The sequence below is a fragment of the Mauremys mutica genome, chromosome 2 (genome assembly GCF_020497125.1).
Source record: "Mauremys mutica isolate MM-2020 ecotype Southern chromosome 2, ASM2049712v1, whole genome shotgun sequence".
NCBI lineage: Eukaryota > Metazoa > Chordata > Testudines > Geoemydidae > Mauremys > Mauremys mutica.
Genome location: NC_059073.1, coordinates 70,419,931 through 70,564,109, shown reverse-complemented (window position 1 = coordinate 70,564,109; position 144,179 = coordinate 70,419,931). Strand labels below are relative to the sequence as shown.

General features: G+C 43.9%; 2 protein-coding genes across 2 annotated transcripts; both read right to left on the bottom strand.

The window, feature by feature from the left end:
* Nucleotides 1-32,019: 32,019 nt before the first annotated feature.
* On the bottom strand, nucleotides 32,020-143,206 carry LOC123364667 (transmembrane protein 68-like). Its single transcript, XM_045006968.1, has 7 exons — nucleotides 143,112-143,206; nucleotides 70,720-71,109; nucleotides 60,689-60,853; nucleotides 44,290-44,483; nucleotides 41,309-41,369; nucleotides 40,719-40,858; nucleotides 32,020-32,241 (listed from the first exon to the last, which is right to left on the bottom strand). The coding sequence occupies exons 2-7, from the start codon at nucleotides 71,033-71,035 to the stop codon at nucleotides 32,137-32,139; spliced, it is 981 nt and encodes a 326-aa protein (XP_044862903.1). The 5' UTR covers nucleotides 71,036-71,109; nucleotides 143,112-143,206; the 3' UTR covers nucleotides 32,020-32,136.
* On the bottom strand, nucleotides 96,526-143,245 carry LOC123364666 (transmembrane protein 68-like). The gene is made up of 7 exons (XM_045006967.1): nucleotides 143,112-143,245; nucleotides 139,969-140,355; nucleotides 115,030-115,194; nucleotides 108,079-108,272; nucleotides 103,206-103,266; nucleotides 102,609-102,748; nucleotides 96,526-97,073 (listed from the first exon to the last, which is right to left on the bottom strand). The coding sequence occupies exons 2-7, from the start codon at nucleotides 140,282-140,284 to the stop codon at nucleotides 96,969-96,971; spliced, it is 981 nt and encodes a 326-aa protein (XP_044862902.1). The 5' UTR covers nucleotides 140,285-140,355; nucleotides 143,112-143,245; the 3' UTR covers nucleotides 96,526-96,968.
* Between the last annotated feature and the right edge of the window lie 934 nt (nucleotides 143,246-144,179).

Sequence of the window (144,179 nt, the reverse complement as noted above, 5' to 3'; positions counted from 1 at the left end):
GAGCACCAACTCAGGGCGAGGACAGTTGAGAAGGAACTGAGGGGAGTCTGGTCATGCATGGTAGATAGGCGTTGACAATGATGTGTGATGGGGACAGTGCATGCGTGACCCAGACGAGCACTACTGCTGAAATTCTCTGATCAAAGGCACAGGGACATACATTCACCAGAAGTGGAGCACCCACAGGGACACTCTTTGTAGAAGTCTTCATTCTGCAGTTCCGTATTGTGCTAAATTTTCACTCTACCCTGGCATTTTTGTGGTCTGAGCTAGTGTGTTCCTTTGCTTTCTCACCCCATCTGTAATGTTTCCTGTGAGTGGGTGATCCATTAGTGATTGATCAAACTAGACAATTACCTTCCTTGGTACTCTGTTTAATGAGTTACAATTCCAGGTTGCTTTTAATGACCTATTAGAGAGGTTATTACAGCCTAGGATTCTCCCACTCAGCCAGCATTCATGTTACTTGTACAATTGGTTTTCTGGTTAAGGCCCAGAAGTGCTGCTATCAGGATAATGGAGTCCCACCTGATAAAAACATCTTGTCCACTGCCAGGCCTGACTTACCCAACATACTGCTACTTAACTTTCCATTACCTTTATTCACTTCTCCCATTAACTATATCCCCAGTACCTCTCTGTATCAGCAGTCTATTGCAAATGGATGCAACTGCAGGTTCCACAGGCCTCCAAACCAATGGGGTCTGGGCAGAATTCTCTGTCTGAAGTGTTCATTGTGGCATAGGACTGCAGCCCAGAAGGCCTGCTCCCTGAAAACTAGTCCCTCAAACCTTCTGAGCCACCTTGCTTACAAATGCTCCCTAAGAGTCCCACCTGAGGTGGGATCACACTGGGCTTATAGTTTAACCCTTTGTGGAAAACAGTGCAGGAAAGCAAGGAACACGGGCTTAGCTAGGGAATTTATTAACAACAGTCAGTTTACTTTTTAAAAGTGCTAATTATCTGAAAAATAACAAGTCCTGAGAAGCAGCCTCCCATAGTTGGACCTCACCCCTCCTGTGAGTCCGTGGCTTCTCAGCATTTCAGACTAGGCGGAGTCCTTCCTGTCTAATATCTCTCCAGCCAGTCCTGCTTACATCTACCCCTCTGCTCAGAGAAGCATCCTCCCGCTCGACAATGCAGTCTCTCTTCTTTTGCCTAGTGCCTAAACTGAAAATTTTCCATTCAACTAGCCACGCTGGCTCCCCTGTATAGAAATGCCATTGTTCCATGGAGTTGGGCCTGCAGTTGAGAAACCTAGTTGATGGCTGCTCAGTTATGGGGTCTTTCATCAGGACAGCAAGCATCTTTCCTGGGTAGGGCACCTGTCTGGAATACATTACAATAATTGTCTTGAGCAAGGTTAGACGTGCTCAGCACATACATGGAGTGTACAATACAACACAAGCTGATATATCCCATTCTGACACAGAATGAACTTATTTTTATTTATGAATTTCACCACAGTACTGATATTTATTTCTCAGTATTTTATTCCAGTTTTTATCAGCTTTTTGTACTAGGAAATTGAAGAGGGGAAAGACACCTTTTTTGTTCAAATTGAATCACGTACAAGTAAAGGTTAATATTCAGAAATAAAACAAGGTGATATTATATATGTCACTTCTGACTATAGAGTACTGCATGCTGTTTTCATCTATAAGGCCTACAAAAGGTAACCCATGTCAGTTTAATGCCATTGCCAACTAGATATTCATTTTAAAAAATCTAAAATCTGATCTGATTCTGCAACTGGATCCATGTGGGCAAACCCTTACACCTGCAGGGAGCCCACTGAAGTCAAAGGGGATCTGCCCACACCAATCTGATTGCTGGATTGAGTTTTAGGATTATAAATTCTCACTGCCATTTTATATTGAATTATTTGTTATAGTCATTAAAGCCCGGATTCATTGAGATATTCAGGTACCTAAATACCGAAGTATCTTTGTGAATCTGGGCCAAACACTTTTTAGGCTATTTTCTTTTTTTAAAAGCCCCTTTTTGACTTCGACTAACAGCAAAATAAAGTTTGTTTTCAGCCACTTTGAGCTGCAATAAGAGAGGGACAATTAACTAAACGCAGTCCTTTCAACTCTACTCTTCAAGCACCTATGTCTGTTCTGTGTTGTCTGGCAGTTACCGGCTGAATTACGCCAGCTGACTATACGTGGGTAGTAATCTCTAAAAGACTACCCAGGCACTTGGATTGCAGTTGTTTTTTGGAGTCTGTTAAAGGGTTCATAATTAATGATCTTTAACTACTAATTCCCTATCCTTCATGTGAACAACACACTGGCATCTCACCATTTCTTGGGAAACATAACACAAAGTGTAAAAATATAATTAGGAAGGCCAAAAAAGAAATTGAAGAACAACTAGCCAAAGACTCAAAAAGTAATAGCAAAAATTTTTTTAAGTTCATCAGAAGCAGGAAGCCTGCTAAACAACTAGTGGGGACCCTGGATGATCAAGATTCTAAAGGAGCACTCAAGGACGATAAGACCATTGTGGAGAAACAAATGATGAATTCTTTGCATTGGTCTTCAGGGTTGAGGATGTGAGGGAGATTCTTTTTAGGTGATAAATCTGAGGAACTGTCCCAAATTGAGGTGTCATTAGAGGAGGTTTTGGAACAAATTGATAAACTAAACAGTAATAAGTCACCAGGATCAGATGGTATTCACCCTAGAGTTCTGAAGGAACTCAAATGTGAAATTGCAGGACTACTAACTGGAGTCTGTAACCTATCATTTAAATCCACTTCTGTACCAGATGACTGGTGGATAGCTAAGGGTGATGCCCATTTTTAAAACGGGTTCCAGAGGTGACCCCGGCAATTACAGGCCAGTAAGACTGACTTCAGTACTGGGCAAACTGATTGAAATTATAGTAAAGAACAAAATTGTCAGACACATAGATGACCATAAATTGTTGGGGAAGAGACAACATGGTTTTGGAAAAGGAAATCATGTCTCACCATTCTTTGAGGGAGTCAACAAGCATGTGGAAAAGGGGGATCTAGTGGATATAGTAGTGTATTAGATTTTCAGAAAGCCTTTGACAAGGTCCCTCACTAAAGGCTCTTTAGCAAAGCAAGCAGTCATAGGATAAGAGGGAAGGTTCTCTCATGGATTGATAACTGGTTAAAAGATAGGAAACAAAGGGTAGGAATAAATGGTAAGTTTTCAGAATGAAGAAAGGTAAAAAGTGGTGTCCCCCAAGGGTCCATACTGGGCCCGGTCCTATTCAACATATTCATAAATGATCTGGAAAAAGGGGTAAACAGCGAGGTGGCAAAATTTGCAGAGGATACAAAACTACTCAAGATAGTTAAGTCCCAGGCAGACTGTGAAGAGCTACAAAAGGATCTCTCAAAACTGGGTGACTGGGCAACAAAATGGCAGATGAAATTTAATGTTGATAAATGCAAAGTAATGAACACTGGGAAACAATCCCAACTAATCATATAAAATGATGAGGTCTAAATAAGCTGTTACCACTCAAGAAAGAGATCTTGGAGTCACTGTGGATAGTTCTCTGAAAACATCCACTCAATGTGCAGTGGCAGTCAAAAACGCAAACAGAATGATGAGAATCATTAAGAAATGGATAGATAATAAAACAGAAAATATCATATTGGCTCTATATAAATCCATGGTACACCCACATCTTGAATATTGCATGCAGATGTGGTCACCCCATCTCAAAAAAGATATATTGGAATTGGAAAAGGTTCAGGAAAAGGGCAACAAAAGTGATTAGGGGTTTGAAATGGCTGCCATATGAGGAGAGATTAATAAGACTGGGACTTTTCAGCTTGGAAAAGAGATGACTAAGGGGGAGATATGATTTAAGTCTATAAAATCATGACTGGTGTGGAGAAAATAAATAAGGAAGTGTTATTTACTCCTTCTCATAACACAAGGACTAGGGGTCACTAAATGAAATTAATAGGCAGGTTTAAAACAAAAGGAAGTATTTTTTCACACAAATGCAGAGTCAACCTGTGGAACTCCTTGCCAGAGGATGTAAAGGCCAAGACTATAGCAGGGTTAAAAAAAGAACTAGAAAAATTCCTGAGGAAAGGTCCATCAATGGCTATTAGCCAGGATGGGCAGGGATGGTGTTCCGAGCCTCTTTGCCAGAAACCGGGAATGGGCAACAAGGAATGGATCACTTGATGATAACCTGTTCTGTTCATTCCCTCTGGAGCACCTGGCATTGGCCACTGTCAGAAGACAGGATACTGGGCTAAATGGACCTTTGGTCTGACCCAGTATGGCCATTCTTATGTTCTTAAAGCTCCAGTCACGGACTCGCACTAGACTGGAAAATAGATTAGCACTCTCTGTGCTTTAACACTGGCCAAAACAAGTAATCCAAACATGCAAGAATCTCTTCTGGCCAAAGAAGAGATTTTGGTGGAGCACTTTTTCTCCACCAAAATCTGTCCCGGTTCCTTGAAAGAACTGGACTGTGATAACAAGAGTCTAGCTGTTCACTGCTGCAGGCTGCGCAGCATGCAGAAGAGAAGATAATGTTCCTGGTGCAGGACCTATTAAGCAGATGCACAGAGAATCACAGCAGGACAAAGTGCACTAAGCAGAAAATTCCCACTACTGGGGTGATGGATGGCAGCTGGCCTGACAACTGGCACACTTCACAACAGCAGCAGGAAGTGACTCCAGAGACAAACACTTCTAAAAGTATCAGCAGACACCACCTCATTTTTTTAAAGTCTTACATTAAAGACTCTCAAATGCTAAATGGTCTAGAAGATGAAGGGCTGAGTCACCAAGTAGGGACATATGTAAGCATAAAAGACCAACAAGCAAAAGAACTAGGGATCGGAACAGAATGTAGTTGGTATTCCAGGTGGCTGGAGGAAGAGACAGCAGAAGCTGGCGAGGTGGGCAAGTGGCAGGCAAACAAGAAAGATATGATGTGAGCCAGTCACGGTAGCTAACGCACAGAAGGAGGCAAGGAGAAGCAGTGATAGTTTTGTGAATGCAGGATCTTTAGCTGCACATATTAAATGAGGGGAGGATTTGACCATGGAAGTTACTTCTGTGTAGGCTTCAGTGAGGTCCAGCAGTAAAGCCCTGGTCAGATATTTGCATTTCCATCTCCTTTTGTCTCTTGCTCCTCTTAACATTTCTTTCTAATCTTCTCTACTGTGTTATAGCTCTTCTCCCATTCTCTCTTTCCACAATGACTTCCTCAAGCATCTTATTTTTTTTCTCTCCTCTTCCACTCTGTCCACTTTCCACTATAACTCTTCCCACACAGTTTATCCTGTCAATCACCGTCTTTTCCCTTTACCTAACCTTTATCGCATCCCTTCTCTCAGAGTTGTTTTTGCCAGAAATGTCACTCTTCTTGGAGCTAAGAGAAGGTATGTCAACACTCTGGAGCCTATGGTGGCCTGTAGCTATGAAAGCATAGCCCTGCAAATGCAGCATACACCAACAGAAGCTTTCCTGTTGGTGTCAGAACACCACACCCCCCAAAACTCATTAGCTATGTCTACAGAAGCAATCTTCCATCAACATAGCTGTGTCTACACAAGGGGTTTTGTTGGCATGACATGATATCAAGGGTGCGTGGAGTTTTCAGTAATAATTTACTTGTAGATGGAGCCAGAGTTTCCACCTCATTTTCCCAGAGGAGTGCTCTATTTTCCACCTAAAAGGCTTACATTACCATCTTTCTCTTCCTTTGTGGACTTCTACCCTTTGTTTTTGTCTCTTGTGGATTTTTCACACCAATCTCTATTTTACGCTTCTCTTGGAAGTAGGGGATTCCTGATCAGTAAAGGATTCCAGCATAGTTCTGGGCAGCAGCGGAAGAGCAGAGAGACAGCAGTGGCCCAGAAAGGACTGTGTTGCTGGTTACCAGTTTACCAACCTCAGGACTAGTTCCCCTTGACTACAATCATGAGAAACTGATTAGCAGAGACCCCGCAGAGCTTAATCAACTTTGCCATTTCTTACATCTGCCTCTGGCCATTCATTATGTATGGTTAGATTTTTTTAAAGATAAAATATCTGGCTGAACTATCATGTGAAGTGTTTTTGGAGCAGATAATCATCATACATACTTAAAACCAATGATCATTACAAGATGAATAATGGCTGTTTTATTATAATCCCTTTTTTTCTTGATGAAACATTGGGTGTGGCCACTTTATGCAGGACGCAAGGGGTGCTATTTGAGATGATCTTGCTTGTTCCATTTTTCTGACTGCGTAAGTTTTTAACTCTTGCAGAAACATTTATTTGTGGTGCAGTTCTTAAAAGCTGAACACGACAATCATCTCTGTTCTGCCTTAGGCCTGGTCTACGCTACAGAGGCCTTGGCTACACTTGAGGCCTGGTCTACACTGGGGGGGGGGTCGATCTAAGGTACGCAACTTCAGCTACGTGAATAGCGTAGCTGAAGTCGAAGTACCTTAGCTCGAATTATTTACCTGTCCTCACGGCGCGGGATCGATGTCCGTGGCTCCCCCGTTGACTCCACTACCGCCACTCGCTCCGGTGGAGTTCCGGAGTCGACGGGAGCGCGTTCGGGGTTCGATATATCATGTCTAGATGAGACGCGATATATCGAACTCCGAGAAATCGATTGCTACCCGCCGATTAGGCGGTTAGTGAAGATGTACCCTTAGAGTTACAGTGCAATAAAGCCACCAACAGTGCTGTAACTCACTCTCCGTCCACACTGGCAAGGCACATACAGCACTGTATCTCCATGGCTACAGCGCTGCTTGTACTCCACCTCCCCGAGAGGAATAAAGAGTTTAGCGCTGCTGCGCTGGGGCACCAGTGTAAACAGGGAATAATCTTAGTACGCTGTGACTGACCTCCAGAAGCTTCCCATAATCCTTTTAAGTGAAGGTTCCGCTCTTTGTTTTGTTGTGATGCCTCTCTTTGTTTTGATATGAACTCTGGGCTCCCGGAGCTGCTTATCAGAAAAACAAACACAGCTCCTGTTTGCTGTGAATGAGCAGAGGCAGGGGGGCTCCCTTTGGAACACCCACAGCTAGTGTTTGCTTGAAGAGAGGGGGAGGGAGGGAGCTTAAGGAGAGAAGCAGCGCAGCGGGCGGGAGGGAGCGGGGGGTCTATTTTGGCAGCGGCTGCTTATCTGGTCTGTGAGGAAAAAAACAGCTGCTGTTTGCATTCAGTGAGTGAGAGGGGCTGGAGGAGGGAGGGGGGTCAAAACTTGCAAGGCGGGGTGCTGACACAGTGTCGGCTCCAAAAATCCACTCTCTCTCTCCCCCACGCTCCCTGTCACACCCTACCCCTTTTGAAAAGCATGTTGCAGCCACTTGAACGCTGGGATAGCTGTCCATAATGCACTGCTCCCAATGCTGCTGCAGATGCTGCAAATGTGGCCACGACAGTGCGCTGGTAGCTGTCAGTGTGGACAGACTGCAGCGCTTTCCCTACTCAGCTGTACGAAGACAGGTTTAACTCCCAGCATTGTACAGCTGCAAGTGTAGCCATACCCAGAGTTAGAGTAATGTAAAGCAGCTTTCATCAACCTAACTCTGTATGCATCTACACTAAAATGTAGCTCCCACTGACGTAAATCGCCCACTACACTGACTTAATAACTCCACCTCTGCAAGAGGCATAGTACTTATGTCGATGCAAAGTTAGGTTGACACAATGTCAGGGTAGCCACCACATTGCTTACATCAGCTGTTGCCGCCTTTCAGAAACTGTCCACACTAGTAGTTAAATTGGTGCAAGCGCTCCTGATGAGGATACACATGGATGCCATAAAGAGCATAATGTGGACATGTAAAACCGATTCAATTACAGCGGTGACTGTATGTCGACATAACTTAGGTCAACTTAATTTTGTAGTGTAGATTTTCCCTTAGTCTCGCTGATTTAAATTTATAGTTGTAGAGCTATTATCTATAGCTTATAGCTACAAAAGCAAGCAAATCATCATATGGTGTCAGAAGCAGCCTAAGAATCAAACTGGTTTGGACTATGGGATGTGTTGAATTCAGTTACCCAGCATAAACTGGAAAAATATTCTTGAGGCGGGGAAGACACTCATATAGCGCGCAGTGCCCATTTCCAAGGGTCCCCTGCACTCCACAGAGGAAGAGGAAAAATATGGTATCTGCTAGTAGCAGTAAAGACTTATTCCTTACTCATTTCTTTTCGGGGGTGGGGAGGAATATGTTACCTGCAAGATTTTCAATGAGAGGAACCTGGTGCTAAGCTCCCAAATCCATATTTTTTAAATATTATGGATTTTGGAGCCTAATTTTGTGGTAATTAAAAAAAATCCTATTAGAGCAGTAGAAATGCAAGTAAGCAGGTACTAAAACATTCATCACTGTTATAAAGAAAAACCCACTCTCTATTTTTGTTTGGTTTGCCATATATCCTGTTGCCCCTGGTCATTGTCCTGATCTTTGGCACCCTTTGCTGCCTTATATTCTGTTTTCAAAGCTGTCGTGGCACAATGAGTCCAGATTCCAGAAGAGCTTTCTCTTCCTCTTGTCATTTGACAGCCCAAGGTGTTCCCTTTGCCCAAGCTTTCCAGAGCAACAGAGATTGATGTACCACAAGCAGCAGCAAGAGGGTACAAATTGTTTAGTTGGCAATACTGCAAATTCACTTTATCTCAAGATCAAGCAAGGTAATTTCTGCTTTGTTTATTCTCAACAACCACAGATTCAGGAATCAAAAGAGAGCAGACAACTGTGTGGTTCTTCACAAGTCACTTTAGAAGAACGCATGCTCTGGAGTGTGCTGATAGCAACAAAAACTTGGTTTTGTCAACTAATGCAGCATGAGACTCAGAAAGCAGATTAGATATGTAATTATTATAGAGTCACTTTTCTGATCATATGCCAGCTTTTAAAAAAGTACCACAAAAATGCCCATTAAGCAAATGACAGTGTTGGTGGTGTGTCACTTTGCTTATTAGGCTCAGAGACACTGCAGAACAATTAATTACAATAGATTATCTAGGGTGCTCATTGGGCAGAGAGAAGCGATGGGGATGGGGTTTCCCCAAGCCCCTGGATAGGTTATAGCTGCAAGACAAGATAAGCACAATAAGCCAATGGTCTAAAAGATTACATAATGGCTCCACCCATGGCCCAAAATAACATGTTGCTGACACACAGGTAATTACCCCCAAACTATGTCTATTAAAGTATATTAGGTTAAATCCTAATTTTGGGGAATGAGGTAGCAGTTCTCCCTGGTACATTCCTGGAGATTTAAAACAAAAACGCAGTAATTAGTATTTAACAACAACAATTGTTTATAAGTTTACCCTTGCATTTCTGTGGGCTGGGACTGGCATACTTCTGTGAGGGGAGGGTGTCATAACTCATGTCAATGATATTAGGTGTCTCCCTGAACTCTGTCTGGGATCTGAGGGGTATTGTGCCACTGTCTTCTCCCTGCATTAGGGAGTAACCATGAGGCCTTTCTCAGTGCTTCATGTGTCTATAGCTCATGATAAGGATGCCCAATTACATTTGGAGTTATGCTGACTCCACTTACTGACTTGAAACACACAAGGTTATCTGTTTACCCCAGCTTTCTATCAGCCATGTATTGTTCTCTGTTAGCCAGCCCCCATTGCCCAGGCCAAGCTGTGGACTCTGGGCCTATATGAAAAGTTCTTAGCAGAAACTGTAGGTAAGATCTTACATCCACAGCAAATGGATTTTGGCCCTTCAATTAGTCCTCAAATATTTTTTCAAACTAATAAATTGGGACCTGATCAAATGCCTGTTGAAGCCAATGGGAGTCTACAGATTTCATGGGAAGGACTGAGTCCCTACAATACAGAATGTTATACTTGACACTGTCGTATTATTATTGTAATTTTGGACATATTGCAAGAGTTAATTTAAAATGGAATGAGAATTTGTTTGCCTTTTTGAAGCATAAGTTACTAAAAGAGGACTATACTTTTTTTCTCATAGTTCTCCCCCCAATCACAACTGAGGAGTGTTACCTACCCTTACTTAAGTCACTGGCAGTTGCGGCTGTCATTGTAGAAACTAATATTTATAATCTGAAGAATTCAAGCACTAGTTAGTGCTTCAGATCAGATAAAGATTCAGTCATTTGAACGAGGTTCCAGGACTTTTGCCTGATTAAAGACTGCAGGACTGGAATCTAATCATTTAATTCAGCTGTGTAAAATGTACCTACAATTCAAACAACGAAGTTTAATGTTAGACAAACATGGAAAAAAATCACAAGTTCTTTAGGAATGATTTTATTGTTACAAGTGGTGAAACCCTGAAAATGTATCATAAGGAGTGTATCCTATTTTGTGGTAAGTTTAAATATCCTGAAAGATGTAGTAGTAGTATTTTACAATGTCCTTTCCAAATGGTTAGGCATTTGGTTCACTATATGCAAATATGGATTTGGTATGTTATTTCCCAGTTAGAAAGTCTGGTCTTTCAGTCCTTACTCCGACAAAATGCCTATTGAACTGGGAATTTTGCTACAGGACTGAAACCTAAATCTGACAGCTGAAAACCTAGGACAAGCTGTTGGTCATGTTCCTCTTGTTCAATTACACAGAAACACTCGAATAAAAAAATATAACATCAAATAGCAATGGTTTGAGCAACCATTTCTGTGGAACATTGCTTTTCACTCTGGATTTATAAATCCCAAGTTACTGAAATATATATAACTTAAAATGAATATATTTTACAAAGTTTGTAAAACACATTCTAATCTTTTTTCTGATGTTTATCAAATCATTCCATTGAAGCCCTTAGTACACTGTCTGGTATTTTTTGGTGGTGTTGTATTAGAGTCTGGACTACAGTCTTTGTTAAGAGAAGAGGGAAGAGAATAATTAACCTTTACATCTCTTTGTATTGCATGAGCATGCATCTAGCAGAATCATTGATTTCCTTTTCCAAAGGCAACAAAAGATACTGAGGAAAAAAAATCATCTGGGTAAAGTGTGTGTGGGGGATCCACTTTAAGAAGAATAGTAGATTACTTACAGTGGCTAGTTGTCACCCTAATAGTATCCTTTGAAAACAGTTAAGATCTCTCCTAGATTGACACTACTTAAGTGTCATTAAGTCAATGGGTCTTAAGTTCATACTTAATGTTAGCATGTGTTTAAGTTCCTTCCAGAATTAAAGAGTGTATCTGACAGTGCAGTTCTGAAATGAACATGTTAATTACAGAAGACTCAGTGGTGTGCCCATTGAAATAGACAGCAAAGTTCACATTGAGTTCAGTGGAAGCAAGGTAGTCTTAGTACAAATCACACAACGTTCTTTGTAATATTTGACTTCATAAACTTTATTTATAGACTATTTCAATGGGAATTTAACAAAACTGATGTATTAATAAAATGGAAAAACATACAGTACAATCCTGTAATTTCTCAGGTGACACTCAAAACCTTCGAGAGAGGAGTATAATCAGGAGAGCCAGCTCAGCAAGTTTTGGAGAATGCACGATTAGGCAGTAAGCACATACTAAGCACTAAGCAAATCCTGCTGGGATAGCTCCCCAGACTTGAGAGAGCCAGTCTGACTGGCTCTACAGGTGTTCCTGTGGCACTCCCAAACATCACAGGAACAATGTTTTCAGGCCTCCAAAGAACAATCTGAGAAGTTTGACTATATTAATATAAGCAGCCTGCATGACAGTTGTACAAACGTGACTATCTTAAGCAGTCCATTTCCTTGACACTACTGTGCTAATAAGCGATGGTCACATAAACACCACCCTATATTGGAAACCTACTGACTGCTGTACTTACCTGCATGCCTCCAGCTTCCATCCAGGACACACCACATGATCCATTGTCTATAGCAGGGATCGGCAACCTTTCAGAGGTGGTGTGCCGAATCTTCATTCATTCACTCTAATTTAAGGTTTTGCGTGCCAGTAATACATTTCAACATTTTTAGAAAGTCTCTTTCTATAAGTCTATAATATATAATTAAACTATTGTTGCATGTAAAGTAAATAAGGATTTTAAAATGTTTAAGAAGCTTCATTTAAAATTAAATTAAAATGCAGAGCCCCCCGGCCCGGTGGTCAGGACCCAGGCAGTGTGAGTGCCACTGAAAATCAGCTCGCATGCCGCCTTCGGCACCCATGCCATAGGTTGCCTACCCCTGGTCTACAGCCAAGCTCTAAGATACAACCGCATTTGCTCCAATCCCTCAGACAGAGACAAACACCTACAAGATCTCTATCAAGCATTCTTAAAACTACAATACCCACCTGCTGAAGTGAAAAAAAACAGATTGACAGAGCCAGAAGAGTACCCAGAAGTCACCTACTACAAGACAGGCCCAACAAAGAAAATACAGAATGCCACTAGCCGTTACCTTCAGCCCCCAACTAAAACCTCTCCAGCGCATCAAAGATCTACAACCTATCCTGAAAGATGTTCCCTCACTCTCACAGATCTTGGGAGACAGACCTGTCCTCCCTTACAGACCGCCCCCCAACCTGAAGCAAATACTCACCAGTAACCACACACCACAGAACAAAAACACTAACCCAGGAACCTATCCTTGTAGCAAAGCCCGATGCCAACTCTGTCCACATATCTATTCAAGTGACACCATCATAGGACCTAATCACATCAGCCACACCATCAGGGGCTCATTCACTTGCACATCTACCAATGTGATATATGCCAACATGTGCCAGCAGTGCCCCTCTGCCATGTACATTGGCCAAACCGGACAGTCTCTACGCAAAAGAATAAATGGACACAAATCTGACATCAGGAATCATAACAGAAAAAAAAACAGTAGGAGAACACTTCAACCTCTCTGGCCATTCAGTAACAGATTTAAAGGTGGCAATTTTGCAACAGAAAAGCTTCAAAAACAAACAGACTCCAATGAGAAACTGCTGAACTTGAATTAATATGCAAACTACATACTATCAATTTAGGCTTAAATAGAGACTGGGAATGGCTGAGCCATTACACACATTGAATCTATTTCCCCCATGTTAAGTATCCTCACAGCTTCTTGTCAAACTGTCTTAAATGGGCTATCTTGATTATCACTACAAAAGTTTTTTTTCTCCTGCTGACAACAGTTCATCTTAATTAATTAGCCTCTTAGAGTTGGTTGGGCAACTCCCACCTTTTCATGTTCTCTGTATATATATATATATATCTCCTCATTATATGTTCCATTCTATCCGTCTGATGAAGTGGGCTGTAGCCCACGACAGCTTATGCTCAAATAAATTTGTTAGGCTATGGCTACACTTGCACTTCAAAGCGCTGCCGCGGCAGTGCTTTGAAGCGCTAAGGGCTTGGCTACACTTACAAGTTGCAGCGCTGGTGGAGGCTTTCCAGCGCTGCAATTACACCCCGTCCACACTTGCAGGGCACAACCAGCGCTGCAACTCCCTGGCTGCAGCGCTGGCTGAAAACCTATCCCGGCAGGGGTATAAGGAGTGCAGCGCTGGTGATCCAGCGCTGCTCAGCAGGTGTGGACACTCACCAGCGCTTTAAGTGTCCTCCAGGGAATAAGGAGTTATCCCAGAATTCCTGTTCAGCCACTCTGCTCATCAGTTTGCACTCTACTGCTCTTGCCTCAGGTGACCCACCCTTTAAATGCCCCGGGAATTTTAAAAATCTCCTTCCTGTTTGCTGCAGCCAGGTGTGTGTGGAGTGCAATCAGTTAATCTTTCCAGGTGACCATGCCTCCACGCGGCAAACGAGCCCCAGCATGGAGCAATGGCGAGCTGATGGACCTCATCAGTGTTTGGGGGGAGGAATCTGTGCAGGCACAGCTGCGCTCCAGCCGTAGGAATTACGATATCTTTGAGCAGGTATCAAGGTCCTTGCTGGATAGGGGCCATGATCGGGACGCGCTGCAATGCAGGGTGAAAGTTAAAGAGCTGCGGAGTGCCTATTACAAAGCCCGCGAGGGCAATCGCCGATCCGGAGCTGCCCCCACGACCTGCCGTTTTTACAGGGAGATGGATGCGATACTTGGGGGTGACCCCACTGCCAATCCCAGGACAACGATGGACACTTCTGAGCAGGCTGGGGGACAGGAGGAGGAGGAGGCGGAGGCGGCGGGGGGGGGAGGAAACTGCGAGTGAAGCTCCTGGGATGGGGGAAGACACCCCAGAGTGGGCATGCAGCCAGGAGCTCTTCTCAAGCCAGGAGGAAAGTACCCAATCGCAGCAGCCAGCAGTTGCAGAAGGACAAGCAGAGGAGCGGGTTACCGGTAAGCGGCTTTTATTTTCTGGGTGGAAATGTTTCTGGAGAGGAAGGGGGGTTATGGCTGCATGCATGCCAGACTAGAATAGCCCGTTGATGTGGTCTATCACGTCGCGGTAATCTGCTTCAGTTATCTCAGCAAAAGTTTCAGCCAGAGCGTGGGCAATATGCCTGCGCAGGTTTATAGGCAGAGCCACTGTGTTCCTTGTCCCAGTCACGCTGACGCGTCCTCGCCACTGTGCTGCGAGTGGGGGGGGGGGACCATTTCTGAACACAGGCAAGCCGCATAGGGTCCCGGGCGGAATCCACATTGCTGTAAAAGAGCCTCCCGCTGTTCCCTAGTGACTCGCAGCAGGGAGACATCTTCCAGGATTAACTCCTGTGAAAAATGTTGGGAGACTCTTTAGTGAAGAGATAGGGAGATAGTGAAGATCACCCCTGCAGCTGCATCTTCACTCAACCCCTCTATCACTCCAGATTACCCGAAGCAACCAGCTCCCCTCTATCAATCAAGCCCCACTTCTCCCTCTATAAGCACCCCTCACTCACCATTTCGTGGCTTCTGTTGTGTTATGTGTGTGGGAAAAGAATGCTAAAGTGAGAACTCCCTCAGTGTAACAATTCATGTCTGGAGATAGTGGATACAATGCTGCCCCTGTTAAATGTTGTCATTTCTGGGTTTCTACAGTGACCTTGACTACTGGACTGAGCAGATGTTCCACATCACAGAGGCTTCAAAATTTGAGAAAAAATCCCCGAAAGAGCAAAGAGGACATGCTGAAAACTGTTCTTCATCACTCTGCTAGAGAGAGTAAAGAATTGAAGGAGTGGAGAGAGAAGGAAAGCAGGATCCGCAAGAGAAATGCAGTGGCCAAGAGGAAAAGCACAGAGCGGCTGCTAAGCATCCTGTCGCGCCAAGCGGACTCTATCGAGTCACTCGTTGCCATGCAAGCAGAGCACTACCGTGCTACTCCCCCACCCGCCCCGTCCCAAAGCTTTTTGCCTTGTGCCCCAATGTCAGCTCAAACCACCTTTCCCCAGCATTCAGGTTCTTACCACCACCAGCTGCCTCCAACACCTGTACGTTCCCCAACCAGCCCTGATACCTACCACCACCCTTACCCTCTGCACTCAACCCCCATCACCATGCAGTATATGCACCCTGAAGTGCAGGATTCATTAAACAGCACTCCAGACAGGACATATGCAAACTTGTGACTGTACAGTTCACCAACCCACACCCCTGCCCTCTTGTGTTCATGAAATGTTGTGTGTCTGTCTGTCTGTCAAGGAAGTTTTTTTCTTTTCAATAAAACAATTCTTGGCTTTGAAAACAGTCTTTATTATAGCAGATAGTGAAAGATACCTTAGCCCAGTAAAGAAAGAGGCACTGCAAATCATTTTAGGGGTAATAGAATAACAGTGTAAACAGTGCAATTCACTCCCATGCAAGGCAGCAAACATTACTGTTGGCTTTCAGCCTCAAATTCTTCCCTCAAGGCATCCCTAATCCTTGTAGCCCTGTGCTGGGCCTCTCTATTAGCCCTGCTCTCTGGCTGTGCATATTCAGCCTCCAGGACGTGAACCTCGGTGGTCCATGCCTGACTGAATGTTTCACCCTTCCCTTCACAAATATTATGGAGGGTACAGCAAGCGGATATAACCGCGGGGATGCTGCTTTCCCCCAAGTCTAGCTTCCCATACAGAGATCTCCAGCGAGCTTTTAAACGGCCAAAAGCACACTCCACAGTCATTCGGCACCGGCTCAGCCTGTAGTTGAACCGGTCCTTGCTCCTGTCAAGCTTCCCTGTATAGGGTTTCATGAGCCAAGGCAGTAACGGGTAAGCGGGGTCTCCAAGGATCACAATGGGCATTTCGACGTCCCCTACTGTGATCTTCCTGTCTGGGAAAAAAGTCCCTGCCTGCATCTTCCTGAACAGGCCACTGTTCCGAAAGATGCGTGCATCATGCACCTTTCCAGGCCAGCCTGTGTAAATGTCAATGAAATGCCCGCGGTGATCCACAAGCGCCTGGAGAACCATAGAGAAATACCCCTTACGATTAACGTACTCTGATGCCAGGTGGGGGGGGGGGCAGAATAGGAATATGCGTCCCATCTATCGCCCCTCCACAGTTAGGGAAACCCATTTGTGCAAAGCCATCCACAATGTCCTGCACGCTCCCCAGAGTCACGGTCTTTCTTAGCAGGATGCGATTAATTGCCTTGCAAACTTGCATCAAAACGATTCCAACGGTCGACTTTCCCACTCCAAACTGGTTCCCGACCGACCGGTAGCTGTCTGGAATTGCCAGCTTCCAGATTGCAATAGCCACCCGCTTTTCCACCGTCAGGGCAGCTCTCAATCTTGTGTCCTTGTGCCGTAGAGTGGGGGCGAGCTCAGCACACAGTCCCATGAAAGTGGCTTTTCTCATACGAAAGTTCTGCAGCCACTGCTCGTCATCCCAGACTTCCATGACGATGTGATCCCACCAGTCAGTGCTTGTTTCCCGAGCCCAAAAGCGGCATTCAACGGTGCTGAGCATTTCCGTGAATGCCACAAGCACTTTAGTGTCACACGCGGCAGGAGAATCGATATCGATATCATCGTCAGACTCCTCACTATCACTTTGGAGCTGAAGGAATAGCTCGACTGCCAAACGTGTTGTGCTGGCGACACTCATCAGCACAGTCCTCAGCAGCTTGGGCTCCATTTGCCACAGAAATCGCGATTCACACACAGAGAGTAAAACAGAAAGACACTCACAATGGCGCCAAACGTTGCTGGAAAGAGTGAATGCTGGGATGTGAAGCGATGCACCACGGGGCGTTGGCACAGGAAGCGGAATGACCCGCACACTTCCTTCCCCTTCCCACAATACTCAGCGCCAAAATGGGACGAGGTGCTCTGTGGGATAGCTGCCCACAATGCACCTCTCAATACAGCGCTGGAAAGTGCTGCAAGTGTGGCCACACTGCAGCGCTGGTAGCTGTCAGTGTGGCCACACTCCAGCGCTGGCCCTACACAGCTGCATGACCAGCGCTGTAACTCCCAGCGCTGCAACTTGTAAGTGTAGCCAAGCCCTAAGTGTAGTCAAAGCGCCAGCGCTGGGAGAGAGCTCTCCCAGCGCTGTCCGTACTCCACCTCCCTGTGGGGAATAACGTACAGCGCTGGGAGCCGCGCTCCCAGCGCTGGGGCTTTGACCACACTGGCGCTTTGCAGCACCGCAATTTGCAGCGCTGGAGAGGGTGTGTTTTCACACCCTGCTGCAGCGCTGCAAATTTGCAAGTGTAGCCATGGCCTGAGTCTCTAAGGTGCCACAAGTACTCCTGTTCTCTTTGCGGATACAGACTAACACGGCTGCTACTCTGAAACCCATCTTAAACCATACACATTTAATTTATTTTCATTCATGATGTCTATATCAAATAACCGTGTATGAATAGGATGAAAATACTTTCAAAGGCTTCAAGCAAGGTCACACCACATGAGGTTACACTTGCAATGATTTACCCCCAGAGCCACTAAATGCAATGGTATTATACATTTTCCCTCTAAGGTACAATTTATTTTAATTTGTATTGATATCTATTTTACAGGCTACTGGTAGATTGGTATCTATTTTATGTTACCTACCACTACTTGGCACTTAAACTGCTTTCCCTCCAAGCAACTCAAGGTGGAGGGATAGCTCAGTGGTTTGAGCATTGGCCTACTAAACCCAGGGTTGTGAGTTCAATCCTTGAGGAGGCCACTTAGGGATCTGGGGAAAAAATTGGTCCTGCTAGTGAAGGCAGGGGCTGGACTAGATGACCTTTCAAGGTCCCTTCCAGTTCTAGGAGATTGGTATATCTCCAATTATTACCTTTATAAGGATTCTAAGAAAGGTCAAAAACTTACCATTTCATTCACTTCTGAAATTAAATGTTAAAATACTAGCCTTCAGGGAGCTGTTGGATTGCAAAGTCTATTAAAAAAAACCCAGCAAGTTCTCAGGCATAAGAGTACTAACAACTATGATTCTGGCTGCTCTTTGTGCTTGTTTCTAACCACAATTATAATTTAAACTCCTGGTTAAGAGATAGAAACATTGTGTGTTTGTGTGTGTACACACACACACACACACACACACAAACACACACCCCACAGTACTATACAGTTATCCAAGTAAATCAGCTGGAAAAGAAATTTAGATTAATTCCCTGGCTGCTAAAGTCAATACACTCAAGAATGCTTTAAACTAGCATGGTATTGATGAAGAAATGGAGACCTGTGGATTGCATATACTTCCTGAAAACTTTAACCAAGGAGGTGAAGTGAAAGGATTTTTACATATAACCCAAAAAGTTTTAATCAATTTCAACAAGACAAATCTTGTGATGATTCATACTAAAAGAATGCAAAAAACTTTTTTGTGGTGGTTATAACAAAAAAATATGGCTACTGCTCTATCATCTGTCAATGATTACAGCTGGAGAGTTTCTCCTTTCTAGCTCTGGAGAATTAATTGTGGTACAATTATAGGCAAGGAGGTTAAAGGGATCAAGAAATAAGAGTTATAGGTGGTGGACAGGAGAGCTTTAGTCACTTGACTTCCTAGTAAGCCCACAATTTGTGGCATCAGAGCCATTAAAAAAAAAAAAAGCCTCTCATGGCATATCTTTTGTGAGCCTCCACAGCAAGGCGATACTTCAGACAAATATGTTAGCCATGCTTGGTATCCATGATCTTACATGGCCCAGATGATGACAGATTTGTCTGGGTAGAGCCTCCATATTAGCTTTCATACCAAAAAAAATAAAGATGCAACTCTTGTTTATAGTGTACATACTGTATGCAATACATGACACACAGACAAAATTCACACTAAAAAAAATCTAATGAAGATGTACTGTTATTCTTCCATTTACTCTTAAACACAGAAATATTTCAAATACATTTAAAATAATGCAAATATAGAGTGGGTTTTGATATTGCCAACAGAAGCATCAAATTTACCCTTTCAGCTAGTTCTGCAGCAGTTATCTTTGGATTGTATGGAATAAGATTTCCAATATATGTGCAATATTTGACTGGAAACCCACCATACAGAGGAATAACTGGCACTCAAAAAACTTCATAAAGCCACCTAAATAACCCTGTATGTTAATTTAAAAAAATAGTCTTATAGCTGGGGAGGGAGTAAATACATGTCAAGCTTAGGAAAAAAACAGAGCCCTCAAATTCATTGAATCTAAATGGTGCCTGTTTGTCTCACTGTCAACAAAAAATTCAGGTGTGAAAATGTGTCTGTTCCAAGACAAGGCATGGCAGATTTAGTAAACTGGAGTCTAATTTCAGTTTCAGGTGCACAGTTTTTAATCTACTGATGGTTCTATATATACACACAAACACAGCAAGCAGGTTTTGCAGAGATGTTTTATTATGAAGCATTCATATCATCTGCCCAAGTTTATCCATAGTATCAAAAGAAAGCAAAATTTAAAGAGATTTAAAAGAATATTTCTTCTGAGATGCAAGTGAAGAAAACCATTTCAGACACTTGGAGGAAAAATATATTTGAAGTACAATATATCTTGTTTCTCTAAGAGACCTATATGCTTCCCGGACATTTTCAGTATACATTGGAATGATGGGCAAAGAAAGAGGAAAAACAAAAAAAGGGAGAATTTAATAATCAACATATGAAAGAAAAATCCACATTTGTTATATTTAAGTGCTTATTAATGCAAATGAGAAAACTGATTGAAGCTGGAATAAGAAATTTGTCAGTTTATTAAGCAGTAGGCATGGAGTTCTGCTACAGTTTGGTATATGATCTGGACTGGAGACTGCCTTCTAGAGGAGAAATATATTTCAATCAGTTTACTTACATTACTCCTGAACCCCAGAGGTTTCTTAATGAATCTGCAGACTGTACAGGGCCGGCTCCATGCACCAGCTAAGGAAGCAGGTGCCAGGGGAGGCCAGTACAAAGGGGCAGCACTCCATCCACTATTGGGGTGGCCCGTCCGGGTCTTCTGTGGGAATTTGGCGGCGGGTCCCTCAGTCCCTCTCTTTCTCTTTGAGCTGCTGCCGAAGAGGAAGAGAGGGAGTGAAGGATCTGCCGCCAAACTGCTGCCAAAGAATAGAGCGGCGCGATTGAGCTGCTGCCAAAGTGCCACCAATTGGCTTTTTTTTTTCTCACTTAGGGAGGTAGAAAACCTGGAGCCGACCCTGAGAATGTAGTGGAAGGTGTAACGTTTAGGGAGCCCTCTGAAGCTCTCTCACAGGTTTCAAAGCCTCAAAATGTCTTTTTATTCACAACATTAGAACAATCTTGCATCTTGAAAAGTTATCTCCTGTGACAGTAAGGGTGCAGTTATGGATTCTTCAAGATACACTAACATATTTGAGATTAGAGTAGAATACTCAGATTAAAGGAAGATTAGCTGATTTTGTATCCTCTTATTTAAGAGTAATGTTAAGTGAGTCAGTTTTTATAACATACTAAACTTGAAAATAGAAGAAGTCAGAGTAGTCTACTTTTGTTCCCTTCACCCCTCACAAATGTTGCTATGTTTTTGACTGCCATTTTTCTTGGACACTAATGCAGCCACTTTTATCTAGGGGTAAGTCTATATCAGTGGTTCTCAAACTTTTGTAGTGGTGACACCTTTCACACAGCAAGTCTGAGTGCAACCCCCCTTATAAATTAAAAACACTTTAAAAATATTTAACACTATTATAAATGCTGGAAGTGAAGCGGGGTTTGGGGTGAAGACTGACAGCTCACGACTCCCCAGGTCATAACCTTACGACCCCCTGAGGGGTCACGACCCCCCGTTTGAGAACCTCTGGTCTATATCCTGTCTGTCACTTCTAGAGGGATATCTGTTTTATTATAATTTTTAATTGTAACTTTAAGAAACAATTACAAAACAAACTATCATAGGCATAATTTCTTTAGTAGGATAGAGTACTGTTCAACCCACCATCACAACAAATAGTAGCTATAAAGAGAGATTCCATGATTTCTACACATGAAACTAGAACAGTGTGTGGTGTTGAAGATAGAATAAAGGAAGCAATTAACTGATGACATCTCAGGTTACCTGAAAGCAATAAGGGAATTCAGTTCTGACTCTTAAAATACCTTAAGCAAAATGCAGAATACCGCTTCTTTTGAGAGATAAATGTTCTCCCTACATGGAAGAAAAAACACTTGTAGTGGTTGAAGGATATTTGGAAAAAAGGAAAACCTTGTATGTTAAAAATGGACAAATACTGACTGTAACTTAGTCCAAAAAGCAGATTAAATTTTCTCAACACTACCCATAAGAAACAATACTGTTCTATATGCCTGGGTCTCTAAAGTTCAGAGCTTTACACACCTGTAGAACATGGGAAAAAACAGCTCTCAGGAAAGCAATTAAAATTAGATGTTTTGGTATATTTTTTGTGAACTAATATATATATATATATATATATTAGTTCACAGCTTAAGACAAAGAATTGACAATCGGTAGACAAACTAACCATATCTGATGCATACATACATTTTATTCACCATCACTTTTTATTCCCTTTTCTTTATTCCTTTTCTATTTTATCCACTTGCCCTTATTTATGCCACTTAAATTGATGTATCGTTTATTGATGCTGTTTGCGTAAAACACTTATTATCACACTGACTTTTTAAAGCAGAAATCTTGATGATTTCTCTCTGTAGAAGATAAAAACACAACACAAAATATAAAGAAAGAAAGGAAAAGTCAAAGCAAAGAGGACTGAGACTCTGATGAGACGTACTTTAGAGATACAGGAAAAGAACTGAACAATAAAAAACAAAAACAATTCACTCATGTAAAATTATATCAGAGAACCTCCACAGAGCTAGTAGAACAATTAGAAGCAAATACTTAGGATCAATAATACCTTCTAATAGCACTCATATGAGAAAAATTTTAAAATATCAGCAGTTATGCCATATTGAATTTTGGTCACTTGATTTGAATGCTTCATGATTATTTAATGTTTAAAAATATAAGTCAGGACTAATTTATTATATTTCCTGTTTACCAGTATAATAAGTCTAATTTTGCACCTGTTCCCCAAAATCTCCAGTGGAAGTCCATTCACCTTCAATTAATGCTTGATGGCATGTGAGGTTTTGTGGGCATTTTTTTAAGTAACCAAAATCTGAGGTTATACATACAAATCTTTTAAGAGGTACAATAATTTTAGGAGGTAAACAAGAGGGGAGGACACAAAAAAAATCAAAGATGTTAACATGACCATGAAACTCCAATATTACACAGTTTTAAACAAGATTCAGGGTTAGGATACAGAGACTTCAGCCTGCTTAGCTCCATGGCAAACACACTAAGGGTACGTCTTCACTACCCGCCATATCGGCGGGTAGCAATCGATTTCTCGGAGTTCGATATATCGCGTCTCATCTAGACGCGATATATCGAACTCCGAACGCGCTCCAGTCGACTCCGGAACTCCACCACCGCGAACGGCGGTGGCGGAGTCGACGGGGGAGCCGCGGACGTCGATCCCGCGCCGTGAGGACGGGTAAGTAGTTCAAACTAAGGTAGTTCGATTTCAGCTACGCTATTCGCGTAGCTGAAGTTGCGTACCTTAGTTCAACGCCCCGCCCCAGTGTAGACCAGGCCTAAGAAATCCATGCTAAAGTCTATCAATGTATTGGTTAGGATACAAAAGAGAAAATGAGCTAAAACACTTCAAAATGGTAATTAAGTGATTATATAAAATCAAACAACTAAACCCTATCAAAGCGCCTTTTAAAAGAGCAGATATCAGCCAGGTTGTCCCACAAAATAATGAGACTCTTTCTTGGTGGAAAGGAAAGGGTTAGTTTTGTTGCTCAGCTCCAAGAGGTGAAGGATGGCCACTTTTCCTGCTTTTGACAAAGAGCTGGACGGATGGGCGTGAGCCCGGCAGACAGGCCAGTAATCGCGAGATTAAAAAAAAATAGTGGTGATTAATCACAGTTTTAATCTCACTCTTAATAATTGAATACCAATTTAAATTTATTATAACTATTTTTGGAATATTTTTCTACATTTTCAAATATATTGATTTCAATTACAACACAGAATACAGAGTGGGTCATAGGTACAAACTCCATGCAAACATAGCCTGAAAGGCACAAGATACAGAAGCCGCAGCCCGAGGATATGGTGGACCATGTTGGCTTTAAACCACGGTTGTGCCCTCCTGATCCTGGGCTATTCCAGGGGCTGGAGGAGAGGCTCCTGTCTAGGTTACAGGTGCTTCCCTATGGCATATAGTACTGCTTGGAATCTCCTAATGCTGTGTACTGCGGCCCTGGCCCTGCTATGCTCCTCCCAGCCTCAGACACCTCCTACACTGAGTTTATGGGGATCCACCAGAAGGCATCCCTATGCCTGTCTTCCACATTGCCTGTGCAAAGGGAGGCCTCACCCAGCCAGATGCAAAGCCAACGTCAATCCAGCCATTTTAGATAATGTACAGGGGCTAGAGCAGGGGTGACACTCTCACCTCATTATTTAATGAACTTTAAATCTGCATAATCCAGGAAAGGCCACATTCTCTTAGCTAACCACGGAAGAAAAACCTGTGAGCCTCCTGTGATTCAGTGGGTGGAAGATGCAACCTTCTTTGCATGAGGAAAATATGACAGAGTGAATTTGGGGAAAGTATTTATACTTGTCTTCAGATTGCATGTAAACATTACTCGCTGGAGACTGTTGTTAACAAACAAACAAACTCCCACCTATGAATGTGAAGCTATTCACTTCTAGGCTGATTCAGAGGCCACTGAAGTCAATGGCAGTTTTTTTCAAACTAGACTTCAGTGACTTTGGATCAGGCTCATTAAGAGTGTGCAGTTACAGTTCTTACTCGGGTAATACTTACACTGGCATAAATGGATGGCTTCAGATTTACACCAGTGTAACAGATATCTGACCCAGTATCACTAAACCATTTGAAATATGTACTGTATACGCACCCTCCTCTCTGTCTAGCATTACTTAATATCAGCAGACCCCTACCCCCTCCTTTAGCTCCCATTCATTTGCAGTTTGGGTTTGCAATCTTAAATCTGCCAAATCTACGTCCCTTTACAACTCACAACCCAATTCACACAAAGCGTCTAGATAGGGGCATCAGAAAGGGGAGGGGCCTGGTGCCATTGGGCTGTGGATCTCCCATTTGGTGCTCCTTTTCCCCACAAGAAAATGCACTATATGAGCCCCTTCCACTTATGGGAATGGAGGGAATGATCCAACAACAGTTGCCCAAAGTATGGGATTTATCACACAGCACTGCAGGATTATCATTTATTTTGTTACAGCACTTCTGTGAAGCATACAGAGAGCAAAGTATTAAAGAAGTGTGTTTTAAAATGGAATTTGAAAGAGGAGTGGATGAAAAACTTCGGTTTTTTTTTAAATGATTAGTGATCACATTTATATGTCCAGTTGCCGTGCCACAGTTTTACATTTTTGATTTTTGGCACGTGAAAGAACATTTAATTTAGGGTTATTAAGGAGCAAGCAGTAGGATATAATAGTTTGTGACAAAGCTCTGTCCTTGTCTCCATGGGTCCTGCATTTCCTGACAGATTTTGCTAGCCACAGAGGCTCATTGTGACCCTCCACGTAGTCCTTCTCTCTCTAGAGGCAAGAGTCACAGCTTACTGAGCCATTTTCATCATAAGCCAGTGAGGGAAGTGAGGAGAAGCTATCCTTGCACAGTCTCTGTTGTCTCCCAGTCTCAGTGATTAATCAGGGGAGCAAAAGGGGTGGGGTGGGGGGAGCCCGGGCCCACCCTCTACTCTACGCAGTACTGCCTCAACTTTCTCCAAGTGGGTTTCCCAGTCTGATGTATGGATGATGACATCATCTAGGTATGCAGCTGCATAACTAGTATGGGGGTGCAGCAGCTTAACCATGAGGCGCTGGAATGTGGCTGGGGCCCCATGTAACCCAAAAGGGAGGACAGTGTACTGGAATAGCTCATCCAGGGTGGAGAATGCTGTCTTTTCTTTAGCTTCTTTGGTCCGGGGATCGTGCGGTTTTGGTGATAGGTCTCAGTTGTCCGCCCCAGTTTTGTAGAGAACACATCTCGGTTGCGATTAATCATGTTGGCTGCCTCGATCTTTTGGATCGGCATCAAGTCGGGTGATATCTTCACTTGCTTCTGTAAATTATCCTCCTGGGAAAGGGTCTCCTCGGTGACTAAGCATGCCTCTTGATCATGCCAAGGTTTTAGAAGATTGATGTGGTAAATTTGCTCTGGTTTCCGACCTGGCTGCCACACCTTATAGTTCACCTCTCCCACAGCTTCAATTACTTCGTAGGGTCCCTGCCACTGGGCCAACAGTTTATTTTCTGCTGTGGGCACCAGTACCCTATCCCCTGGTTGGAACCGTCAAAGCTTCGCTTGGTGGTTATAATGGGTTTGCTGGGTCTCCTGTGCTCTCTCCAAGTGTTCCTGTACAATGGGCGTAACTCAGGCTATCCGATCTCTCATCTGTAGTACATGCTCGACTATGTTCCTTCCGGGATTTGGCTCCTCTTCCCAGGCTTCTCTGGCTATATCCAATATGCCCCGGGGGTGGCGCCCATATAGTAGTTCAAATGGAGAGAAACCAGTGGAGGCTTGCGGAACCTCCCAGATGGCGAACATGAGGTAAGGCAATAGGGTATCCCAATCTTTCCCATCCCGGCTCACCACTTTCCTGATCATGGCCTTGAGGGTCCTATTGAACCTTTTCACAAGGCCATCTGTTTGTGGGTGGTACGCAGAGGTCTCATACGTGGAGCAACAAACAGAGATCTTTCATCAACTTGGACACGAAAGGTGTCCCTTCATCAGTCAATATCTCCTTGGGTAGCCCAACCTGGGCAAAGATCTGTACTAACTCCTTAGCTATTGTCTTGGAAGCTGTGTTGCATAGGGGAACAGCTTCCGGGTACCGGGTTGCATAATTCAGTTCAACAAGCACATGTTGGTGACCCCGAGCTGTCTTCTCTAGGGGCCCTACCAGATCCAGGGCTATCCGTTCAAAAGGAACCTCTATTATTGGAAGAGGTATCAAAGGGGCCCGCAAGTGTGGGCGAGGGCTATGTAACTGACACTCTGGACAAGAGGTGCAATATCACCTACATCTTCGTGTACTCCTGGCCAGAAGAACCTCCGCAGAATCCATGCCTGGATTTTCTCTACTCCTAGATGTCCTCCAAACAGGTGACTGTGGGCGATGTTTGATGTTTTCAAACATCAATATGGCTTTTTGATGTTTTCGTGGTACCAGAACTTGTTGTATCTCTTGCTCCTGCATTTGCACCACACGGTATGGGTGATCTTTCTTCACTATAAAGTAAGGTCCGGGACCCCGGACCTTCCCATCCATGGGTATCCCATTGATCTCGGCCACCTCTTTCCTGGCATTATCATATCTGGGGTCCTTCACCTGGTCCCGCCCAAAAATCTCTCTCCTGGAACTAACCTGCCCAAGCTCCCAGGGGTCGGATTCTGCTTCTTCCAGTGGCACGCCGCCGTCATGGCTGGGGGCAGCCTCTGGCTCACCTTCTGTGATGGAAGTTTCTCTGTTGGCTGCTCATGTCCATCTGCCTGCCAGGGAGGTCTTCTGGCCCTGGGTCAGGATCCGGGTTCCCAAGGCCTTCGTGACCTTCCTCTCTTTTTTTGTCTTGCGGGTCTTTCGGGTGGCTGAGAACAGATCCTGAGAAATCTCAGCAAACATCGGTGGTTGACATTTGCTGTCCTCAGGATCCCACCTCCCTCCAGCCTCTGGGTAGTCCCTCCCAATGACTACAGGATATGGGAGTTTAAGAACTACGCCCACGGTCACATCAATGGGGTTCCCCTGAACTTCTATCTCCACCGGGATGGTGGAGTAATGGCTCACGGCCCCATGCATGCACATCACTGCTACACGTTTGGCTTGTAGTAGCTGACTACTTTTTACCAGCTTACCCGATATAAGGGTGATAGCACTCCCAGAGTCCACAAGCACTGTAGTCTCTGCTCCATTTATCCTCACTGGCCTGGTGTAGTTATGCGGGGCTAATGTGACGCCCGCAAGGTGGATAAGGGAGCATGGGATGTCCCAGTCCCCTAAGTTACATTGCATAGGCTCCTCAGTGTTGGGACACTGTGCTGCTATGTGTCCCCACTCCCCACATGCATAACATCTATAATTGCTTCTAATAACTCCCCTAAACAGGGAGTTAGGGGGTTTAGTCCCAGGGTTCCCCCCACTCAGGCCAATCCCTTCCTTGTGGGGTCCCCGCTGGTTTTTGCCCCCGCCTTTCTTCAACCTAGGATTCCCCGGGGGGTTTGCTGCCCAACCTTCCAGGGTTGGGGTCGGGTGCTTGCTTCGAAAGGGGTCTTCCTTGGGTAGTCGGGTCAGTTCCCTGGCTGTCATCCATCTTTCTATCAGTGTGATCATCTCATCATTCAGACCTACCCATTTACGGAGATCTGGTGGCAGTTCCTGCATGTAATGGTCCATGACCAGGGTCTCCAAAATCTCCTCCGGGGTGCACACCTCAGGCTGTAACCACTTCCGTGCGAGGTGTATGAGGTCGAATAGCTGGGACCATGGGGGTTTGTTCTCCTGGTATTTCCACTCATGGAACCTCTGGGCCCTTACCACTGCCATTACCCCTGATCGTGCTAGGATCTCTGCCTTCAGCCGGGTATAGTCAGTGGCGTCCGTGGCTGGCAAGTCAAAGTAGGCCTTCTGGGCCTCTCCACATAAAAAGGGGGCGAGAATGCTGGCCTACTGCTCCTGAGGCCACGTCTCACACTGAGCAGTCTTTTCAAATGAGAGGAGATATGCCTCTACATCATCTCCTGATGTCATCTTTGGCAGACAACCAGTGGCCCTCAGGGTTTGCAGTGCTCCGGGGAGTGGGGCGGGGCGGGGCTGCGCACTCCGGTGGATCAAAGCAAGTTCAATATAACACGGTTTCACCTGTAATGTGGTAAGATTTTTTTGGCTCCCAAGGACAGCGTTATATCGAGGTAGAGGTGTACTCAAAAGTCAGGAAATGACAAATTTAGGGTGGCCACTGCAACACTAACTGCTCCCTTGTGTATATGCATTACAATGCAGATTTCAATTCAATGAACAAATACTATCCCTTCCCACACAACATCTGCGGTGCACAGGTTCCACAGTACAGTGACTGAAACACCTGTATGATACTTATTTTTATCCTCATTGTTTAGTGTGTGATCCTTGCCTCATTCCCTATACAAAATTAAATTTCTGCAGTGACACAGTCTCTATATACCCCTGCCTTACTTCCCATCTAACCTATGCACTACTGTCCTGATTGCGAGCCCTTCAATGAGTTTTGGATTGGACCCTGGATGAGAAATGCCACACAGCTTTCATATGTATGTGTGCAGTGCCAATAGTAAGAGATTGTTTGCTGAATGAGTATTAGTGCTCTGCTAACATACAAACATGTAGTGCCAATGGAATATTGGAAGATCTTTAGTTTTTAAAAAACCTCATTGTTATATGATAGAAATGTGTACATGCTCAACATTTATTTTTAAAATCCTTATAATTCAGGCAAATCTAAATGGATTTTCATTAGACCAAGGAAAACACATTAGTAATCTAGATGCTATCTCCCTGGTAAATTTCATGTTTCTTTTCTCAAAACCTGGAGGTGTTAAAGCTATTTTTTAAATCTTTTTTTCCCCTAATGACAAGAATGTATATTTAATACTTGATTATTGAAAATGTCTTACCTGATTTTACTCTTATCTATCTATCTATCTATCTATCTATCTATCTATCTATCTATCTATCTATCTATCTGTAAACGATGAATTCACACTACTGTGGCTCTTTTGGGTAATATTGATTGGAACAATGCAGGACATTAACCGGAGTGGACCAGCAGTAATCCAACACTAGCAAATAGCTTACCCGCACCTCAGAAAAAGATAAGAAACAGTTACTCACCTTTGGTAACTGTTGTTCTTCAAGATGTGTTGTTCGTGTCCATTCCATATTATGCTGTCTGCTCTATCTGCTTTACTTATGCTTTTTGCTTAATTAAGGTGGTAATATATTGTTCTAAAATTTTCATATTAAAGCTTTAAACTAGTTAAGCTTAGTATTGGTATGGATTGTGCTTTTCACCCAACAATGTGAAGCCATCTTCTCAAGGCCTACTGATACTGTGGCAATGAAAGATTAAAGTAGGTTTCCACCTAGGTTACTTCAATACCCCTTATTCACTCATCAGCCCTTGGTTATTCACTAACAGACAGGGGCAGCTCCACGCCGCAGCACGCCAAGCGCGTGCTTGGGGCGGCATGCCGCGGGGGGCGCTCTGCTGGTCGCCTGAACCAGAGAGGTCTGAGTATCACTGCTATAGACTATTCAGTCAAGTCTGCTTTGCCATTAAAAAAAAAGGGGGGAGGTTAGAGAGTGGAGATCCCAGAAGGGAAGAGGAGTACAAAGAGCCCAGGAAGGGGCTGCTGTGGTAGGAAGGAGTCCAGGGATATGGCAGCAAGGGGCCTGATGGAGCCAACTTCATCTGCTCATTCTAGACTGGAACCCAGTGGCATGGCAGGGTCTGGCCACTGGAAAAGGTGCATAAACAACTTGACAAGGGTGAGCAGGACTCCTGGGTTTGGAAACAGGCCTCCAGGAAGACAGCCCTGGGAGGAGTTGCTCTGTACAAGGGCAGTAAGACAATGCTGCAGAGCCGAAGAAGGGATGAAGAGTGCAGAGACGTGAGCCTGGATATAAGTGAAGAGTTTGAGTTTAATTTACTGGACTCCTAGAGGGTGCTAGATGAGAACCTGCTATTCTGCATTAGCCACAAGGGGCAAATCACTGATCTCCATTTGGGCTGGCCCTATCCTCAGAGCTCTAAAGAAAGGGAGAGAGGCTACAAGACTCACTTCTGGTTTCTTTTTGTCAAAACAGCTGAAATTTGGCCACTTAAAGGTATAGGAGGAGGTTCACTGCAGAAGTGCACACAACTGGAAAATATGAGTATGAGCACTGGTGACAACGTATTTGGTAAAATACCATTATGAAAGATTTCAGAGTAGCAGCCATTTTTCCTCCTGCTGATAATAGCTCATCTTAATTAATTAGCCTCTTACTGTTGGTATGGCTACTTCCATCTTTTCATGTTCTCTGTATGTATATATATCTCCTTACTGTGTGTTCCATTCTATGCATCTGATGAAGTGGGCTGTAGCCTACGAAAGCTTATGCTCAAATAAATGGGTTAGTCTCTAAGGTGCCACAGGTACTCCTGTTCATTATGAAAGCGTGTTTGAAGAAGGAATCCACACACCGAAGCTTATCAGTTTTACAAGAGTGAGTCAAGTATAACTTCCAATTTTATTTGTTTCCAGGATTTCATGCATCATATTTAAAATACTAAATACATTAATATGTAGAGTGAAGCAACAGGGCATTTAGTTTTGATTCTCTTCTGTACTGGATACTTTTCAAATTGAGCTTTCAAGAAGACAAGAAATCTAAATGCTTCAGGGCACTTGTTTTTATGTACATAGATTTAGCTCAAATGTTTGTACTCTACACATTCTAATACCAAATCAAGCAGACTGTGATGCTGTACAAAATGACCATCTGGAGTTGTTTCTTCAGATCAAATTTTCCTGATTTTCCTCTTGTAATAGTAGACAAGTGGCTATTGCAAGAAGATTAAAGCACAAAAGAATAAATGTTTGCTCAGTCTTCTGGAGTCATTAAAGATCAAATACTATAAGGGCAATAATTGCATGAAATAAAAGCAAAAAATGCATCTTTGAGTAGGAAGTTTTCTGACACTGCCACTTGGGAGTTCATCTCTAACATTCTTGGATAAAACATTGGTTCAATTAAAGTCAAAGGGATTTTACTATTGAGTATAGCAGGGTCAGGATTTTCACTCCTTATGTTTACGATCTAAGCAATTCAAACATTAGACAGTGCTTCAGCTTTTTACAATGTTTGAATAAGTTCGTAATTCTGCTGTCAAAGAATTAATATGATGTACTATATCAGAGCATCTAAGCCAAGCAAATTACTGTTAAACTTGGTGAAACGCCAAAAATTTAAAAGTAACCTTCAAAGGAGAAAAGATGGGTTTGTGCTTTTTTTGATTGTTTCTGGTGCATCAAGAAGGCCTGAAGAGTTTTTCTCCCTCTCAGGATCTGGGAGGGTTTCTTCTTTCTTTTTTGTATTAGAAAATTTTAGGTGTTGTCTGCCTTGGAAAAATCTGTGATGACTGGAGAACTAGCACAACGGGAGCTGTGTTATTGAGCAGTCAAAGGATTCTTAGGCTGTTAAACTCTGGATTTTCATTTGTTTTTGTTAGCACCTGTTTAAAACATAACTTCTAAGGAACATCCTGTCATTTCAGTTAAAGTGAGCCCACAATGCCTATCTGAGACACCCCAAGAGGTTCCCCAACAAAACCAGACTAGACGTTTATTATTGGCCTATTCCTATTCCCATTGACTTAAAATGGGCTTTGGATCAGGTTCATGGCTTTCAGTGGTACCAGGATCAAAACCTAAGTGGGGGGTGGAGTGGAAAATTCTTCCTCCAAAAAACACCCCCACCTTTTCAGGCCATCTTCACGTACCATAAACTAGTAAAATGAGCACAAGCCTAAATTTTTCAAAATCCTTTGTAAGCCAATTTTATCTTTTAAGAATTTGAGTTTTGGCCCGTTTCCACTTGCTGATCAGAGACATAAGAGAGATAGCCCTTGTTGGGAGAAAAACTGTAATTTTTTTAAAAGTTCAAAGTACAGTAACATGTAGTTATTAATACTTTTACAACAAGGTATGTGCATTTTAAACATATGTAAACACACTAGTCATCTTTCTGATGTTTATCAAATCGTTCCAATAGAGCCCTTGATATATTTCCTGGTAATTTTTGGTGTCTGTCTCTTAGTGCTTCGATGGCAATCTTTGTCTGTTGAAAGAAAGAAAGAGGGGGAAACCTTTTATTTTACAGGAATGACGAGTCATTATTTTCTTCAAGTTTTCCCAAGGTTGCAAAATATATACAAAAAGTCTAAAACTCTATGGAAAGCGGTAAGGGTATGGGCAGAGGGGGCAGAAAAGGGAAATGCTTCACAAGACCCCATCAAACACATCTCATTTCCAGATGCTAGTGTATTTTCCTGTGATAACTAAACAATTATATCTAGCTATGCAACAGTGACATAGACATGTTATCTCACTAAAGCACTAATTGTAATAATCTCTAAACTAAACCAGCACTGAGGAAAACCTATTCAGTGTAAAATCCTTTGCCACAAGTTTCAAGAGGCAGTTTCCCTTTCAAAACCAGTTATACACTTTTCAAACTCTATTTTAAATGTTTACTGTTCATTAAAATATTCATGGCATGGCTAAATAAAAAGGGAGGTTTAGGATGTAAAAGGAAAATTCATTCAGCATTCAATGTACTGTTCCCAACAAATCATGTTTCTTCAGGCCTATTGACTCTCATCCACTATAATTAGACTCCAGCTAAAATATGGTAATCAGCCAAGGCCTTTCTTTTACACCCCACCAACACTAAAGAATTTGTTTATAAACCAGGTCAACTTTAATTTAGTTAAAAAGGTCAATGGGAATTCTTTGGTGCTCAAACTCTTGGGGGCGGGGCGGGGGATCAGATTATTTTTGTAGGTGCCTAAAGATAGAATAATGAGCCTAGATTTAGGCACATAATTTTGAAAATCTTGGCTAATACATATAAATGCATTGGAATCAGGAAATTTTAAATGTTTCTCATACTAATATTAACACCCACAATGCTCCAGTAGGGCCCAAACCTCAGCCAGTTTACACCAACTAAGGATCTGATTTATAAAATTTATCAATTGCAGAGGTGTAACTATGTTTTTTATGTATGTGCAGCAAAAAGGGACTGTGGAGTCTGGTTCCTTGTTTCACATAAGGCTCTTCTATGCATTTAGTATGTAGGCGGCTGAGAGGTAGGACTTGAACTATAATGTGTACAGTATAGGTCCAGGGACAGATTTTCAAAAGGCACAGAGAGCAGTCAATGGGAGTTGGGCATCTAACTCCCTTTCATATTTTTGAAGATCTCCCCAGATTACTATGGAAACATTAACCTTTTCCTAGAATTTATGTATTTAAATTAATGTTGTAGTCATATAATTTCTTGGATTTAATTTTCATTTTAAAAAAATAGGAGGGAGAAATAGCTCAGTGGTTTGAGCATTGGCCTGTTAAAGCCAGGGTTGTGAGTTCAATCCTTAAGGGGGCCATTTAGGGATCTGGGGCAAAAAATCTGTCTGGGAATTGGTCCTGCTTTGAGAAGGGAGTTGGACTAGATGACCTCCTGAGGTCCCTTCCAAGCCTGATATTATATAAAAAACAAGAGAAACTGCCCCTGAGTTTAGATATTTAAAAATGACCTAAAAAACAAGATTTTTATTCTTCCTTTAGGAAAAGTATATAAAGCCAGTCTCAGGGATTTTCTTTTGCTTATAATATTCATATGAAAAGAAGGATCTATTATTTCTAATCTTTGTAGGAGAAACTTGATAAGATCACCAGAAAATGAAATTAGTATTACAGCCTTAGGTAACATCCTGAGCCACATCTCTCCTTCCCTCTCTGAGACTATACACAGATTGTTTACTCCCTCTGTCCCTCTCCACCATAAATTAAGCAAAGTGTGGATCCATTTCTTAGAGAGAAAGGGATTGTGTTTGGAGAGATGCAACATAGAAAACATCCTTGTAAGACATCACTAGTCAGGTCTGCTAGCAAATAAATGAAAGGAAAGACTATAGCCACCTGACATTTTTATTTAAAAAAAAAACAACCCTAAACATGCCACAGAAAAATGTCATGAAAAAAATATGCTAAGGTTGTCCTACATCAGGAAGAACCAATGGAGGGCACAAACAAGTAGTTGCCTTTGCTTGCAGTGCACCTTTAAAATATTCCTCTCCAAACTTTAGGAGTTTTCAGGCTCTTGTGTATTGAAAGTGATGTTTATCAAATAGCACTGTCAGCTATTCATGAGCAACTTACATTCACAGGCGCACCATTTATCCCAGATTAAGTTCTCTTACATCACAAATTAAGTTTCACTAACAGCCACACCCATCAATTTTTGGGTTTAGAGACAAGCTGTATTCCTTTCTCCTGCAGAATATTTTAGTAATGAGGAGGCCTATCAAGTTACCTTCATTTACTTCTATGCAATCCCATTGTTCTCAAAGAGGAGACTACTGAAACCTTGCTGGTTCAGCTTTGCGCAGGAGTGTCCTTACAGCCTTTGAAGGTGGTGAATGATCCTTTAACAAGCAAATATAGGAGGAGAAAATGGAAACCTCCTAAAGTCCAGGGGCTGTTTTGTCATATTGCCTGAGTAAGTCTTCTATCCTTTCCCCTTGTTCCTTTGAAAAGAAGTCACCCTTTCCTTTGTGGACTTTCTCTTTGGCCTCTGCATCTATCTTAGATGACAGAACAAGGTCGGATTTATTTTTTGGAAATTTATAAAAGCACAATGTGTTTTTTCAAATTACAGTTAATTCTAAGTCCTCTTTAATTATTCCTCTCATTGGGTTTAGGGTAAGTTGTGTTTCCTTTTTCCTTCTTTTTGGAAGTGTCTTCCTGTGGATGAATGGATGGACAAATTCTTTTTGGCTACATGACTGCAACTGTAGTGGAGCAATGACTCTTGTGTAATGGTGCCAAAAGCCATGCTTGGGTCACCTGAATCAGATTTCTCAGCATGTCCAGGGGACTCTGGGTGCACAGGCCTGAGGGACTTTGGGAAGTTAATGTGTGTTGAGGAAGGGCAGGTACTGCAGAGAGAGGGGAGATTCTAATGTAATTCTGTTTCTTTCCTCTCCCTAGCTTTTCCAATTGTACATTCAGGAGGTCCTTCTCCTCAATGATGGTGGTGGTGAAGGGGAAGAGAAGACAGGATATTGATTATCTGAATCTAAGGGAAAGCAAATAATTCTCTGAATTTTTAAGTGACTGAAATTAAGTTTATGTTGGTGGAGGAATGTAGCTGCTCCGATATTCCCACATCCAAGTAAGTGGCTCAGTCTGGAGCATAAGAATGGCCCTACTGGGTCAGACCAAAGGTCCATCTAGCCCAGTATCCTATCTTCCGACAGTGGCCAGTGCCAGGTGCCCCAGAGAGAATGAACAGAACAGGTAATCATCAAGTGATCCATCCCCTGAGAACCTGGGAATAGAAAAGATATTTTCTTCCTCCTGGGAGTCAGGCCTGCATTTGTAGTCTTTTTTGATTTTAGAAACCACTTTGTGCAGCTCCTCAGCTGTCTTCTGCCTCTCGAGACATTTTATGCTGTACTTGTCACTGTGGAATCTAAATATACCACAAAATAGAAGAGGATAAAAAGCAGGAGGAAAGAAGTAATAATACAGTCTCTTTAGCCCCCATAGAAAATAAGAGCAGAAAAAGATTGCAGTAACTGCCTCAGGGAAAAGCATTATGATGCAAATGTAAACAAGGGTCTGAATGAGCATTTCCCTGGCCTCAACTGAGTAACTGAGGGAGATGATCTCAGGAGTAGACCAGATTTGCACAGACTCACTTTGCCTAAGTCACAGAAGACAGATTTGCTTTGCCAAAGTGATTGGCTTTGGCTGTTTTGGATTAAAGTTCACTTTAGTCTTTAATGCACGAGCTAATGAAATATTATCCTTTTTATATGTCCAAAGGGCAGCAGAACTGTACTTGATATCCCCTAATTGAGTGGGTCATCCTAACCAGAACCTCACTCACTACGCAGGAGATAGTGATGTCAAATCCAAGTGCAAGTTGGAAGGGAGATAGGTGTTCTAGTCTGATAGTGAGGACTCTGTTTAAAGAGCCTTAGATACCATTTGGCTTCCACCCCCCTCTCTCCCCCATGTTTAAAGACAGAGCAGATCAGACTCACTTTAGACCTGGTTTGCACTACAAAGTTAGGTTGATGTAAGCTGTCTTGTGTCAACCTATTTGTTCATGTGTCTATACTCCAATTTGTATCCCACTGATGTAAGCACCCTGTTATGGTGAGCCATAGTTGACACAGTGCAAGTGTAAAGAGTGTGTGAGTTATGTTGAACCTAACTGTCCTCCCGGAGCTATCTCATAATGCCCAACAGTGACCACTCTGGTCATAATTGTGAATTCCACTGCCCAGGGGGTCATAGAGACTGGAAGCCATAGCCCTCCCCCTCTCCCAACTTTAAATCCCTGCATATTTTTTAAATGCCTTTTCCTGATTGTCCAGCTTGGTGAGCACACCTAACAGGTCTTCCTCATTGGTGCAACTGCCCAACCAAACATACCAGTTACATGCTCTAGACACGCTCCTGCCTGGAATAGACACGCTCCTGGCCTGTGGGGAGAAAAGACTGTGCAGGAATAGCTATGGACCAGCCATAGAAACATGGGCATCTAAGAGAAGATTGCACAGTGGATTCAGGTGAAGGGGTACAACATGGATCAGCTGCAGTGCCACGTGAAAGTGAAGCAATTGCAGCAGGCATACCACAAGGCTGGGGATGCCAACAGTCAACCTGGTGCTGAGCTGCAGACCTGCTGCTTTTACAATGAACTACATGCCATTCTTGGAGGGAACCCTACCAGCACCCTGCAAACCACTGTGGATATCTCCAATACACGCAATAAACAGACCCTGGCCATTAACAGCATGGAGGAGGAGTGACATGTGGCAAGGGTGTGGGGGGTCCAGTTATGCAGAGAGCCAGGATAATTTAGAGACTCCATTGCAGGCTAGCCAGTCCCAAATCATCTCAAATCTGCTTAAGTTTCATCAGCGGAAGTTTGAGTCACAAAACTGTGGTCTCCAGTGCCATTCTGCATCACCCTGATATTGAATATGGGCATTGGACTATAACCTGATAAACTGATTCTGAAAAGGACTCTTTGCAACTCTAAAGCTCTCTATCTCTACTATGAAACTGACCTAAGAACTCTATTCATTTTTGTACATATAATGATCTTTTAACCAATACTCTCTTTTCTTTTTAAATACATTTTAGTTTAGTTAATAAGAATTGGCTGTAAGTGTGTATTTGGGTAAGATCTGAAATATTCATTGACCTAGGGAGTAATGTGTCTGATCCTTTGGGATTGGTAGAGCTTTTCGTATGATGAACAAGATTTTCTTGTTGTACTTGACTTGGCTGTCTGTGTGGGAGCTCAAGGCTGGGTTGCTTTAAGGGAACGGTGTTTTGGCTTCTGGGTAACCAATAAGGTATTGTAGATGCTGTTTTGTTGTTGGCTTGGTAAATCTAAGTAGTAGAGTAACCACCAGTTTTGGGGAGCATCTGCCCCCTTCTTTGCAGTTTTCCCTGATTGAGCAATCACAGCATAGCCCCCTTGGGATCCTGGTCACACTCATGTGTGCCCCACAACACATTTCCAAAATTCCCAAAAAGCATTATGCCAGAACGTGGTATATGGCACACACAGATACCTACCCGCTGTGCACCACAGTATGCATTGACACAGGAACCCCTGGTGAGTACACAAAGTGCTGCCACAAGCAGCCAAGTGTGTATGAACAAGCAATATATTAACTGTGGTGGCTTTACACCAACATAATATGTGAATCAAACTTTGATGCGTAGACGTGGCCTTAGAGTCCTTGTTCCTCCTCAGTGATCACCAGAGCTGAAATCAATGATGGGCAGTTCTAGGGGGCTGAATCTTAGATGTGACATAGGGACAGCATTGCAATGAAAGACAACAGAGGATGCAGCAGCAGAGTTCCTCACTCCCCAGTGAAATCACTAAGACCTAAAATCAGTAAGAAGTGGGCTAAGTGGTAAAATCTCAGAACATGGCATTGCAGCTAGCGGCAGAGGTGTCAGTGAGTGGCATGCAGCAGCAGAGACAGCGGTGAACAGCCGCAAAGGTGGAAGTGACAGTGGTAAGGTGAGCAGAGGCATTGCTCGACCCCCACTCTGCCCCCACATGAGGGAGGTGAACCCACATGAACACCCCTGAATTCTGGGACTTGGCTGACCTCAGACAACCAGTGAGTGGGTGCAACAGAGGGAAAGAGGAGTGATGTGTTAAAGGGACATTTGTCTGTTGGAATTTCACACCAAAATTGAGGCAAAGGACTACTGTCCAAGATACTGCAGGGTAGGGGTTTATTTATGGTTTGCATACTTTTGAATAATTATTGCAGAATTTTTCTTTTCTGTTCTTAATAAACATTTTTTGTTATACACAGACTTAGTACACATGATTGGGGACAATGCACACCTAGCTAGCATAGAGATAAACAGCAGTGTAGACAGTGAGGCACAGCTTAGGTGGATAGAGCAGTGTGTCCTACATGCCAGAACCCTCAGGCTACATACATGGGCTCTCTACATGCCCAAGCAGTGCCTCCCATGTTTACACTGCTATTTTTAGCAATATGAAAGGCTCCTGCACATTTGTGTCTATGTATCTCAGGAGAGCTCCTTCCTGCTTAGATAGAAAAGCTTCCTTTGCTTGCTTTCTTCTTCTGAATGCTGCCCCAGTGGGGCGTTTTCTTCTTTCACTCATGACTGCTGTTCTGTGCCAGCTATAGTGGCTCTCAACACTCAACTGAAGGGGACAAATAAGCAGGCTGGTAGCAGGGCCTGAGTGAGGGAAGATATCAGTGTCTTAAGAGCCTAACTGGCTCCTATTACTTCAGCTGACTGCCTGTCCTCAAGTGGGTTCAGGGAAGCAGCAGGAAACAGGAAGCTCCCTGAGAAGCTGGTGTTAATCAGCCAGGCTCCTGGGGTGCTAGAGAGCTACATAAGAGGCTCCTCCTCCTCTCTCTCCCTGCAGCTCCTGCTGCTTTCTATTATTCCCTCTCACCTTTTCTCCTGCCTGCCTGTTATGTCTCTTGTGCCCTACTTCCTCCAGCACAGCACTCCACCATCTCTGTGCATCTAGAGAATACATATGCACCAGCAGTAGACACAATTTTCTACACCAGAGGCTGGTAATCTTTCAGAAGTGGTGTGCCGAGTTTTCATTTATTCACTCTAATTTAAGGTTCCGTGTGCCAGTAATACATTTTAACGTTTTTAGAAGGTCACTTTCTATAAGTCTATAATATATAACTAAACGATTGTTGTATGTAAAGTAAATAAGGTTTTAAAAATGTTTAAGAAGCTTCATTTAAAATTAAATTAAAATGCAGAGCCCCCCAGACTGGTGGTCAGGACCCGGGCAGTGTGAGTGCCACTGAAAATCAGCTCGCGTGCCACCTTCGGCAAGCGTGCCATAGGTTGCCTACCCCTGTTCTACACTCTGGGTCCTAGTGGCGCCCCCACCAGAGTCTGGCACCTGAGGCGACCGCCTCAGTTTGTCTCATGGTAAGGCCAGCCAGCCTCTCTCCCCCAGCCATAGTGCCACAACTGTGGTCACCAGAGGCACTCAAGCTGAATCCCTTTCACTATAAGACAGAGTTTTGGATAGCAGGATGCTCTCTGTGATGGCTCTAAGACTCTAGAGCTTGCTCTCCATCAGTCAAAAATAGCACAGATTTGGTGACCTTCTAGGCACACTGCCAGATATCTGTTAGATGGGGGGTTTGGAGAGGGCTGGCTAGGAGGGTAGTGAAGCACTGGAATGGGTTACCTAGGGAGGTGGTGGAATCTCCATCCTTAAAGGTTTTTAAGGCCCGGCTTGACAAAGCCCTGGCTGGGATGATTTAGCTGGTGTTGGTCCTGCTTTGAGCAGGGGATTGGACTAGATGACCTCCTGAGGTCCCTTCCAACCCTGATATTCTATAATACTAAGTATACTGTCTAAAACTATGAATGCATGGAAAGCTCTTTTGTGGGTTGGTGGAAGGCATATTTCCTCTCTGAATGATTGTTTTAATACTGCTGTGGGTTTGCTGTAATATCAATTATGTGTTAGGGCACTAAAGCCTTTCATGCACATTTGTAAAAGTTATTTATTTACTTCAATTTAAATAATTTAATGTATTTTAGCTCCTTTTGAGGCAGTTTACCATCTGGAAACAAGGTCCACAGCCAGGACCTTGTGATCAGCCAACTCTTCACAGACTAACAGCAAGTGATCCACAGAACACAGTCCAGAAACCTCTGGTATAAAGTATTGAGGGAGAGGGCCAGGGAGGATAGTGATGAGACAGAACAATGCACAAATCTGTGGAGGAGTCTAACAGTGTAAGATAGTGTTGTCTGGACTGGAGAAAATGATATTTTAGCCAGAGATATGTTATTGAATAACAATACACTATTTAAGATGACCAATGTACTGTAAGAAAGTTTTACTTCATAAGAAACCAGTAGACACAGAATTTGATGTTAAATATTTCACACCTAAGTAACATCATTTAAACTAAGACTGTAGGTTCCCTGAAGTTTCAAAGAGAAGAGCCAACTTACCTTTTCAACTAGTTCCGTAGCTGTTATATTTGGATCATAGGGAATGGGATCTCCAATATATGTGCAAAGTTTGACTGGGAAACATCCATATTCAGGAGCGAATGGCAATTGAAAACGTTCATTCAACCACCTAATAAACCCTGTGAATTAAAAAAAAAAAAGGGGAGGGTACATTTTGAGAGATAGTAGATAAGCTTAGAAGCTGGCAGAGTCCCTGAATCAAAATGGTGTCTGATTGTAACTAACAAATCTTAAGTGATTTGGTTAAAGGCAACATGAAGGTCAAACAATATTCAGGGCACATAACCTTGAAAATAATAATCTTTGCTTCCATTACCTCATGCATACCAAGTACCAGTTTAAGATGTGTCACCATGTAAAGCACAATTAATACCTAGTCCAATAAATACATATTAAGATTAGATAACCCAGAAGAGTATACATCACAAGAAACAGTTACCAGAGTTAGAAGAGAACAAAAGTTTAGAAAGAAATTCACAAGATGAGTATTTCCCAGAAACAGTTGATTTTGAAAATATAAATAAAAGAAAACGATGAATTTGAAAAGCTACATATGAAGTAAATCTTACATGTTATTCCAAATGTTCTACAGACTTCCCGAATATTCTGAGTAAACAAAGGGATGATGGGCTAAGAAATAAGGAAAAGAAGTGGTAAGACTATGGACAATAGTTCAGCCTCATTTTTTTCTTTTAAATCTTGCATCAGCTTTGAATAGAGTCATTTTGCATCTCTATACTGTGGTTATAGTCAACTTTACCATTCCATTAAATCAAAATGAAACAGATAAGTTATCATGACTAGAAACTCAAAAGGAGTCACATGTTTGTCACTTAAAACTACAGCTAGTTATTTACCAGGTGAGGCTCCATTTTCTGAGGGTTCTTAGAACCTAAATCACATGAATCAGAGGGGTAGCCATGTTAGTCTGGATCTGTAAAAAGCGACAGAGAGTCCTGTGGCACCTTATAGACTAACAGACGTATTGGAGCATGAGCTTTTGTGGGTGAATACCCTCTTTGTCAGACGCATGTCATGTTAGTCTATAAGGTGCCATAGGACTCTTTGTCTCTTAAATCACATGTATTCATTATCATCACGATGAACAATAAAACACTGACAGAATAATACTTAGAAGAAGAAAAAATAATTCCACAGATAGCAGAATTATCAGTTTCAAGAGTCCTGTTCAGCAATTTTTTTTCAGTGCCTAAGAAGTCAGAATACTAGTGAGTTAGACAAAAAAAATCCAGACATAGATATTATTTTGGTAACAAAATCTTGGAAGCAGATACTAAAATGCAGCACAAGAAATTGCATAGTCTGTGTAGAAAACTTACACAGACTATGCAATTTAAGAGTCTCATTTGTATTATGAAACTCTTGCAAATATCAGGGGAGGGGGCAAGAAGAAAGGATGCCCTTGCCTAATTGAATGTTTACTTTCTAATGCCTTTAATATTTAAAATAGTTGTAAGAAGTTGTAACTATTCAGAAAATTATTTTTCTCTCAAATGTTGCAGGTTATCATCTCTCTGAAGCATACATTGAGATCAGATCACCTCAAAGCAAATATCCTTCCTAAACCTTATGTTGTGACAGCTCCTTCGTTATTATTATTATAGATTGAGACCCAATCACCCACATGGGATGATACAGAATGTTTTTTCCCCCTTAGTTCCTATCCCAAGAGGTTTATCAGAGACATAAATTAGACCAGAGGTTCTGAAATTTTGTTATAGTGTAGACCACACCTTAACAGTGAATGTATTTCTTGTGCAACATCCCTGTGACAGCCTACTCTTGTACATTGTAAACAAATATTCATCAAAAGAATTCTTCATTCTACTCCGCTGACATTTGACTCAAGCTCTTTATTTTTTTCATAATATTGAATTTAAATTTATAACTTTGCTTAACACTAAAAAACATGGTCTTAATAAAGACACTGGATTTATGGCTTATTATAACAATCACTAATTTAATTAATGCTTTTTTTTTTAACGAGCATCATCAGCACGGATGCATGTCCTCTGAATTGTGGCCAAAGCATGAAAGGGCATATGAATGTTTAGCATATCTGGCATGTAAATACCATGCAACACCGGCTACAAAAGTGCCATGCAAATGCCTGTTCTCACTTTCAGGTAACACTGTAAATAAGAAGGGGGCAGCATTATCTCCCATAACTGTAAACAACTTGTATATTTTAGAGATTGGCTGAACAATAAGTACAACTGAGTGGACCTGTAGGCTCTGAAGTTTTACATTGTTTTGTTTTTGAGTGCAGTTATGTAACCAAAAAAAAAATCTACATTTGTAAATTGCACTTTCACGATAGAGAGATTGCACTATGGTATTTGTATGAGGTGAATTGAAAAATATTATTTATTTTGTTTTTTACAATTCAAATATTTGTAATAAATTATAATTTAAAGTGAGCACTGTACACTTTGTATTTTGTGTTGTAATTGAAATCAATATATTTGAAAATGTAGAAAAACATCCAAAAATGTTTAATAAATGTCAATTGGTGTTCTATTGTTTAACAGTATGATTAAAACTGTGATTAATCACGATTAATTTTCTTAATCGTGATTAATTTTTTTTTAGTTTAGCACGTCAGGGTACTGCAATTAATTGACATCCTTGGAAACAACACAATGGAATCCCTGTTTGCATACCAAGTCAACATAAGGATGTGAAGTTAACATGAAGTCAGCACACCAGGGAATAAACCTTGGAGAAAAAGAGAGATCATCCATACTCTGGGGACAAACAATGGATTTGGAAGGATATAAGGAGAAGGCAAAAGGACACCTCTTTTTCCTGCATCTGAGGATATAATTGGGCAGTATAATTACATTCATGAAAATGAGATCCCAACCTGCCCTGGTTGGGAGCACTGTAAAGGACATTTAGGTGAGAAATGACTGCTTTTAGACAGATGGTTAGCCTGTTAAAGTTAAGTTTAGTCTCTAGAAAGCATATAGGGATTTTGTTTTATATGTAACCTTTCTGTTTCCATCATTATCCTTACTCACTCTCTCTGAAATCTTGGATAATAAACTTATGATTGTTTTCATTATAAATATATCTCAGTGCTGTGATGTTATATAGGCGCCAATCCTCACTTGACTCAAACAAGTTGGCATGTACATTGTTCTCTTGATGATAGCAAACCAGGTATTACTGTCAATAGCTAGTGACAGGAACTGAATATCACAGGGGAATGCTTCAAAAGAGCTTGGGAACTGGGATGCAAACCATAGTGAGGGCTCCCATTGCCCTGAGGAGAGTTTTTGGGTGACTAGCAGACTGGTGGTATAAGGGATCTGAAACCCAGTTAAGCACAAGCAATTCTTCCTCTAGCTGGAGACAGGGAGGTAACAAGGTGACTCATAGTCCTAGGCATCCTGTCAGACCAGGCCCTGTAGCTAGAGGCTATGAGAGACTTGCATCCTTTATGACTCGGGCAAAGAGAGGGCCATATAACACACAACAATCAATGGGCTACACATTTACATCACACACGCAGGAGACCACTCACCACTTTTGCATCTATGGCCACTTGAGCAAAACCTTTACGATTACCCCACAAGATACCGTAGTTTTCATCACTAAAGAATGATTCTCTAGCTCCACCTGGTGCAACACCCAGTAAGTTGCCTTTCTTCAGAATTTCAACACATTGTTCTCTCCCTCCATACACTGCAGTAAGCAGTTTAAGATACAGTTGTAGGCCTGCAATAAACAAAAACAGTACAGATCATTATGGTACATTAAACTCATTACATAATTCACATATTGAAAATTAAATCCAACCAAACACTCTCTCTCACACACATACACACACACACACACACATACACGTCTCCAGCATTTTTAACTGTGGCTACATATTACATATCTGATAAAACTGGATGTCATAATCAGTATAACGAGCTCAATGGAGTGGATCATTCAGTGCACTGAATCAGAGCAATGAAGAGAGGCAGAGGCAATTTAGAGGCCAAATTATGTTTTATCTCAATCAGCTGGGATAAAGGAGAAATCAGTTAAGTGGGAAATAATCACTAGTAAATCAGAGTTAGTTGTTTTAGCAGGAACTTCTTGGGCTTACACCATAAACTATTATTGTTATCTACCTGTATATTAACTACTATTATCTTAATGAAACATAATTAAATGTATAGGTAATAATTTATATTTATGAAATAGCAGAATTTTGAATTAAAAAATACAATGCACTGGAACATAAACCCCACTGTTATAAGTTCACTTTTCAGTTTCTCAGTTTTCAGACTCTGGAAGCCCAGAGTATGGAGGAAGGGTTCTTAGGATGTGTCATAAACAGATAGTTAAGGGTTAATGCCTCTTTTACCTGAAAAGGGTTAAGAAGTTCCCCTAGCCTAGCTGATACCTGACCAGAGGAACCAATGGCGGAACAAGATGTTTCAAAAGGAAGGAGGGAAGTTTCCTATGTTTAGTCAGTTTCAGTTTCAGCCGGAGTGAAAAAGATTAAGAAACCAGCCTCTTATCAGAGTAGTAAGTTTTAGAAAGGAATAAATAGGTTTATGTTTATTTTCTTTTGTAACTTGTCTTGGTGCAATTAGGGGAATTATCAAATTGGGTATTCTTGTGTGTATTAAGGTTTTTGCCCAGGGGAATATCCTGTGTTTTCAATCTATTGTCTGTGAGATTAGCTGGTATGCTGTCTCCCAGGGTTTTTTTTTTTCTTTCTCTTTCTTTCTTTTACCTTTCTTTTCTTTAATTAAAAGCCTTCTTTTTAAGAACCTGATTGATTTTTTTCCCTGTTTTGTAGATCCAAGGGAATTGGACCTGGACTCACCAGGGAATTGGTGGAGGAGTCTCTCAAGGCTACCCAGGGAGGGGAAGGTTTTGGGGGGAAAGAGAGTGTTCCGGGTACTCAGAAATCTGGATTGTGGCAGCCAGACCAGATCTAAGCTGGTAATTAAGTTAGATGTGTCCATGCAGGTCCCCACATCTGTACCCTAAAGTTCAGAGTGGGGGTGAGACCTATGACATGGTGAGCAGCGGAGGGATTTTAAAGGAACCTAGCCAGATTTTTTTTTCCTCCTTTGAGATGCTGGAGAAGCAGTGAAGGAGAGATACCCTGAAGGAAAACAGATAAAAGTTTTTCTAACAAGGCTTTGTTAGAAAGGATTTCCAGCTGGGCTTAGCTGGAGGGTAAACAACAGTTTGCAAAAGACAAGTCACAAACCAGGTTTTCTTGTTTCTTTCCCATTCTGAGGAGTCCAGTTACATTCACAAAAAAGTTACAAGCTGTTTTTTTTTTTTACCTCTCAAACAAAGATAGCTCAGGCAGAGCAGGGGGAAATGTCAAGCAAAGAAAAAAAAACTATGCAACAGGACCTAGAATTTGCTAAATTCCAGGCTGAGGAGAGCCAAAAGGAACATGACAGACAGATGGCCAGAGATGAGGCTGCCCACAAAAGAGCTATGGAGGAGAAAGAAAAAGAGAGAGAAAGAGAAGAGAAAGCCAAAGAGGCTGACCACCAGAGGGCTATGGAGATCCAGAGGGAGGCCCAGAAGCATGCACTGGAGTTAGCAAGGGCTAAGCAGGATTTACCAGCCAACCCTAACAACCCTTCTCCAGGTACTGCTTCCCATCTCAGAAAATTCCCCACCTACAAGGCAGGCGATGATACTGAGGCCTTCTTAGAAAATTTCGAAAGGGTCTGCCTTGGGTACAGCATCTCTACAGACCAGTACATGATAGAGCTGAGGCCACAGCTCAGTGGACCCTTAGCAGAGGTGGCAGCTGAAATGCCTAAGGAACACATGAACAATTATAAACTTTTTCAAAACAAGGCCAGAATCAGAATGGGGCTAACACCTGAGCATGCCCGTCGGCGGTTCAGAGCCCTAAGGTGGAAACCAGATGTGTCATTTACCCGACACGCCTACCACATTGGAAAGAATTGGGATGCCTGGATATCAGGATCAAGTGTTAAATCTCTGGAAGATCTGTCCTTCCTAATGCAAGGAAGGAGCAGTTCTTAGAGGGTGTTCCTGAGGAAATAGAAAGGTACATCTTAGATGGGAAGCCCAAAACTGTAATCGAGGCAGGGGAGATTGGAGCCAAATGGGTGGAAGTGGCAGAAAAGAAAAAAACGACTAGCAGTTGGAGCGAATATCAGAGGGAGCAAACCAAAACCAGCCCCTATCACCGGGGGCAACCCAAGGCCCCACCTACAACCCAAGGAAAGCCCCAGACACTTTATTGTCCCACCTCACCAGTCTCCAGCAACCCACCTCGGCCCAGTGACCAGTCAGCTGGGCGATGTTTTAAATGTAATGAACTGGGATATATAAAGGCCCACTACCCCAAGAACCCCAACCGATTATAGTTCATTACACCAGGCCCAGATGCTCTCAAATACCCTCGGAGCGAAGGGAAACCTTGAGAGTGGGCGGAAAGAAGGTTATCGCGTGGTGGGACACTGGGGCACAAGTGTCAGCTATCCACCAATTCTTAGTGGATCCCCAATTCATCAACCCAGAGACCCAAGTGACAATTCACCCATTCATGTCAGAATCTTTAAACTTGCCTACAGCTGAGTTGCCTGTCCAGTACAAGGGCTGGTCAGAAATGTGGACTTTTGCATTCTATGACAATTATCCCATCCCCATGCTACGGGGGGAAGACTTGGCCAACCATGTGAAGCTAGCCAAGAGGGTGGGAATGGTCACACGCAGCCAGGCCAAACAAGCTTCCACACCCATCCCTGTTCCTGAGCCGTCCACCAGGACCCCATCTGTGTTACCAGAGACCCAGACAGAGGTGGTGGAATCAGATCTTCTACCCATGAATGCTACAGCCATAGTGAATCCAGTCTCAGAACCGGAACTGGCAAAGCAACCAGCACCAGAACCGTTGCCAGCACTGACTCCAGGGCTTGCAAACCCATCTACAACTCCAACGCCAGAGGGCACCAGCAGGCCTGAACTGGCAGAAGCAACAGATAACCCTACCCAAGAGGCTCAGCCAGAGCCTGAAATATCACATAGTGAACCAGCGTAGAGCGGTTCACAATCAACGAAAACAACCCCCTCACCTACATTGCTTCCAGAGGGACCAAGCCCAAGTCCACAGTCCAAGGAGGAACTGATGTCTCCAGCATCAAGGGAACAGTTCCAGGCTGAGCAGGAAGCAGATGACAGCCTTCAGAAAGCTTGGGTGGTGGCACGGAGCACCTCACCGCCTCTCAGCTCTTCTAATCAATCCCGGTTTGTTGTAGAACAAGGACTTTTATACAAGGAAACTCTTTCTGGTGGACACCAGGAAGACTGGCGTCCTCAAAGACAGTTGGTAGTTCCAACTAAGTACCGGGTAAAGCTCTTGAGCTTAGCTTAGCTCATGATCATCCCAGTGGCCATTCTGGGGTGAACAGAACCAAAGACTGTTTGGGGAAGTCCTTCCACTGGGAGGGAATGGGCAAGGACATTGCTAATTATGTCCGGTCTTGTGAGGTGTGCCAACAAGCGGGAAAGCCCCAAGGCCAGGTCAAAGCCCCTCTCCAGCCACTCCCCCTAATTGAGGTCCCATTTCAGCAAGTAGCTGTGGATATTCTGGGTCTTTTCCCAAAGAAGACCCCCCAGAGGAAAGCAGTACATACTGACTTTCATGGATTTTGCTACCCGATGGCTGGTAATCTCTAAGCAACACCAGGGCTAAAAGTGTGTGCCAGGCATTAGCAGACATTTTTGCCAGGGTAGGTTGGCCCTCCGACATCCTTACCAATTCGGGAACTAATTTCCTGGCAGGGACCATGAAAAACCTGTGGGAAGCTCATGGGGTGAATCACTTGGTTGCCACCCCTTACCACCACCAAACCAATGGCCTGGTGAAGAGGTTTAATGGAACTTTGGGGGCCATGATATGTAAATTCGTAAATAAACACTCCAATGATTGGGACCTAGTGTTGCAGCAGTTGCTTTTTGCCTACAGGGCTGTACCACATCCCAGTTTAGGGTTTTCACCATTTGAACTTGTGTATGGCCACGAGGTTAAGGGGCCATTACAGTTGGTGAAGCAGCAATGGGAGGGGTTTACGCCTTCTCCATGAACTAACATTCTAGACTTTTAAGCAACCTACAAAGCACCCTCCGACACTCTTTAGCCCTTGCTAAAGAAAACCTAAAGGATGCTCAGGAAGAGCAAAAGACCTGATATGATAAACATTCCAAACAACGGTCCTTCAAAGTAGGAGACCAAGTAATGGTCTTAAAGGCGCTCCTGGCCCATAAAATGGAAGCGTCGTGGGAAGGACCATTCACGGTCCAGGAGCGCCTAGGAGCTGTTACCTATCTCATAGCATCCCCCACCTCCAACATAGAGCCTAAGATATACCATGTTAATTCTCTTAAACCCTTTTATTCCAGAGAATTAAAGGTTTCCCAGTTTACAGCCCAGGGAACAGATGACGCGGAATGGCCTGAAGGTGTCTACTATGATGGAAAAAGTGACGGTGGCGTGGAAGAGGTAAACCTCTCCGCGACCCTTGGACATCTGCAGCGACAGCAGATCAAGGAGCTGTGCACTAGCTTTGCACCAATGTTCTCAGCTACCCCAGGACGGACCGAATGGGCATACCACTCCATTGACACAGGTAACGCTCACCCAATTAGAACCCCACCCTACCGGATGTCACCTCATGCCCAAACTGCTATAAAACGGGAGATCTAGGACATGCTACAGATAGGTATAATCCGCCCCTCTAACAGTGCATGGGCATCTCCAGTGGTTCTAGTTCCCAAACCAGATGGGGGAAATATGCTTTTGTGTGGACTACCGTAAGCTAAATGCTGTAACTCGTCGCAACAACTATCCAATGCCATGCACCGATGAGCTATTGGAGAAATTGGGACATGCCCAATTCATCTCTACCTTAGACTTAACCAAAGGGTACTGGCAAGTACCACTAGATGAACCCGCCAAGGAAAGGTCAGCCTTTGTCACCCATGCAGGGGTGTATGAATTTAATGTGCTCCCTTTCGGACTGCGAAATGCACCCGCCACCTTCCAAAGACTTGTAGATGGTCTCCTAGCAGGACTGGGAGAATCTGCAGTTGCCTACCTCGATGATGTGGCCATTTTTTCTGATTCATGGGCAGAACACCTGGAGCACCTGGAAAAAGTCTTCGAGCGCATCAGGCAGGCAGGACTAACTGTTAAGGCTAAAAAGTGTCAAATAGACCAAAACAAAGTGACTAACTTTGGACACCAGGTGGGTCAAGGAACAATAAACCCCCTACAAGCCAAAGTGGATGCTATCCAAAAGTGGCCTATCCCCAAGTCAAAGAAAAAGGTCCAATCGTTCTTAGGCTTGGCCGGATATTACAGGCGATTTGTACCACACTACAGCCAAATCGCTGCCCCACTGACAGACTTGACCAGAAAGACACAGCCAAATGCAGTTAAGTGGACTGATGAGTGTCAGAAGGCCTTTAACCAGCTAAAGGCAACACTCATGTCTGACCCTGTGCTAAGGGCCCCAGACTTTGACAAACCATTCCTAGTAACCACAGATGCATCTGAGCGTGGTGTAGGAGCAGTTTTAATGCAGGAAGGACCGGATCAAGAATTCCATCCTGTCGTGTTTCTCAGCAAGAAACTGTCTGAGAGGGAAAGCCACTGGTCAATCAGTGAAAAAGAATGCTACGCCATTGTGTATGCCCTGGAAAAGCTATGCCCATACATTTGGGGACGGCGTTTCCAGCTACAAACCGACCATGCTGCACTAAAGTGGCTTCATACTGCCAGGGGAAACAACAAAAAACTTCTTCGATGGAGTTTAGCTCTCCAAGATTTTGATTTTGAAATTCAACACATTTCAGGAGCTTCTAACAAAGTAGCTGATGCACTCTCCCATGAAAGTTTCCCAGAGTTAACTGGTTAAAATTGTCCTTGAAATATGAAAAATCTTGTAGTTTTACATAATTAGTAGTATATGTAAAGGTCCATGTGTTTTATTAATCTGTTTATTCTAAAGTTCTAGGAAGAAATCATCGCCAGTGTGGTTCAACACTGTCTGAGATTTGGGGGGCGTGTCATAAACAGATAGTTAAGGGTTAATGCCTCTTTTACCTACAAAGGGTTAAGAAGTTCACCTAGCCTAGCTCACACCTGACCAGAGGAACCAATGGCGGAACAAGATGTTTCAAAAGGAAGGAGGGAAGTTTCCTATGTTTAGTCAGTTTCAGTTTCAGCCGGAGTGAAAAAGATTAAGAAACCAGCCTCTTATCAGAGTAGTAAGTTTTAGAAAGGAATAAATAGGTTTATGTTTATTTTCTTTTGTAACTTGTCTTGGTGCAATTAGGGGAATTATCAAATTGGGTATCCTTGTGTGTATTAAGGTTTTTGCCCAGGGGAACATCCTGTGTTTTCAATCTATTGTCTGTGAGATTAGCTGGTATGTTGTCTCCCAGGGTTTTTTTTTTCTTTCTTTCTTTTACCTTTCTTTTCTTTAATTAAAAGCCTTCTTTTTAAGAACCTGATTGATTTTTTCCCTGTTTTGTAGATCCAAGGGAATTGGACCTGGACTCACCAGGGAATTGGTGGAGGAGTCTCTCAAGGCTACCCAGGGAGGGGAAGGTTTTGGGGGGAAAGAGAGTGTTCCGGGTACTCAGAAATCTGGATGGTGGCAGCGAGACCAGATCTAAGCGGGTAATTAATCTTAGAAGTGTCCATGCAGGTCCCCACATCTGTACCCTAAAGTTCAGAGTGGGGGTGAGACCTATGACAGGATGTTTAGTCATATCTTGAGCAATCCTCTTGTGCAATCTTTGTTTACTGTTTTGAGTCCAGCTTAAATAAAGGCATGTGTTCCTTGATGTGATGTGTTGGCTTCTTGACTGAAGAAGATTGATTATCTCTCTGTTACGTTCTGGCTTACAGTCCCTTTCCTCTCTGGCAATTTCCCTAATCCTGTCACGTCACTTTGTACACTTTAAGATTCTGTCTGGATGTTTTGTTTTACAGTCGTTACTTACAGCTCACTTCCTCCATATTTTTTTAGTCTGTTTCTCTTTAATTACAATTTCTCTTTTATTACAGCTTATTTCCTTTGCATTTCGTTTACTTTACTTTTCTCAGCATTTACTAACAATGTTTTTCTAATAATTTCTTAGATTACTTAGAGACTCCTTTGCTATTTTTCCTCTTGTTTAGCTCTACTGTTCTTCCTTTAACATTTTCTCTTTTCCCCTTATACCACTGTCTTTCCTTTTCCTAAGTACTGTTCCTTTTGTGGTTATCCCTACTTTCCTAGTATCTCTGTCTTTCCTGTCCCTCCTGAACTGGCCTTATTCCATTTCAGCTTTGTTCCTGGCACCCCTTCAAAGACACACCTGGGCCACTGAGGTCCCTATCCACTGGCTCTCCACTTAGTGCATCCCTTCTTTCCTGTGCTCATTGCTGCCTCACTCACTACTTGCCTCTCTCCCAATGCTGACCAACTTCCCTCCAGACTCCACCAGCCATGTCCACCACTGTCTGTTTAGCCTGCTTGCAGCAGCACTCCAGGAAGGAAGCTGCCATCTGCTCTTCCCCTCTTGTTTTTTTTTTCCTTTTCTGTTTTCCCCCCAAAACCATCCCAGGCTCAAGCTCACCCTGCTTCAGCAGCCCCAGAATAAATGGAGTTATCCAGACAAAGAACAGACAAAGTAGATAGAATAAAACCAAGGAAGTTACTGCAGGGTGACATGACTGTGCTGAAAGGTCGTTGTATTTTTCAGTTACTACTACTGCATCTGTTGATGGATACAAATTTAAGGCTAAATTCTGACTTTAGTAACTGCAGAATTTGGTCCATAGTTTTTCTCACTTTTACATTAAAAACTTCTGAGACTTTGCCTGAGGCTCACTTGGAAATCAGAATTGTTTAATAAATGTACAGCTTGAAACTAAACAGCCCTTTCTTGTATGCTCCCTTTGTTAGGGGACATTTTGACAACCAGCAGAATGCCTAATGTTTTTAGGCTATTGCCAGTAACTGGAATATCAATTAATGTGCTCATTGCTAAAAATAGCTAAAGCTAGTCAGTAGGCCTTTGTAGCAGCCTTTAGCATAACTAAACGAGCCAGATGGTGACGGCTGAGTGACCACGAGAGTTGGGCATGACCCTGCTTGCCTTCCTGTTAAAGCTTTCTTTGAAAGTGCTGAAATTGTGTCTTAAAAAACCAGGAAGTCTAGCTATATCTTTGGACTGTTGTTGTGTGGAAAGACAGCTGCAGGACTAACAGCTTAAAACGTGCTTGCTTAATGTTTTTTCTTTGATTGACATGTTGTTGATATAATTGTAGTAGTTGCTAACCTAAAAGGGGTAGACAGGTCTGAGGAATTTGCATTTGACCTTCTGGACATCTCTTGGAATCCAAAGTGACAGGCACTCAACTGGCCACTTGAACCTTGTCATTTGATCACTTGAGACCCCTTCAGACCATGGGTAACTATTATTTGGGGGCGCTTTAACATTTTGCATATCTTTGTGCCTGAGTTCTAATAAAATAGTAATTGGGATGAAAGCATTTTGGGTTTGTGTCAATCTTTAATCAGATGGATGCACTGTGTCACCCACTGATTTGTTCCTGACACTGTCTCACAAAGAAAACAGTTACTCTGAGCTTTGGGTTGAGAGAATCCTGGCTAACACCCTCACTTAATTTGAATCAGTTAAAAAAAAAATCACAGTTGCTTACCCAGAATATATACAGGGCCGCCCAGAGGATTCCGGGGGCCCGGGGTCTTCGGCGGCGGGGGGCCCTTCCGTTCCGGGACCCGCCACCGAAGTGCCCCGAAGACCTGCGGCGGGAGCCCCCCGCCGCCGAATTACCGCCGAAGCGGGACCCGCCGCTGAAGCACAGCCCGGTCTTCGGCGGTAATTCGGCGGGGGGGGGCTCCCGCCGTGGGTCTTCGGGGCACTTCGGCGGCGGGTCCCAGAATGGAAGGGCCCCCCGCCGCCGAAGACCCCGGGCTGCGCTGCGGCGGTGGCGGCGGCGGGTCCCACTTCCCCCCCGCCCGGCCCCAGCCTCTTACCCCCGGCTCCCTCCTCACCTGGAGTCTCAGCGCCTCGCTGGAACAGCCTCAGCGTGTGGCCGGCGGGGCCTGAGCTCCGTCCCGCTCAGAGCCGCGTGGTGAGGGGGCGGGGCTGGGAGCTCCACGCCGAGCGGAGGCAGCTGAGCTCAGCCCGGTGCCCCCAGCCCCGCCCCCTCCTCACGCGGCTCTGAGCGGGGTGGGGCTCAGGGGCCCTGGCGGAGACTCGGCGCTTGATGCGCTGAGGCTCCAGGAGAGGGGCAGAGGCGGGAGCCTCCGCTGTTCTCTTGGGGGCCCCTGCGGAGCCCGGGGCAAATTGCCCCCTTTGCCCCCCCCTCTGGGCGGCCCTGCTGGAGTATTTACTTTATCATAAAATTAAAGGATTATCATTGTCCTCAGTTAGAGTGCATTTATCAGCCATAGCTACCTTCCGCTGTAATAGGTTGGTGCTTATAGATGAATAATTTAACAAATTTATGAAGGGTCTAAACCATATATACCCTCCTATAACTGGGTACTTATGCAATTAATGCAATAACCTTTTCAGCCAGTGGGGGAAATGTTCTTTATTTCTCCTTTCACTTACAACAACATTTCTAGTAGCAATTACTTCAGCAAGAAGAGTTAATGAATTACAAGCTCTTGTGGTAGAGCTGCCATATACAATTTTCCAAAAGACAAGGTAGTGCTAGTCTTCACTCCTGTTTTTTACCCAAAGTTGGTGCAGATTGCTACATCAATCAATCAATAAATTTGCCATGCTCCCTGCCCCAAAGTTCACTCCCATAGGGCTAAGGTAAGACTTCATACACTTGATATTAAAAGAGCATTGGCATTCTCTACAGATGAACAAGAAGCATAAGTCATTCTCCAAGTCTATTTCTATTATATGCTGATGACAAAAAGGGACAGTCTGCATCTTCACATCCATTATCTAGATGGAATAAACTCTATATTCAGGAAACACATTCTTTACCTTTGGTTCCACTCCTTCAAAGGATTACAGCCAATTCCACTAGAATCAAGAAGGCTACATTATTTCCTTGCTTCAGTGTTCCAACTGCAAAAATCAGTATGGTGGTCACATGGAGTTCTATCCTTCCATATTCATTATGCTCTCAACTTGGCTTCTAGATCCTTCAATCTCTTTTTAATTTAGTGTTCCTTGCCCACCTTCCTAGAATGGGTACTTCTAATCAGTTTATCTCATTAGTGGGAATTTGCAGAAGCCACTCAAAGGAGAAATGAAGGTTACTTAATTGAGGTTCTTGAAAATGGACTCGGCATACTCATATTCCCCATCTGCCTTCCCCTCTTGCTTGGAGTCATAATCCATACATGGTGTTGATCAAGCAGTGGAAAGACCTGAAGTGATGGATCCCCATGCCCCCCTTTATAGCCTCACACCTAGAATGTTCAAGAACAGTGAAGGAAGGGGAAAGTAAGAGCACCTGAGTGCTCCAATGGGCACTGCCTGTTAGGATCCATCTTCAGAGCTTCTAGGCCATCACATCCCATGAATGTGAGAAAAAAAATGATTATAAGTAATTAACCTTCATTTTCAGAACACCAGTTGGAAGAAGTCAGGGAAACAAAATAACTATTAAAGAAAACTAGCTGGAAGACTACATACAAAGACTTCTGTAGAACCTCAGAATTATGAACACCAGAGTTACAAATTCACCAGTCAACCACACACCTCATTTGGAACTGGAAATACTCAATCAGGCAGTAGTAAGACCAAAAAAAAAAAAGAGCAAATACAGTACAGTACTGTGTTAAACGTAAACTACTAAAAAAATAAAGGGAAAGCAGCATTTTTCTTCTTCATGGTAAAGTTTCAAAGCTGTTTTCAGTCAATGTTCAGTTGCAAACTTTTGAAAGCATAACCATAACATTTTGTTCAGATTTATGAACATTTCAGAGTTATGAACAACCTCCATTCCCAAGGTGTTTGTAACTCTGAGGTTCTACTGTACTGGTAAAATCCATCTTTGGTACAACTCCATTAACTTCAATGAAATTACATCAAAGATGTATTTTGCATTCTGAGTCCAAGTTTTGAATATGCATGGGACAGAGCAATCAATTATTAGTTCCTGATGCTCATCATAATGAAAAGTTGGGATGCTTCATAGGATTTCTATTTAACAACAATACAGTAGGTTACAATGCTGAAAAAACAAATTTGTTAGATTGGTTTATACTTTAGTTCCATCTCTCTGTCAGGGCGGTCAGAAGGAAGTGGCTGGCAGTTGGGGTTGCCCCTGTTGCATCTCAGTGCCTCTCAGGCGGGCATGGACAGAGCCCAACAATCAATGTGATTGGTAGCAAAATCGTTTATTTCTCTCCAGCATACATCTTTTATACAATTAAGGCAAGCAATCAGGCAATTGCTAATTGGTTAATAAAGTACACACAGGCACAGCTATAACTTCATTGGATAACTGTCATTCTGTACAACTTTCTGATTTATTATCCTGTTTACTGCCTACTGGCAGATGAGAACCAGCCCAAGGCCAGCATCTCACTACACAGCTCACAGCCTAATTAGCCCGTCCTTGAAGCCTAAACACCTCAGCTTCTCACACTACCATCTGCCAAGTTAGCAAGATATTCCCACATCTCCCCCCTTTACTCAAAATAAAAAAAAAGGAAAGGCAATCGCAAAACATTCCCAACTCATAATATCAATACTACAATCTACACAAGCCAAGGCTAAAAGGCAAATAAAAACACCAGCTGCCTAACTAAACCGTGACAATATCTTCCGTGGTTCCCTAGCCTCCTCCATTCCTCCCCTCGTTTTCTCAAGCGCTTCGGTACAATAACAGTAACAACAGTATTTCCTTATTCTATAGGGCTCACCTATAACCATGCAATTCTTAACATATAACACCAACAGCACAAAACAAAACAAACATAAAATAACAAGGGTAAAACAGATAGATGGTGTAAATTCTGCAGGGTTCCCCCATTCTCTATTGCTCACCAAACTGTGACAAATTTCTGTTACCAATTCATCCCTCATATGTCAGGTGATCAAACTGACACTGAGGGGGGGGGGAATAAAGAAAACACACCATGTAACCACATAAAAATCTTCCCTAAAATAACACAACAACAATTCTGGCCAGAAAACAAACACCACAAGACAACATAGAACACAAAACATAAATTTTAACTCTATTAGTAAAGGCATGGTATATTAAATACTGTGCAACTGGCATTAATTTTCTTTAATTATCTAAAAAACAAAAACAGGTCTACCCCTACTGGGCAATCAATCATTACATAAAATATACAAATACCCTTATTAATATCAGGCAAAACAGGGGAATCACTTCATCAATTAAATCATTTACATTAATACAATTGCTTCTGGCTTGCTTCTGGATTCAAAGCTATTCACAGCTTAAAATTTCTTACTTTTAACTTCTATTTTTAAACACTGAAGGAAAACATCACCACTTATATGCCCTTAAGCCTAATACAATATCAATTACATAGCACTATATACATTCTTCAGCTAATGCAACAAAATTATTCATAGCCAAACAATTGCAAACTAATTTCTTTGCCTAAATTTATTTACAAACATTTCAAAAACCCCAAAAACTTTACTCTTTAGCATCTTTACAAAATTCAACTGCTATTCCCTCTAGCAACCACAGAATTAACTTTTTACTCTCCTTAAAAATTACTCGCTTGTACTCCAACAACCACCTTTCTCAACCTAAATCACCATTCCAAGTATCCTCCTGAATATTTAAAATTCCCAAGCTTGTGCTTAATTACTTTTTCTTTCCACTACACCCTCAAAGGTTTCCAACCTGATTTCCAAGCTTGTTGTCTGTTGCCTGCCCGCCTGGGCCCGATCCTTTTTTCCTCTTGCTAAACCGTTCCTTTCAAGAATACCAACTTATTTCACTACCAATTTAGCTAGGAGGGTGTACTTCTTAACTAGCCCCCACCCTTCTGATATTCTTCTGTGAACAATTATCTGTACTTTCCCACCCTGGGGGCTACATTCTCATGCATATAACTTTAATTACAACATCTGCTTTTAGCCTATCTATTTTAATATAGGCTACATCTAGTATCAAACAGTCTTGCAACTGCCAATAGTCAGCACATAACACAAGAAATTACAAAATTCAGGTAAGGCTAACAAAAGCACTTTACATAAAGGTACTTTGGGTCACACAGGCCCAAAGCCATTCTCCCGAGTTAGCTAAATTTATGCCTAGTAACCTACAACTCCCCCCTTTGAGAATACTCAACAAACCTTTGGCTGAGTTTTCTCAAACCTTGAGGACAAAAAACAATTAAACTCTAGAAAACTGGGGTAATTAATTCCACATTCATCCTCCCCATGGACCCAGCAGGATTCGGTATGTGAAAGCCCACACCCACCCTAACCGGTCCAAATGCTGGGGAGGAGCACTGCGAATGTACACACTTCCACCCAGACAGTGTCCAGGTATGTCTCTACAACCCCAGATCAGATGGTACTCCTAATATATCTGTAAGGGCAGTGGGCCATCCTGGTGCTTAAAATCACTCTGAATGGCCATCAGCGGAGCTCCAACAATAAAAAACTAAATAAGGGCAATATCATTTACAATCTAATTAGGGAGGGCAATACATACTAAAAAATTTATCCAAAACACAGGGCGCAGCCCGTAGAATAAACCCCAAAATCCAATTAATACCACATTTCTCAGCAGGAGTCCCAAATTTCTTCCTGCCAGTGTACAATTCTTTATTTCTTCACCAGGGTCAGTTCTCAATGTCCTTTTAGTCAGGAATTTCTGGACTTTGGCAATGTCAGTGATGTGAGTGTTTTTTCTTCTTTTCCACCACCGTCGTGGTTCAGCTTCTACGGGGGAAATTATCAGGACATCATGCTATAGTAATTTTGCTTCTTTCAAAAAAAAAATTCCAATAACACAATGGGGGCTGCAGCGGACAAGGGAGAGGTTAGCCAGCACGTCACCTTGTCCTTTTTTCCTGCCATTTAAAAGCACAATGGAGCTAGAAAAAAAAATAGACCAATCATCAGTAGCAGAATTCTCCTGATGTGAAGGGGTCTTTTTGCAGTAAAAATCATGGGTCCAAGCAGTCAGTCTCCTGATTCCAAAAAGTGGCAGGGCTGCTAGAATCTTTGGGCAGCTCTTCCATACCTGTGAGAAGAAACAGCTAACACATTCCGTTAGTGCCTGGTAGGATTTTTCAGCTCTCATTAGCTTTTTGGGCCCAGTCAAGTCCCCCTTTTCCTTGGCTGTCCACCAAGTCTTAGCTGTGCGGCGTGTCCTTGACTGGAGCCAGAAAGATTTCTTTGGTTAACTCATTCTGTTCTTTTTCCTTCCCTGCTTGGCTTCTTTTAATCTATGAATCCTGTGTCAGAACACCCAGCTGTTGCTGCTCATACCGGAGAAGCATAACGGTTTTCCCGGCATTGTCCCAGGCTCAGACCAGCCAGCGTAGGATGCCTTCTCCAGGTTCCTGCCAAAACAACTTACTCGCTTGTAGGTCCGAACGACCTCCGGGGCCACGGCACGAGCCTCTGCCTGCGCCGTGCACTCCAACTTCTTCCCGTCCAGGGCTCGCTTCCAGCGGAGCACCTCCTCGTCCTGTGCCCAAAGGGCGGTTAGGAGGAGCCTCTCCAGCTCCCCCTCTTTCCTTAATAAGTGAGGTAGTGCAGCAGGGGAGATTCTTTCCCCCTGTCGGTTCATAATGTGCAATAAAGGCTTCTGTGTTATCTTTTCTTCAGCTGATACAGCGGTACTCATAACTTAGCCGCTCTCCTCTGGGCTCAGGTGCGCCTCTTTTTTCGGACGCCCTGCGGCTTCTAGCCGCTCACCTCTGAGCTCAGGTGCGCCTCTCCTTTCGGACGCCTGGGGGCTTCTCCAGCACTCCCCGCCGCGACTTATAGCCGCTCTCCTCTGGGCTCAGGTGCGCCTCTCTTTTCAGACGCCCAGCGGCTTATAGCCGCTCACCTCTGAGCTCAGGTGCGCCTCTCCTTTCGGACGCCCGGGGGCTTCTCCAGCACTCCCCACCGCAGCTCCTCCGCCTGGACCAGGCCACCGACACTAGGCCACCGACACTATCATCATTCGATTCGAATCACGTCGGGGTCACCATTTGTTGCATCTCAGTGCCTCTCAGGCGGGCATGGACAGAGCCCAACAATCAATGTGATTGGTAGCAAAATCGTTTATTTCTCTCCAGCATACATCTTTTATACAATTATGGCAGGCAATCAGGCAATTGCTAATTGGTTAATAAAGTACACACAGGCACAGCTATAACTTCATTGGATAACTGTCATTCTGTACAACTTTCTGATTTATTATCCTGTTTACTGCCTACTGGCAGATGAGAACCAGCCCAAGGCCAGCATCTCACTACACAGCTCACAGCCTAATTAGCCCGTCCTTGAAGCCTAAACACCTCAGCTTCTCACACTACCATCTGCCAAGTTAGCAAGATATTCCCACAGCCCCACCCTCTGTGTTTTAGCAAGGGGGAACATGAGAGCATATAGGGTGCCTCTGCAACCCTTTGCTGGACATTGCTAGAGTAAAGCTTTCCAAACTTCTGTACAGAGGTCGCAAGCGCACCATATGTGGGATCCACATGGCCAGGAGCTCAAAGAACTTTTAGCTATAATGAACTTCAGAAGGCCTTAGAGTTTCTCAAATGCTTGAAATTATACTATTTTCTGTAGTGCTTACTTGGAAAGTATTTTGTTTGAGTCTTAATATTTGTAATAAGGTATTTATGTCTAGTATTGTGTAATAGACTTGTGTGTCTGAATTTAAAATATTTCTAACTCTCTCATTTACAATAAAAGTACTTTACCTGGTATAATACGTAAGCTGCGGTCAACTACTGAATAGGAGACTCTGCCCGTCTGTATATAGAGATTACAGACAAAGAAGTGGTAGTCTACAGAAGTGGCTCCATGGTAATAAACAATAAGCCCCGGTCCTTCTGGTATTTTTTCTATACCATGAACTTCATAACCTGTCAAGAATACAAAGTACAATAGTTTCAATATTAGCTTTTTATAAGCTGTGATTTAACATAAAGCTACTCACTACAGGAAACTCCTTACTATATATGGGGAAGATGTTCTAGGAGTCAATTTTAGGACATCCAATGTTAGTCAAGAAGTGATTAACATAACAATTAACTCTTGGCTCTGACAATCAAACATTTCACTTCACAGTTAAAGATGCAGTGAAAAAATGGCAGCCTTTTTTTTGCTCTCCGGCATCACTGCATCATATGTCAGCTCACAGAGGCCTAAAGTACTGGTGCAGTTTTGAGTCAGTGTTATTATTTATTATTTTTGTAATTGCAGCCATGATTTAAAAGAAGCCAGGAATTGGAGGCGGGGCAGGCATCCTTGCCTGTAAATGCTATTTATCTAATGATCCAGGGCAATCTCTAACTTGACGGGTTTTTTGTTAGTCACACTTGGGTAGTTAACAACCAATCAATCTACAGACATTTGAGCACCAGGTCAGTGGAATGAGCCTTCTGTTAGTTTTCCAGGCTTTTATATGTTAGAAGTCCAAAAACTAAAAATACTTTCAAACTAGATGATAGTGAGGGAGAGACAAATATATATGTCTACACTGAACAGTTGTTGCCAAAACTTCTGTCTTTCACAGATATTTAAAAAAGTTCCCACGCGAAAGACAAAAGTTTTGCCAACGCAAGCAGCAGTGTGAATGCAGCTTTGTCGGCAGGAGCGCTCTCCTGCCGACAAAGCTTATGCCGCTTGCGGGGCTGGAAGTATTTTGTTGGCAAAAGTTCCAACAAAAAAGCGCAAAAGAGTGTTCACACATGCTGACTTTTAGCAACAAGGCTGTATCAACATAGCCTTGTCTCTAAAAGCTGTGTAGTGTAGACAAGCCCATAGATGGGATTAAAAAAAATCTGAAGTGGGAAGAGGGTAAATTATCTAGAATTTGGAGGTGAAATCCGTGAGTGAAAGGAACCTCAAAACCCAACATAAAACCATGAAGCCACTGCTCATTGGAGTGTATGTTAAAAGACTGAAACAGTAATAAAACAATAGAAAAATCACCAAATAATTAGAATGATCTATAGGGTCAGAAATGCAAAGAAAGGCCTAGTTAATTGAAAAATACAATTTTTTCTGAACTAACTAACAGTTTAACTTGACTTAACAATGCACTATCTTAAATATTGGCTTTGGAGATGCTGGGTTATTTTCTCTTGCCTCAGTCTGATAACTCAGAGGTCAGTGTGACAATCAGAGATATGTGAAGGGCCATGGTTTTCCTCTAAACCTTCTCAGTTGTTTCTCAGCCATTTTTATGAGTCCAGACAGGCCTACCTTAATTATACTACCTCGGTGGTCTGCTATAACATATTACCAAGGTTCAATACAAAGTCATATAAAAGTAAAAATGCATAATGCAGAGATTTATCTAGAACTGCATTGATTGACTGCTGTGTGCAGTAATATAGTGACCCTGGGTCTCTGAATGAGGCTTTATACTTGGGGGGGAGGGGAACGAGGGGGCGACCAGCAAGTCAGAGGTGAGCGGGTGGGCAAGCGGCAGGTGGGCAAAGAGGCGAGCAGTGAGCCAGCAGGAGTTCTAGGGGTGGGCATGGGGGTTTCTGGCAGTGGAGGGAGGAGGTGAAAGGAGGCGAGTGGTGAGTGGGGGATTGACTAGGAGGGATGCAGCAAGGCAGCGGAGGGGCTGGGGGTGAAGAGGGGTGTGATGGTGGGGCTGAGCGGGGAGAGGGTGGGTCCTATTTTACTGCTGTGATCTGGTCACCCTATGCATGCCATTTCTTTCCCCCTCTACACTGCAGGCTTCCACACACTGTCAGTGCCTTCCTAGTGTGCCATACATAAAATTATTTGCTTTAATTGAAAAATTATTAATAAAGTATCACTCCCCCCTCCCACCTTCCTTTTCGGCCTACAGCTGTTTCAGCGGGGCGGCACTGGCGAAGGAGGGTTTGTTTCCGCTGGGGTGGGCAGCGCTAGGGGGGGAGAGTGTTGTGTTTCAGGGGACTGGGGACGGTGGTGTTTCGGAGGTGCGGGAGGGGGGGCGGGGTTCAGCCCTCAGCTGTTTTCTTTGGAGTAATATGGCCCTCGCTGCTTTACGAGTTGTGCAGGCCTGATCTAGACTCAACTGGCTTTCATAAATTCAGTAATCTCATTGGTCACATCAAGTATGACCTAAACACAAAACCCATGAAGTTAGAGACTGTCCTTGTTCACTCAGAGACAGCGAGGATATAGGGAAGAATACTGTTGGTAAATCAGACTTTAAAATGATAAATTTCAGTGATTGAGGGAGACACAGTCGATAGCTCAGATGCTCAGCCTTATCAGCACAATAAAAGTGAGCTGGTGTGAAAACTGCTTATCAAATCTACCCCATCAGAAAGAATCTACAGTGTTGTTTTCTGTGATGGGTTCCCCCTCCGTTGGGGAGCCACCTGGAACTGGGGTACCACTGAGCCCCCCTGACCCACCAGCCTGGGCTCCATCTCACACTGTGCTGCTGTGACAAGTTGCTAAGCTTTCCAAGCCTGCACTTTTAATCAGCATACACACAGGTAGGGACACACCCAGTTGTAGTAACATGCAAACGGGCTCTCTCACCAGCCCCTGCACAGAAAGGCTAAACAGCTAGTCCACATCCCAGTTCCTAAGGCAGCCATCCCCCTTTGGAGGGTAAACCCAAAATTATACCATCTTGTGCTGCACAGGGAACTGTACAACATAAGCTCATGAAATCTCCCTCAATGTGGAGGAATCTTGATAATTGTAATCTTTCATCATATGGAAGCTTTTCCATGGCTTTAGTCCTCTGCAGTGTCCTTCTTTGGACCTATTCTGTTTCTGCTTTATTATTTTTTAGAAGAAGCAGTGAATGGAATTGAACTTCATATTCAAAATGAGAGTATGCCATCCAGTTTGTGTACATTGCACATCTATTTCTGTCCAGATGTCCACTGCGACACCTTTTTCTTAACTGGTTACAATTTATTTAGAAATATTTTATGTTCATCAGCAATGTAGTTCAACTTCTGCATTTGTCTATGCAGAACTCTTCATTCTGGTCTTACATTGGCTAGTGCTTAAGTAACTATAGTAATGGCTCAGGTAGGGGGCCAAGAAATGGTGTTGGTGGACTCAACACCCTATAGAATTGGCATAAAGGAGCAGCAGGAAGGGTTGGATAACATATATATTATATTAAATAATACAAATATATTCAAACTAAATTGTTTGTTTAGCATATGCAGGGATCAGTATTGCATGGAAGGAAGACATCAAATAATAAATCAACTGTCAATTCAGAGAAAGGAGGAAAAAAGCATCTGCACATAAAAACAATCCTAACTAAAAGCCCTCATATCTCAAAATTAAAAAATCTGCAAAGAAAAAACCTTTAGTTATGCACACTAATTTTCTTTGTTTTGGTAAGAGTCTGTACTTCCTTCTTGACTTTCTGGGTGACGGATGTGGAGAGAATATTTTGCTGAGATCCAAAAAGTCATTTAAAGCTCTGCCTAGAGATGCTCCAAACAACAAGGTATCATCAAAGTGTGCTTGGATGAGGATGCTCCTCATTGTAGGATCTTTATCTGGTACAGCCCACCATGTGTTTTAAGTATCAGAGGGGTAGCCGTGTTAGTCTGGATCTGTAAAAAGCAACAAAGAGTCCTGTGACACCTTATAAACTAACAGACATGTCTGACGAAGTGGGTATTCACCCACGAAAGCTTATGCTCCAATACGTCTGTTAGTCCATAAGGTGCCACAGGACTCTGTTGCCATGTGCTTTAAGATTCCAGAATTTTACATAGGAGACAATCAGCCAAGAATCTGGGAACAGCACAGGCCAAGCTGTATAACAATGCTGGAGGTTGTCTTTCTTTGGCTTCTGTCATTTTTCTGGGGTGGGGGTTCCTATCTGATTACTTCTTCTGGGGTTGAATAAGGAATGAGATAGAGAGCAGTGCAGACTATGGCTACGCGTACAAGGGCAGCTCTCAGAACAAGAAAGGAGGATCCAAAAATGTCATCTAAGAACACACTTTCAAATTTTCAGCCATTGACTCATGAACTCCAATAGACTTCCTGCTGCATCAGCTGAGCTGTAGGATGGAAAAGTTGGTCTTTGAAACTGCAGAAAATGTGTAAGCATCAAGTCCTATTGCATTTGGTATCACTTTAGTAAAGTTCAGTTGATGGACCTTTGATTTAGTTAACCCAAGTCTTTTTTTTTTCTCTTTCAAAGAATATGCATTTCATCACCTCTGAACTTTACAAACCAAATTAAGCGACAAGGGGAAAGCAGTTTACATCATGGGTAAATAGCTAACAGAGAAGCATGTAAGTGCTTTCATAGTGAAAGTACTTTTTAATTGTGGTAGCATGACCAACGTAAAAATACCAGTCTCTACTGCATGGGAAATAGAGATTTCGAACTTATGAACAATCATTCTGGGTTATTTAAATAGGAAAAGAAAGCTTGTGGTCTCCCTCAGATTCCAAGGGACTAGCCTGACTGGGCCCAGGGACTTTGTTTGCTGACTCTAATTTGTGGAGCTCTGAGCTAGGGCCCTGAGGTCCCCCTTATGAACTCCCAACCTGAAGCAAATACTCACCAGCAACCGCACACCATACAACATAAACACTAACCCAGGAACCTATCCTTGCAACAAAGCCCGATGCCAGCTCTGTCCACATATCCATTCAAGTGACACCATCATAGGACCTAATCACATCAGACACGCCATCAGGGGCTCGTACACCTGCACATCTACCAACGTGATATATGCCATCATGTGCCAGCAATGCCCCTCTGCCATGTACATTGGCCAAACCGGACAGTCTCTACGCAAAAGAATAAATGGACACAAATCTGACATCAGGAATCATAACATTCAAAAACCAGTGGGAGAACACTTCAACCTCTCTAACCACTCAGTGACAGACTTGAAGGTGGCAATTTTGCAACAAAAAAACTTCAAAAACAGACTCCAAAGAGAAACTGCTGAACTTGAATTAATAAGCAAACTAGACACAATTAACTGTGGCCTAAACAGAGACTGGGAATGGTTGGGTCATTACACTAATTGAATCTATTTCCCTATGTTAAGTTCTCCTCACACCTTCTATGGGCCATCTTAATTATCACTTCAAAAAGTTTTTTTCCTCCTGCTGACGATAGCTCATCTCAATTGATTAGACTCTTCCTGTTGGTATGCATACTTCCACCTTTTCATGTTCTCTGTATGTATAAATTTCTCCTGTCTGTGTGTTCCATTCTATGCATCCGAAGAAGTGAGCTGCAGCTCACGAAAGCTCATGCTAAAATAAATTTGTTAGTCTTTAAGGTGCCACAAATACTCCTGTTCTTTTTGCGGATACAGACTAACACGGCTGCTACTCTGAAACCTGTTAAAAAGTCTATTACTTCCCTGATCTTCTTGAAGAAGGCATATGGGGCACATGACTTACGAGAAGAGGCTGAGGGAACTGGCGTTACTTAGTCTGCAGGAGAGAAGAGTGAGGGGGGATTTGATAGCAGCCTTCAACTACCTGAAGGGGGGTTCCAAAGAGGATGGAGCTCGGCTGTTCTTAGTGGTGGCAGATGACAGAACAAGGAACAATGGTCTCAAATTGCAGTGGGAGAGATCTAGGTTGGATATTAGGAAACACTATTTCACTAGAAGGGTGGTGAAGCACTGGAATGGGCTACCTAGGAAGGTGGTGGAATCTCCATCCTTAGAGGTTTTTAAGGTCTGGCTTGAAAAAGCCCTGGCTGGGATGATTTAGTTGGTGTTGGTCCTGCTTTGAGCAGGAGGTTGGACTAGATGACCTTGTGAGGTCTCTTCCAGTCCTAATCTTCTATGATTCTATGATTTTATGAATACAAAATAATATTTAAGGACTGAAATTACTAACAGAATAGACATACCACTCTAAATTTACAAAAATTACATGTTTTAAAATATAGTAGGTCTGTCAAACAATTAAAAAAATCAATCGTGATTAATCGCAAGATTTAAAAAATCACGATGAATCAGTTTTAATCACACTCAAACAATAACAGAATACCATTTAGTTAAATATTTTTGAATGTTTTCTACATTTTCAAATATATTGATTTCAATTATAACATAGAATACAAAGTGTACAGTGCTCACTTTCTATTTATTTTTATGACAAATATTTGCACTGTAAATACAAAAGAAATTGTATTTTTTTTCAATTTACCTAACACAAATTCTGTAATGCAATCTCTTTATCGTGAAAAGGCAAGTTAACATAACTGCACTCAAAAGTAAAATAGTGCAAAACTTTAGAGCCTACAAGTCCTACTGGTGGAGCATGCTGTCAGAAGTCTTAAAAGAGCAACACTCCAATTCTGAAACTACAGAGCCTTGAATCATCAAAAAAGAAAATCAACCTTCTGTTGCTGACATCTGACTCAGATACTGAAAATGAATGTGTGTCAGTCCGCACTGCTTTAGATCATTATTGAGCAGAACCCGTCATCAGCATGGAAGCATGTCCTCTGGAATGGAGGCCAAAGCATGAAGGGGCGTTTGAACATTTAGCATATCTGGCACGTAAATACCTTGCAACGCCAGCTACAACAGTGCCATGTGAACGCCATCAGGTGACATTGTAAATAAGCGGGCAGCATTATCGCCCGTAAATGTAAACAAACATTTTTGTCTTATTGATTGACTGCACAAGAAGTAAGATTGAGTGGACTTGAAGCCTCTAAAGTTTTACATTGTTTTGTTTTTGAGTGCAGTTATGTAACAAAAAAAATCTACATTTGAAAGTTGCACTTTCACAATAAAGAGATTGCACTACAGGACCTGTGTAAGGTGAACTGAAAAATACTATTTTTTGCAAATATTTACACTAAAAAGATAAAAATAATAATACAAAGTGAGCACTGTACACTTTGTCTTCTGTGTTGTAATGGAAATCAATATATATGAAAATATAGAAAACATTCAAAAATATTTATAATAAATTTAAATTGGTCTTCTATTGTATAACAGTGCAATTAAAACTGTGATTAATTGCAATTACTTTTTTTAATCAAGTTAATTTGTTCTGAGTTAATTGCTTGAGTTAACTGCAATTAATTGACAGCCCTAAAATATAGTGATCAGTGAAGTATCTGACAAAAGCTGGTTAGTTTAACAAAACATGGCCTTTTAATAAAATAAATACTCCAAGGGAGGGGATATTCTAGGGCTGTTTTCTTGAGACAGAAGGTTGCCTAATGAAGGAACACACTCTATGCTGGAAGTTTTGCTTGTTTTAACATACAAAGAGTAGATTCAAAGTCCTGCATTTCTCCTGAAAAAGCACTGGTACTATAGGTGAAGCCACATCAATGATAAGAACAGTGAGACATTTTTAGATAAAAGTCAAGTGTAGACAGCCAAGGAGTAAAACAGCATCATCTATCAAGAGCTCGTTACTACCAGCTTGGGCTTAAGAACCAATAGCTTAGAGCAGTGTTTCCCAACCGGTGTGCCATCCAAACAGGTGTGCTGCGGAATTCTTTAAAAACTACGCATAAGAACAAAAATACCTTCCCTTGTATTTTAGTGTCAGAGCCAGATCGCACTCTATACTTTTGCTTTCCGGGGCAAGACCCCTTGTAAATATTATGCATGCGTCACATTCCATTCCCCAAACCAAAGTTAAGCTAGCAAATTTGAGTCCTGTGGAGTGGGGGAAGGAGAGAGGGAAGGAAGGGAGGAAAGCTGCCTTCAGATTGGCTATCTTCCTCTCTCCCTCACCGCCAACATGGGCAGAGCAACCAGTCAGAGCTCAATCTCCCTCCCCCCCTCATATTCTGTGTGAGCAATGGGTTGGGTCCTCTGTCTCCCCTCCCCCCCGCAGCTGCTGGCCGGGGGTAAGGGGAAGAGCCCCTGGTGCTGCCCCCCCCCCAGCCTGGAAGTGGAGCAGGATTCCACTGCAGCCCCCTACCATTGGGAGGTGGGGAAGAACCCCAGGAGAAGCAGAGGTGAGGTGAGGGGTATGGGCGGTGCGTAACAGAAGCTAAGGGAAGCTAAGCCCCCTCAAACCTCACACCACTGAGGGTGGGGGAGGGAGGAAGGGCAGAGGTGGATTACTCCACTGGTCCCCGGGGCCCATGCCCAGGGACCCTGGCCAGTTTGGAGCCCATGGAAAAATCTGCCCCCACCACAGCCCCCGGGCTGGAGAAGCTCTTGTTCCCTGCTACAGCCCAGGGCCACAGCCCAGGGCCACGGAGTTTTTCCAGTCTTAGGGCGGCAGCAGGGGGGTGAGGAGGTAGAAAGGAACAAGTAGGGGATGGGGCCTCAGGGGAAAGAAGTGGAGTGGGGGCAGAATGGGGGCGGGGTCATGAGGGAAGGTGCAGAGGGTGGGGCCATGGGTGGGGCCACATGCAGAAGGGGTGGGGCCTCAGCTGAAAGAGGTGGGGCAGGGGCTAGCCTCCCCAAGGGGAAGCTTCACCTGCCGCCCATGATGAGGGGGCTGAACTGGAGAGTGGCGGCTGAGTGTGAGATGGGGGAACTTGGGGGATGGAACTAGTGGGTGCTGAGGACAGCTGAGAAGGCAGAACGGTGGAGCCTGGGTGCAGTGTGTGAGAAGGGGGCTGGAATGGTGGAGGGTGAGGACAGAACTGATGGGGCTGGGTGGAGTGGAGCAGAACTGGGGTGAGGTGGGGGCTGAACTGGTGGAGGGTGAAGACAGAACTGATGGGGCTGGGTGGAGTGGAGCAGAACTGGGGTGAGGTGGGGGCTGAAATGGTGGAGGGGGAGGACAGAACTGATGGGAGCTGGGCACAGAACTGATTTGGAGACTACAGACTGTGAAGCCAAGGGTGGTAAACAGCTTAAACCAAGGTGATAAGAGGGCAAGCTCATTTGGAGACTATATGATGGTGTGCCTCAAAATAATTAAAGGTATCAAGGTGTGTGGCAGCAGAGAAAAGGTTGGGAACCACTGGCCTAGAGTTGAAAACCTCCATCATTCGTATTATCTTTGATGGCTCAAAATGCCTAGGAAATATCAACCAATTCTCATATCTGTCAGTGAACCCCATCTGAGTGTAACTATAGTTCAGCCACAAAATGTTCAGGATACCAGTTTTTAATAATAAAATGATAGCACCTCACAGCACACAATAAAAAATTATTGTTAACAGCACTTTAAAGACAACTTTCAAAAATATTCATAAACTATCTTTTGCTTCAGCCTGAAAACTGAAATTTGTTTCCTAAATGAATTTTCCTCCTTCTTTCATTGCTGAGCTATTATATATATATTTTTTACTCCCATATAAAGTTTGCTTTGAAAAAGGAATGCACAAAAAAAGTACATGGAATGGAATTTTTAAACAGATAAAAGAAAATGTAGGTCAAACTTTGGTCCTATCAGTTTTCAAAATGTCCATATAGCAGGGGTTCCCAAACTTGGTTCACAGCTTGTCCAGGGAAAGCCCCTAGAGGGCTGTGAGACGCTTTGTTTACCTGAGCGTCCACAGGTACAGCCGCTCACAGCTCCCAGTGGCCACGGTTCGCCGTTCCCAGCCAATGAGAGCTGCGGGAAGCAGTGCCGCAGCTCCCATTGGCCAGGAAGCAGTCCAACAGCTCCCATTGGCTGGGAATGGTGAACCGTGGCCACTGGGAGCTGCGGGCTGCAAGCGGTCGCACCTGCAGATGCTCAGGTAAACAAAGCATCTCGCGGCCCACCAGGGGCTTACTCTGAACAAGCTGCAAACGATGTTTGGGAACCCCTGTCATGTAGTCACCTATTGCAATAATATATATTTAGTGTTTAAAGGGGGAAAAAAACCTCTTACCGTGCCATAGCTTTCCATACATACTAATTATGCGTGACACAATTAGCCTTCCATTGTCCCACGATTTATTGGAAAAATCATCATCTAGGCCGTTCTTTCTCTTGTAAATGTGAAGGCAAATATTACAAAAGATGCAAATGATAAACCAGAGTAAATGAGGAAAAAATAATATTGTGAGTGACACACACAAGAAGGAGCCCATATAATTTGGATAGTGGTAGTCCAGACCAATCCATTCTTTTAATATGTAAATCAGCCAGGTTGAGTTGGTCACAGATTCCTGCCCTGAAGTATAGGATTCACTTTTACTTATCATCTTCTGTTTAAAGAAGAATTAGGCGAACTGAGTCAGGCTCTTTTTGTAGTCAAAGCAGCTTCTTAACTTTGCCCCTAGAAAGAAAGAACACACTGTCATTTATTCCTACTACTACCACCAGAGAAATTACACACGCGCTTTCATTATGTGTAATTAATTTCATTGTATCGGTGTCCTTTTGCTATGTTGCTCCTAAGCAGGTGTTGCTGTTATGGGGAGTCTCAACAATTTATAGTAGGGAACATGTTCCCTGGGGAAATGTTGTGCTTAAGGTGTTACAGCAAACAAGCATCTACTGTATCCTGTTTTTCTCATGTGAAGTAGGACTTTGACATATGGTTATGGATGCATAAACAACTATTTTTAAACCCATTGCAGTAGTGCCAGAAGAGCATCAGCAGAAGAGGGGACTGACAGCAGCAGAGGAACCCCTGAGCAGTGATGGACTGAAGTGTCGTGAAAGACCTGTGCAATGGAGTCAGGGGCAACCCTGATGGAGATTAGGGGTTGGTCAGAGAGGGAGAACTGAAATTGATAGATCAGAGAGAAAAGAGTTTTTATCCAGAACAAGATTTAATGGTGGCCATCGTGGTGAGTGAAGGAGCTTTCTAGGGCTGAAGATCAACTGCAGAGGGGAGGATGAGGAAATGAGGCTGAGGCAGCAACTAATGGGTCAGAAGAGACATCAATGTGGAAGATTAAATCAAAGAGTGTGAAAGAGGAAGACTGTGAGTAGAGTCAGAAGGAAAACTAGGAATCATAGAGGAACATGGAATGGTCAAGGTAACAAAATAAGGAAGGAACTTGCTCCTTCCTAGATGATCTTCTCCCCACTTGCTTCTCTTCCTTCCACCAGAAGCCATTATGAAACCTTAACTATAGTGCTTGGTCTTGCTATAATTAAATGAAATAAATAATAAATAATGGTCAGTACAGCCATCTTTGAGTCTTGCTTAACATACCAACTTTTAGTGGCGTGCTTTTGTTCTATAATTGTTTTATATAATATTTCTTAACCTCACCAGTATTGTGAGGACTAATTAGCAAATTTTTGCGAAGGACTTTAATATGAAGTTCTACTTAAAAAAAAACTACATTAAGAATCATGCTCTGTATAATAGTAATATCTATCTGTATAGATCTATCGTCAAGCTAGCATGCTAAAAATATAGTATAGCCACTGTAGTGCAGGCAGCAGCAAACAGCAGCACAGGCTAGCTGCCCAGAGAACAAACTCTCCTGGACACTGTGGGTATGTACTCATGGGGGATAGCTCATGCCACCACTAGCCTCTGCCCAGGCTATCAGGACTACTAGGGTGGCCAACTTTCTAATCTGTGAAAAATGGACACTGAGCGCCGGAACCTCCCCTACCCCCTGCTTCGCCTCTTCCCCCCCTTCCTGAGGCCCTGCCCGTGCTCTGACTCTTCCCTCCTAAGGCCCTGCCCCACTCTGTTTCTTCCCCCTGCTCCACCTCTTCATCCCCATCACTGGCTGGTCTCTCCACCTCCCTCCCCCTACCAGCTGAGTAGGGATTTAGGGGTAGAGGAGTGATTGGGGGAGGATGTTCAAGGAAGAGCCTTGCTCCGGGGTAAGTGACTGGGGCAGCACAGAGGACAGAGAGCCACACTTTGGGGGTGGGGAGTGATTGGGGCAGGATGGGGAAGGGAGAGCCATGCTCTGGGGGTGGGGGGTGACTGGGGCAGGATGGGGAAGGGAGAGCTGCGCTCCAGGGGTGCAGGGAGACTGGGGCAGGATGGGGGAGGAAGAGCCGCACTCCAGGGGTGGGGGGTGACTGAGGCAGGACAGGGAAGGAAGAGCCGCACTCGGGATGGTGGGAGTCCAGGGCAGGATGGGGGAGGAAGAGCTGCGCTCCAGGGGTGGGGGGTGACTGAGGCAGGACAGGGAAGGAAGAGCCGCACTCGGGATGGTGGGAGTCCAGGGCAGGATGGGGGAGGAAGAGCTGCGCTCCAGGGGTGGGGGGGTCACCGGGGCAGGACAGAGACCAGTACCCCAGGGGCGGGACACAAATGAGGCTGAGAAGGGGGACCGGGTAGTAAACCCAGTCACTGTCCCCCCTCCTCAAACGCTGCACGCTTCAGGATCCCTCCCCAAGGGTGCCAGCCACCATATCTCTCTCCACCAGAGCCGGGCAGTTCCTGAATGCTCTTCCAGCTCCAGCAGCAGCTGCTCTTCCCACCCTCCTGGCGACAGAACGGAAGCCAATTGTGGACAGTTATTCAAGTACCTGGACTTTTAGTGTCTGTCAGTAGTACTGACCGGACATTGTCAGGTCCCCTTTTCAACAGACTTTCTGGTCAAAAACTGGACACCTGGCAACCCTAATGACTATAGTACTATTTTTAGTGCACTAGCTCAAAGAAAACTAGTGGTAGTATATCTGTGCAAACTGGGAATCAGATCCCTAGTCTGTAGGTTCCAACCCTGCTGATGACTCATGTGGGCATCAGTATATGATGCAATTTCTGTTTTTTCTGTTTTAATTTTTTAAAACCTAGGAAACCACTTACGCACACGTGCGTGCACACACACATGCACAAAATATTAAAAGAACATTATTAAGATTACAAATTCAAGCACTCACAAGTAAGCAAATGCTGGAATTAAGGTGCCTGTGCAACTGTAAGTCGCTCCCCTTGTGTATATGCATTATGGTGCAGTCTTTAGTTACATGATCACATACCATTTTTTTTCACAAGTCTCCTGCCTCATTCAGTGCATAGGATAGATCTGTTCTGAGGATGAATCAGGGTGTCTCAAATTGACAACCCAAAATTAGTGGAATTTTTTACCTTAATCTCTCTAGGCCTCAGTCTCCCATCTTTAGAATGGGGATAATACTATGCCCTCATCTCACAGTGATGTTGTGAAAATAAACATTTGTGAAGCACTCATATACTATAGGGTTGAACAGCACAGATAAACCCATGAGGAAATTAATAATTCTGTCTTCTGAGTAGTGTTTGAATAGTGTGCAGTAAATAAGGCATGGGGCACACACTGAACAATGAGGATAAAATAAAATATTGAACAGCTGCCCATTAAGTGAGAATCATCCATCCTCTGCACTGAACAAGGCAGGGGTCCTGCGAAAAAACAGTATGTGATCATGTAATTAAAGATTTTATCATAATGCAGACACACAAGGGGGCCAAACTAAGTTTGCACACGAAACCTTAATTCTAGCATTTCCTAACTTGTGAGTGCTTGACTTATCATCTTTAATAATGCTCTTTTAACATATATTAAACATTCCTCTCTCTTTTTTCAAAAAACGTTTACAATCTAATGCGGTGCAAAACCTCAGATATTTTAAGGGGGGAGAAGAGGGGAAAAGAATTGAAAGGATTGCGTTACACAAGTCTTTTCAAGATCAAGTCTTAAGAATGTGTTTAATTTTTTGTACTGAGTAGTTCCATTGACCTCAGTCTCTGTGTGCTATAATATTAAAACCATTAAAATAATAAAGTGAATACACAATTATTAAGACATTTGGTATTTTGGGTCAGTTATCTTTCATAATCTCATCAGAGGAAATATTTCCAAAATTAAGACTACAGGAAAGCTAAGATTCAATGCTCAGAAGCTTCGACAAATGCTGAGGCTAATGACTGAGAGAGAAATAAGCCAAATAAACCACCACCAACCGATATGAAACTGCAACTCCCACAACTCTTAAATTGGGAGCCTGCCATTATATCTGATAAATATCCCTAAGTGGACACTGTCAACATTAAATCAATTTTTTTAAGAGTTTGAAATAGTGTCAGCTCTTAGATGTGCCCCTATATTAGTTTTTGTGAGTTTACAAACAGAGTTTACTATTATATTTTTCTCTCTCATCTTGCTCCATGAAAAACCCAAACAAGGAAACCTGACTAGCTGTGTAAGGGAGTTGATGAAACTGTCTATACACAGAGTGCAATCACAGAAACTACCAGATTGATCCGTGTTGCATCTAGTCCAGTGTTTTGTCTCCAACTCTGGCCAACTACAAGATGCTACAAGGAAGATTCAAGAAACCCCGAAGTGGGCATTTATGGAATACCTGCTTCTATTCTGTTCTCTTTATACTCTACAGAACACCCATCATTCTGCTAATCTAATGCCCATCAATTAGAAGTTAGTTAATCCCTGAAGAATAAGACAGGTTTTAGAGTAGCAGCCGTGTTAGTCTGTATCTGCAAAAAGAACAGGAGTACTTGTGGTACCTTAGAGACTAACAAATTTATTTGAGCATAAGCTTTCATGAGCTACAGCCCACTTCAACGGATGCATGCAGTGGAAAATACAGTCGTAAGATATATATATATATAGAAAACATGAAAGAATGGGTGTTACCATACACACTCTAATGAGAGTGATCAGTTAAGGTGAGCTATTACCAGCAGGAGAGAAAAAAAAACTTTTTGTAGTGGTAATCAAAACGGCCCATTTGCAGTAGTTGACAAGAAGTTGTGAGGAACAGTGTGGGCCGGGGAATGAACATGGGGAAATAGTTTATAGGCTTAAATAAAGGGCTGGTCCACACTAAGAAGCGGGGTCGAACTAGGGTACGCAAATTCAGCTACGTGAATAGCGTAGCTGAATTCGAAGTACCCTAGTTCGAACTACTCACCCGTCCAGACGCCGCGGAATCGAAGTCCGCGGCTCCAAGGTCGACTCCGCCACCGCCGTTTGCAGTGGTGGAGTACCGGAGTCGACCGCGGCACTTCCGGAGTTCGAACTATCGCATCCAGATTAGATCCGATAGTTCGAACTCCGAGAAGTCGAACTCACCTTGTCGACCCGGCTGGTAAGTGTAGACTAGCCCAAAGACTGGGAGTGGATGGGCCATTACACAATGTAAAACTCTATTTCCCCATGTTCATCCACCCCCCTCCCCCAAGTCCTGTTCATTTTTGAAGAATAAGAGTTGATCACTTCCATTTTTTTTAAATTGCAGGGCCGCCCAGAGGATTCAGGGGGCCTGGGGCAAAGCGGGGAAGCTTGTACTCACAGGGCGGCGCTCTGAGTCAGCGGCGGTGGCAGCATTTTGGCGGCGGGGGGCCCTTCAGTCGCTCCGTATCTTCAGCAGCACTGAAGGGCCCCCTGCCGCTGAAATGCCCCCGAAGACCTGGAACAACTGAAGGGCCCTCCGCCGCCAAAATGCCGCCGCCGCAAACTCGGAGCACCGCCGGGTGAGGAAAGGGATTCTCTGCCAGAGCTTGCGGGGCCCGGGGCAAATTGCCCCACTTGCCCCCACCCCGGGCGGCCCTGTAGGGTTGAGAGCAGCAAATTAGCGCCTCTTTTATCTCCATCTCTAAACGGTCCCGAGCTTCCCAACCTCTCTTCCAACACGAGCTTTCTCCTGCTTCTCGGCATCATTTTTGTTTGTTGCCCCTGGCAGAGCCCCCTCCCCTTCTGTCAAATGCACAAACTAAACTAAAGTAACTACTGTACTGGCGCGAGCCGCGCCAGGCGCAGGCACAAGGCGGAGGGAGGCGCCCGCGCAGGGCAGAGGCTGCGCCGCAGCCCAGGGAACCGAGACCCTGCGGCTGCTCCGCTGGCCGCGCTCGCTCCCCACCTTCTGCCCTGTCGCTCTCGCGTCAGCGGAGCAGCCGCCGCGTGGAGCCCGCGCCTTAGTCCCCAGCCGCCCCCCGGGACCGAGAGTCCCCCGCGCTCAAGGATTCCTGCAGCTCACCGGGCTCCGGCTCTGAGCTCCGCGCTCCGCTTTGTCTCCAGCGCCGCTGGCCCCTGGCCGGGGGAGCAGGGCGGGAGGGCGGCACCCGGCAGAAGGTCTGGTGCCAGTTTCGGGTGCTTGTGAAAATCGCCCAGAGGCACAAGCGGAGCCCGCCCCATCCTGGGCCCTGCCCCCCTAGGCCTTGGGAGGGAGCAAATGCGTCCCTCCGCCCCCGCATGAACCGAGAAAGAGGCCTGAGCCCCAGGGAACCCCCTGACCTCTGCCCAGGGCCAGTGCAACCATTTAGGCAACCTAGGCAGTCGCCTAGGTCACTGGGATTTGGGGGGCGGCATTTTCTTCAGCAGCGACCGCGGCAGCCGGATCTTCGGCAGCCCTGGTTGCCACCGGCCAGCACCGGCTTTCACCAGTGCAGGGCGTGATTCGTGGGGCATGTACTGTCCGGGCGGCACTTCGGATTTCCCCCCTCCGGCAGTGTTAGCGGGGCCGCGGGGTTGCGGGGCTCCTGCCACTGGAGCGGGGCAGATGCACTTGCCACTCTCGGGCCGGGGGACCGGGGCCACGGGGCTCCGGCCGGGGAAGCGGGGCCACGGGACTTGCCACGCTCAGCTGGGGGAGTGCGACCGCAGGGTTGCGGGGCTCCGGCCGGGAGAGCGAGGTTGCGGAGCTCTGGCTTGGGTAGCGGGGCTGTGGGACTTGCCGCGCTGTGGCTGGGGGAGTGGGACCATGGGGTTGAGGGGCTCTGGCTGGGAGAGCGGGGCTGTGGGATTGCAGGGCTCCAGCCAGGAGAGAGGCACCACGGGGTTGCGGGGCTCCGGCTGGGGGAGTGGGACCACGGGGTTGAGGGGCTCTGGCCGGGAGAGCGGGGCTGTGGGGTTGCGGGGCTCTGGCCGGGAGAGCAGGGCTGCGGGGTTGCGGGGCTCCGGCCGGGAGAGAGGGACTGTGGGGTTGCGGGGCTCTGGCCAGGAGAGCGGGGCCGCGGGACTTGCCGGGCTCTGGCCTGGGGAGCGGGACCGCAGGGTTGCAGGGCTCCGGCCAGGGGAGCAGGGCCAAAAAGCAAAAGTTGACATTAACATTGTTTCAGTCTGTGTGTTACTTGACATGGTGTATTCATTGTCACCATAGAAGGGAAGGGCTCTGCATAGACGGAAATTTGCCTGGGCGTCAGTAGAAAATGTTAAGTAAAATTTGCTTTAAAAATTAAACCTGGCACTTTGTCATCTTGTGTCATCATTTTTATTTCTTAGCTTTCAGCTATTTAAGTGAACTCTAAAACTTTCATACTGTTTACTATCTGACATTGTATCTCTCTAACCTCCTTCATAACCATCATTGACTTTTTTCCATGTTAATACTATCCCATAGTATCAGAGACAGTGAGAAAAATAGCAAATAAAGGTACACGACTCTCTTTCTATCGCCATAGAGAATGATAGATATACATGCATCTGTCTCACATAGAGAGATGGGATGTATTCCCTACAGCCAGGCCCAGCTTTAGGAAGTGCGGGGCCCAATTCGAACACTTTTGATGGGCCCCCAGCAGGGATGACTAAAAAAAAAAAACCACATGTAAAAAAACATGTGGGGCTTGTACTCACTGGACTGCTCCGAGTCTTCGGCGGCACTTTGGCAACGGGTCCTTCACTCGCTCCAGGTCCTCGGCGGCACTGAAGGACCCGCCGCCGAAGACCCAGAGCAAGCGAAGGACCCACCGCGGAAGTGCCGTCGAAGACCCAGAGCAAGTGAAGAACCCACCACCGAAGTGCCACCGAAGACCCAGAGCACCACCGGGTGAGTAAAAATTAAAAAGGCGCCTCTAGCCAGGGAAGGGATTCTCACTGGGCCCTGGGCCCTCTTAGGCGCGTGGCCCGATTCGGGGGAATTGGTGGAATAGGCCTAAAGCTGGCCCTGCCGCCAGCATTTAGGCGGAGGGAGCTGGGGCTGGGTAGCCCGGGGAGGGCCGCCTGCAGCAAGTAAGGGGTGGGGGCGCGGCACGCAGGGGAAGTCCCTGCCCCATCTCACCCCTGCTCCGCCTCCACCCTGAGCACGCCGTTGCTGCTTCACTTCTCCCGCCTCCCAGGATTGCGGTGACTAAGCTGATTGGCGCCGGGGTGGAGGCAGAGCAGGGGTGAACTAGGGCAGGGGGAGGTGCCTCAGTGTGGGGGGGTAGGGAGCTGCCGCAGGGGGGATGTCTCAGGTGGAGGGGGGGGGAGCTGCCGCCGAGGGGGCATCTCACGGCGGGGGCTCAGGGATGGGGGCGGGTGCAAGGTGGAAGTTTTGCCTAGGGCGTGAAACATCCTTGCACCAGCCCTGCCTCTGCCCCTCGCAAGAACTGGGAAAGGCCTCAGCCCCCTTACACTCATTGCTCCCCTCCATGAACTGGGAAAGGGTCCTAAACTCCCTTGAACCCTCCACACACACAAAAATGGGCCACAGCCTGTGACATCTACTGTGCTACCCCGTGCATGAGCTGGGGAACTGGGTTTCCCCAGCAGCACAGGAGTCTACCTAGCTGTGTCACACCTGGCTCTTTTTAGGGAACATTCTGGTGACTCTGGAGCAGGGCCCTGTTCTCGACCATGACTCCATATTCACTGGGGCCTAAATAAGCAAAGGGGATATCAAGCTAATGTTCTCTCAGCAATCTCTAATATTATCACCTTGTGTTCAAAAATCATGACAAAGGTGTTAGGAATCATATAACTGACTTAAAAATAATGATAGTTTAAAAATTAAATGTTTTGGGAACATTTCATTTGCTTTTTGTGTTTGAGATTTCAGGGTATGTCTAGGTCACCTTGTTAAGGTTTTCTCTGCAACCCTAAGTGTTAGAGACTTATTTTTAAAAAATGAAAACAGACTCTCAGTCACAGGATTCCAGGAACTGGGGCTTTAAGAAAAACACAAAATACTGTGAGACCTGTATGACCAACTAAGTGGGCTGTTACATAGTAGTACCAGTTTCCAAATAAGGAAGCTCTTACAACAAACTTCCTAAGCAGTAAGAATTTCACACCTCACCTTATGAGCTAATTAAAACAACTGATAGCAAAAAATCCAGTAAGTGAAAAGACATCTGTTTTGTTAGAACAAGGTAGTCTTGTAATTACAAGTCTTGTAATTTAATTATTGGAAGTGTATTCTGAATAGTGTTTATGATGTTCTATTTTGCCTCAAGCACTTTAGGGGGGAGGTGAAGTAGTGAAATTATAGGTTCAATTTTTATTGCACTCAGAGATCATGGATAAAACAGATCATACAATACAGAATTGCTGGCTTGTTTTAAACAAACATCATGCAAATACACCTCTACCCCCATATAACGTGACCCGATATAACACGGGTTTGCATGCAACGTGGTAAAGCAGTGCTCCCACGGATCAGTGCATCAGCTCCCAGTGCATCAGCTCTGCTTCCCGCCGCCGGTGAGTGTGGGGAGGTTGGGGAAAGGATGCCATGCGTACTCACCGGTGGTGGGAAGCAGAGCGCCACGGCTGGGAGCTGGCGAAGTGGAGTGGGCTAGGGCCGGGCTGCTCCACTTCCCACCACTGTCGGTGAGTGCCTGTCAGGAGGTGAGGGGTGTGGATAGGGGTCGGGGCAGTCAGGGAGCAGGGGGGTTAGGTAGGGGGTCGGGTCCTGGGGGTGATTAGGGGTGGGAGTCTCTGGAGGGAGTGGTCAGGGGACAAGGAGCAGGGAGGCCAAAGCAAGTTTGATATGTGGTCTCACCTATAATACGGTAAGATATTTTGGCTCTGGAGGACCGCGTTATATCAGGGTAGAGGTGTAGTACTGTTCTGCTCTGTCCGCATTTAGACACAGAATGAGTGTCAAAACTGAACTAATAGGGGAACGGATTAAACTAAAGGAGTGGCATGTAAAGTTTCTTATTTCTTCTGGACACTGGGAACTCCCCCAGAGCAATACTCGCAGCAGGGTCACTAAAAGATTTCTGGTACAGGCTCATGATGAGCTACCTGCCAGAAGCACACAGAACTCATCCTTCAAGTGCAAACTCCACAGATGATTGTCTATGTACCTATGGTGTCTAATGAAGGTGTGTTAGGTAAGTGTGCTCTAAGGTAACTGCTCCCTGATATTGCACATTCTGGAGTAGGGAATAAGGGAGCTCTGAGAAGCCAATAAACCAAAGTTCAGACTTTTTACAGTTATAAAACCTAGCACAAGGAGCCATAAGCCTTTGATAGTAGCACAAGGCACGCGAATAGGAATGAGGGCTAAGCCCTTTAGACCTCCCCTCCCCTTCTCTCCTCTCCATGAACTAGAAAAGGGTCCTCAGCCCCTTACACCTACAAAACACACACACACACACACCCTCTGAACCAGGAAAGATGGCTCAGTCATGTTAGCACAGAGGCCAAAGGTCCATAAAATGTTATGAAGTTGTTCTAAGGAACTATTGTCATATAAGCCTCCACTACCCAGCATCCTACACAGTTACTGCAAAAAACTAAAAGCAAATATGAATTTGGGTATATTAAGCTTATACTGCTTATAGAATGGAAATGTGTGGTCTATTTTCATAACCTATTTTCATAATTGCAAACAGTATTTTTAAGCATATGTGCTTGTTAGAATCTGATTGGTTCTCCTTGAATAACAAATTATGAAGTGGTAATGGAAGCCACAACAAAGTGAAATAGAACATCATCAACAGATTAACTTTGTATTATAGAAAGGATGATGAATAAGATGTTCCAGCTATAAAGGACACAATGAAATGATAGGTTAAAAAATGTTACGCAGCTAATTATATAATGTAGTATTGTCTTTTTAATCAGGCCAAAACATACATATATACATACCTTTTGGATATAAAGGTGGAAACTTGGAACCAATGCTATCTGGACTGCAAGGGTGGCATTTGATGGTGATTCAATGATGTTAGGTGTGTAACTAACCACAAAGTATAAAATGAGATTTTAAAGTGTTTTATAAAAGCTTTGTAACCCATGTGGGTCAGGGTGAGCTGCAGACTGGCCTCCAGATTGGTTGGTCAGTTCTACCTGTGACAAAGTCCCTCTTCTACCTTGGTGGGTCCTGCGCTTCTTGGCGGATTTGCTCACCTCAGTGATCTTCCCCTCTGGTGGAACCCACAGTCTGGATCAACAACTCCTGTGTCTGATCAGGAGTTGGGAGGTTTGGGGGGAACCCAGGCCCACCCTCTACTCCGGGTTCCAGCCCAGGGCCCTGTGGAATGCAGCTGTTTATAGTGCCTCTTATAACAGCAGCATGACAGCTACAACTCCCTGGGCTACTTCCCCATGGCCTCCTCCAAACACCTTCTTTAACCTCACCACAGGTTCTTCCTCCTGGTGTCTGATAATGCTTGATGGTATGATAATTCCTCACTCCTCCAGCAGCACACCCTCTCAGTCTCAGCTCCTTGTGCCTCTTGCTCCCAGCTCCTCACACGCACTTCTCTCCTCTGGCTCCTTCCCCCTAGACTGGAGTGAGCTCCCCTTTTTATACCAGGTGCCTTGATTAGCCTGTCCTGATTGGCTGCAGGTGCTCCAATCAATGTAGCTCTCTCCGGTGCCTTCTAGAAAGATCTTAATTGGCCCCAGGTGCCTTGATTAGCCTGGAGCAACTGCCATTTTGGTTCCCATGGTACTAGGGATTTGCTTAGCCTGGGGCTAACATACCTGCTCCTCAGTACTTTCCTGTAGCCATCCGGCCTTGCTCCATCACATACCTTTCTGTACATGCTATACTTGGTGTACAGTAGAACCTCAGAGTTACGAACAATTACACCAGAATTATGAATGGACTGGTTAACCACACTCCTCATTTGGAATCAGAAGTACATAATCAGATAGTAGCAGAGACCAAAAAAGGCAATTATAGCACAGTATTATGTTAAATGTAAACTACTAAAAAAAAAGGCAAAGTTTAAAAAAAAGATTTGACAAGATAAGGAAAGTGTTTCTGTGCTGGTTTCATTTAAATTAAGATAGTCAAAAGCAGCATTTTTTCTCTGCATAGTAAAGTTTCAAAGCTATATTAAGTCAATGTTCAGTTGTAAACTTTTGAAAGAATAACCATAATGTTTTGTTCAGAGTTACGAACATTTCAGAGTTACAGATAAGCTCCATTCCCAAGGTGTTGGTAACTACTGCTAATACTGCAGCTTCTACCTCAAATACCATATTTGTGTTTGTACCTTGGAATATGCAGTCTTTTGCACACCTCTCCCATCAGAATAGTCTTCCTCAAGACATGGACTGTTAATCACCTCTTCTGTATTAACACCAACCTCTCGGAACGTCACCTTTGTGCTCAGCACCTTATCACATGTCTTCACAAATGTTCTAGTGCTCTGGTCCCCACATTCTTATAAGGTTCCAGACTCACTTTCCCCTGAATCCAATTTCTTCTGCCAAGGGGTGTAGTATTACTGCGTTGTTGGACAACCCCCAAAGCTCACCAGTCTTAGTCTCCAGTTTGGTGACCTGCTACTCCAGGATAAGATTGAGCATCTCTAGTTCCTAAGCTTCAGCTACAACATGTTCCTACTTCTTTGTGTAGTGAGAACAGCTCTTCTACAAAACTAATAGATATTCCACCTCCTTCTGTCTGTTGATGGGTGATCTCCTTCTCAAAGTCTCTGTTCAGCTTGGCTCCTTCACATAGCTGCTCTTTGAAGTGGTTCTTCTTAGTCACTACCCACTCCACCTGGGTCCTGAGAGTTAGTTTCTGGTGCATCTCTTCTTGTAACAATTCATGAACCCTCTGTAGCTGGGGCCCCACAATATCTATGAGTGAAAGTTTTGCCCTTCGCCTGGTTTGGCCTTTCTGAGCTCCTATTCAAACTGAGTAGCAATTCTGTTACTTGTCTCCATATGTACAAAATGTTTCCTTTGCCATGTAGAATCATCTTCACTTAATTGACCAGCATAGAATAGTTGTTCTCTCATGTTTGTCTTGCCCATCTGCTTTGTTTGCTCATGCTGTTCAATCAGCCCCTTCAGGAGTTTCTCCTTTAATTCTTGGATTTGAACTTCCTGCACCTTTTTAGCCAACCATTCAAATCTAGGTAGAAATGCTTCTTCTAGACCTGCAGTTTAGTGTTGTTGAACAATTACATAATCTTGCTGCCAGCAATTCATGGGCTCTTTAGAACTTTGGAGTCATTCACCTGCTTTCCTTTATAACAGTTGGCCTTCCCCGTCTTGCATGGAGCCCCTCCCAGTTCCCGGGTCTGATCTGGCTCCTATAATAAGGTAGCTCAAGTCCCAAAGTTTTTACCCATTAGGGCTGAGGATGGAGTCAAGATATTTCCCATGAGCAACGGGAAGTTCAAAACCTCAGGCCTACCTCTCCCAAAACATGTGGCCACTGTGGCCTCACACTTTCTTACCCCAAACTGCATCCTCACACTTTTGTTTAGACTCTAGTAGTCTGGGTCCTACTACTTTGGGGCACCCCCTAATAGTTGGAACTTCCCAGTTCTCTCAGTACTCTGGTCAAATGGGTATGTCACAGAGACATTGTTCCTATAGAGACCAATCCATTTTACATGCCCCGTTTGCCTGCAGTCAGTGCACACAGTTAGATGAGCCTATGCCTTCTTCCTTTTCAGTGTTTGCGGTGACTGTCTCATTCCCGTTGCAGGATGCCTGCAAAAAGCGGGAGCTAGCCCTCCAAACGCAGACTTAGGAGGGTAAATGACTTACTACCTGGGAAGGTGTTTGTGTCTTGCTGCTCAGATATCCCTCCTTGATGGGAAGACATCTTGCACCCCATCCCTGGAACCATATTGTGATGGCTGGAAGTCACCCTGGTGCACCCACTTTTGGTAAGGCGTGGCACCGTAGGTGAGCCTGGCCTCAATTCCCTTGACCCAGATTGTAAACAAATCCAGACAGACCTTTTAAATCAGCATATCCCCTGCGCCCCACCTTCCAAGGATCTTATTTATTAACAAGAGCCATAAGCATAAGTAGAAACTTAGATACACCCAAGGTCATTCATTGTCTCTGGTTCAATTCAACTAGCAATCTTTGGCTCCTTCCTTCCAGGAGACTTCTTTTCTGCACCTGGAAACACTCTCTCTTTCTGGAACAATTCCCTGTTCTTTCTCTGCATTACTCCTTTTTGTGCCTTTTCAGTCCTTCCTAAAGTAGAAGGCCCCAGCTCATCTTTGGAAATGGGCTGCATGAGGCAGAGACGCCTGCCTCTCAGAGGCAGTGGCCATGTAGTGTGCTTGGTTCCCCCTCCCTGGCATCTGGGTGACTGCCTCTTAGGGGGTGAGGGGTGGAAGGGAAGAGGCAGTGGGGAAGGGATAGGAGCGGGGTTGGGGGGTAGGAAAGGAAAACTGAGACTATCAGGGAAAATCTTCATAGCAATACAATCTCTGCCTTGGGGGTGTGGATGGAATTGTCTCCCAAGGGAAGGCTGGAACAACTATCTGCTGTTGTAGTATGTGTTTAGTTTAGTCCATGTGCTCTGGCAAACACAAGTCCAGGCACCATGTTGGGGGGCAGGGAGAGGTAGCCTGATTTTCCCTCTCCTATCAGGGGAAACCTGAATTGTCTCCTAAGGGAAGGGCTTGTGATCATGTTGAGAGGAGGAGGAGGCATTGTTGAATCCCAGGGTTGAGTAATTCTCTGGTGATGGTGGTCATTAAGTTACTAAGGCCTGGTCTACACTAGGCTTTTAAACCGATTTTAGCAGCGTTAAACCGATTTAACGCCGCACCCGTCCACACTACGAGGCCCTTTATATCGATATAAAGGGCTCTTTAAACTGGTTTCTGTACTCCTCCCCGACGAGAGGAGTAGCGCTAATATCGGTATTACCATATCGGATTAGGGTTAGTGTGGCCGCAAATCGACGGTATTGGCCTCCGGGCGGTATCCCACAGTGCACCACTGTGACCGCTCTGGACAGCATTCTGAACTCGGATGCACTGGCCAGGTACACAGGAAAAGCCCCGTGACCTTTTGAAATTCATTTTCTGCTTTCCCAGCGTGGAGAGCTCATCAGCACAGGTGACCACGCACAGCTCATCTGCACAGGTAACAATGCAGTCTCCTGAGAATTGAAAAAGAGCTCCAGTGTGGACTACATGGGAGGTACTGGATCTGATCACTATATGAGGAGAGGATTCAGTGCTAATAGAACTGCGTTCCAAAAGACGAAATGAAAAAGTATTTGAAAGAATTTCCAAGGCTATGATGGAAAAAGACCATAGCAGGGACTCAGTGCAGTGCAGAGTGAAAGTTAAGGAGCTCAGACAAGCCTACCAGAAAACCAAAGAAGCAAACGGAAGGTCCGGTGCAGGGCCAAAAACATGCCGCTTCTACGCTGAGCTGCATGCAATTTTAGGGGGCTGCACCACAACTACCCCACCCCTGTCCGTGGATTCCGAGGTGGGGGTTGTAATCTCAGCCATGGCTGAGGATTATGCGGACGGGGAAGATTACGATGAGGAAGGTGACGAGGACGACCTTGCAGAGAGCACACAGCACTCTGTTAGCCCCAACAGCTAGGAGCTTTTTCTGACCCAGATGGAATTACCCTCCCAGCCCTCCCAAGCAACTATCCCAGACAATGAAGCCGTGGAAGGGAGCTCTGGTGAGTGTACCATTGTAAATATCAAACATTGTTTTTTAAGCAAGCATTTTTTAATGATTGATTTGCGTTTTTTAATGATTGATTTGCCCTGAGGACTTGGGATGCATTCGCAGCCAGGAAAGTTACTTAGAAAAGTTTGTTAACATGTCTGGGGATTGAGCGGAAATCCTCCAGGGACATCTCCATGAAGCGCTCCTGGAGGTACTCCAAAAGCCTTTGCAGAAGGTTTCTGGGCAAGGCAGCCTTGTTCCGTCCACCATGGTAGGACACTTTACCACGCCATGCATGTAGCAAGTAATCGGGTATCATTGCATGGCAAAGCATAGCTGCGTATGGTCCCGGTGATTGCTGGCATTCAAGAAACATCCATTCTTTATCTCGCTGTGTTATTCTCAGCAGAGTGATATCGTTCAGGGGAACCTGGTTGAAAATCAGGAATTTAATTAAGGGGACAGAGATGGCCATTTTCCTACTGGGTTCGTGGATTGCAGCTTAAAAAAATTCCTTTCCTGCACGTAGCCAAGCGGGGGAAGGGGAGGAGTGAAATACCGATGAGCTTTTTCGCGTTTGGTTAGCAGGGATCTTCCCAGCTAACAGCCACGCGGTTGGGGGGCGGGGGGAAGGGAAGTGATTAGCAGTGAGCTTTCATGGTACCAGCCATGCGGTGGGGGGAGGGGTAAAGCACTGCTGAAGCCGAAAGACAGTGGCTTACCATGGCCGCATGCAAGCTGAATTCTGATGTCCGGACCTGTGTCTGTGAGATCTGTAACACCAGAGCCGCAGGCACTCAATATTAAGATGAAAAATGCGACCTTGTAGTGAAATCACATGTGCTATGTAAGGTGAATAGTGCTGTTCACTGTGAAAGAGTATAACCATTGTTCTGTAAAATGTATCTTTTTAAACATTTCTCTTCCTTTTTTCCCTCCCTCATGTAGCTGCAAATTTTTCAGGCCTCCCTACTTCATCTCAAAGGCTAACTCAGATAAGGCAGAGAAAGAAGAAGACGTGAGATGAAATGTTCTCGGATATAATGGAAATAACCCGCAAGGAAAGAGCTCATCTGAATGAGTGGAAGGAGGTGGTATCAAATTACAGGAAAGATGCCAGTGAACGTGAGGACAGGAGGGACACCCGAGATGAGAGGTGGCGGCAGGAAGATCAGAGGTGGCGGCAGGAAGATCAGCGGTGGCGGGATGCAACTCTGGGGCTGCTGCGTGATCAAACTGACATGCTCCGGCGTCTGGTGGAGCTTCAGGAATGGCAGCAGGATCACAGAGTGCCGCTGCAGCCCCTGTATAACCACCCTCACCCCTAACCATGTTCCACATCCTCCTCACCCAGACGTGTAAGAATGCGTGGGGGGAGGCTCCGTGCACCCGCCCACTCCACCCCCGTGGACAGCCCAACCAGAAGGCTTTCATTACTGTGAAATTTTTTTAGTGGGCTTTTCCATCCCTCCTATCCTCCTCCCAAACCACACCCGGGCTACCTTCTCAGTTCTCTCCCTCTTTTTATAATGAATTAATAAAGAATACATGATTTTTAAACTATAGTGACTTTATTTCCATAAGCAAGCTGTAATCGAAGGGGGAGGGTGGGTTGTTTACAGGGAATGAGTCAATCAAGGGGGGTGGGTGTTCATCAACAAACACAGCAGTCACACCCTACCCTGGCCAGTGATGAAGCTCGTTTTCAAAGCTTCTCTGATGCGCACCGCTTCCTGGTGTGCTCTTCTAATCTCCCTGGTGTCTGGCTGTGCGTAATCAGCGGCCAGGTGATTTGCCTCAGCCTCCCACCCTGCCATAAAGGTCTCCCCCTTACTCTCACAGAGATTGTGGAGAACACAGCAAGCAGCAATAACAAAGGGGACATTGGTTTGGCTGAGGTCTGAGCGAGTCAGTAATGTGCGCCAGCGCGCCTTTAAACGGCCAAAGGCACATTCTACCACCATTCTGCACTTGCTCAGCCTGTAGTTGAACAGCTCCTGACCACTGTCCAGGCTGCCTGTGTATGGCTTCATGAGCCATGGCATCAAGGGGTAGGCTGGGTCCCCCAGGATAACTACAGGCATTTCAACATCCCCAACTGTTATTTTCTGGTCTGGGAAGTAATTCCCTTGCTGCAGCCGTTTAAACAGAGTAGTGCTTCTGAAGACGCGAGCGTCATGAACCCTCCCTGGCCATCCCACATGGATGTTGGTGAAACGTCCCTTGTGATCCACCAGTGCTTGCAGCACCATGGAAAAGTACCCCTTCCGGTTTACGTACTGGGTGCCCTGGTGCTCCGGTGCCAAGATAGGGATATGGGTTCCATCTATCGCCCCCCCTCCCCCGGTTAGGGAATCCCATTGCAGCAAAGCCATCCACTATGGCCTGCACGTTTCCCAGAGTCACAACCTTTTGTAGCAGCAGCTTAATGATTGCTTTGGCTACTTGCATCACAGCAGCCCTCACAGTAGATTTTCCAACTCCAAATTGATTCCTGACTGACTGGTAGCTGTCTGGCGTTGCAAGCTTCCAGAGGGCTATTGCCACTCACTTCTCCACTGTGAGGGCTGCTCTCATCTTGGTATTATGGCGTTTCAGGGCAGGGGAAAGCAAGTCACAAAGTTCCATGAAAGTGCCCTTACGCATGTGAAAGTTTCGCAGCCACTGCGAATTGTCCCACACCTGCAACACAATACGGTCCCACCAGTCTGTGCTTGTTTCCCGGGCCCAAAATCGGCATTCAATGGCTAGAACCTGCCCCATTACCATCAGGATCTCCAAAGCGCAGGGGCCCGTGGTTTGAGAGAATTCTGTGTCCATGTTCTCATCACTCTCATCGCCGCGCTGCCATAGCCTCCTCCTCCTCACCTGGCTTTGCAGGTCTTGGTTCACCATAGACTGCACGAGAATGCGCGAGGTGTTTAAAACGTCCACGATTGCGGTATTGAGCTGAGCAGTGTCCATGCTTGCCGTGCTATGGCATCTGCACAGTTCACCCAGGAAAAGAGGCGCGAAACGGTTGTCTGCTGCTTTCACGGAGGGAGGGGTGAGGCTGTACCCAGAACCACGCGCGGCAATGATTTTTGCCCCATCAGGCACTGGGATCTCAACCCAGGATTCCAAGGGGCGGGGGAGACTGCGGGAACTATGGGATAGCTTCGGGATACCTACCCATAGTGCAACGCTCCGGAAATCGACGCTAGCCTCGGACCATGGACGCACACCACCAAATTACTGTGCGTTGTGTGGCCGCGTGCAATCGACTTTATACAATCTGTTTTACAAAACCAGTTTATGTAAATTTGGAATAATCCCGTAGTGTAGACGTACCCTAATTGTCATTCACTTGCTACACACAATGGCTGGTGATGGTTGTTTAACATCCACCCAGCCATTTGGTCAATGCTTTGTTTCTTGGGAGTTGCCTTCTGTAACTTCTCTAATTTCATCCCACTCTCCTGTGAGTACAAATTCTGGTTCGAAGGACCTGGTGCCTGGATCCCATATTGCCTTGCACTGGGATTGGGAATTAGTTCCCTGACATGCAACTCCTCCTATTGTGTCAGTGTATATCCTGCTGTTAGTACAGCTATTTGCAGGTGCCCTTGTGTTTAGCTGAAACTTTGGACTTAGTTTAGTGGGGATGGACTCAGAGACTGAGAGCTAAACTGACACTACTATCCTGCTGTGTGGATCCCAGTGTGCTTGTACTGTGAATTTTTGGCATGCACATGTGGCTATATTTATCTCATTGTGCTGATAGTGCTACTTCCTTGGTGTGATGACGACATTATGCTAAGATGAATTGTGAAAATAGTGTCCTGGTGTGATGGTGGTCACTCTGTGCTGTTCATGTGAATTTTGCATTTTTGTATGCTGTGTTGGTATAGCCCTGTTGTTCCTAGGAAATTAGAGCCACAAGGTGGGTGAGGTAATATCTTTTATTGGAACAACTTTTGTTGGTGAGAGAGAGAGAGAGAAGCTTTGGAGCTTTCACCGAGTTCTTTCTTCTTCCTGAAGAAGAGCTCTGTGAAAGCTCAAAAGCTTATCTCTGTCACCAACAGAAGCTGGTCCAATAAAATATATTACCTCACCCACTTTGATATATATTACCCCCCCCCCATATTACCTCACCCAGCTTTCCAGGAGTGAGTTTTCATGATGACATGGGAAGTGCTCTGACTGGTCCTGACTTCTCTGTATCAGCCCCTCTAGCTTGCACTGCAGCCCAGTACCTGGGGGCTGGGTGCCTGCAGTGCTGAGACTCTGTAAGATCAGGGACTCACAGACCCAGCTGGGAGGGGAAGGGCACCTCCTCCTCGGCCTCTCTCTCTTGCTGCCTCCTTTTCCCGAGTGGCCTCATGATGCACAGAGCCAGCGCGGCTAGGTGCTGCATTGGAGAGTCTCCCAGTGCAGCCCCCCACCACTTCTCCCCCATGCAAACCCCCAATAGACCCTGCCCACCTCTGTCCGATTGTCTCTCTTATGCAGGGGACTGTGCCCCCCCCCACTCCTGTGTGCTGCCTGCTTCCAGGGGCCACAGATTGCAGAGCAGCCCCCTCAGGAGATGAGAGGGGCTGTCCCACCGGGTGCGTGCGCAGCCGCCCAGAGCACTGCTTTTCCCCCTTATATCCGAATTTGTGTTATATCAGGTCGCGTTATATCGAGGTAGAGGTGTAATTTGATATATCGGGTGGTGCCTTTTTTATTTGTTCGCTCCCTTCTCTCAGTCATACCTTCTGCACACCCATAAAGGCTGGGAACTAAGAGGATGGTGTGGGGCCTCATACACCACCCAATTAATCTCCTTCTGTTGGGGATTCTCAAGAAAGCATTTCCAGAGTGCTTCAGGCAACCCAGAATGGGTTTAAGATGTATTGTATTTAAGATGCCTAAAACTGACCTCCTTTGCATCACACTTTCTCCACAAAATACAGCACAAGATAGCTTTCCCAAACCTTCTCATGATGATGAATGGCTCAAGTAGCAGCTCCTCTCTGAGACATAATTATGTGACAACTCTTTCCCTTTTGCAAGCAGATAATATCCCTCTGATGATTAAACTGATTGCTTTCATGTAAAAGAAATTGAGAAAGCTTTTAATATTCTTTCAGTGCAATTTACTAGCTGGTAACAAATCAAACCAGCACCTGTACCCAACCAGCTCTCTATAAATAACCAACAAGTACGTACTCTTTGCACCACTGTTTGGACACCTCAGATGTAAATTACTGAGGGACAGTAGTAGAGAGTAGGGTTATTAGAATAAAACTAGAGCAGGTTGAAATTAAATTATGATTCTCTGGAAAATGACAATGTTTTAAATTTTTCCTTTGTCCTAAATCTGAATAAAAAAAGTAAAAAATTTCAAAATTTCCTGAAAAAATTTCCAATTTTTTTTGCCAATTTTGAAACAAATTTATCAAAACATTTTATGTATATTATAATATAAAAGTCAAAATGATAACATTGAAATGCAGCACTTCAGACGTGTTTCATCAAATTGCAACACAATTAGTTCTTCCTGCAAAAGGTGTGGATTTCATTGAATCAGCATTTTCCAGAAAACTATACCATCACAAAATTTTCAACCAGTTCTAATTAAAACAATTATTAGAATTTAAGACAATGAGGTCATAAGTCAATGACAGAAAGCTCCAGCTCTCTGTTAGTGAGCAACAATTAACTGTGTAAGAGATGACTGAGCTACTGTAAGGAAGGTTTAATTTATAAGAAATTAATAGACATTTATTTTTGCCTTTTATCTTTGAACAGTAACAATTAAAATATAAAATATTGGTATTTTGGGTTCTCAAACTGTTGATAAATTGCATAGTCAGTTTCTTGACCACACTTTGCTTTGCTGTGAAATATATTCGAGACCAAATAACCAATGTCAGTAAGGCTTACTGCTATAAGCCAAAAATAATATAGTACAAAAAAAATTCTATACAAATCAGTCTCTGGGAAGCAATCTCATGCAGGGTTATTACAGTCACCTTATGAAGAACTTGTGCTTCCAGAGTTACCCTAAAGCCATCTTTTCATATCCTACCTTTTTACTGTACATGTCATCTGAAACGAGATTTAACCAATCAGCTTTCTATCTTGTTTTTCTGGTACCATAGCGTACTCATGAACATATGCATTCCAAGTACAAAATGTGAAGGCACCTCCTAGGTAGAACCATCATATTTCTTGACCTCTTCCTTAGGACATTCCAGTGCTGGCTTGTGAAAATACCTCCCAACCTGTTGCTACGGTAAAATAATCATATGTCCTGACCCTGACAACTTTCCTACCTTCTTAAGACAAAGCTTATGTTAGCTAATACAAGATGTCATGGGACACTTAGCATAAGAGAATGGGATTATAGTAAAGGTATAGGACAATTTAGGCTATATGACTGCGATATTATATGTGCTTAATAAATGCTAATGTGTAATGATAAGGATTATACATATAAACATAACCAGCATATTGGTCAACAAATCCCGACTTGTTGCGTTGATAATTGTTATAATTTAATATTATAAATTGTATAATATATGACTCCTTTGCCAAATTACTGTATGGGGGTGGGGAAGGCCTTTTTATGTGATTTTAAGTGTTTTACCAAACTGTATAAGGGACAATACATAATTAATGCAGCTAAAATCAACACACAGCTTTACATGCAACTTCTTTTCAAGCGTGGGAAATCAGTATCTCAAGATCCCCATCATGGATAAGTATCAGAGGGGTAGCCGTGTTAGTCTGGATCTGTAAAAAGCAACAAAGAGTCCTGTGGCACCTTATAGACTAACAAATGTATTGGAGCATAAGCTTTCATGGGTGCATACCCACTTCGTCAGATGCATGTAATGGAAATTTCCAGAGGCAGCTATAACTATGCAGGCAGGAATCAGTCTAGCGCTAACGAGGTCAGTTCAATCAGGGAGGATGACGCCCTCTTCTAGCAGTTGAGGTGTGAACACCAAGGGAGGAGAAACTTAAATTTCTTGAACTGACCTCGTTAGCTTTAGACTGATTCCTGCCTGTATATTTATACCTGCTTTTGGAAATTTCCATTACATGCCTCTGACGAAGTGGGTATGCACCCATAACAGCTTATCATGGATAAGGTCATTCAAGGCTTGTTTTGCCTTATACACCTCATTTCCAATTTGAATAATGTGTGTGTCTTTCTGATCTAGTACTGTTTTTAAATATAAAGTAAGTGGATTAATATGCATGTTAATAACTAGTAGGTAAATTTCAACTTCCTCCTAATATTGCAGCTCATTTTGGATAATAGATTTATTCTGAAAAACAGAAATAGGCATTATTATAGTGCATTCCACAATGCTGCATACATGAGGCGTAAAACAGAAATTTGGATTAGCAACATTATAAGTGAGGCCTCCATACATAAATTGCTTGTAAGTAGTTATTTCAAGTATAGTCCACTCATATTATAGGTTACCCTTACTGCTGGTTGTCATCATTTGTTAAGCTTCACCAGGCAGGAGCCAGCACTGGCTAGCTTCTCTATCTGATGGTACAGTCTGAGCCATCATGGCCACACACTGGAGTTGTGATGTCAAAAACAAATCTGGCACAAGAAGCTATGTGAAGAGGTATTCAGGTGTGTGTTGCTGCATAACACACCAGTAGTTGACGTCAATCCAGTTATTTTGTGCGGATTCTGTCTTCCAGATAACCTACTGAATGGACAGTAACCAATTTGTCAAGGATCCGATATTGGTAGTGATACCATAAAATTTTTTTACCTGGAACCAGACACTGAACAAGACTCTTTTGAATAAAATGTGCCTCAATTAGGATGAATGGTACTAAAAGGAGATTTGTCCACATAATTTAACACGTTGCCAATTTCCCCCAGTTTTTGTTATGCACTGAGGACATTTAGCTGATTGTTTATCGCTAATAAGGTCAAGCAATTTTCCTTTTTCAGTGTTCCCTAATGAGTTGGTTATGGTAGTTAACATGTAACTCCCATAACTGGTACAAATAATTGCTTTACCTTCCTTATTTTCCTTTACTTTTTTATTTGTTGCAATTAATTTATTAAGTTTTGATTGTGTTTGGTTAAACAGCTTAGTGATGTTATACATATTATACACAATATACTTTTTTTTTTTTTTTTTTTTAGTAGCCAGCCCTCAATACCATGAATTAGGGGTTTAGAGATGGTTTCTGCTGCCTGATGCTCAAAATAGTTAACGTGGGTTTTTTTTAAAATATATTTTTCATACGACTGCTTTTCTGAATAGACATTCCATTTCCAAATAATCCTGAAATGTAACCAATAATTCCATCTAGATTTTGGAGTCTCCTATTTTGAAAGATACCAGACTGGGAAATAGTTTTTTTTTTTGCCCAGCCATTGAGTCTTCTGCACATTCCTGATAAGATGCTATTATGTTAATTAACAAAGATGTATACAGTAATGATACATTTGCTCTTTCACACCAACCAAATTCAGCTATATTCCAATGAGAGATTTAAAACTACAAGTACATACATAATATAAAGTTAATTAGACCTGGCCAGGCTAATGGTCTTTATAATGTCTCTATAGTCAATTGCATACTCAATTGTCCATATATGGTAGGCTGAAGAATAGTTGACTGGTCTGTTATGTACAACACACAATCTTTTCTTCTTCAGATGCTTGAAGGTTTTATACTTAATTATAATTTATTTTTAACGAGAGTGGTTGTGACGGGTTGTCACCTCTAGGGTGCAGTCTGGGAGCGATGGGAACCACTGTGCCCCCTAGCCAGGCAGGTCTCTCTCACTCTGCTTTGCTGGTGATTCAGCCAGACTCTCCAGGCCCTGTTATCACCCAACACAACAGCAAGTGCTGTCACACACCCAACTGAGCTACCGGAGTGCTTTACTTAAGCCACTCAAGGACAAACAGCTAATTTCCCAGCTCCCCAGCCTTGCACCCTAGCTGGAGTATAAACCCAGAATTATACCATCTTGCACTGCACAGGGATTTGTACAATGTAAGCTCATTAATATATTTGCTTCCCCCTGGATGTGAGAAAGATATACAACAGTCTTTGTTCACAGAGCTGAGATTTTCCCAGACACTTAACCAGTGTGTTCTGAGTGAAGATAGAGCATAAAACAAGTTCATTAACTACAGAGAGAGAGATTTTAAGTGATTATAAGTGACAGCAAACAGATCAAAACAGATTACCTAGCAAATAAACAAAAACACACACTAAACCTAATACACTAGACAGATAGGATGCGAATTAGCAATTTCTCACCCTGACTGACGATACAAGCAGGCTTGCAGATTCTTAAGGCACAGACCACAATTGCTGTGCAGCTTGGATTCCCCTTCCCCATTCCAAGCCCTTTGTCTTTCAGAGCTTCTTTCAGGTGTTGAGTTGTGGGGGAGTGAAGATAAATCATGATGTCACTCCCCACCTTATATGGTTTCCGCCATATGGCGGAAACCCTTTGCTCAAGCTAAGATCCCAGCCCAGTTTATGGAAAAATACAGGTACCAAAATGGAGTTCAGTGTCATGGAGTCTGGTCACATGCCTTTCCATGCCTTGCTGAGTCATAGCAGCCATTACTCATAGGCTGGCTGAAATATTCACAGGAAGGCTAAGTTCTTCCACTGTCTTTGTTGATGAGCCACCAGCACTGTCTAGCTTCTTCACTGTTGTACCTGAAAGGCTAGTTGTGGGTGTTACCCAGATTAAGCACATTTGAAATACAGATACATAGTCAATACTCATAACTTCAGATACAAAACTGATACATGCACACAAATAGGATAATCATATTCAGCAAATCATAACTTTTCCATAGAAATCTCACATGACATATCACAATAACACCGCTATGATGAATATGGGGTGCAGTGGCACAGTAGTATCACACTATTTAAATATTCTGATTGGATTTTAACCAGAGTATCACCATTTTTTTTGCAGAGTTAATAAGGACCTCAGATATAAATATATGTACATATAGTTTACCTCAATTAATAATTCAATTGCAATGTTTTAAAATTAATGAAAGGTTTTTTGTTCAAAGGAAAAAACTGTAAGGGAAAAACACTCAATGTTAATGCAAAGGCAATATTGGTAAATCATAAATGTATAAAAGGTAAAAAAAAGTTATGTGCACCTTTATTAATATTAAAATATAGTTCCAAGTGTGTTATGCCCAGAATGTTTCAAAATCTCTCTCTCTCTCTCTTTCTCTCTCATCTGGCCTGTACATGGGCTGAATTCTTCTCTCAACAATTGGAAACAGACCAAACAAAAGAATTTTCTGATATTGACTCCATCTATAATCGACTTCCCACAATGTGCTCCTAATGCTACACAAGCTCTAATTTTTATATCAGAATAATGTCTGCTGTCATCTGGTTTAACAATCTCTAATCAATTTCTCTCAGGATAATGAACCTCTTAATTTCCTTTTCTTTTATTATTTGGATTGAAATTGCCAGGCCAGATGAGAGAGAGATTTTAAGGCAGTGATATGATTGAATGCTTGATACATGTAGTTTGCAGTCTTTTCTTAGTTTTTCTTAGTCTACAGTTTTTCTTCCCACAAGTTACAATAACAGTTTTTAATATTTAATGACAATATTTAAATACACTAGTCTTCTTTCTGATGTTTATCAAATCGTTCCAACAGAGCTCTTAGTATACTTCCTGGTAGTTTTTGGTGTCTGTCTCTTAGTGTTTCAAGGGCAATCTTTGTCTGTTAAGAGAAAGAAAGAGGGGGAAACCTTTTATATTTCAAGAATCACCACTTCAGTCATCATTCTCTTCTAGTTTTCCCAAGGATGCTAAAGGTATACATAAAACTCTGTGGAAAATGTTGTGGGAGGAGAGGGCAGGAAGGGTAAATCCTTCACAAGAACCTATGAAGCTCATGCTGAGGGACAGTCTCATTCCCACACACCAGTGTATTTTCCCCTGTGATAACCAAGGATACTAAACAGCTAGATCTACATATGCAGAAGTGACATGAAAATATTAGCTCACTACCACTCCTTAGGTGCATGCATAACTCAGGAGATTAGTTTCATTAGCTTTAATAGGACTACATATGTGAGTGAAATTATTCACTTGTATTTGCAGGTTTGAGCGCTTAAACTGTGTGACTCAATATAATTTCATATTTAAGTTTGACAGTTTTTCAGTTGGAGTTGTGGTAAAGATCTTTTAACTAAGCTATCACTGCGGAAATCCTATTCCGATGTAAAACCTCTGCCGCAAGGTGTAGAAGGCAGTTTCCCCCTTCAAAAACAGCTATTATCTTTTCAACCCCTATTTTAAATGTTTACTGTTCGTTAAAATATGCATCAAATCATTAAATGAAATGGGAAGTTTAGAATGTAAAATCCCGTTTTTTCAGGCATGTATTATACAGTATCTCATCTACTGTATAATTTTGCTCTGAGTAAAATCTTATAAATATTCAGCCTCGACCCTTTCCCTTGCTCTGTTGTAATGATTAGGGCCCGGAGGGCCTTCTCTGGTTATGAACTTTACATATGGAAAGTGGGTAAAAGTTTATAATTGTCACAATCACTTGCTATAGAATATTATTTAAGAAAATAAGGAAAAAGAAGACTGAATTAAACAGAGAGGAACTACTGCTACCACCCAAGGATTGTGCTTAAAATCATGTCTGGTAAACAAGAGGAGTACGGGACTGGCACAATGGACCAAAATTGGTACTTCAGAAATTAGTCCTAACTGGTGGACAAAATAAAGAAAGGATGGGCTATTCTGCCCAACGCCACCTTTTGGGGTCCTTTTAAAGAGAGACTTTGTGACCTGCTGCTGGGGGATTTTCATTGTGACAGGTGGACCTTAGCACACCATTGGGGATTCCTAACCAGGGCTGTCCTTGGGCATAAGGGACTGCACAGCTGAAAATTTGGGGCTCCCCTGCGTCTTAGTGTCCACCTTCCCACCTCTTCTACCCCTGTTCTGACCCTTCTTGCAGGATCCCACAGCTAGCTGCTGCAGCCTGATGACTTACTCTGGAGGGGATCTAGTAACTTAAAATTGAAAAAGCCTTCCAGACTGCCAGACCTATTAGCACAACACTGAAACTGTTAAAGAGCCAGTCAAGTGGTAATGAAGCCATTTAACAAGCATTTGCCAACCCCCAGGTATATACTGTCAGTTTCTAAGACTATGGCTACACTTGCACTTCAAAGCACTGCCGCGGCAGCGCTTTGAAGCGCTAAGTGTAGTCAAAGCGCCAGCGCTGGGAGAGAGTTCTCCCAGCGCTGTCCGTACTCCACCTCTCTGTGGGGAATAACGTACAGCGCTGGGAGCCGCACTCCCAGCGCTGGGGCTTTGACTACACTGGCACTTTGCAGTGCCGCAATTTGCAGCGCCGGAGAGGGTATTTTCTCACACCCTGCTGCAGCGCTGCAAATTTGCAAGTGTAGCCATGGCCTGAATTTACTGACAAAAACAGTTATATTTTACTGTAATATTTACTCAGAATATGTTAGTCTACAAGACCTTAGTTTAAAATTTGCTTTAAAAATATTTCATTAGTGTGTTGCTGAAGATAAAATGACATCTCTAAAAAATCCTTGCACGGATTTTTAGATGCACTATCTGAGTATTCCTCTTTAGCCTTAAATACTTGGATTTCAGACATATGTTTTTTAAATAAATCCATCAAAGGACTACCCTTATCTAAAATACACATTTTAATTGTAATTACTATAGTACAAAAAACTTGCTTCCAGAGTCTTCCTGTCCTTTCTGTCCATCCTTTTCTCCCTTCATCCGCCCTGTTGAAGAGAGCTCTTAAAAGGGACAACACCCCTTTCCTGCCAGATAGCTGGATAAACGAGTTTACCTTTCTTCACTTCTGACTATTTGAGGAACTAGTTTTAAGAGAACCCTCTTGCAAAATCAGTACATCAGTAAGAAATAAAATCCTTTGTTATGTCTAAAATCTTTGGAAACATTTTTTGAAGTTGGTGAAATTTCATAAACATGTCTATTTTTATGGAGATCACACAAAGTAAATGAGTGTTCCCTTTTTCTAAAAGCAATAAACATTGCTATGAACACACTAAACCTCTGACTGATTAATTTAAAATAATGTCTTTGTTTTAGTGAGTTAAATATGTAGTAATCTGGAATGATTACTTTATGAAGGCTTAAGAGTACATTTAAAATATAAAATCATCTTAGAAATACTGATTAAGAAAATATAAAACAGAGAAGAGCTGCATCATGTATTTCATAATATTTAATGTTGTATTCAGCAGGACAGCTGACTTGCCCTTACTACAATGTTTTGGGGGGAAAAAATTGACAAACTTCAGGGTATATCAAAAAACCCATGACTGACATTTTTTTATTCCCAAATTTAGTGCTTTTAATTAGGTACCTTCTGCACGTCCAATCTTAACCTTCTGGCATGCAGTGGAAAACATGCTCCATATCTTCTTTAGAAAGAAGTTTCAGAAGAGTGGTTTTTTCAAATGTAATTTGCTTCATTTGGGTTCAGGGATTTGGCTGGAAGGGGGTAATCAGGGAGGGGGAGGGAAGAGAGGAGGGAGACAGTGGAGAGAGGGCGGGGCCTGGGCAGAGTGAGGCAGAGTATGGGTAGGGCCACAGGTGGGCTGGAGAGCGAGCCTCCCCAAGCAACAGCTTCACCCACCACCCATGACAGCAGGTAAGAGCAGGTCGGTTCCCATACATACAGCATGCCCAGCAGTCTCCTTAGGCAGGGGCCGTATTCAGAGAGACGAATGTGTTGGCGTGGCACATTCTGCATGAGGGAGAGGGCACAGGGGTCTCTGTGGGGAACTGTGACTCTCCGCTGCCATGACACGGGCTGGGCGGCTCGGTATCCTTTGCTCCTTCATCCCTCCCCTCTGGGCTGCGAGCCCAGGCTGCCGTGGGGCATAGAGGCACCAGTTTAATAATACTGCACAGGGCCCCATAAATCCTAAGGACAGCCCTGTGCCTAATGATCACCACTGCACCAGCAAGGACCCCAACTTGATACATGAGGTCCAACTCTGTCCTCCTCTCTCGTGTGTCCCTCACCACCTACTGTCCTCTCTCTCTGTCTCTCTCAGCTTTCTGCCTAATCCGGAGACCAAAAGCACCACATGGCCCCAGCATAACAAGGTGAGATGGTCCATCCAGCTCTGCCAGTCAGAGAAGGACTGACAGATGTAAGGGACCTGAACAGACCAATCAGATACTATCCCTGACTAGCTTCTGTGTGTCCTGGGAACATCAACAAAAGCCATATTTTCCCCAACTTTTACTATTCCATCACTTGTCCTGGGTCTGTTTTTGTCAAAAGCAGGACTCAAAAATTGAACAGCAAAACTAACTCTTCCCCACCAAGACGGGCTGCTTGACAGAGAGGATATGGGTTAGTCTCTTGCTATCTCTGAAAAAGGGATTGTTTGTTTTGCATAATCACTTAATTTCAGTGTTTTTTGCCTTGTTTTGATTCTTTTCCTTTCGTGTATCTCAGTCAATACATTTCAGCCTTTGCCATGAGTTTTCTCAAGTGTTTGCCATAATAACTAAGCAGCCTGAGGTCTCTTGTACTCAGGACCCCAAACCTTGTTTAAAATGGTTCATGTTGTATAACAACAGTCATGAAGTTGTAAGAGGATGAAATCATGTTTACGCTGGTGGGGGAATCTAACTGCTCCTGTATTCCCAGGTCCAAATAAGTGGCTCAGGCTGTGGCTACACTTAGCACTTCAAAGCGCTGCCGCGGTAGCGCTTTGAAGCGCTAAGTGTAGTCAAAGTGCCAGCGCTAAGTGTAGTCAAAGTGCCAGCTCTCTCCCAGCGCTGTCTGTACTCCACCTCCCTGTGGGGAATAATGTACAGCGCTGGGAGCCGCGCTCCCAGCGCTGGGGCTTTGACCACAATGGCGCTTTGCAGCGCCGCAATTTGCAGCGCTGGAGAGGGTGTGTTTTCACACCCTGCTGCAGCGCTGCAAATTTGTAAGTGTAGTCAAGCCCTATGTCTGGAACTTGGGAGTAGAAAAGGTATTTTGCTCCTTCAGGAAGTCAGTTTTAGAAACTGCTTTGTGCAGTTCCTCAACTGTCTTCTATCCATATAAGCATTTATGCTTCACTTATCACTATAGAATCAAAAGATACCACAAAATAGAAAAGGCTTAAAAAAACCAAGAGGAAAGAGGCAATAATTGTACAGTCCTTCGAGCCTCCACAGAAAAAGATTACAGAAGCTGCCTGAGGGCAAGGAGCTATGATGGCAAGACATCCTGAAACACCTCTGCTGCCTTTGTGGATAACGACCTGCCTCTGATGAAGCTAAGCAGATAAAACCTTTGCAAGGTAATCTGTGGTTTGGGGTGTACGCTACAGGGAAGCTTATCCCTTCTTGATGGCTGTGGAATGCCTATATAGCTATTCTATACTTCCTCCTTGCATTAATACACTTTCCACATAGTTTCCAGATTCCACACAACCCAACAGGGTAAGTCTTTTCTTCCCTATTGTATTGTTTATAATTTGGGTGCGAGTGAGGGTTGGGAAAAGCAAAGTCTGGGAAGGAAGAATACAGGAGCACTGTTCTTTTCAGGTTTTTACACTCATTCTCTAAGATGTTAAAGAGGAGACTTGACAGCCATGGACCATTAAAAACTCCTATAGTATTGCTGGGGAGGTCGTGCTCACTGTTTGCCCTGAACGACTTCCTGAATGAGCTACTAGTCAAGAAAGTGCAGTGAGGGAACTGTATCTGATCTCCAAATTTAATCACTTGCAACCAAAAAAATAAATCATATATTAACTATGCCCCTTCTCATGCCCCAAAGCACTGCAAGGTATTTTTTATATTTACATCACCGCAAAAATAAAACCAGTCTACTGAGGTTGTCTACCTATCCCTGACTACACAGTAGTGCTGTTCCTATTTGGAGTTGAAGAACTGTATGTGGCAGAGCATACATGAGGAGTCTAATAGGAATAAAAGCAGGTGATTAGGGATAGGAAGTTTGTGTTAGCTCTCCACTTCCCACTGTTTCCACAGTTTGCAACAGTAAATCCTTTTCTCCTCTCCCCTGTGGATCTCCCAGAGGAAGAACTTCATGCTAACTTGATGAGTCTCTCCTGGGTTGTTCAGACCCACAGTCTTATCTGAGACGTGCCACTCCTGAGACTATAGATGTGATTGGAACCTAAGAAGTATTTTCACTCAGATCAAAATGAAATGAGAAGTATTACAATCAAGATACCAAGAGCCAACTTACCTTTTCAACTAGTTCCGTAGCTGTTATATTTGGATCATATGGAATGGGATCTCCAACATATGTGTGAAGTTTGACTGGGAACCCTCCATATACAGGAATGAGTAGCAATAGAGAATGTTCATAGAACCACCTAAAAAACCCTGTGTATTAGAAAAAAGGGGAGGGGAGATTTACATTTTGAGAGAGAACCTTAGAAGTCAGTAGAGTCCCTGAATCACAATGAGGTCTGGACTGCAACTAACACATTTTAAATATTATGGGTGTTTGATGAAAGGCTACATAAAGTACGTAAAACAATATGCAGGCCATATAATCTTGAAAATTATTATCTACTCTTACATTACCTCCTGCATATTCATTATCAGGTTAAATGTGTCATCATGTAGAGAACAATTAAGGCTTAGTCCAATAAATACATATTCAGATTAGATAACCCACGTGCACTTCAGTTTACATGACAGTTACTACAGTTAAAAGAGAAAAAAAGATTCAAAATAAATTCATAAGACTAGTATTTCCCAGAAACAGCTGATTTTGAAAATATAAATAAAAGAAAACTCCAAGAATTTGAAAAGATGCATATAAAGTAAATCATACCTATTTTTCCTAATGTCCTATATCCTTCCCGAATATTCTGTGTAAACAAAGGGATGATAGGCTAAGAAATGAGAAAAAAGAAGAAGTGGTAAGACTTTGGTAAGTTCAGCCTCCGTTTTTGTTTTAAATATTTCATCATCTCTGTAGAGAGGCATTCTGCATCTGTATCATGTGGTTGTAGTCTACTTTACCATCCTATTAAATCGAAATGAAACTGATAAGTTATCATGACTAGAAACTCAAAAGGAGTCGCATGTTTGTCAGGAAAAACTATAGCTAGTTATGTACCAGGTGAAGCTCCATTTTCTGAGATTTCTTAGAACCTATCTCACACGTTGCTGTTATCAGGATGAACACCAAACACAACACTGACAGGATAACATTTAGAAGCAGAAAAAATAATTTCACAGATATCAGAATTATTGGTTTCATGAGTTTTCTCGGCATTTTTTTTCATTGCCTAAGAAATCAGAGTACTAGTGAGTTAGACAAAAAATAAAAAAAATCATCCACACGTATTATTTTGGTAACAAAATTTTGCAAAAGTTCTATAGACTATGCAATGTAAGAGTCCCACTTTTACTATGAAACACCTGAAAATCTTGGGAAAGGGGACAAGAAAGGATGATCATGTGTAACTGAATGTTTCCTTTCTAATGCCTTTAATACCAAATGGTTTTAAGAAACTGTAATTTCTCAGAAAATTATTTCCCCTCAAATATGATACAGATTGTCTCTCTGACACACATACTGAGCTAGTATAGGTCACATCACGTCACAGCAGAGGTTCTTCCTAAATAGGGTGACCAGATATCCTGATTTTTGGGTCTTTTTCTTGGTACGTCTTCACTACCCGCCGTATCAGCAGGTAGCAATCGATTACTCGGGGATCGATATATCATGTCTCATCTAGACACGATATATCGATCCCCGAACGCGCTCCTGTCGACTCCGTAACTCCACCAACCCAAACGGCGGTAGCGGAGTCGACATGGGGAGCTGCGGACATCGATCCCATGCCATGAGGATGGTAGGTAATTCGATATAAGATACATTGACTTCAGCTACGTTATTCACATAGCTGAAGTTGCGTATCTTATATCGATTTTCCCCCGTAGTGTAGACCTGCCCCTATATAGGCTCCTATTACCCCCCACTCCCTGTCCCGATTTTTCACATTTGCTGGCTGGTCACCCTATTCCTAAATCTTATGTGGTGACAGTGTCTTCATTATTGTTATTATAGATCGAGTGCCAACCATGTACAGGCATGGTATAGAACTCTGCTTCCCCTTCAGTTCCTATCCCAAGAGGTTATCAGAGATATGAATCAGAGCAGGTGTTCTTAAACTTTTTTACAGTATAAACCACATCTTAACAGAGAGTGTAATTCCTGTGAAACATCCCTACAACAACTGCTCAGAGGGAAAAGTAATATCAGGAAATTAAAAAATTAAATAGTTTAAAAACTAAAAAAAAAAAAGTCACACTATCTGAACTTGCTTTTCATTTAATCTTGTCATCATGCCATCTGTTTCAAATCTCTCGCTCCTCCTGACTAGGCTTCTCTGGCATTAGGTCACCTTCTTTTCTCACTCTGTGTAACATCTTGTCCCCCTCTCTCCTGCAAATATTGCCTGGCTCCATTCTACCACTGATGGCTGGAGTCCTATTTTTCTGCTTCCAGGTCCTCGCCTGCCTGCAGTTCCACTCCTGCTGGTAGTTCTGGTCCCGGAAAGCAGCTCCCATTTCCTCTCCTCTTCTTCGGAAGCAGCAGCCCATAGTGGAGACAGCTAAGATGACGACTCCTTCTTTCCTTCTGCTTTTATTTCTTTAAAATGTCTCTCTTTCAACTCATATCTATACAGTTTATAGAAATTTGACTAACAACAGAGAGGAAGGATGATGTTCCTTGGACCACGTTTCGTATTCCAAGACACATTGAACTTGTGAATTAATCTTGCTCTTCACCCTTCTTCTGTTACAACAGCTCTATTCTTCATTAGTCAAACAAAGCTGCAGTAAAAAATATAAGCCAGAATACCATATGCTGGATATTGTAACACCTACGTGACAAAATGCTACACGTAGCACCCTGATCACGGAGGTTGCTGCAGCACAGAGAAGGCTGCTGACTTAACTGAAAGACAATAACCCATTTCTGGTGGGAGGATTACTGACACCTGGGTGCTAACTGTTGGGCTAATGAGGCTCAGTAACTGGGAGGAACAGGAAGCATGGGAGCTCAGAGAGTGACCATGAGGAGAAGAAGGTTGTGTGTTAGTCTCCTCCTGCTGGATACCTGTGTCATGTTCCGTTTTGCTTGGGAACCGAAGAATAAATGTACAGATGGTGAAAGGGAAACAGCACGAGTGAGTTTCTGACAGAGACCATGAAAACAGGCTGGGCAGCACTGCCCACCGGGTAGCTGAAGAGGCACCTTGTGACAACCTAGTATTGTACATCAAAAAACAACTGTACACCTGAGGAATTCTTCATTCTACTCCACTGATATAATATTGAATTTATTGTAACAAGTCACACTGTCCCCTTTCCTCTTTTGGGAAGGGAATCTACAATCTTTTTTAAAATTTAAAGTTAAAAGTCCAATGCTCCATGTCCATCACATGCCCTATGCTGCATAACCAGTCAGTACAAGGTGGGAGGAGACTCATAATTTCCATGTTCTTACTATAGTATATTTGCCTGCTAGAAAAAAAACAGCCCAATCCTCTTTTGCACCAGTTCTTCCTAAAGCTGGCTTAACCAACCACATGTGGAGTTCCTCTGCCTATGAGGAGTCCTTGGGTGACCCAGAGACATCAGAGCAGCTCTCATTACACCTTCTTCTCCAACCCCCAGCATGAGGGAGGACGGGTAGCTGGGGAAAAGGAAGCATGACCAGCAGGTGTCTACATCCTGGAGATCCATGGTTGCCATTATGGTCCCTTGAGGCCAAGGGCTGCCTACTTAAAATAGAGCACCCTCAAAGTGTCACCAACGCTGAGGCACAGTTGTCCCCCAGGGTCAGGAGAGTGCCAAGGTAACAAATCTTCCTTGGCACCTCTCATGTTGAGGTGCACTGAGCACAGATCAGAAACAACCCAAGATCTGGGCCAAAATTTTTATGAAAGGTTTTCAGATTTTGCATTTAAGTTGCTATTGTTTATTCCTAAACGTGCCTCCTGCAGGGAGAACTTACCATTTCTCAGTCCATTAATGTTTTTGGTATCATTTATCATTTTCTGTCAATAATTCTGTATTTTCAGGTAATGCCAAATTATATTTTCTAAGTCTCCTTCCACATGGCACTATTTATGTGGCAATAATTTCAGGAACAGTCTTATAGGGGTATGATAGAATCTATATTATGGAGACACAGACAGCAGGACATCTACTCAGTTTTCCATTTAAAGCAAGGATTCAACCCGTTTGCTTTGTATGAAGAACTCCCAAATTTACAGCATGTAACTGTGACGAAAGATTGGGTTTTCTGAGTCTTTAAGTCAATCTGATAATTTATAAAATGAGAAATTAATTAAAAATGGGCCCTTTAAGAAATGTTTTTTTAGTCCCCTCCGCTAAGAAAAAAAAAAAGTGTTAGTACTAACCCTTTAAATTTTTGAGATGGAAAAACAGGAATTCTAAAAATTGTAGAAGCAGTAGAGATCTCCAACAGCCCACACAAGGGCATGCTTTGATACAATAATACTGTTAATAGCAACTGTATTCATCATATTTTTATACACAGACGCACCCACTCGCTCTTATGCTATGTATACATAAACTCTGTTCTGGAGCATGAATACAGACTATTTGAGTAAAATTATAATCTCTCTCTAGAATGTAGCTTGCACCATACCATCATTAATTTCAGTTCAGTGCTAGCTTTTGGGTATTTTTTTTATATATATTTCCCTACTTCTTTTTTAAAATAGTTAAGCTATCTTTAGTTCAAAGACTCAATAACAGACCCCTATCACAAAATACCTTTAACATGTGGGTAAGGATCTAAGGGCAAGTCAACAACTGAAATGCTGCATTGGTGAAGTCAGCTGTACCACGGAAGCACTTTAATAAAGACACTCTATGCTGATGGGAGACATTGTAGTTAATCCACCTGCCCAAGAGGCAGTAGCTATGTCTACAGGAGAGGCTCTCCTGCTGACAAAGCACTGTCTACATTGGGAGTTAGGATGGATTATTCACATCCCTGAGCAACACAGTTATACTAATGTAAGTCTGTAGTGTAGACCAGACCTAAGGGAAAATTAACAAAAACTGTTTTATTCCACTGGGGAGACAAGGGGGTGAGGTAATATCTTTCATTGGACCAGCTTCTGTTGGTGAGAGAGAGATGCTTTTGAGCCACATAGAGCTCTTATTCAGGCCTTGTAAAGGTTATTCCCAGCACCACAGCAAAGTCATGGGTGGGGGATGAAGCTTCCCCTGGGGAACGCTAGCTGCCTATCCTGCCCTCAGCCACATACACTCCAACCTCAGCCCCACTCCTACTCGACCCCAGGCCTGGCCCCCTCCTTGCTTGGCACCCCTGCTGCCACTTGGAGCATCCTTCCTCACCCTCCCACCTGCTGCTCACCACATCCCTCCTCAACCTCCGCGACCGACCACTGCGAAACCTCTTCACCTGTCGCTGCATCCCTCCTCACTCCCTGGTTCGCCACTCACCTCCTCGCCCCCTGGCCTGCTGCTCGCCTCCTTCCAGAGCGAAAAGCACCAGTATTGAAAGCTTCAGTTAAAGAGCTAGCAGCTGTAACAGACTCATTTTTTGTGGCTTGGGTGCAGAGACAGGCATGTAACACACAATGATCAGTGGGTTAAACATATTTATAGACACACAAGGAATCACTCACCACTTTTGCATCTATGGCCACTTGAGCAAAGCCTTTGCGATTACCCCACAGGAGGTTGTAGTTTTCATCACTAAAGAATGCTTCTCGAACTCCACCTGGTGAGACACCCAATAAGTTGCCTTTCTTCAGAATTTCAACACTTTCGTCTCTTCCACTATGCACTGCAGGTAACAGGTTAAAAAGCAGTGCTATTCCTGCAATAAACATAACCAGTGGAGATCAATATGGTACATTAGACCTCATCACATATTACTTACACATACTGAAAATAAAACCCAATCAAAAACTCTCCAACACACACACACACCTTCAGCATTTTTAAGTGTGTCTACATATTACATATCTGATAAAACTGGAGATGTCATAGTCATCAGTAATAAATCCGGTATAAATACTCAGATATAATTAGCAGTTACAGCTTCAACCCACAGTAGCATAGAAATGTACTTGCACTTTCCAAGTGTGGCAGAGTTCCAGCCATAATAACAAGCAGTGCCCATTGGACAGCTCATGTATCCCTTCCTACCCTTCTTTTCCTTGGTTCCAGAACAGTCTAGGGGCCAGGCTATAAAAGGGGCACGGTGATCCACAGCCGCCTCTCTGGACGTTTGATACAGATGCTAAAACCCCTCACATAGCTCCACCTGAAGAACTAAGGATAGGAGTTAATTTATAGTGTAGCCAGTTAGGGCAGTTTAATTTTAAAGTAAGAATTTCAATAAATAATTCAAATAGTGGCTCTGAAGAGGAAACCTGGATTCAAACATGTCTCCTGTCTGGAGGTGTTTTCCACATCAGATGCATATTCTGGATGCCCTACTTCCTTTGGAAAGGGATGCCCTTCATCGAAGTGCTCAGTCTCTGTCACGTGTACTCCAAGAGCTAAGAAGGAGAGTCAGCTAACAGAAGCTGAAAAGACATCAGATACAGGGGATAGGCAGAGACCATCCTCTGGGTCAGGATAAATAGAAACCTTATGGACCTCCATCCATTCTGATGGTACCTTCAACTCCAGCAGCCTCTACTGTGCTCAGGGGTGGCTCCAGGCACCAGCGCAGCAAACACGTGCCTGGGGCGGCAAGCCACAGGGGGCGGCCCGCTGGTTGCTATGAGGGTGGCAGGTAAGCCGCTTTCAGCGGCATGCCTGCAGGAGGTCCGCCGGTCCCGCAGCTTCAATGGCAATTCGGCAGCGGGAACGCTGATGGCGCAGCACCGGCGGATCTCCCACAGGCATGCCACCGAATCTGCTCGCCACCGAAAGCTGCCTGCCTGCCATGCTTGGGGCAGCAAAAAGCATAGAGCCACCCCTGATTGTGCTTCCTTCAAAGAAAGGGAAGGATGTGGCTAAGAAGGTCTCCAAGTCTGTGGATCTGAATCAAGATGAGATAAATGTGGTTTGGAAATGGCCTCTGTTAGCAGAACCATTCTGAGAATGAGAACTTTATCTATCGCACATAGAAGTTCTGTAAGCAGAGCTAAGATACAGGTATGAAACCACTCAGAAACAGTGCATAACCAGGTTCCCAACACTTTGGAACTGACTCTTAAACCTGCGATTTAGGGAGTGCAACCACAGCCAGTGAGAACTGCTCTTGTGCAACATTCTGAATCCACCTTCCTACTCATTATCCCACAGTAATGGCTCAGATCCATCCTGCTTGAGTCCTCATCAGTCTTGGATCCAGCAAAAGATCAACAGCAAATAAGAGGAGCTCTTCTCCAACGCTCCCTTTTTAACCTCTAGAGAATAAGAAAAGAAGAGAGGAACGGCTATTTTCACCACTGGTTCTGCCCCTCAAGACATCATCCTTCAAGTCTCTGAATGTATTATTTCTATGATCAGTTCTACCAGGTCCACCACAGTCACCTCTGCTCACCATCGGATACAAGATCGAAATAGCTATCAGAGGCAAAATCAGCAGATACCACCATGCTCTTCTCAACTGCCTGATCGTAAGAAGAAATATCAGAATCCTAAATCCTTTCAGCATTATGGTGAGGGGTATAAATCAGATCCAATGACTGAATCCTGGCCAGAATGGCATTGACTGTTTTGGCCCTATTGGTTGGCTCCGTATTACACATATTACCTGCAACTCAAGAGACCACATAAAGAATGTCTATAACTACTGTAGGGGTCCGTGGCCATCCCTCCCCATCAGTCTTGGAGGGATGCCATGCGCCCCACACTACCATTTATCTATAAAGGGAAGGTTCAGTGGGGATTAGCAGTATCAGGGCTCTAGCCGTCGGGACGGGGCAGCGCAAGAAGCAGTCTATAGCAGGGCACAGCACTAAGTAGTCTACTGCCTACTCTCAGGCACAAGAGGATAGGGAGAAAACACTGGCCTCTTGGCCTAAAGTGGATAGGCAGTCATCCCAGGGTGAGGCAGCCGCATGGGGTAAGGGGACCCGGGCCCACCCTACTCCACCGGGTCCTAGCCCAGGGTCCTAACAGTGGCGGATGGTTCTGCCACTGGATCAGCAGCGATCCATCCAAAACACACTGACCTGAATTCTGCCAACAAAACTGGACTACCATCTGGTATCCCTCTGTTACTTCCTACTACCCCTTTGGCATGTACCTCTATCTCCTGGGATTCCTGCATCTCCACTGGGTACACAGCCAACGGCAGTCCCAGTAGCTCCACCGGGTCCTGGTCTGTCAGTAGTCCTGGTACGTTCTCTGGTCCTCGGCACAGCAGAGCTCCATATCAGGCACAGGGCTCAGCAGCAGCCAAGCAACGTCTACTTTCTTTTCTGGCTCTCGTGCAACTGAACTGGAGAACCCACCTTTAAAACTTCCTGTGCTGCCCCTCTGCTTCCTGTGGGGTGGGTGTGGCTTACCTAGCTCTACCCACCATGGGATGGAGAGTGGTTCATCCCCATCAGTCTCAGAGGAAGGCCACGCCCCTCTCACTACAACTACCTTTTTTGAATCGGAGGTTCTCAGATCTGACTATTGAAGGTAATTATCACCGTCAATTGCCTTCTGTGACAGCAAACATTTTGTCTGAAGAGGAGGAACATATTCAGATACAAGACATTCAGATCCAGGCCATTGAACACAGATCTCCAAACTTCCCCAAAATAATTGCTAGAGCAGGGGTTGTCAAACTGGGGGTTGGGACCCCTTGGGGGGGTTGCAAGCTGTCACAGACCACTAAATTTCTCCAAAATAATTCCTAGAGGATATATTATAGAAAAACACCCAATCTTGACATGAAAATTGTCAGTGATGGAAACTCCATCGCAACACTTGGTAAATTTTTCTAATGGTTAATTATCTTCATTGTTAAAAATGTACACTTTATCTCCAGTGTGAATTTGTCTAATTTCATCTTCCAGCTAATGGATCGTATTATACCCCTCTCTGCTAGACTGAAGAGCCCAATCTAGGTTATCTCTTAACCTTCTCTCTGTTAAGTTAAATAAATTGAGCTGAGTCTCTCACTATAAGGTATATTGTCTAATTCTTTAATCATTTTTGTGGCTCTTTTCTGAACCCTCTCCAATTTATCAACATCCTTCTTGAATTGTGAGCACCAGAACGGGACTCAGTACTTCAGCAGCAGTAACAGCAGTGCCAAATATAGAGATAAAATAGCCTCTCTACTCCTACTCAACATTCCCGTTTATTCATCCAAGGATCGCATTAGTCCTTTTGGCCAGAGCAATGTGTGTCATCTGCAAACTTTATCATGGATGATTTTATGTTTTCTCCCAGGTCACTGATAAACATGTTAAATAGAATAGGACCAAGAACCAATCCCTGTGGGACCCCACTGGAAATACACCCACTCAATGAAAATCCCCATTAACAATTATATTTTGAGACCTATCAATTCACAACTCCTTTCCAAAGCATTTAGAAACACATATATGTCATCCTCCTCCTTAAAATGAGAAAGTAATTTGGAGTCTATACCACCCACCAGGACAAGTACCTGAAAACTAGTTCTACCTACTGCAGAGGTGGGAAAACTACAGCTCACAGGCCACATCCGGCCCGTGGGCCCCTCCTGCCCGCCCCCTGAGCTCCTGGCCAAGGAGGCTAGCCCCTGCCCCGCTGTTCCCCTTCCCCAATAGCCTCAGCTCACTGCGCCATCAGCGCAATGTTCTGGGCAGCAGCACAGTTGCAGAGTCACGGCCTGACCTGGTGCTCTGTGCTGCGCAGTGGTGTGGCTGGCTCCAGCTGGGCGGCACGGCTGGCTCCAGCTGGGCGGCACGGCTGCCTGTCCTGGTGCTCTGGGAGGCATGGCTGTAGCGCTGCCAGCCACCGGTGCTCCAGGCAATGCGGTAAGGGGATGGGGGAGTTGCATAGAGGGCCGGGTCCGGGGGGGCAGTCATGAAAGTGAGGGGGGTGGAAGGGACTACAGGGGGCAGTCAGGGGCAGGAGTTCTGGGGGCAGTCAGGAAATAGGGAGAAGGGGTGGTTGGATGGGAGCAGAGGTCCCAGGGAGGCAGTCAGGAATGAGAGGAGGGATTGGATGGGGCAGTGGGGGGCAGTCGGGGACAGGGAGTAGGGTGGTAGTGGATGGAGCAGGAGTCCCAGGGGGACCATCAGGGGGCAAGAAGCAAGGGGGGGGGTCGGATAGGAGGAGGGGGCCAGGCCATGCCTGGCTGTTTGAGGAGGCACAGCCTCCCCTAACCGGCCTTCCATGCAATTTCAAAAACCCGATGTGGCCCTCAGGCCAAAAAGTTTGCCCGCCCCTGACCTACTGGATAAGGACTTGAAAGCTGTTTGTCTTTCTTTCTCTCCTCATGCTGGTAACTACTTCTCCTTTTCTTCTCTCTTGAATGTATGCTGTTTCTCCTGGTCTTCTCTCTCTTGCTCTTGGTCTGCTAGCTGCTGCATTTCCTGATGCAGTTTGTCCCTTTCCAGCTGCAGAGTCTCCTGATCTACTTGTAGATCCATCTCTGATCCCAGTTGCAGTGATGGACTGGATAGAAAAGAGGTAGTGCCTCTGCCAGCCTCTTACCTGCTTCCCTCCAAGAGCTGGCTCCAAGATTTACCCTGCCGGCTGTACCCTCTGCCAGTGGGCTGGAAGTTCCCTGCAGACCGGGACCATTATTCCTCTTCTGTTCATTAGAATACAGCAAACCTACTAGCTGTGTTTTCATCAGATCCTCAGGGCTGAGCTGCCTTTCTGTGCACAGCTCAACCAGCCAATATCTCCTCAGCTGTTCATAATTCATCTTCCCCTGTCTCTTTTCATAGACTTTCCCAAAAAGATTGAGACTTTTCTCTGCATTTCTCCTTTCTAGGGTACTTGGTTCCACTGCTGTGGAACCTTACGCAATTCACACTGATACAGACCACACACACACACACACACACAGCCAACATATGTGTCACTGTTCAGGGCACCTGTATATCCCCTCAATGGTCCAGCTAGGGCACCCACTCTTGAGCTTCTGGTTCCCCAGCCATTGCCTTTCGATTGAGCCATTGGGTGGAGACATGCATCTCTGATCGGGTTATTTCCAGGCTGAACTGTTCCTTGTCTTTACTGTAACCACCCTTGACAAAACACAGGCTGCCTAAGCAGGCTTGTTTTGCCTTCTCTTCAGAGATGGTTAACAGTGTAATTACCACTATTAATCTACCAAACATCTCTTTTTAAGCAAACTTGTTTTAGTCTGAACACAAAAGCAATACAGAGAAAACGTATTAAAAACAGAAAAAGACCTGCATGCGTGCTAATACGCTTACTAGAGATCACTCCAAATCCAATAAGGGCTCTGGCAGGAGCAGTCCTTCAAACCCCACACAGGGGTTTTCCTATGGTTTCAAGTTCATAACACCCTTTGCTCAGAACAGGAACCCAGTCTTTTGGGGCCTAAGTAGGCCAAAGTCCTTCCAACTCTTCCCTAAGGATTGGGACCTTCTGTGGAGCACAGAGCCTGTCCGACTGCTGGGTCAGTAGAAGGCCCTGAGTCAGTTTACCACCAGACCATTTAACCAAAAACCCTTCCTTTGTCTCTTGGTCCCTGAAGAATCCAGTTTGAACTACTTTAGGCAAACCTTGCTAGTGGCTGGTGCTTCTCTAGAGGTTTTGCAACCTGTGAGATTTTGACTAATCACCCCATATTGTTCTTAATTCTGGGGGAGCAATATTTACCCTTCCCATGGAAATACACGCAATCCCTGCCCCGCGAGGATACATAAACAATTCATTTAATACAATAGGTTCCAAAGATTTTAAAACTTGATGCAGTAAAGTTCATCCAGGATATTTCAGGAGATTACCCTATTTATCACACATCCCATGACTGTGAATATGCAGAGTCCATCTTGAAGAATCGCAGTTACAAGTAACCAATCTTCATTTTCAGAACATTAAAGAAAACGTGCTGGAAGACTACATACAAAGACTATAGGCAAAATTCACCCTTGGTACAACTTCATTAACTTCAATGGAATTACATCAAGGATAGATTTTGTCTTCGGAGTCCAAATGTGCTTGTGCAATGCAAGTTACTGCTTCCTAACGACAACCTTAACGAGAGTTGGATGCTTCATAGGATTTCTATTTAAGAACAATACAGCAATTAACTACACTGAGAAAATAAGTTTGTTAGAATAGTTTATATTTTAGGATTGCCTCTAAAAGAGCTAATAATAAAACTCGTTAAATGTTGAATTCTTCCAATTTATAACAGTCAATCATACCAATAAAAGGAGAACAGAAAGAACAGTTCATTTTTGTGTTAAAGCTACATGCAAAGTTTTTTGAAATCTAGAAACCTTTAGCTATAAGGAAATTCAAAAGACCACAGAGGTTCTCAAATGCTTCAAATTATACTATTTTCTGTAGTGCATACCTGGAAAGCATTTTGTTTAAGTCTTAATATTTGTAATAATGTATGTATCTCTAAAATGGTATGAATTAATATATCGGAATTCAAAATATTACTAACTCTCTTATTTACAATAAAAATACTTTACCTGGTAACTTAGAAAAGAAGTGATCAACTACTGAGTAACAGAGTTTTCCCGTCTGTATATAAAGATTACAGATAAAGAAGCAGTAGTCTATAGGAATGGCTCCATGGTAATAAACTATAAGCCCCGGTCCTTCTGGAATTTTTTCCGTACCATGAAGCTCATAACCTGTCAAGAGTACAAAGCACAATAGTTTCAATACTAGCTTTATACCAGTCAACCTGTAATATAACAAACTCCTTACTAGAGTTGTGGAAACTCTTGATGATATGTGGGGAAGCTGCACCAGGAGTAAGTTTTAGCGTAACAATTAACTCTTGGTTCTGATAGTCAAACATTTCACTTGATAATCAAAATGCAGTGAGAAAATGGCAGCCTTATTCTTGATTTCCTGCATCACTGAACCATATGTCAGCCCACAGAGGCTGAAAGTATTGGTGCAGCCTTGAGTCATTGTTCTTATTTTTGTAATTGTGACCATGATTTAAGAGGAGTCAGAAATCAGGGGGAAAATTCTTACCTGTAAATTTCATTTGTCACCTTCCCACAGTACAAGCTAGACTGGCGAGTAGCTGTTTCACGCCTGCCTGGTGTGCCCTTTACACTGCTTTGCGGCTGTAGCTTCCCATCAGGACTGCTCACAAACAGCCTCCAGCATGTAAGTCGCTCCCAGCTATGTCTGTGTGCACTTGCAGCCTGCCAGCCACAGCTAGTCTTTTACCAGCCTGAATTAAACTGTAGGGTGACACCAGCAAACTCCCATCCCAGATTTTCCCCACAAATGTACGTCTTCTACTGTCCAGCCTCTCTCTGGACAAGACAGGTTTATACAAAGTCCATCATTCTATTAACAGAAATTATATGCACAAATCTTGTTATCTCAAGTGGAGTTTCCCAAACACTTCAATTCAAACACACTAGTTTAGATAAAACAATAAAACAAGTTTATTAACTACAAAGGAGACAGATTTTAAGTGAATACAAGGAATAAGGCATAAAAGTCAGAAATGGTTAGAAGAAAAATAAAATGCAACTAGTGCCTAATTTAACAAACTATGTTAAATTCAAAGCAAAGTTATTCTTACCACATATTCTCAACAGTCTTACTGACCAAACTCCTTAGGTCAGGACCCCTTCTTCTCTGTAATGGCTGTTTCTTTTTTTCCTTCTAATGATCTGAATTGATGGACAGAAAGTGAGAGAGGAGGTTGGGAGGGGTCCTGTGGGGTGTCTGCCCCCTTCTTTTGTATAGCCCTGTCCTCTACTTGAGAAGTATTTCTACCTGGGAGCATGGTGCTGGGAAAACTGTGTACACAGGAACCTTTACTAAAATGTACATTTTCTGCCCATGACCTTTTTCCTGCCAATGAATAGTCACTTAGCAGGTAATGGCTTATTGATCTTTTTAATACCTGGCTGATGCGTTAGCTTGCCCTTTGTCTCTGAGGAACTGGTCTGACCACTCTCCAGACTTGGAACATGTTTTAGTACCATCATCAGGGCCGGCTCCAGGCACAGCTTATCAAGCAGGTGCTTGGGGCGGCAACTCCGGAGCGGTGCGGCACTTTCAGGTATTTGAAGGCAATTCGGCTCAGGGTCCCTCACTCCCACTCGGAGCGAAGGACCTCCCGCTGAATTGCCGCAGATCGCGATTGCGGCTTTTGGGGGGGGGCTGCTTGGGGCGGCAAAACCCCTGGAGCTGACCCTGACCATCATACAATGGAATCTTATAACTTAACATACAATGTTACCACATGTATTTTGCCAGGACAAGAATGACCATCAAATTATGAGTTTTTAAATGATACCTCAAAAGGCATACTTTGTGCAAAGATTATTATAATAGTGTAAATACAGTCATACAGTCTACCACAGTATTCAACTAAAGACCCAGGCTATTCTCTAACTTGAACAAAAACCCATCATGTCACACTTGTATAGTGTGACGCTCTATACCTCGGGGGGACACCGAGCATTCTTGTAAAATGATTGCGTGGTATCCAATGCAAAGTTTGTCATGTTGGGTGTCTTCGGAAGGCTCATGATGCACTGAGCATTGTTGTTACAGTGATGTTATAGTAATTGTTACAGTAATGTTATAGGTTATATTTTATCTATATAATTATGAGGCTGAAAATGTATCCTCATGGCTTAAAATAAGCCAAGGCAAAAACTCTCCAAGAGCAAAGAGGCAGTTCACCCCTCATCAGGGCAGGTACGAGACAAACCCAGCCCAGCCTCACAGGAACAAAGGACACTGGCCTAGGCAGCAACAGAAGGATCTGTCCGAGTGAGTTACTCCCCCTTCCTTCAGTCAGTATTGGACTGCGATGAGGTAATGCTCAACTGACTCTGAAGGGGGAGGGGGCAAAGCCAAGAGAGAAGAAAGAACAAGATAAAAGGGAGAGACGTTTGCCATGCTCTCTCTCCCCCCCGCACCCTAAATATACAGGCACCACACCAAGCGACTGAAGCGCTGATTGAAGGGGAGAGCCTGGCTGAAGAGCAACCAGCCAGCCTGTGGTGAGATGCATCTAAGTTTGTAAAGGCATTGAAAGTGTTGCTTTTATTTCATCTGACCAAATCTGACTTGTTACGCTTTGACTTATAATCACTTAAAATCTATCTTCATAATTAATAAATTTTTGTTTATTCTACCTGAAGCAGTGCGTTTCGTTTGAAGCATGTCAGAAAATCCCCTTGGGATAACAAGCCTGGTACATATCAATTTCTTTGTTAAATTGACAAACTCATAAAAGCTTGCCGTGTCCAGTGGGCATAACTAGATACTGCAAGACAGAGGGTTTCTAGGGTTGTGTCTGGGACTGGAGATATTGGCTAGTGTCATTCGGCTGCACAATCCAAGGAGCAGCTTACATGCTAGAGGCAGTGTGTGAAGAGCCCAAGAGTGGGGGTTCTCACAGCAGAGCAAGGTAAGGCTGGTTCCCAGAGTCAAGGATTGGAGTGACCTATCAGACAACCGGTCCCGATAATACCAGAGGGGAACATCACAGATAGTTATTAGCAACCAATGAAACTACAGAATGTTGAGCATCAATTCAAATGAATAAGCCTTTTGCTAGTTTTCCAGACTTGTTTTTAGTTTTTAGAGCTTTAGCATACACAAGTCAAAACTAGATGAGACACATATGGATGGAATTTAAAAAAAAAATTGCACTCAAGGAAAATCTAAAGTGGGGGAAAATATATCTAGAACTTGAACGTGAAATCATTAGTAAAAACAAACCCCAAAAACAAATAGAACTAGGAAGCCAATGTTCACTGAAAGGATATGTCAAAGACTAGAACAGTAATAAAACAATAGAAAAATGACCACATAATTAGAATGACTATTAGGCTGGAAGTACAAAGAAAGGCCTAGTGAACTGAAAAATATCATGTCCTATTAACTGTTGGACTTGACCTAATAATGCACCAGCTCAAGTATCGGCTTTGGAGATGCTGGGTTACTTCCTCCAGCTTCAGATTGGTGGATGACAGCTCAGAGATCAGTGACAATCAGAGATGTGTGAAAGGCCATAGTTTTCCTCTAAACCTTCTCAGTTGTTTCTCAGCCATTTTCATGACTGCAGAAAGGCCTTAGCAAAAATACACTAGAAGAGGTCTGGAACACTGGGGTAGAGCTCAGCATAGTCTACTCACTGGAAAGCAATGTGAGAATGAAGAGCTAAGAAGAGGTTTGAGATCAAAGTCTCAATTGGCTTTCAAAAATTCAGTGGTCTCATTGGTCACTTGTGCCTATTCAAGTGTGATGTAAACAGAAAACCCATCAAGTTAGAAATTGGCCTTCTTCACTCAGACAGAGAGGATAGATGGAAAAATGTTTTTGGTAGATCAGGGTTTAACATGATACATTTCAGAGTGAGACACAGTTGATGGCTCAGATTCTAATCCTAATCCGTTGCAATAAAATGAGCTGTCATGGAAATTGCTCATCAAATCTACCACATCAGAAAGAACCTATGCTACTGTTTCCCTGTTAGCTTTCACTACCCATATCTTTTTTGATTTAGTACAAAGTACAGTCATGAACATTTATATTGTATTTTCCACATTAGAAGCCCAAAATCATACTTGTCTATACTCTGAAGTGGCTAACTTTTCCCCCAATAATCTACTTTTACAACTAAACCTAATGATTTTCTTTTACATCCTTTAGTTTATTAACTACTATCCTAGTTATTGTTCTTGATGCACCATGAAGTATATCTGCATTAGGCTGATCATTATTCCTCAATTATGAATCCTAGGACAATTTTGCACACATGGGGTCTAATTCAATAGCCTTTGAAGTCAACATAAAAAGCCCCATTTATTTCAGTGCCCATAGTGAAAAATTCACCTTGAAAGGCCTGCACAAGCCTTTTGCACAACTTAATCCCAAGAGTGGAGCTGCTGGAAAGTGGTAACATAGAAAATGTCACATGGGATTACACCAATGGTCCATTTAGTTCAGCATCCTGTTTCTAACAGTGATCAAGAGAAGATGTTCCAAACCTCCACAATGAACCATTACGGAAAAACATATCTGGAGAAAGAGTTTTGTCTAACCACACAGTTAAAAGTTGGCTTGTGTCCTGAAGCACATGAGTTTATATGCTTAACACATTTTCAGCATCATAGAATTATGTCAAGTATCAGAGGGGTAGCCGTGTTAGTCTGGTTCTGTAGAAGCATCAAAGAATCCTGTGGCACCTTATAGACTAACAGACGTTTTGCAGCATGAGATTTCGTGGGTGAATACCCACTTCTTCGGATGCAAGTGAATTATGGAATTATAGAATTATGGATATACTTATTCAGATAAAACTGTCTAATCCTCTTTGCCTTCATAATACACCGTGGCACTTAGTTCCCCAGTTTCATGATGCATTGCAAAAATATTTTTTCTTCATCTATTTTAAATGTGTTGCTTTTCATTTCATTTGTACCTCCCCTTCTTGTATTATGGTGAAAATGTAACTCGAAGCACATGATTTACCTTCTTTTTACTGTTCAATAATTTCTCTCTCAACTATATAGTCTTAATAATTTTAATCTTTCATCATATCTTTCATCAAGCTTTCCCATGGCTCATCATCTGCAGTGTCCTTTTTGGAACTCATTCTATTTCTACTATATTCCCACTTATGGTTTCAATTTACAAGCAGTGCTGATAATAATCCGTAGGCATGAACAGAGTCCCCACTGAACAGTGACTGAGGCAGCACTCTCCTGAATGTAGCATCAGCCCTAGGGACCAAATCCAGAGCATAATGCCTGGAGAAAGTGTGTACAGAATTCCAGGTTGCAGCTCTTCAAAGTTCAGCAACAGGGACCTGCTTATGGCAAGCAAAGGAAGTTGCTACAGATCTAGTAGATTGTGATTGTACTGAAGTAGGTACAGGAATTTCTGCTAATATGTAACTTTCAACAATACATTGTTTAATTCATCTAGCAAGGACCCGTCTCACATCCAAAGTATGTAAAATAAATTCCTCCTTATTAGAATGTGGCTTTTGGAAAGATATCGGCAAATCAATTCTCTGATAGATATGAACAGAAGGGATTTGCAACAAATGTGATGAATCAATATATGAAATTACGTGTTTTTTAAATCGAGAATTGTGAACAAATCCATAACCAAAAGTGAAGGGATTATGGAAGCCAAAGTTAACATGCAGAACCAAAACTTCTGAATGTATTTGTTAAGGTTCCTTAAATCAAAAATTGGATGGAACCCCCCATCCTTTTTCTGCACCAATGTCAGGCCCCACGGGTATTGAAACCAGGGGCCCTGGGAGTTCTCTCACTCCAGTCCTCCACCTAGCAGCTATAAAATTCAAGTCAGCTTAAGTATGGTTAAAGGAATGTATTGTAAAGAAGGGCCCTAATTTGCATATAAAAGAAAGGCCTTGAAAATAATTAGTTATAAGGCCAGACAGAATGAAGTAGGGTTCAAAGAATAACTAATGAAATAAAGGGAAATTTCTAAAAAAAAAAAAAGGGCTTCTGACCAATAGGGGTGACTGCAGATGGTTTTAAATAAGAGAGAATCCGTCTTAGAAGGAGCCAGCACGGACCTTCCCACCCAACACACCAGTGTTATCTCAAAAATTAGGGTCTAAGTGAACTCAGGTACAGTGGAAAAAACTGGTGGTCAGCAAGGAGGAGGGGGTAAGATAGGGAAGATACAAAGGGAGAAAGGAACTTTTAAATCTTATCTGGATTAAAACTGGAAATAAGGGTGAACGGTCTCAAACTGGATTTTAGCTGAAGTCAGTAATTGGCAATGACATCCCTTGTTTGTGAAAGGATATAAAAAAGTAAACTCTTAAAGGGTTCATTGCCAATACCTGCCTGACCACGCTGAAGCCAACCAATATGGATCTACGCACCCCTGAGTTTAGCCCATTTATAAGTATATTGATTAAGTGCTTAAAAATGTTATGTTACTGTTTAGATGTAGTAAATTGCTTATTATTTAGGGTTTTTAGGCATGTTTAGAGCAATTGTATCAATACCATTTGGCTCTGAATTTAATAAAGGAATTTATGGTTAAATTAGTGTTGTAATACACTGCCTAAAAAATAATTCCAACAATCATGCGATCAAATCTGAGGTCCAGTGTTATGAGACAAAGATGCTATGGAGGCAGCAGGTTGCTTAGATATAGGCCTTGATTTAAATAACCTCTTCTTATGTTGGCTCTGGAAGGATGTCAATTAGTGGTACTGCTGACACCTTAGATTAGGCAAAAAATAAGATGACGACGACTTGGGACAGAATTGCCTCCGATAACGAAAAGTAGTAGTAGAAGGTCTCCTCTTGTCAGAAGAAATCAAGCCCAGAAAATGGGCTGTCGATCTTGCCTCCTTTAGCTATTCCAGCAACTCATCTGTCTTTTCTCTGAGAAGATCATCCCCTTTGAAGGACAGATTCTCTAGTTTAAGTCTGCTATCCAGGGCTACAGAAGAGCAGCAAACCCAAGCACGTCTCCTCATAGCAGGAGTCAATGTTCTAAGCAGCAGAGTCTGTGGGTACGTCTACACTACGGGACTATTCCGAATTTGCATAAACCGGTTTTGTAAAACAGATTTTATAAAATCGAGTGCGCGCGGCCACACTAAACACATTAATTCGGTGGTGTGCGTCCGCGGTCCGAGGCTAGCGTCGGATTCTGGAGCGTTGCACTGTGGGTAGCTATTCCCTAGCTATCCCATAGTTCCCGCAGCCTCCCCCGCCCCTTGGAACTTCCGGGTTGAGATCCCAGTGCCTGATGGGGCAAAAATCATTGTCGCGGGTGGTTCTGGGTAAATGTCGTTAGTCACTCCTTCCGCTGGGAAAGCAACGGCAGACAAGCATTTCGCGCCTTTTTCCCCTGGATTGCCCTGGCAGATGCCATAGCATGGCAATCATGGAGCTTGTTTTGCCTTTTGTGACTCTCACCGTATGTGTACTAGATGCCGCTCACAGAGGCGATTCAGCAGCGCTACACAGAAGCATGCTTTTGCTTTTGCATGACAGCAGAGATGGTTACCAGTCATACTGCACCATCCAAACCCTTCCATAAATTGGAACTGGTGAGGATGATTATGGCTACCAGTCCTTTTGTACCATTTGCTGCTGTCATAAGTGCCCCTGGCTGCTCTTAGCCAGGGGCGCAAAAGCCAAAATTGGGAATGACTCCCTGAGTCAATCCCTCCTTTTTGGTGTCTAAAAATAGAATCAGTCCTGCCTAGAATATAGGCAAGTGTACTAGATAACCACTGTATCATAGAACCAGAGAGCACAGCTGCTCTGTGTCAGATCCTGCAGAAACTATGATCTGTATGCTATTCACAGGGGGTGCTCCTGTAACAACCCCACCTGTTGATTCCGTTCTTCCCCCAGCCTTTCTGGGCTACCGTAGCATTGTCCCCCCACTTGTGTGATGAAGTAATAAAGAATGCAGGAATAAAAAGACATGGTGACTTGTTAGTGAGAAATGAGTGGAAGGCAGCCTCCAGCTGCTATGATAGTCCAGACAGGACATTAAGCAGTGTGTAGGAGAGAAGCCCAGCATCCCTCTGCTAGTCCAGGGGCAACTGAATCTGTTCTTTACACATGAAGGGTGGGGGCTGATGGAGCTCAGCCCCCTGTTGCTATGATGACGATGGTTACCAGCCATACTGCACCATCCACCATAAAAAATTAGGGCCAGGAGCCCTTGATTGACCTGACGGATGCTAGTCAGCATGGTTACTGCCCCATGTGCCAATAGGCTGATGACGAGGACGGTTACCAGTCCTTTTGTACCATCAGCCACCCATGGCAGGGGGGGAGTGAGGATGTTGGTGTTGACGGCTGCAGCATCGTGTCTATCTGCAGCATTCAGTAAAGATAGGGTGACATGTAAAAGAGTCAGAGGATTGTTTTCCCTTTCGCTTCTGGGGGTGGGTGGGGGGGGTGAGTAGATTGCCAAGCTATGCCCTGACCCACCGCGGACACTGTGTTTGACCCTAGAAGCATTTGGAGCTCAGCCAAGAATGCAAATACTTTTCGGAGGCTGCAGGAACTGTGGGATAGCTTCAGTCCTCCAGTCCATGAGCGTCCATTTGATTCTTTGGCTTTCCGTTACGCTTGTCACGCTGCAGTGCGCTGAGTCCCTGCTATGGCGTCTGTCTGGAGATTTTTAAAAAAGGATTCTGAATTTCATCTTCTGTAACGGAGCGCTGATAGAACGGATTTGCCTGCCCTTACAGCGATCACATCCGCATGGTCCGTGCTGGAGCTCTTTTTTAATTTTGATTTCGGACTGCATCGTCACCCGTGCTGATCGGAGCTCCACGCTGGGCAAACAGGAAATATTCAAAAGTTCGCGGGGCTTTTCCTGTCTACCTGAGCACTGCATCCGAGTTCAGATTGCGGTCCAGAGCGGTCACTGCTGCACTGTGGGATAGCTCCCGGAGGCCAATACCGTCGATCAGCGTCCACACTAACCCTAATCCGATATGTTAATACCGATACTAGCGTTACTCCTCTCGTTAGGGAGGAGTACAGAAACCGGTTTAAAGAGCCATTAAAATCGATATATGGTGCCTCCTAGTGTGGACGGTTGTGGCGTTAAATCGGTTTTACGCTCCTAAAACCGGTTTAAACGCCTAGTGTAGACCAGGCCTGAGGCATCAAAGGAAGCTCTGAGTCCTTAGCCACATTCTGGGGAAAGAGTAACATTGTCCTGCTACTTCATCTGAAAGAAAAGAACTGAGATCTCCAAACCAGGGACGCTTGCCCAAGGAACAATCAGAAGCTAAACAGTGAACTTCAGCTATCACCATCACTGCATCCTTCAGAACCAAAGATGGAGCTGGAACCGAAACTGGAGTGTGGCCAAAGCCAAAGACTTAGATGGCATCAGATCCAACGCAGGATACAATCTATCTCCCTAACTGCCAGAGCTGAAGATCTAGATTTTAGAATCGTAGCAGTTCTGTCATATTGGCTGGAGCTGATAAATCCGAGGCATGGGATCTGGCACTGCTAACAGTGGCTGATTTGTCCTTAGGCCTCTTTTGCTTGTAACTGTAGCAGCCAGAGACAAAGACATGGACAGAATCACATCCAATGCAAGACTCAAATTCATCCTGCTAGTTTCTGAAGAAGAGACTGGAACCAACCAGGATTTCGAAGCCGTGGAGGCTCTGTTGGAATTGGATGGATCCAAGAAGTCTGATGCATAGGATACAGCACAGCTGAGAGTGGCCATCTCATCTCTGGATGCAAGACAGCTGAAGCCAACCATGTGGCCCTCGGTTCTGACATAGGTAGCTTCAGAGGTAGTAGTGGGAACCAAATCTGGACCTCTTGGCGCTCCAGTTCCTGGAGCACTTCAACTGTTTTAACTTACTGGAAGCCACAGGAGTCAAGACTGGCCTCTTGGACCTTGGATCCAACAACTGTCCAGATCCAGAGGGATGAGAAGAAGGAGCTGTAATTGAGTCTCTCTGTCCTTGCAGACTCTGAGTCTAAGAGTCTGGCAAATAGAACACCTAGAAGGAGAGCAGCCCTTTCCCATGCACTTGAGGTACCACATGTGGTCGTCAGACATGGGGAAGACAGTGGGGCATAAAGTGCACCTCTTGAATCCCACCTTCTTCCTCAGCTCTGCCATAACCTGGAACTGAGCTATGCACTAACTGACTATACCTATACTAACACTAACTAGCTACAAGAAAGAACACTTCAAGCAGAAAGGACTCCCGATCCAAAGAGACTGGAGCGGTTCACTACCATCCAGGCATGCGGTTTGAAGGAACTGAGGTAGTGAAGAGCTCAGGTCACCCCACCCCTTATATCCTCACTCTCAAAGCAGTTGGAGATGTTTACGCATGCGGGCGGGGGAGGGGGCACATGAGTGTGCTCTAAGGTACACTGCTAGGAGAGGGTTCTACTTAGACACCAATAGGCAGAGCAATACCCATAAGTGAGAATATACAGAGCCAGGGGCTCTAGGATTTCCGCCGCCCCAAGCAGGGCGGCACGCCGCGGGGGGCGCTCTGGCGGTCGCCGGTCCCGCGGCTCCGGTGGATCTCCTGCAGACGTGCCTGTGGAGGGTCCGCTGGTCCCGCGGCTCCGGTGGACCTCCCGCAGGCACCGGAGCCGTCTGCCGCCCTCCCGTGGGACGCCGCCTCAAGCACGCGCTTGCTGCACTGGGGTCTGGAGCCAGCCCTGTACAGAGCCACCTGAAGAACTATATGGTCAGTAATCTTTCATCATGTTGAATTTTTCTATTCCTCTAATCATCTGCAATAGCCTTCTTTGTAACTTTTCTATTTCTGGTATATCGGTTTTGAGAAGAAGAGGCAACCATAATGTAATGTACGTAAGAACATAAGACTGCTGCAGAGGAGCATGTGGATCGGACACAGACTTCTCTTAGGGGAGAGTCTAATGATAGAGAATCTACAGGTTATAGTCAGGAGCAGAGGATGGAAGAGGATAATGTAAGGGCCAGACCAGATGATAAACAGTCACATAAAAAAGAATCTGGCACATCAGAAAAGGGCAGACAAATAAACAGAGGACAAGTTTTTAAACGGCTGTAGACGGGCTGGACTCACCCCTGCGGCGCCTCCTGCTGGTGACTCCGGGAATTAGCTCTGTTCTATCTCTGGAGCGCCCTCTGCAGGCTGGTGATCCGCCTGTCCTCAGGCCCCCCATGTCCCTCCCTGGACCCGGTGCCCTTTTACATGGGGATGCTGCCCCCTGGCAGTAACCCCTTTCTCTCAGGGTTTCCCCTCATCAGGGAACCCCCACCCTCTATCCCCACCTTGCCTCAGTGTATGGCTACTGCCAGTCATTGTCTAGCCCCACATCCTGGGGCAGACTGCAGTATCAGCCTATTCATCATTGGCAAGGAGGGTTTGGACCTGCTGCCTTGGCCTACCCTGGGCTGCCCTCTGCAACCCCCAGTACCTGTTAGCCCTCTGCTAGGCCGCAGCCTAGCTTCTCAGCCTGTCCCCAGCCCTGCTCCCCTCAGGTACTTTGTCCGTAGCTCCCTGCAGCCAGGCCCTTCTCCCTCTACAGCCAAAGGGAGACTGTTTTGGCTTCTGGCTTCCCTGGGCTTCTTATAAGGCCCTGTGGCTCAGTTTGGGCCCCAGCCACTTCCCCAATCCTAAAGGCGGTTTTCTCCCGCCACAGCCCCGTCCCAGGGCTGTTTTTAACCCCTTCAGGGAAGAAGCAGGGGTTCACCCAGCTATAGTGCTTATACACAAATGCTAGAAGTCTAAATAATAAGATGGGTGAACTAGAGTGCCTTGTGATAAAGGAGGATATTGATATAACAGGCATCACAGAAACCTGGTGGACTGAGAGCAATCAATGGGACACAATCATTCCGGGGTACAAAATATATCAGAAGGACAGAACAGGTCGTACGGGGTGGGGGAGGGAGGAGTGGCACTATATGTGAAAGAAAATATAGATTCAAATGAAGTAGAAATCCTAAGCGAATCCACATGATCCATAGAATCTCTATGGATAGAAATTTCATGCTCTAATAAAAATAGAACATTAGGGATCTATTATCGACCACCTGACCAGGAGAGTAATAGTGATGATGAAATGCTAAGGGAAATTAGAGAGGCTATCAAAATTAAGAACCCAATAATAGCGGGGGATTTCAATTATCCCTATATTGACTGGGAACATTTCACTTCAGGATGAAATGCAGAGATAAAATTTCTTGATACTTTAAATGACTGCTTCATGGAGCAGCTGGTACGGGAACCCACAAGCGGAGAGGCAACTCTAGATTTAATCCTGAGTGGAGTGCAGGAGCTGGTCCAAGAGGGAACTATAGCAGGACCGCTTGGTAATAGTGACCATAATAGAATAGCATTCAACATCCCTGTGGTGGGAAGAACAGCTCAATGGCCCAACACTGTGACATTTAATTTCAAAAGGGGGAACTATGCAAAAATAAGTTAAAAGGTACAGTGACTAATGTGAAATTCCTGCAAGCTGCATGGGCGCTTTTTAAAGACACCATAATAGAGGCCCAACTTCAATGTATACCCCAAATTAAGAAACACAGTAAAAACTAAAAAAGAGCCACCGTGGCTTAACAACCATGTAAAAGAAGCAGTGAGAGATAAAAAGACTTCCTTTAAAAAGTGGAAGTCAAATCCTAGTGAGGCAAATAGAAAGGAGCATAAACACTGCCAAATTAAGTGCAAAAGTGTAATAAGAAAAGCCAAAGAGGAGTTTGAAGAACGGCTAGCCAAAAACTCCAAAGGTAATAACAAAATGTTTTTTAAGTACATCAGAAGCAGGAAGCCTGCTAAACAACCAGTGGGGCCCCTTGATGATCAAGATACAAAAAGAGCACGTAAAGACGATAAAGTCATTGCAGAGAAACTAAATGGATTCTTTTCTTCAGTCTCCACGGCTGAGGATGTTAGGGAGATTCCCAAACCTGAGCTGGCTTTTGTAGTGACAAATCTGAGGAACTGTCACATACTGAAGGGTCACTAGAGGAGGTTTTGGAATTAATTGATAAACTTAACAGTAACAAGTCACCAGGACCAGATGGCATTCACCCAAGAGTTCTGAAAGAACTCATATGTGAAGTTGCAGAACTATTAACTAAGGTTTGTAACCTGTCCTTTAAATCGGCTTCGGTACCCAATGACTGGAAGTTAGCTAACGTAACACCAATATTTAAAAAGGGCTCTAGAGGTGATCCTGGCAATTACAGACTGGTAAGTCTAACATCAGTACCGGGCAAATTAGTCGAAACAATAGTTAAGAATAAAATTGTCAGACACGTAGAAAAACAAACTGTTGAGCAATAGTCAACATGGTTTCTGTAAAGGGAAATCGTGTCTTACTAATCTATTAGAGTTCTTTGAAGGGGTCAACAAACATGGGGACAAGGGGGATCCAGTGGACATAGTGTACTTAGATTTCCAGAAAGCCTTTGACAAGGTCCCTCACCAAAGGCTCTTACGTAAATTAAGCTGTCATGGGATAAAAGGGAAGGTCCTTTCATGGATTGAGAACTTGTTAAAAGACAGGGAACAAAGGGTAGGAATTAATGGTAAATTCTCAGAATGGAGAGGGGTAACTAGTGGTGTTCCCCAAGGGTCAGTCCTAGGACCAGTCCTATTCAATGTATTCATAAATGATCTGGAGAAAGGGGTAAACAGTGAAGTGGCAAAGTTTGCAGATGATACTAAACTGCTCAAGATAGTTAAGACTATAATGTAATGTAATATTGAAAATTAGCGCATGCCATCCAATCTGCGTACACTGCACAGATATTTCCATTGAGTTGTCCACAATGACACCTAACTTTTTTTCCTGAAGGACTTCTAAATTGATTTTAACCATTCACATAGGTGCCGAATCCATGGGTGCTCTGAGGTTGGAGCTGCCTGAACCTCAACCCCCTGCTGCACCCCAATTCCCTGCCCTGAGCCCTCTGCCTGCACCCCAATCCCCTGCTGCACCTCAACTCCCTGCCCTGAGCCCCCACCACATCCTTCATGCACCCTCTGGGGGCAGAGTTGGGGTGGGGACTTCAGGGAAGAGGTTGGAATGGGGGAAGGGAAAGGGTGGGGCCTCATGGAAGGGGTGGAGTAGGGGCAGGGCCGGGACAGCGGGGGGGGAGGGGGGAGAAGAGTGTCAGTGATGCATCCCTCAGGCCAATAAACTAGGCCTCATATGACCCTTGTGGTCATTTGCGTTTGAGACCCCTGCTCTCTGCTGATCTGACATGAGTCAGTGCTTAAGTGACAGCAGTAATGGAGTGGGGAGCAGGGTAGGAAAGGTTGGAGGTGGGCTCAACATCCTATATAAATGGCATCAAGGAGCAGCAGGAAGGATTCAATCAATCACACACATATTAAATAGAAATATATTCAAATCAGGGTGGATGAAAATCAGTTTTAATTAAGATGCATTATAGCTCAAAGATATCATCATAGAATTTATAATCCCTATTCCAATTCTATAGTAGGAGACAATATATTCATGTAATGTTCAAGAATAGTTTTGTAAATGAGTTCCAATAGTTCATGGATTAGGGATCCAATCTTATGAGGTTCCAGGGGCTTCTGTATAGATTAGTTAGGTTAATCTTTCTATCTACCCAATGGGACTCAGTGCTAAGTCTAGAAGATACCATTAGAGATGCTTAGTTTTGCATTTCTCAAACTGTGGATTTGTGCCTCCAGAGATAACATGCTTGTTAACAGCAAAAAAGTTTTTAAATAAATAAATAAAATAAATAATATAGAGATGAGAAATAATAGACCTCAACCCTATTGTCCCTCTTCAAATTTGTGTACAGAGTCAATCCCTTACCTCTCTCTAAAAGTGCAAAGTTTCAAAAAGTTCATTAAATAGAAGATTGTTGGGGGCAGAATAGATCTGGACAAGGAGAAGAAGTCTGAAGATAATGTGAGAAGAGAGGGACAAGCAGTAGAAACAAAAGTGAATTGTTTGAGCAGCATATTCCAGAAGTCTTGAGGTCTTTTTGAGTGTAGTCTTCATTGATTTGAGACCTGCCATACCATTCTCTCACTATAAGGGAAAACCTACAATGGCAGCATGGCATAAAAGAGACCCAGTGTGGGAATATTTTAATGAAGTTCCTCTACTTGTGGGTAAAACAGGCATGCGTGCAAAATGCAAACAATGCAACAAAGAAATGCAAGGCCTGGTTTCCCGAATGAAACAACATCATAAGAAGTGTTCCTTCTCAGGAGGAAGCTGCGTTGAAGATGATTTAAGGAACCTGTCTGATCACGCAGGATCTTCAGGGTGTTTAACAACTATATTTTTTGGTCAAACATGAGAATTCAAGAATAGTACAGAAAGAAGACAGGCAGTCCTTAAAGAAGTATGAAATAAAAAAGTTACTCTACAATACTATTATTTAGATGCAGTTTTAGATAAATAGCTGAAAGGCAGATCTTCCTTTTACAATTTCACCATTAAAGTAGTACAGAGTGTCAGTGAATACAATTAGTAATACTAAGTGAGCAGTATTGAAATAATAATTAAATAACTGCATTGACTTATTTTGTTTAGAAGTATCCTCAACGTATAGGATTCTGAAGACTATCCACCTTCAAGATCACCGTCATTTTCTATAGTTTCAGAATTATCTGCCGATGATAGTGTTTCAGTCATATCATATATGGCACATAGCCACAGTATATCACCTGTACCAAAATCTCCATCACCCAGAAACAACCATAGATAAGTTTGTGATAAGAACCAGTGTCAAGGTTTCATCCCCACTCTGAACTTTAGTGTACAAATGTGGGGACCTGCATGTACCCTTCTAAGCTTAATTTCTAGCTTAGATCTGATAGCGCTTCCACCAACCAAAAATATAATGTTTTGGTACACTTTCCATTCCCCCCAAACCTTCCCTGGGATAACCTGAGACCCAAATCCCTTAGATCTTAGCACAAGGAGAAATTAACCATTCCCCCCTCCTTTTCCCCCCAGACTTTCCCCTCCCTGGGTTGCCTTGAGAGGCTTTACACAGATCCAAACTCCTTGGAACTTAAAACAAAGAGGAATTAACCATCCCCTCTCCTTCCCCCCCCCCCCCCCGCCCCCAACTCCTGGTGAGTCCAGACCTAATTTCCTGAATCTTAAAACAAAGAAAAATCAATCAGGTTCTTAAAAAGAAAGCTTTTAATTAAAGAAAAGGTAAAAATTATCTCTGTAAAATCAGGATGGAAAATATATTACAGGGCACTTAAATTTATATAGCCAGAGAAATCCCCCCTAGCCTCAGGTTCAAAGTCACAGCAAACAAAGGTAAAAATCCTTCCAAGAAAAGAAACATTTACAGGTTGAGAAAATAAACCTAAGACTAACACACCTTCCTGGCTGAGTACTTACAAATTTAAAACATGAGACTGATTCAGAAAGATTTGGAGAGCCTGGATTGATGTCTGGTCCCTGTCCGTCCGGAGAACAAACAAACCCCAAACAAAGAACACAAACAAAAGACTTCCCTCCAACAAGATTTGAAAGTATCTTGTCCCTTCATTGGTCCTCTGGTCAGGTGTCAGCCAGGTTTACTGAGCTTCTTAACCCTTTACAGGTAAAAGAGACATTAACCCTTAACTATCTGTTTAAGGCACGCCCCCCAAATCTCAGACAGTGTGGAACCACACTGGCGGTGATTTTTTCCCTAGAACTTTAGAATAAACAGATTAATAAAACACATGCACCATTACATATACTACTAATTATGTAAAACTACAAGATTTTCCACATTTGAAGAACAATTTTTAACCATTTGATTCTGGGAAACGTTCACGGGACAGTGCATCAGCTACTTTGTTAGAAGCGCCTGAAATGTGTTGAATTTCGAAATCAAAATCTTGGAGAGCTAAACTCTATTGAAGAAGTTTTTTGTTGTTCCCCTTGGCAGTATGAAGCCACTTTAGTGCAGTGTGGTTGGTTTGTAGCTGGAAACGCCGTCCCCAAAACGTATGGGCATAGCTTTTCCAGGGCATACACAATGGCGTAGCATTCTTTTTCACTGATGGACCAGTGGCTTTCCCTCTCAGACAGTTTCTTGCTGAGAAACACGACAGGATGGAAGTTTTGATATGGTGCTTCCTGCATTAAAACTACTCCTACACCACGCTCAGATGCATCTGTGGTTACTAGGAATAGTTTGTCAAAGTCTGGGGCCCTTAGCACAGGGTCAGACATGAGTGTCACCTTAAGCTGGGTAAAGGCCTTCTGACACTCATCAGTCCACTTAACTGCATTTGGCTGTGTCTTTCCGGTCAGTCTGTTAGTGGGTCAGCGATTTGGCTGTAGTGTGGTACAAATCGCCTGTAATATCCGGCCAAGCCTAAGAAGGATTGGACCTGTTTCTTAGACTTTGGGACAGGCCACTTTTGGATAGCATCCACCTTGGCCTGTAGGGGGTTTATAGTTCCTTGACCCACCTGGTGTCCAAGGTAAGGCATTCTGTTTTGGCCTATTTGACACTTTTTAGCCTTAACAGTTAGTCCTGCCTGCTTGATGCGCTCGAAGACTTTTTCCAGGTGTTCCAGGTGTTCTGCCCATGAATCAGAAAAAATGGCCACATCATCGAAGTAGGCAACTGCAGACGCTCCCAATCCTGCTAGGAGACCATCTACAAGTCTTTGGAAGGTGGCGGGTGCATTACGCAGCCCAAAGGGAAGCACATTAAATTCATACACCCCTGCATGGGTGATGAAGGCTGTCTCTTCTTTGGCGGGTTCATCTAGCGGTACTTGCCAGTACCCCTTGGTTAAATCTAATGTAGAGATGAACTGGGCACGTCCCAATTTCTCCAATAGCTCATCGGTGCGTGGCATCGGATAGTTGTTGCGACGAGTTACAGCATTTAGCTTACGGTAGTCCACGCAAAAGCATATTTCCCCCATCTGGTTTGGGAACTAGAACCACTGGAGATGCCCATGCACTGGTAGAGGGGCGGATTATACCCAGCTGTAGCATGTTTTGGATCTTCCGTTCTATAGCAACTTGGGCATGAGGAGACACCCGGTAGGGTGGGGTTCTAATTGGGTGAGCATTACCTGTGTCAATGGAATGGTATGCCCATTCAGTCTATCCTGGGGTGGCTGAGAACAAGGGGGCGAAGCGAGTGCACAGCTCCTTGATCTGTTGCCGCTGCAGATGTTCCAGAGTTGTGGAGAGGTTCACCTCTTCCATGCCACCGTCACTTTTTCCTTCATAGTAGACACCTTCAGGCCACTCAGCGTCATCTCCTCCCTGGGCTGTAAACTGGGAAACCTTTAATTCTCTGGAATAAAAGGGCTTGAGAGAATTAACATGGTATACTTTAGGCTTTAGGGTTGAGGTGGGGAATGCTAGGAGATAGTTAACAGCTCCCAGTACCTGGTCCCGTACTTTGAAGGAACGCTCTCTGGTATGTTTATTATACCAGGCCTTTTGCTCTTCCTGAGCATCCTTTAGGTTTTCTTTAGCAAGGGCTAAAGAGTGTCGGAGGGTGTTTTGTAGGTTGCTTACAAAGTCCAGAATGTTAGTTCCTGGAGAAGGTGTAAACCCCTCCCATTGCTGTTTCACCAACTGTAATGGCCCCTTAACCTCGTGGCCATACTCAAGTTCGAATGGTGAAAACCCTAAACTGGGATGTGGTACAGCCCTGTAGGCAAAAAGCAACTGCTGCAACACTAGATCCCAATCATTGGAGTGTTCATTTACGAATTTACGTATCATGGCCCCCAAAGTTCCATTAAACCTCTCCACCATGCCATTGGTTTGGTGCTGGTAAGGGGTGGCAACCAAGTGATTCACCCCATGAGCTTCCCACAGGTTTTTCATTGTCCCTGCCAGGAAATTAGTTCCCGAAACTGTAAAGATGTCGGAGGACCAACCTACCCTGGCAAAAATGTCTGCCAAGGCCTGGCACACAGTTCTAGCCCTGGTGTTGCTTGGAGCTACTGCTTCCGGCCATCGGGTAGCAAAATCCATGAAAGTCAATATGTACTGCTTTCCTCTGGGGGTCTTTTTTGGGAAAGGACCCAGAATATCCACAGCTACTCGCTGAAATGGGACCTCAATTATGGGGAGTGGCTGGAGAGGGGCTTTGACCTGGTCTTGGGGCTTTCCCACTCTTTGGCACACCTCACAAGACCAGACATAATTAGCAACGTCCTTGCCCATTCCCTCCCAGTGGAAGGACTTCCCCAACCTGTCTTTGGTTCTGTTCACCCCAGAACGGCCACTGGGATGATCATGGGCTAAGCTTAAGAGCTTTACCCAGTACTTAGTTGGAACTACCAACTGCTTTTGAGGATGCCAGTCTTCCTGGTGTCCACCAGAAAGTCTCCTTGTATAGAAGTCCTAGTTCTACAACAAATCGGGATCGGTTAGAAGAGCTGAGAGGCGGGAAGGTGCTCTGTGCCACCGCCCGAGCTTTCTGAAGGCTGTCATCTGCTTCCTGTTCAATCTGGAACTGTTCTTTTGAGGCTGGAGACACCAGTTCCTCCTTAGACTGTGGACTTGGGCTTGGTCCCGGTGGAAGCGATGTAGGTGACGAGGTTGTTTCCGTTGACTGTGAACCGCTCTCTGCTGGTGCACTAGGTGATGCTCAGCCAGAGCCTGAACTCTCTTGGGTAGGGTTGTCTGCTGCTTCTGCCAGATCAGGCCTGTTGGTGCCCTCTGCCGTTAGAGTGGTAGATGGGTTTGCAAGCGCTGGCGTCAGTGTTGGCAATGGTTCTGGTGCTGGTTGCTTTTCCAGTTCCGGTTCTGGGACTGAATGCACTATGGCTGTTTCAGTTGTTGGCAGGGGATCCGGTTCCACCACCGCTGTCTGGGTCTCTGGTAACACAGACGGGGCCCTGGTGGATGGCTCAAGAACAGGGATGGGTGTGGAAGCTTGCTTGGCCTGGCTGCGTGTGACCATTCCCACCCTCTTGGCCAGCTTCACATGGTTGGCCAAGTCTTCCCCCAATAGCATGGGGATGGAATAATTGTCATAGACGGCAAAAGTCCACCTTCCTGACCAGCCCTTGTACTGGACAGGCAATTCAGCTGTAGGCAAGTTTAAAGATTTTGACATGAATGGGTGAATTGTCACTTGGTTCGGTGGGTTGATGAATTTGGGGTCCACTAAGGATTGGTGGATAACTGACACTTGTGCCCCGGTGTCTCTCCACGCGATAACCTTCTTTCCGACCACTCTCAAGGTTTCCCTTCACTCCGAGGGTATTTGAGAGGCATCTGGGCCTGGGGATCTTTGGTGTGATGGTGGCATAATGAACTGCACTCGATTGGAGTTCTTGGGGCAGTTGGCCTTTATATGTCCCAGTTCATTACATTTAAAACATCGCCCAGCTGACTGGTCACTGGGCTGATTTGGGTTGCTGGAGACTGGTGAGGTAGGACAATAGGTAGTCTGGGGCTTTCCTTGGGTTGTAGGTGGGGTCTTAGGTTGCCCCCGGTGGTAGGGTTTATTTTCGGTTTGCCCCCTTTGATATTTGCTCCCCTTGTTAGTAGCTTTTTTTCTTTTCTGCTACTTCCACCCATCTGGCTCCAATCTCCCCCGCCTCGGTTACAGTTTTGGGTTTCCCATCTAGGAGTACCTCTCTATTTCCTCAGGAACACCCTCTAAGAACTGCTTCATTTGCATTAGGAAGGACAGAGCTTCCAGAGATTTAGTACTTGTTCCTGATATCCAGGCAGCCCAATTCTTTCCAATGTGGTAGGAGTGTCGGGTGAATGACACATCTGGTTTCCACCTTAGGGCTCTGAACCGCCAACAGGCATGCTCAGGTGTCAGCCCCATTCTGATTCTGGCCTTGGTTTGAAAAAGTGTATAATCGTTCATGTGTTCCTTAGCAGAGGTGGTGGCTGAAATGCCTAAGGGTCCACTGAGCTGTGGCCTCAGCTCTATCATGTACTGGTCTGCAGGGATATTGTACCCATGGCAGGTCCTTTCAAAGTTTTCTAAGAAGGCCTCAGTGTCATCACCTGCCTTGTAGGTGGGGAATTTTCTGGGATGGGAAAAAGTACCTGGAGAAGGGTTGTTAGGGTTGGCTGTTCCATTCTGCTTAGCCTTTTCTAATTCCAGGGCCTCTTTCTGGAGCTCCAAAGCCCTCTGGTGGTCAGCCTCTTTGGCTCTTTCTTCTCGTTCTTTTATTTCTAGCTCTTTTTGTTGCCTCTCCATCTCTCTCCTGTGGGCAGCTTCTTCCCTGGCTGTTTCTGCATTAATTAGTTCTATCTGTCTCCTATGTTCGTTGTCCTTCTCTGTTGCTTCCAGCCCAGCCAGTTCTAGTTTAGATGATCCCTTGGTACTCATGTTTCTGCTTTCTTGTGCTCGCCACACCCCTCTGCAGCTCACTGAATCTGGGATGCTTCAGCTCAGGGCTGCTTGGTTAACAAAGACGTCCTAACTAGCTATTTGCGAGAGTTAGAAAGAATAAACAATTCAGCCTGGAAATCGAGTCTTCCTGACTAGTGATTTAAATCATAATCTAAATAAAATCCACCCAGATTCAAATTAAATGTTTTGTTTGGCATATACAAGGATCAGTAGCAAGAACCGCACAGACGTTCCCTCGGAGGAAAGGAAGAAATCAAATAATAAATTCACTATAAATTCAGAGATGCAGAGGAAAGGGGGGGGAAAAAAAAGAGTCAGAAAATAAAAATAATCCTAAAATAAAAACTCACATGTCAAAATTAAAAATCAGCTAAGTCTTTATGTACAGTAATTTTCTTTGTTTTGGTAAGGGTCTGAACTTCCCTCAACTCTCTGATGATGGAAATGGAGAGAATGTTTTGCGGAGATCCAAAAAAAGTCATTAAAAGCTCTGCCTAAAGATGCTCCAAACAGTAGTGTCATCAAAGGGTGCTTGAATGAGGTTGTTTCTGCTAGTAGGATCTTTATCTGGTGCTGCCTCCCCTGTGTTCTTAGATTCCAGAATTTTGCATAAGAGTTAGGCAAGAATCTGGGAACAACACAGGCCAAGCTGTATAACAATGCTGGGAGTTGTCTTTGCTTGGCTTCTGATGTTTCTCTGCACTGGGGGTTCCTAGATGATGACTTCTTCTGGGGCTGGGGCTGAGGAATGACACTCAGGGCAGTGCAGACCATGGCTACGTGTGCAATGGTAGCTCTCAGATCAAGAGAGGAGGATCCAAACTCTTATTTGTGAGCACACTTTCAAATTTTCAGCCACAAATCAGAAACTCCAATAGACTTCCTACTGCATCAGCTGAGGTGTAGGAAGGAACAGCTGGTCTTTGAAACTGCAGAAAATGTGTAAGCTTCAAGTCCTATTGGATTTGGTATCACTTTAGTAAAGTTCAGTTGATGGACCTTCGATTTAACACGTCTTCTCCAATGATGCTGTAATAGGAGAAAATATTCTTAGACCCCCTTCAAAATGAAGCTATTTGGGAAGTAGGTGTGGAGAAGAGAGTTTTGACATGTTCTAGGTGAAGTGAATAGAATACACTCATTCAGCCAAATAAGACAATCTTCTTTAATGGCTAAGTCACTGAACTTGCATGGGAGCAGGGGGATCTCTTTTCTTTTAGATAAAAGGAGGGAAAGGATGAAAAGAACGGGGTTGATGGAGGAGGAAAGGAACCAAAAGCCCTCAGCACTGCTGGAAAGGATCTGTTGCTGCTCCCATCAAAAAAGAAGTCTGGGTGATCAAGTATATCAGTGGTTCTCAAACTAGGGCTGCTGCTTCTTCAGGGAAAGCCCCTGGCAGGCCAGGCCAGGCCAGTTTGTTTACCTGCTGCGTTCACAGATTTGGCCAATTGCAGCTCCCACTGGCTGTGGTTCGCCATTCTTGGCCAATAGGAGCTGCAGGAAGTGTCAGCCAGCACGTCCCTTGGCCCGCCAGGGGCTTTCCCTGAAGAAGTGGTAGCCCTAGTTTGAGAACCAGGAGACCAGAAGCCATGCAGGTTTCTCAGGCACCAAGAAACTAGCCTGACTGGGCACAAAGATTTTGTTTCTTGATGCTAATTTTAGGAGCTCAATTAGGGCCCTGAGGTAAGGGCCTTATGAACTTTGTTTAAAAGATGGCTTCTTCCCTGTGACCTTCTTGAAGAGGACATATCTGTTTTGTTAATTTGTTTTGGCTTCCCCTGGCTTGAATACTTTACATGGTCCTTATAAGAGATCTGGTCTGTTCTGTGTCCTGTTCCAATTGGCTGTGCTTAATAAATAATAATAGGTTCAGTGCCTTGCCCAGACTGCCTTGGATGCTCAGCCCATAAAGACACAGTTCCAATACCACATCATGTAGGCAGTTCACCCCAACTGCCAGCAGAGGATGCAGTGATAATGGGACTGGCTTCCTAACTGCCTTGCTAAACTGAGTCAGTGAGATCTCAGGGACCCGTCGTTGAGAAAAACATTGTTCTAGAGGAACAGTTAGTTGTCCCCCAGTAATAAGGAGCAGGCAGAATAACCCAACTAAAACAGCCAGAGTAACAGATCCTTATGTATGAGAAATGCTGTTTGTCAAGGACAATCTCTTCAGATTTTATGCCTAATACACATCAGGGTTACCTGCTTTCAGAAGTGATATTTGCTTTTAAAATATGAACCAAGGCTTTTAAAAAGAAAATTAAGAAAAAAATATTAAGAACTATTAGCAAAATACCCATGCCACTTTAAATTTACAAAAAAGTACATGTTTAAAGATATAGAGATCAGTCACGGACCTGTCAAAAGTCAAAAGCTGGTTGGTTTAACAAAAGATGGTCAAGAAATATGCCAAGTGTGGGGATATTCTGGGGCAGTTTTCTTGAGACGGGATGTTGCCTAATAAAGGAATGCAATCCAAGCTGGAAGTTCTTGTTTTAACATGCCAAGGGTAGGTTCAGAGTCCTGCATTTCTCCTCCAAGAACTGACAGTGACACGAGAAGAGTCCTTTAAATTTTTCAGTTCCCTTTTCTGCTTTAGATGTTTGCAATGTTAGGAACTCAGACTGCCTTGCATTGTAGAAGCCAAAATCCTGGGAATCAAGCTGGGTCACTTGGAGAGCTCTATCAAAATCCCAACCTCAAATAATCACTATTCAGTTCAAACAAGGAATATTTTCAGGGTCTGTTTGTGTGTATTGTGGCATGGGAAGACATGGAAAATAAAAGGTATTTTCTAGTAGTGAATAAGTTATTAATATTAGCACTAAATTTAAGGGTTGTTACTGCAGAATTTGGTTCCAGTGCAGCTGCTGCAGGCCTTGAAATTGTTTATTAGACTCCTGCTAGCCAGAGATAAATATAAACAACTAGCTAAATGCCTGCATGTGAGATGCAGAGATAAGGTGTTACTGAGAAGGCCAGGCCCCCTAGTCCCAATCTGTTGGGAAAGGGGAGGATGCAGAAGTTTCTGCTAGGATGCTGACCCTGGTCTCTGTATTAGGGGAATTTTTCAGGCTCTGTGTCTACTGCATTAACTTCATCCACTATGCCTATCATTTTAATTTAAGCAAAAAACCCACAATCTATCATGTGTCTCACAGTTCTAATATTTATAAACCCACACCAGTACTTATGTTCCTTTCCTACAGTAGGCTTTTTCTTAAAAATTTCTCACCGCTGCTACCGGGGGAGGAGTGGGGGGAAGAGGAGGGGGTGTCACATAAATTATAAGAACATTGATAAGAACGTTTTTACACAGAAGTCAAACGTAGACTCAGCCAGAAAGAGTAACAAATAGCATCAGCTGATAAAAGCTTTTGTTACTACCAACTTGGGCTGGATAAGAACCAATGGCTCAAAATGCCCAGGAAATTTCAACAAATTCTCATATCAATCAGTGAACCCCATCTGAACGTAGCTATAGTTCAGACACAGAAAGTTCAGGATACCACTTTTTAATAATCAAATGATAGCATCTCACAATACAATAGTGTTCAGAGAGAAAAATGTCTTACCGTGCCACAGTTTTCCATGCATACTAAGTATGGATGCCACCATGAACCTTCCGTTGTCCCATGACTTATTGGAGAAATCCTCATCTAGTCCATTCTTTCTCTTGTAAATGTGCAGGAGAAGATTTAAAAACCAACTACTGCTCATGAAAATTAAAAGAGGTGCTAAGATTATTATGTTTAACACCAACAAGATGAAGCTGATGTAGTATAAACAGTGGTACTCCACACCAGTCCATTCTTCCAATATGTAAGTCAGCCAGGACGAGCTAATCACTGATTCTTGCCATGAAGTATGGGATTCACTTTTACTTAACATCTTCTGTTGAAAGATGTAGGCAAAACAAGTCAAACTCTCTTCGTAATCAAATCAGCTTCTTAACTTGGCCCCTAGAAAGAGAACACACTATTCATTTATTCCTACAACTACCAGAGAAGTTACAGACATGCTTTCGTTGTATTTAAATTATGTTCTTAATATCTTGTTTTTCTCAAGTGAAGTAGGACTTTGACATAACTATTTTTAAACACATTGCAGTAGTGACAGAGGAAAATCAGCAGAAGAGGGGACTGACTACAGTGATGGACCAAGTGTCATGGAAGGCCTGTGCAAGGGGGTAAGGAGCAGCGGTGATGGGCATTAGGTGATGGTTAGAGAGAGGGAGCACTGAAAGAATAGCCTGAGATGCAAGAGTTTTTATTCAGAAAAAGATTCAATGAGTCATCATCTTGGTGAGCAAATGAGCTGTTCCAGGGCTGAAGATCAAATGAGGCGGAGAGGATGAGGAAATAAGGCTGATGAGGCAGCAACTAATGGGTCAGAGGAGACATGGACACAGAAGGTGTATTCAAAGAGTATGAAGGAGGACTGTATACAGGCAGAGGGAAAACTAGCAATCAGACAGGAAGGTGGTCAAGGTACCAAAATAAGGAACTTGCAGCTTGCTCCTTCCTAGATGGTCCTCTCCCCACTTCTTCTCTCCCTCCCAACAGAAGCCACTATGAAACCTTAATTATAGTGCTTGGTGTTTCTATAATGAAATGAAATAAATAATATATACGTGTCAATACAACTATCTTTGAGTCTTTGTTTAACACATCGACTTTCAGTGGTATCTGGTTGTTCTACAATTGGTTTAGGTAGTGTGATTAGCAAATTTTTGCAATGGACTTTGATATGAAGTGGTACTAAAAAAACCCAACAGCCTGGATTCAGAGCCATGCCCTATATAGTAGTAATTATCACACCAAAAGGTATCTAATTTCCCAAATACTTTGCTCTCCTTCTCCTGTGTCAGCAGTGGTACTATCCAAAATTCAATACACTGGCAACGAACAAGAATAGGCTAAATAACAAGGTGGCTTGCAGCTGCATTTCAAGAATATATTTATCATTGTGGAGACAGATTAGACCACCAGGTGTTTATGGTTTAAAAAGGTGGGACTGGTAGTATCATCTAGGAAGGTTGCCTGACACTTCCTATGATAAAACTGTGTTTTAGGTTGTTTAAGTTTGCCAGACAAACATTTTGGTATGAAATTTTCCATTCGTTTGCCTCAGGCTAAATTGTTGTGGGGAAATCTCGCCAACACAGTTTATCTGAGAATGAGATCAGGGGAAGATTTTTTCCCATGTAAAAAATATTCTGGTGATCCAACCCTCTCCATGCTTTGGAGATAGGGATTACGATTAGGCAGGGTGTGGCCTCTGGTTCAGTAATGTGCCTTTTGCTATCCCCATGAAAATCCACTCAAATTTGGTGAAGCTATAAGCCTTTGAAAAATCCCAGGTCATCCATGCTCAGTAGAGACTTCAACTTTAGCAGCTAAATTCCTCTGATATAAACACCTGCACTGAGCAGGACTGCCCCTGCAATTTTGGACTGGTAATCTTTAATGGTCTCATCATAGGAAATATTTCTAAAATTAGGACTACAGGAAAGCTTATACTCAACAGTCAGAAGCACCTAACAAATGTTGAAGCTAATGACAAAGATAAATAAGCTAAATAAACTGATATAAAAGTGCAACTCCCACAACTCTTACATTGGAAACCTGCCATCATATTTGGCAAATATCCTTATACAGACTGTCAACTTTAAATAAAATCAATTTTAAAAATAGTCAGTTAGAAATAGTTTCAGCTCCTAGAGGTGCCCCTGAACACATATGTCAGTGTTTGTGGGTTTTCAATCACATTTTATTCTTTAATTATATTTTCTTCCCTTCGCTCCATGAAAAAGCCAACTGAGAGAACTTGATTGGCTGCAAAAGGGAACTGGTGAAACTGTCTATGTACAAAGAACAGGAGTACTTGTGGCACAAGTACTCCTGTTCTTTTTGCAGATACAGACTAACACGGCTGCTACTCTGAAACCTGTCTATGCACAGAATGCAATCATGTGAATGTAGGAATTGCCAGATGGGCCAGTGTTCTGTCTCTATCAGTGACCATTACAAGATGCAAGAAACACTGAAGTGGGCATTTATGGAATAACCTGCTCCTAGTCTGTCTTGTTCTTTATACTCTACAGAACACTCATCCTTCTGCTAATCCAATGCCCATCAATTAGAAGTTAGTTAATCCCTGAAGAATAAGAGTTGATCACTTCCAGTTTTCTTAAATATTACCTAACCTTACTGCAGATGTCCCTGAATTCATATAAACGTCTGTGTGTGTGCGTTCGTGCTGAGAGAAGTTTAGCAAACTATTATTTCTCTCCACCTCGAAACCGTCCCAACCTTTCCAACCTCTCTTCCAACACGAGCGTTCCCCTGTTTCTCAGCAGATTTTGGCCTCAGGCAGAGCCCCCTCCCTTCTGTTAAATGCACAAACTAAAGTAACTCCTGCATTCGCGTCTTTAATTGCTGTCACCCGCAGTAATCTCTCAGGCTATGGAGGGGCTGCTCTGAGCCGCGCCAGGCGCAGGCACAAGGCGGAGGGAGGCGCCCGCGCAGGGCAGAGGCTGCACCGCAGCCCGGGGAACCGGGACCCTGCGGCTGCTCCGCTGGCCGCGCTCGCTCCCCACCTTGTGCCCTGTCGCTCTCGCGTCAGCGGAGCAGCCGCCGCGTGGAGCCCGCGCCTTAGTCCCCAGCCGCCGCCCGGGACCGAGAGTCCCCCGCGCTCAAGGATTCCTGCAGCTCACCGGGCTCCGGCTCTGAGCTCCGCGCTCCGCTTCGTCTCCAGCGCCGCTGGGTCCCGGCCGGGGTAGCAGGGCGGGAGGGCGGCACCCGGCAGAAGGTCTGGTGCCAGTTTCGGGTGCTTGTGAAAATCGCCCAGAGGCACAACGGAGCCCGCCCTATCCTGGGCCCTGCCCCCCCGGCCTTGGGAGCGAGCAAATGCGTCCCTCCGCCCCCGCATGAACCGAGAAAGGTGTGTGAGCCCGGAATCCCCGGTTCTAAACACCTCCCACGAACTGGGACCTCCCCCCAGGAACCAGAAAAGGGGCCTCAGCCCCCTTACAGTCTTTGCTCCCCTCCATGAACTGGGAAAGGGGCCTGAACTCCCTTGAACTAGGGTGACCAGATATCCCAATTTTATAGGCACATTCCTGATTTTTGGGTATTTTTCTTATATACGCACCTATTACCCTCCACCCCAGTCCTGATTTTTCACATTTGCTGGCTGGTCACCCTACTTTGAACTCTCTGCATCCCTCACGCATACATGTGTGAACCAGGAAATGAGCCATAACCCCTGACATCCACTGTGCAACCCCATGCATGAGTCTACCTAGCTGTGTCACACCTGGCTCTTTTTAGGGGACATTCTGGTGACTCCGGAGTGGGGCCCTGTACTCGACCATGACTCCATATTCACTGGGGCCCAAATAAGCAAAGGGAATATCAAGCTACTGTTCTCTCAGCAATCTGTATTTTTATAGCCTCATGTTCAAAAATAATGACTAAGGTGTTAGGAATCATACGACTGACTTAAAAATAATGAGAGTTTAAAAACTAAATGTTGTGGGGGCTCTTTATTTGCGTTTTGGTGTTTGAGATTTCAGTGTATGTCTAGGTCACCTGGTTAAGGTTTTTTCTGCAACCCTAAGGTTTAGAGACTTACTATTTTTATAAAAATGAAAACAGACTCTCAGTTACAGGGTTCCAGGAACCGGGGCTTTAAGAAAAACACAAAATACTGTAGCCGTGTTAGTCTGTATCCACAAAAACAAGACGGAGTCTGGTGGCACCTTAAAGACTAACAGATTTAT

Bases quoted from the DNA above. Each gene is read 5' to 3' on its own strand.
- LOC123364666 (XM_045006967.1), bottom strand. From the start codon at position 140,284: ATGTTAAGTAAAAGTGAATCCCATACTTCATGGCAAGAATCAGTGATT. The intron at 102,749-103,205 runs GTATGATTTACT...TCTAATACACAG, and splicing joins TAGGACATTAGGAAAAATAG to GGTTTTTTAGGTGGTTCTAT. The intron at 97,074-102,608 runs GTAAGTTGGCTC...TTCTCTTAACAG, and splicing joins CTACGGAACTAGTTGAAAAG to ACAAAGATTGCCCTTGAAAC.
- LOC123364667 (XM_045006968.1), bottom strand. From the start codon at position 71,035: ATGATAAGTAAAAGTGAATCCTATACTTCAGGGCAGGAATCTGTGACC. The intron at 44,484-60,688 runs GTAAAGTACTTT...TGTTTATTGCAG, and splicing joins CAGCTTACGTATTATACCAG to GCCTACAACTGTATCTTAAA. The intron at 32,242-40,718 runs GTAAGTTGGCTC...TTCTTTCAACAG, and splicing joins CTACGGAACTAGTTGAAAAG to ACAAAGATTGCCATCGAAGC.